Raw genomic sequence first — 104,422 nt, 5'->3', positions numbered from 1 at the left:
AACATCGCATCTACGGAATATGGTATCCGTGACACGCTGCTGAAACAGGAGCGAGATACAAATGCAAACAAACAAAACGCAGGCTTCAAATAATAAAGTCATGGCTTGCTCAGTCTTTAGGTAGGCTAGGACGCTCAATTCAAAGCACTGAACTACGGCACCTGTGGGGTTTAAAGAGAACAGTAAAGAAGGTACAGGAGTGTGTGATATTATTATTAGTAGTAGTAGTAGTAGCAGTAGTATTAGTAGTAGTTACACTTTTATATCGCCTTTCTCGACGCTTTTGCAGACAGATACAATCACTTACACCGATAAGGCGCGGCAGAAAATTTGCGCACAGTTTACTTTCAATCATGATGATTTAATAAGCTTGTGACTGGATCGGGGGTGTGGCTGCCGGCTGTGATTGACATGTGGGGATTGTGCTGTATGTTGATTGGATACCGGCTATGGCTGGACAGTACCTGTGTGTAAAGTTCTGGCAAACATGATCTACACAAAGAAAACCTATTTCCCTGCACAACACACAACATGCGTAATGTCTCCAGTTCTTGAGCAAATTTCTTAACTTTCTTAAGACGCTTAAAGATACAATGAAATGAACAACTGGGATAGTACCGGTCTCTCTTTCACACCCCCACCCATACATATTCTCACTCAGCTGTGATGGGAACAGAAGACTAAAGGTCTTTGCCTCGCCGACCTGCCACGCCCTGATAACAGCTCATATCAGAAGCATATCATCAGCTAACACCACATGGCCTTATACACTGTGAGCACTGTACAGCGTGTCAGTGCAGAGTGTTGGAGAGAGGAGAGAGGAGACACAAGTGAGGGGGTTATGAGCAGGTGGATGAGCCTGTGTGAATATGTGTGAGAAAGAGAAAAGCAGATTTAGACAGACATAGACCACGTTAGGTGATGGAGACCATGATAGAGACCACGTTAGGTGATACAGACCATGATAGAGACCACATTAGGTGATGGAGACCATGATAGAGACCACGTTAGGTGATACAGACCATGATAGAGACCACGTTAGGTGATACAGACCATGATAGAGACCACGTTAGGTGATGGAGACCATGATAGAGACCACGTTAGGTGATGGAGACCATGATAGAGACCACGTTAGGTGATGGAGACCATGATAGAGACCACGTTAGGTGATGGAGACCATGATAGAGACCATGTTAGGTGATACAGACCATGATAGAGACCACGTTAGGTGATGGAGACCATGATAAAGACCACGTTAGGTGATACAGACCATGATAGAGACCACGTTAGGTGATACAGACCATGATAGAGACCACGTTAGGTGACAGAGACCATGATAGAGACCATGTCAGGTGACAGAGACCATGTCAGGTGATAGAGACCATGATAGAGACCACATCAGGTGATAGAGACCATGCTAGAGACCATGATAGAGACCACGTTAGGTGATCTGTATTTGCCCTGCATTCTCATTTCTCTACCCAGTCCTCAAGGACGTGTCTCTTCCTGGTGATGTGTGTCCTATCTGAGAATAACACAGAGAATACCACAGGTCTTATCTGAGAATACCACAATGACTTGATTCCCAAAAATTCATTTAGCAATAAATGGGCGTTTCTCATATTCCCCTTGTCTGCTATACGCACCGGGATCTAGAGTCAGGAACGATGGAAAATGCAGTCATGCGTCTTCCTGGCACTACTTTTGGTACTGCTGTTATTCGGTCAGTATTACTACCACATCCACTGAGATCCACAATATGCATGTTTGTTATGCTCTCTATTAGTAAACATGTGAAGGTTCCAGATATTACTGGCTTGCGCAGCACAAGTACCTGTACATGGGGAACGGACGGACTTGTTATTTGTGTTAGCTTGTGGTTTGTGTTCAGAGGGTCAGAGCAAATCAAACATTTCCCCACTCCTCTGTGCACCACCCATCCAAACATCAGAGCAACGTGCTCGACTGTGACCAATGGCAGCGTACCGCAGCCGTAACGTGCGAGAAGCGCCACCCATGGTCGCTCTGCTGCTAATCTTCAGGGTGGTGTCTTTTCAGGAGCGACTCTACATACAGGAACCCAAGACGATCTGCGACTTTTAGGAGGTGTTTGCTAATATCGAAATGGCGAACTTGTTCGCGATCAGCGTTTTTCTTATCGCAGCTAAGGTATGTACATTTTATTCTGCGCGTCAGTATATTTGAAAAGCTTATGCTGAAAGGCAAACTTCGTGTCCTCGGGTTGTAACGGTATTCGCAATGAGTGCACGTCTCTTGGCTTTTTAACCTGTTGCCGTTTCATAGTGGATTTGTCGGTATCGTGCGCTTGCGGAAGCCGCTCTCAATTTTGCTCTGCGAGATTGCAGAGAGCTTAAGAAAGGCCAGTTCACTTTTTAGGGGTTTTCCTATGTTTCGTGAAAGTATAGTTTCGCTTTGTTTCGTTTGTTCAATATATTTGCAGCAACCTGTGCTGTGTCAAATGGGAAGGAGAAAAATCTATTTTAAATGTAGGATTACTGAATGCTGTAATGAAACCGGAGGATATACATCCGTTATTCCACATACCTTGGTCACATTGATTTTATTTGACTTGTTTTACTGCACTTTGAATCCGCCCCTATGGATGTACATGCTATCGCCGTCCACTTTATTAGCGACATTCCTTTGTAAGTGTACAGTGATGATTATGAAGCTTGCAGCCCATGAGTTTCTTACCACAGGATTGCAGTTGACTTGATACGACAGGGGGGCGTTCCACTCTTGACCCTGAAATGACACTGACATGTGCAAAAAAAAAAACCCCAGGAAGGCTGCTTTGTCTGGCACACTCAAATCAGTGGGACTGTGGTGTTGCAAAAGGCCTAACAGTAACCAGCAAGCTGTGGTCCTGTGGCCAGACGCTGACCTGTCATACACGCACTTGAGAAAGACAAATTTGGTCTTGTCTCCATTCTCACCCTAAGCACTAAGATCCTCCCTGAAGCGTACGCTTATACGATGTTGCTGAAGGGCGGGTGAAAGGGCTGTATGCATTCAGAGTGTCTGAAGGTTGAGGGCATTTTCTGTATACATTAACAAAGCTGTGAGTGGTTATATCTTGATAACCTGACCATAAAATGTGTATGGCGCTTGTGTCTAAGTAATGTTCCCAGATCATGTCAGTTCCTGCCATGCCGACATGTTAACACAAGTTGTTTTGAATGTAATTTCAGTGCAGTGTAACGTTTATCATGCAAGACCTCAGTTTCATAGTATGATAATAACAGAAAACAGGCTTTCCATTATCACAAACTGTCATAAAGCAAATCTAGCCAAGGCTTAGTCTGGTTTATATCTGTGAATTACGACGTCTGTGTTGAATAGTGCTTGTTCCCCCTAACTACAGAAAGGAAAACTGGATGTCCCTCAAAACCATACTGATCTTGATTTAAAAAAGATTCCACAAAATGTTTATTTTTGTCCATTTTTCAAGACACGTTTGGTTGATTTATGTGAGGAGCGTACACCTGTAAACGGCAGATAAAAGACAAGTGTTTCCAAGTGTGTAGTGGGCATATATGTTTCATACATGTATATGTGAAATAATTTCTTACTCACCATAACTGCATAACTGAGGTTTTAGTTTATGTGTGTGTGTGTGTGTGTGTGTGTGTGTGTGTGTGTGTGTGTGTGTGTGTGTGTGTGTGTGTGTGTGTGTGTGTGTATCTGAATAGGTAGCTGATGGTGAAGATCACACACTGAGGAGGCAGAAGAGAGAATGGATCATACCCCCTAAAAAACTCTGGGAGAATATGGATTACACCAGTGATGCATTCATTGCCAAAGTAAGACGCATGAATCACCTGTGTTGCATCTCTCTATCAAAAGTCATTTTGTCAAAGGTCATTTTCTGGAACCTTTGCAGCTGAGGAGTGGCCTGTGGTTTCTGCGTATCGCACACAAGTCACGACGGGAAAGAGTCAAGCAAAGCGTAACGTGGCAAAGATTTATTTTAAAGGAAACCATAAATCAAAGTTGAACCTTTTTTCCCTCATTAGGTCATATCCATGGTTATATTGTACACTTATTCCTGTTTAAAAGACAGATGTCTTTCTTGTCTATGACCTTGTATCTGAATACAGTGGCTTCTGTTTGCTTAGCTGCATCACCAAGGCAGAGAGGGTGGAGATAAAAACTGTATTTCCTAAAAGGACGTCCTGCTTTCATTATTCAAATCCAAAAACAAATCTTGCCACCACCCCAAAAGCCTGTTTCACTGGTAAATACAGAAGTAAGGGCCTTGTGTAGGTTTAATGTTGATCTTATGTGATGTTTACTGGAGACAGAGTAAAAAAAAAAAAAACTGGTTCACTGACAGTCCACATATCCATGATCTGTCATGGTGTCTAGCGTTGTGCTTTTGTTTTTGTGGAATGTTTGTTTTATTATTAGGACATGTGATTCCAGAAGCTGTATGACTATGTATCCGTGCATCCCAGGTTTACTCTCCCACTCTGTAGTCACCAGATCAGTTCTCAAAGAGAGCCCCATCACTGCACAATATGCATTCTGTTTCCCGTTGAGGCAGCCAATGAGAACAATGAAATTTTACTCCCAGGAAAACATCCGGAGCTCTAACTAGCAGAGGTCAGACTGGAAAACAAATTCGCTCGTAAACGGATGTTTACTCTCAGCCTTACCCGTATTTCTGGCCAAACAACTGATGGCAAATCATGCATCATTGTTCGGCGTGTACCTTACTGCAAAGCTACTGCGTTTGAACACGGACTTGAGAATCTTTCCTTTGCTTACCACTTCAGTGCTGTTCCTCTGTTTAAAATGAGCAGCATAGTTAATCTTATAATTACTCGCCCGTTTATTAGGTGGGGTTGCACTGTAGCCGGTGCTGAATATACAAATCTCTTTTCAGTCATTTGAGTGTTAGATGACTGATCAATTGTCTTATTCTTCAGTGGCGCTGTTCATGAGTGATGTGTTTTTAGAGGAGGGTCGTGCCTGGATGCTTTTGTATCTGTATGTAAATGCATATTTTCCTGTTTGTGGTGTAAGTGCTTGGATCTCAAGCACATTTTATGTATAAATGTAAGTTAATCGTATCAAGTTATCACCTTCCTAAAGGTGTTACAAAGGTATCAAAACTAAGTCACTCGTGAAGGAGGCCATTAACGGTTACTACAGGACTCCAGTACATTCAGACAACGTCAAAGTACCGTATTGTATTACTTAAACTGACTGTAAAATATATGGCAGCTTGTTACGTACATCTGTAGCTAATTACGTAATCATTCAGTTCGTATTACTTATGTAACAGTTTTGCCAAGATGGAAACTTTCGGAGATTTAGAAAGTAAATTACCAGACTTACCAGACTAGCTTTGAAAGCCGATTTGTCCTTAGCATATTTTGTTTTGGTGTGGCTCCTTAACACATCTGAGCTGAGATGGGTGTAGAAGTCACCCAGCTCAGCAGAGCAGCGCAAAGTGTGGGGGACCCGACAGAGGAGCGACAGGCATGTGGATGTAGCCACGCTGAGCGGCTCTGCCCACATATGTGCACCGCGAAAGCCTCCTGCTCACAACACGCCTAGCGGTGTTAACAGAGCTGAGCGACGCAGCTAGCAACACGCAAATTGCTTCGAGGGTTTTCCACAGAGGAAACTTAACAGTGGTTGTTTATTTGATATGGACATGTTTTTTTGTTGGTTTTTTTAAAGGTAAAAATAGTTACAAACGTAGAGCCTATATTTTGATAAACGCTCAAGCGGGATTGTCGAGGAAGAGATAAAATGATTCCAAGAGGATGGAGGCATTGCAGCATTTCTAGCGTTGTCTCAATAACGCTAAATACAGCGTTGGTTGAGGCAATTGGAGGACAACAATTAAATGATGACCCCTGTACGTGTATTTGGATAATGGAGGGGAAAAGACGAGAGCTTCATCACATCTCTGAGCTGCGTCCGTCTAACGGTGAGCGATAAGGAGGCGGACGCATGTGCGGAGAAGAGCGAGATTTATTAGGGGCAAATCCGGAGTAAGAGACGTAGTCACAGTCCAGGGTCAGTTGACCAACACGTAGAGTCCGAGAATTCATGAGCACACGAAGACAAACATGGGATGCAGGCTATAACGAAGGGCTAGGAATCACAAAAACAGCGAAACACTCGGAGAGTAGACTTACATACGGCTAAAATTAACCCCACAAGGCTAGGAAACATGAACAGCGGCTAGACTTAACACAGGGCTTCAATACATGATCTAATGAGCACTAAACAAGACACAGGTGCAACTCATGAGGGGCGGAGAAAACTAAAGTAACGGCACCACAACAAGGAGGTAAAGTGAAACAGACAAGACAGGGAAACCGTGGCCCTTGGACACTAGGAGTGTGGGCAGTCGCGACAACCTGGCATAAGCCACAAATATGGAAACCTTCCTGTAATGCGCCATAACGCTCCATGTGGAAAAGACCTCTGTTTTATGAGTATCTATTTTAAATCCAATGCTTTAAAACATCAGAACATGTAAAGGCAAACTTAGAGGAAAACCTCCTTAGTTTGTGTGTACCCCAAAAAGGAATAATGTATGACCGGGCTTAACAATTTGAGCAATTTCACATTAAAATTCAATTTAGAAAGAATACAATTGTACAAATGCGAAAGCTGGAATGTTAGTATTACCCCTAACTTTATAAACAATTTCAAACCTTAACAAGATTGTTGGAGCACGTTCTTTTGTCGTTTCATGAAGACAGTAGTTGTAATAGCGCTATAATAATGCGCCTTTTCATCTGATGAGCTTATGATTGTGTTTGGTAGTTGTTTATACTTTGTGGACCATGACCACACATTTTCAGCGTAACGTAAACACTCAGTTACGATATTGGCAAGAAAATAATATCAATGAGATATTTTCCTTCTTTGCTTTAGATACGATCAGATGAGGAGACAAGGACAACAATACGGTACTCCTTGGAAGGCCCTGGAGCATCTCAAGATCCGAAGGGATTGTTCACCGTAGACGAGAAGCAGGGCACAGTGAAAATCCACGGAATCTTAGACAGAGAGAAAAATCCTTCTTTCTTCGTGAGTGAATCCGTATAACATCACGGCATTGTTAATGGCTTTGAATTATGATGACTGACAGTAATGATGTTTCCGTCGGTACAGCTCATAGTACCGTTACAGTAATGGTGATCGTAACTGGTGGAAGATGGTATTTGGTTTAGTTACACTGTTTATCTGATTTTACCTTTGATGTAATCCACATGTGATGCAACAACTGTGGTAAATTTTGTAATGTTAGCTTTTTTTTTTAAAGATCAGATTAAAAAAAAAAAAAAAACAGCTGAAGGTAAGGAAGAGCTTTCATTCCAGTAACAAAGCAAATATACGCAAGGTTAAGAGCCCCTGTCAAGAAAAGTGTGGTTATATAATTATTTTTTCTGTTTGGCTGTTGTGTCAATCTGCCTGCTTCATGTTGCCAGTAACAGTCACATTGGTATGCAGCCTGTTCATACCGTGGACAATAAAACGATGAAAAAGTTTTGGTGCGAGAACTTTCAGTTGCCCTCCTTCCAGTGGGAGTAGAGGAGGCAGAGCGTGGCTGCTCTTATAACCTTCTAACGTCATCACAGTGAGAGTGTCATCATCGAGTGTGTGGGAGATTCCTCGGAAACCACGTAGTCACTAGCCTTCCCGTCCCTCCATGGGAAAAGTAACTTTCATTAAAGCAGTTATGTGGGATTTATTTTAAGAGAATATAGGCTAAACTTTCTGTTGTCTTTACATCGTGATCGTTGGCACTGAAATAATTGCTCCATGAAAAAGAAAAAAACAATTGGTGACTGTCTGTGGCTCTGTTATCAGCAACTCCAAATTTCAGTACAGTAGCAAGAGCTGATAACTCGATTATAAAGCTTAGATATACATGGAAATGTATTTTTTAAACTAGAACTCGGCAGCCCACTTGAGGAATACTGATGACTGTGTATGTCTTTAATTGTTTAATTAAAGGTCTGTCAGCTGTGGTATCGTCTGCCTGTGCAGCAGGTGCCAACACATGGCCTGTGGTTTGAATGGTATGGTCTGTCTCATTCAGCTGCCACACCCCTCCAGCTGGAGATGCTTGGTAGAATCCTCCAGATTGTTTCTATTGGCTCCATTCCTTTGCTTGGTCTTCTGGGTCATGTTTGAGATGGAAGTGCCATCTGATATGGTACAAACACAGTGGCGTAGCACAAAAGCCTGGGTGAAGGGACCCAGAGGCAGGCTGAAGGCCCATTTTATTATTATTATTATTATTATTAATAATAATAATAATATTAATAATAAAAATAATAATAATAATAGTAATAATAATAAACTTTATTTGTGTAGAACTTCATTTGAATCTTAAACACAGTTTAAGTGCTTTGCAGAAAATAGAGATTACATAGAAGAGTATTACATCCTGAGATCACCTCTGGACGGTGTAACAAAAAGAAAACGTTACACAAACAATTTATTAATGAAGTTAAAGATGTCTGATTTAAAGAGAAGACTAAAGTTAATCTAAAGAATAAAATGAAAAATAGATTAAAGAAAATAGTAATTTAAATAATTTTAAATTTAAATGACAATTTAAAACCTGCCCTTCAACGAAATAAAAGTACAACTGCATCAAGTAAAACAAAATGCATAAAAGTTATGATGCTGACGGCACAGAAGGAGTGAGAGGCGAGGTTTCAGTCTTTACTGTTCGTGACAAAAAAGAGAAAGAAAGAAACAGCAAAGGGAAAAGTGGACGTAAGAAGAAGTCCGCGTTTCAGCCGCTCTACAGTCCGCTGACTTCCGGTACCTGTGGGCTTGAATAAAGAGGAAAATAAGGAACAGGTGCGCTGGGTTCCTGCTGGGCGACCGGCCTACCGAGATAAAAGTGAAACGCAGCATTTTAAAAATCGCGGCAGAGCGATTCAATTAAAGCCCTTACAAAATAACAATTTGTAGTCCTGTTCTGGGGAGGCTAGAAATCTATCACTTCTCAGCAGGTCCCAAAACTTCCCGGCGGGCAGTGTGCAGTGTCCTCTCTTCAGTGCACGCTGTGAAATTCTGTGTGTCTTGCCTTTCAGGTCGAAGGGGTCGCCCGGTTTTTGAATGGCAGCAAAGCTGAAAAGAACATCCCACTGCACATTGTGGTTCTGGACCAGAACGACTGCCCACCTGTGTTTAGCATTCAGCCAGCTGGTGCTGTACCAGAGCTCAGTCCCACAGGTACAGGGCTCCTTTGCGTTACTGTAGGTTACATTTTTAAAGGGTATGTCTGATATGCCAGGATGATAAGTGACTTTAATTTTGAGTCTTTTTTTCAGGAACATTCGAATTCAGCATTAGAATTAATTAATTAATTGAGACAAAAAAAAACGTTTTAATTATTGCAGTATTTCGTGATCATAGGCTATGAAATACTGCAGTCATTCACGTTTAGAATGCTTTTATTTAGGGTTATTATTTTAGTCATTTTAGTCGTCTCTCATGTCCTAAGGAACCTCGGTAATTAAAATCACGGCCACCGATGCAGACGAGCCAGACACACCAAACTCGTTGGTCACCTACAGCATTGCCCAGCAGATTCCAGCAGGACCCAGGATGTTCCAAATTGACCCACAGTCTGGTCTGATCAGCATCCAGCAGAACACTCTGGACCGAGAGGTGAGCATGTCCGTCCTGTTGCCCCCTGCTCATTTCCCCAGTTCCTGCCCCCAGTTCCTGCCCCCTGTTCCTGCCCCCAGTTCCTGCCCCCTGTTCCTGCCACCTGTTCCTGCCCCCAGTTCCTGCCCCCTGTTCCTGCCCCCTGTTCCTGCCCCCAGTTCCTGCCCCCTGTTCCTGCCACCTGTTCCTGCCACCAGTTCCTACCCCCAGTTCCTGCCCCCTGTTCCTGCCCCCAGTTCCTGCCCCCTGTTCCTGCCACCTGTTCCTGCCCCCAGTTCCTGCCCCCAGTTCCTACCCCCAGTTCCTGCCCCCTGTTCCTGCCCCCTGTTCCTGCCACCTGTTCCTGCCCCCAGTTCCTGCCACCTGTTCCTGCCACCTGTTCCTGCCCCCAGTTCCTGCCCCCTGTTCCTGCCCCCTGTTCCTGCCCCCTGTTCCTGCCACCTGTTCCTGCCCCCTGTTCCTGCCCCCAGTTCCTGCCCCCTGTTCCTGCCCCCAGTTCCTGCCCCCTGTTCCTGCCCCCTGTTCCTGCCCCCTGTTCCTGCCCCCAGTTCCTGCCCCCTGTTCCTGCCCCCTGTTCCTGCCCCCAGTTCCTGCCCCCTGTTCCTGCCCCCTGTTCCTGCCCCCAGTTCCTGCCCCCTGTTCCTGCCCCCTGTTCCTGCCCCCAGTTCCTGCCCCCAGTTCCTGCCCCCTGTTCCTGCCCCCAGTTCCTGCCACCTGCTCATGAGGTTAAAGAAATCTGGTTAGTAAGTTATTTGACACAAGTATAAGTAGTTTTCATATGTAAACCTGAAACAGAACTTAAATCAGTTAGTCCCAGTAAAACACTGAATATTGTTAGAATTATGGGTAAGATACTGTTATTAAAGGCTTGCAACAGAGCGATACTGTACTCTAAGTACAGGTAGTGTATAGTTAAGATCGGTTTGCATCACAGTGGGCGTGTGAAGGGTGAAAAGGCTGTTTCTTTATTTTCACAGGTTCAAGAGAATTACATGCTAATCATCTACGGCAGAGACAACGGCCCTGGATCGAGAAACACTGGCACAGGGACAGTGTCCATCACCGTTCTGGACGTCAACGACAACGTCCCCTTCTTAGAGAAGAGCAATGTGAGAGACATGCACATTTCACCCGCTTTTTGATTAGTCATGGGTTTTATATTACTTTGTTCCTTCTAAGAATATTATAATACAATAAGAATATTTTAGCATTATTATTAATATTAATGAAGCTAATTATATTAAAGGTTTTGGACTCCTAAGGCCTTTTATGCATTTTACTACCACTCATATTAATGAAAAATGTATTTAATTCATATGCCGCTGTATTCGTGTTTTATTAACACTGTACATATTACACTCGTGCACTGTATTATACACTGTGGAGGAGCAGTGTTTGGCCAGACTCCTCGGTGGTGTGGGTAAACCCATGGCCCTGCACTCTGCCCGTCTGTATCGCTGGCCCAAGTGCCACAGGGACTCCCTTGACGTGGTGAAACATTTATTAATGAATAACATAAAAGACAATGGTGGCATTCACGCATAGTAACAACGTTAAACACGAACACACTTCAATGGACCATCAACAAGAAACACGCATAAACAGATTACATCGAACTACACGAACAGCAACATAAGCAAACGACATCAACAATGACCAACGAAGAGGCGCACACAGACGGGGGTTTAAATATTTATCGCATACGTTACGTTTGTCATGTACCGCACTACATTCATATTTCATTCTTATCGTATTTTTCTTTATTTAATTTTTTTATATGCTTTATTTTAATTTGATGGCTTTATAGAGCTTTACCTGCATATATCTTATGTTGTTTGTGTGTGTGTGTGCGTGCATGTGTGTGTGTGTGTGTGTGTGTGTGTGTGTGTGTGTGTGTGTGTGTGTGTGTGCGCGCCTAGTACGAGGGCAGTGTGGAGGAGAACGCAATAAGTGTAGAAGTGGTGCGTATCAAAGCCATTGACATTGATCAGGTCAACACAGACAACTGGCGGGCTGTGTACACGATTATCTCAGGTAATGAGGCGGGTTACTTCAACATCACCACTGACCACAGCACCAACGAAGGCATCATTATGGCCACTAAGGTAAGACAGTTCATACTGCTCATTAGCATACAGTGAGCTAGGCTGCACACCTGAGTTAAATGAATAATGTTCAGGTGTGATCATGAACATTTCATGCGTATTGTACATAGGTTAGAGAATGACCAGTCAGACAGCCAAACACTCCACCCACCCATCATCCTGGCCTGTTTAACACGCTTTATTTCACAAGCTGAGAAGCTTCAATATAAAACCAAAAAGTCGAAACACTCATGACCAGTGTTAAGAATTTGATAGCGTTTTCAGCCTTTATCTATAGGATATATATTTACTTTGCTCATTAAAATCTTTTATATTTCACATTTATATTTCCTTCTTGATTGTTCCATATATCAAAGCCACTGGACTATGAGGAGCTGAAAGCAGTTAACCTGAGGGTGGTGGTCTCTAACAAAGCCAAGTATCACTCCTCGGTGGTGGTCCGAGAGCCCACGGTGTACACGATTAAGATCAGTGTGCTGAACATGCCTGAGGGTCCTCGCTTCCAGCCTACTGTCAAAGTCATCTCCATTTCAGAGGACCACAAGACCATCGACCTGAAGAGGGTCATCACCACCTACCAGGCCATAGACAGCGACACGCTCCAAACCGCCACCAGTGTAAAGTGAGGACGTCACAGCCCGTGACCAGCTTTCTCTCATTCCAGTTAGTGTGGTGACAGTAGGGTTGGGAGTGTAGGGGTGTGTAGTGTGTAGGGTGTAGTGTTTATGGAGTAATGTGTAACTATGATGCGTAGTGTATAACTATGCTGTGTAGGGTGTAGGGTGTATTGTGTAGGGTATAATTATGATGTGTAGGGTGTAGCGTGTAACTGCTGTGTAGGGTGTAACTATGATGTGTAGGGTATAGTATGTAGGGTGTGACTATGGTGTGTAGGGTATAGTATGTAGGGTGTGACTATGGTGTGTAGGGTATAGTATGTAGGGTGTGACTATGATGTGTAGGGTATAGTATGTAGGGTGTGACTATGATGTGTAGGGTATAGTATGTAGGGTGTAACTATGGTGTGTAGGGTATAGTATGTAGGGTGTAACTATGGTGTGTAGGGTATAGTATGTAGGGTGTAACTATGGTGTGTAGGGTATAGTATGTAGGGTGTGACTATGGTGTGTAGGGTATAGTATGTAGGGTGTGACTATGATGTGTAGGGTATAGTGTGTAGGGTGTGACTATGGTGTGTAGGGTATAGTATGTAGGGTGTGACTATGGTGTGTAGGGTATAGTATGTAGGGTGTGACTATGATGTGTAGGGTATAGTATGTAGGGTGTAACTATGGTGTGTAGGGTATAGTATGTAGGGTGTAACTATGGTGTGTAGGGTATAGTATGTAGGGTGTGACTATGATGTGTAGGGTATAGTGTGTAGGGTGTGACTATGGTGTGTAGGGTATAGTATGTAGGGTGTGACTATGATGTGTAGGGTATAGTATGTAGGGTGTAACTATGGTGTGTAGGGTATAGTATGTAGGGTGTAACTATGGTGTGTAGGGTATAGTATGTAGGGTGTAACTATGGTGTGTAGGGTATAGTATGTAGGGTATGTTTGTACTTTCTCTCATAGGCAATCTTTGAATATTTGACCAGAAGTATCAATTTATTCTGGAAAACACACTGCATATATTAAACAAGTTAGAAGAATCGTTTTCTACGGTTTAATTCTCTTCATGTTTTCCTTGAAATCTCATAACCCCAGTTTGTAGCGGGGGTCCTATACTTTTAGAACGGGGGAGTGTGAGTAGGGAAGTGTGCGGAGAAATGGAGTGGGTCCTACATTAGTTCTGGAGGTGAGGATAGGGGCCGTTTGACTGGTTAAAGCTGGCCAGTGCAGACTGTGACTGGTGATTTTTACAAAATTGTTCTTCTGTTTTGCAGGTATTATAAAGGACTAGATGTGGCCAACTGGTTGAACATCGATGCCAAAACTGCAGAGATCAGACTTAACAAAGTACCCGATCGCGAGTCTGTGCACCTGATCAATGGAACATACTATGCCCAAATCATATGCATCACTGACGGTAAGTAAGGCAAAGTGTAGCAGTGTGTTTGGAGACCACAATGTGTATTACTCCAAACAGTTTATGGAAAATAAGTGTAATGTGCAGTGTGTATTAATGCATCTGTACATGTGTTCATTGTTGGCATTACACTGCAGAGGATAATTAGCTGCACGTGCATTTGCACATTTCTGCATTTGCACTATTTTATTTTGGAAATTATGTTTTGAAATTGGCTAACATTTAGCCACCTGTAATAATATAACATCCCATGTCTTCTGTCTTGGAAGACGACACACATAACGGAGCTATTTTCCACAGAGCACCCATCCAAAACTGCAACAGGGACCATCGCAATACAGGTGGAGGATTTCAACGACCACTGCCCAGTTCTGACCAGCATGACCCAGACGCTCTGTTATGGAGAGAGTGTGCTGTATGTCACTGCCATAGACAGAGACAACTTCCCAAATGCCGAACCTTTCGATTTCAAGCTGGTCACGACAGACAAAGAGGGGGAGTGGATCATCGAGCGTCTCAACGGTTAGGTTAAACAAAAAACTTTAACAAAGACTACTTTTAAGATGGCATGTCACCACGGAGCCAGCTGCATGTCGTAGAATAAAGTTTCCTCCTTGTTCTGATTTGATACTCTATTGTGTACCTTGAGTTTGAGGATATATAAATGTTAATGTTAATGTGATAGATTTCAATGTTAAGGTGAAGTACTCTGTGTTTTAATTTATTCACTGGAATGTTACAATCCGAAACCCTTTGTTTTTGTTTTTGATAAGTAGATCCCTGCAGCTCATGCCTGCTGAAATTCCTTTTTTTTACCCCTTTGTTCCAGACACAGCAACCATTTTGCGGGCTCGGGATCACGTGTGGCCTGGGCACCACATAGTGAGTCTGGAGGTGCGTGACCAGCAGGGGAAGCTCTGCGACGTCCAGCAGCTCCAAGTGACCATCTGCACGTGTAACGAGGCCAGAGTGTGCAAGGAACAGGGACGCAAGGCGTCCGACGTCATTCTGGGAGCAGGCGGAGTGCTCACCATGCTGCTAGGACTGTTGCTCCTGCTCTGTGAGTCCACACACACGCAGACACCCACGCACGCACACACGCACACGCATGCACACACGCGTGCGCACATGCACACCCCCGCACGCGCACACGCACAAGCACACCCACACACACACCCACACGCACCTGCACGCACACACACACTCACGTGCACCCGCACACACACGTGCACGCACACCCACACGCGCACACCCACACGCGCACATAGACACCCACACACACACCCACGCGCACCCGCACGCACACCCACAGCCTGAACATTGCGACGTACAAAGAGGTCTGTCCTCTGCATGCCTTGCCACGCAGGCAGTTAGCTGTAGATTTCCAGAGCTGTCTGAACTGAAAGTGGAACCCTCGAGTTTGGTTGCCTGAGAGCTGCACTTCCGTCAGTCTGAGCGTTCTAAGTAATTCTAAGATCTCTGGACATTTGTTTATCGTTTGCTAAAGGGTTATTTTGCAAAGCAAATCCATTTGCAAATCTCAGAAAAAGAAAAGCCTTTTAAAAAAACAAACGAACAGTGTGTGTTCTAAAGTGCTGAATTTAGTGTTCATATAGATTTGGACTCACACTATACATATGATTCGGCTTTTATTTCTCACCCACTGTGCGAACAGTTCACATTCAGCATCATCACTATGAATTTTGGTACAATCCAATCATTTAAAAGATAAATAAAAGCATGTGATGGGGGTAGGGCGGGGTCAGGGCTGAGCGCATGCGCAGTGACAGGTGTCTGATCTGTTTGCAGTGGTTTCACTGCTCCTGCTGTTCTGTGTGTGTGGCGGGGCAGCCACTGCAGCAGGCTTCCGGGCCTTCCCCACAGACCAGACACAGCACCTCATCACCTACCACACCGAGGGAGTGGGAGAGGACAAGGTAGGTCTGGCCGACGCTTGCAGACGCACACAGGCGCACGCAGGCACACGCAAACTCAAGCAGGCACACTCAGACACTCACAGGCACACGCAGACAGACGCACGCAGGCGCACGCAGGCACACTCAGACACTCACAGGCACACGCAGACGCATGCAGGCACACTCAGACACTCACAGGCGCACGCAGGCGCACGCAGGCACACGCAAACTCAAGCAGGCACACTCAGACACACGCAGGCGCACGCAGGTGCTCGCCGACACAAGCAGGCACACGCAAACTCAAGCAGGCACACTCAGACACTCGCAGGCACACGCAGGCGCACGCAGGTGCTCGCCGACACAAGCAGGCAAACGCAAACTCAAGCAGGCACACTCAGACACTCACAGGCACACGCAGGTGCTTGCCGACACACGCAGGCACACGCAAACTCAAGCAGGCACACTCAGACACTCATAGGCACACGCAGACAGACACACGCAGATGTGCTGGCCTGCGCTGCCCCTTTTCAACTCTTAGCTGGGATGGGTTGTGATTTGTCACAATGTGTTTTATGGTTCAATGCAAAGGAATCATTGAAACAATGGGGCAGATATGTGACCGTGGGGCAGATATGTGACCATGGGGCAGATATGTGACTGTGGGGCAGATATGTGACTATTAGAGCTTTTGGAGGAGTCATGAGTTTCATCTAACTTGACTGTTAGACGTCTGACTACACAGAACAGTCAAAGCTGTGTCTGACTACATCTAACGGTCATTTGAAAGCGGAACTTTTACATACACGAGAACATTCCTGTTATGAACCACTAGCTTGTCTATTTATGTATTTATGTGCTTTACCACACAGCACAGTCTTTAAGGCTCTGCTCAGACGGCAACCCGGTGAGTCTGTCACCTCTGTGTGTCCCTACAGGAAGTGCCTCTGTTGCAGATCCCTCTGGAAGCCCACAAGACGACTCAGGGCCAGGTCGGGTCCGGAGAGAAGGGGTGGGGGTGGGGGGGTGGGGTGGAGGAAGGTCTTCTCACCACGAGAGATGAATGGGACTCAGGACACCAAATCAGTGACGCTTTTGACCAGAGGGTTACCATGGCAACGATCAGGGGGATGGGTGCTTTCTCAGGCATGGCACTGTCTGAAGGTTTTTTGGGCAACTACTACTCGAAGGTGTGTAATTTTTATATATATAGCCTAGAAAATGTTGTCCTTTGTATTTTGCCTCTTAAAAGTCCATTAGCTTGTCTATATATATATATATATATATATATATATATATATATATATATATATATATATATATATATATATATATATATACTTACCTAGTTTGAAAATAAACATTCTGTTTTGTTTATTTCCCTATCTTGCTAGTATAGGGTGTAAGTTATTGCAGGGTCAGGAGTGTGTGGATTGATGTCATGTGTTTTATACTGCAGAAAGCCAAGAAGCAAATGGAGCAGCACTTTGACAGTGAGCCCCTGAGAGTTTACGATTATGAAGACCGGTTCTCTACCTCGGGCTCTTTGGAGAACATCTGTGAGCATCTGCAGGAGGAAGACAACCTGGCATTCCTCGATGACCTCGGGCCAAAGTTCAAACCCCTCGCAGAGCTCTGCTGTGGCACGGCCATCGAGACCCAGATCGGCGCTGCCGTCGAACCCCCGCCACCAAAACCATTCAGACCAGTCCCGTCTGGCGCCCGCATTGACGTCGGCGTGCAAGGTGCCATGGGTGGGGCACGCGCGGCGGCAAGCAGCCACGCCTCTGTCTCCGCCTCCACCTCCGCCTCCGCCTCCACCTCCGCCTCCACCACTCGAATCGCAGCCAGCGATTATCATGAAAGCGGCGGCGCATCATCGCCGGCCGTGCTCACCCATGCCGCCCGGGTACCTGGCCACACCCTCCTCCTCGAGCAGCCGGCCGCGTACTACACCTCGGCACCCGTCTACGTGATGGAGCAGCAGGCGCGCCCCACCTTGCTGCTGGCCGCCAGGCCGGTCGTGGGCGTGCAGGAGAATGTGGTGCTGGTAGACCACAGAGCTGCAGGTGTGGCCTTCCCCACCCCACATGCCTCCGCCACGCTGGAGTTAAAGCGCACGCAAACCCAGGCGAGGGCAGCGGGCCGGTCGGCCACGGATACCGGCGGCATGTTGGGGTTCCCGGGCCTGGGGATCGCCTCCGGCTCCGGAAGCGTCCGGGTGGTGGAGAGTGAGCGTGTGCAGACTGTCGAGCCTCTGCTGGTGAGGCAGAGTGCCTCACAATCCAGCACAAGCGTGGGAAAGATCATACGTGTGGGCGGGCATGTGGGCGGGGTCTCCGCAGGGCTATGGGACGCATCCACATCCCCAAATGCTGATGTAGCATCGCAGCAGAATGCAGTGGGTCTGACTGTGCCACAGGGCAGCTCTCACCAGCATGCCCAGGCAGAGAGAGTTTCAGTCGTCAAGCAAAGCTTTCAGTCCACCTCCACCTCCTAATACACACACACACACACACACACACCCTTACTTTCATGCATTCTGAAGGTTGTGTTCTGACAAGCATACCATGTTGTTTTAAGTACAGCATGGAGCAGGTACTTTTTACGAGCCTGATTCATATACTTAGATAAGGTCATTTTTACATATTGGTTACCATTTCATGTAACAGATATGTTACATGCGTGTATCAGAAACCAGCAAGTAAACTTGGTCTCTTTTTAATTCCGAAGCCAACAACTGGCTTAGAGAGAACACTGAATTTTTCTGTATTGCTTTCTGTATTAAAACAATTCCACAACATAATTCCCCACACATACACACACAAAAAAGTTCCTGTTTTTAATATTAAACTCTATACTCCAGATGTTATATACTTTAAAAATAGTTGAAATGAAAGAAAGTTTCAGCAACTACACTCTAGTGACATCAACTGGCAGATCACAGATCAGTCTGGAATATTAAAAAGGTTTTTTGGTTTTGGGGTTTTTTGGGTTGTTTTTTTTTTTGCTTGTTTGTTTTTTTTGTGAAGTATGGATGACTTTTATCTGTGCTGAGTGTGCTGACAGTATCACTCCTGCGCACATTTCAGCTTAGTGCAGTAAGACCGTAAACAATACAAACGCTGGTTTCCCCTTCACGCAGGAAACATGGTTTTCATTTAAACACGGAGACAAAACCCTGCGTTCACCTCTGTCCTTCACCTGTCTTTTGCAGGCGATACCCATGTGTGGAAATCCCTGTTGTGTACATTCCCTCGTGGTCTTTAGTCACATTGTATTCTCTAGCTGTGACTTCCAACCAACGGCAAATCCATCACACATCCGTACTGTCTTTACCAGCGTCTCATTCAGTCCTCTGTTTCTACATGTGCACTAACTAGTATACTGGTACATCTGTCATCTTGGACACACCAGTGTCACTCTGTAAATGCAAATAATTTTACTCCTTTAAGAGATTTCTAACAGAAAATGATTGTTTTGCGGTAAGCGTATAACTAGATAACTTGTATTTACCAGGTATAGGGTGATCGGTTGCTTCCAACTGCTGTGATTAACATTTATTTACTGCTGTAGCAATATTCTGGGTGGTGAAGTGGTGCATTGTGGGTGTGGTTGACTTCTATTTGAACGATTATGTTCAGAATAATAAGAGATTCACTTATTGTTTTATTGCTCTATCAATTTGGGTTTCTTTTCCCAAAAAAGCACAGATTTGACAACAGGACTATCTGCTTACATAGAAATGAAACAAATAAATAGACTATGAATATTTGGGATAGATGAAATTTAAACATGCACTTCCTTTAAAAAAGTCATAAAAAATGAGATGAAAATGTATCTTTAAATTAAAAGACATCAGAGAAGAGCCTCCACAAAATAGTGCTGCAGCTGAGAAATTATTTGATTGTTTGGTCGTTTCAAAAAAGTTGTTTATTAACACTAACATTAAAATATATATTTTTTTAATTACTTTTGGTTTGTCTTGTGTAGGACATGTTTCTTATAAAGTTGTCAAAAAATGAAAAAAATATTTCTGTACTGTGTGGTAAATCAAGATATAGGATGTTTTATTGTGTATTCAGTTTTACTGATCTGATATGCAGTGTATTCAAGATTAACTGTTATATAGCAGGTGTATAAATTGTCTATTATGGGGCAAAACATAGCTGTGTTTGACTTTATGTGAGCCAGGAAATATGCCATACATATTGTTTTCGTGGACCCAGATTAAGCCTAAGTAGTTTTCCTGGACCAGATCAAGCCTAATCTAAGAATAAAAATAACATTCAATGGGGATTCCCCTGTGGCAGTGTGGTTTAGTCCAAGACTAGACTTAATCTAGGTCTTGGAAAACAGCCCTATGATTCAATGGTTTGTATCAAAACTCTAACAGATATAAAAGTGGTGCACTTTCTTGCATAATGGAGGATTGTGGGTATTGTCCATGCTGCTTTGGTGTTTGAGTTTCAAAGCTGATGAATGATGGAACACTGAAATCAATTTTGCAGTATGAAAATGTACCTTAATTTGCATCCACTTCCGACTGTCTTATTGACCATGCTCCATTACCCATCAGCCCTAGAGGCTGTGTGATGTCTAATAAAGGCTTTGCTCAGACTGGTGAAGTTTGTGGTTTGTGTTTGTCCTGTTCCCAACAATGCTAGAGTTCATTCGCTGCTGGATGTGTTCATTCAGCAATAGGGGTTTTGCTGTATAAAGTCTTAACTACATGATACCGCATAGTTATACTGAATGTCCACAAGAGGCCAAACTGCTGCTGTATTTGGAATGATCTCAACCAGAAGGCTAAGAACTCTTATGTCAGTCTGTGTTTCATTAACAGTCCTTAAAAAGTGTGTCTTATATGAGGTCATCATATTTTAATGGCGACCTTCCTGCATTACGGAGACGCTTGGAGTGTATGCAGCTCTTCTTCTTCATGTCGTCTGCTGCGTCCCTTGTGGTATTTGTATGCTGTGAGTCACGTTGTGTAGGAGTCCTCTGCCCACTGAGCACTCGTGTGTGTGTGTGTAATACTGGGTAGTGAGTGCTGACTGTTTCTGCAGCCCGAACAACATCAGTGAGGCAGTGACGATGATGGGGTAGAAGCCAAAGCCCATCAGCGAGCCCCAGGGATCTATTTTGTTCTTTCATATCTCACAACTTCTGCTCATAGGACATTACTGTCTTCATTCTGTTTGCCGAAAGCCATGCAGTAGGTAGTCTGGGGAAGCAGCGCCCTGGGCTTGTTCTACAAGTAACCCTGCAGAACTGCAGGCTCTCGGATAATGGTCCTCTGTTCCTGTTCATTTTACACGGCAAAATGAAAAAGCAACTAAAACTTTAGAATGAAGAGACCAAATTCTTTCATTTAAATGAACAGAGTGTGTTCATCTGAAACGCTTTGTTGGTTTCTATATTATCTACACACATGACCGATGGCATGGGTTAAAAACCTACCTTTTTTGGGTGTAAAATACTGCATTACAATTTTCGTTGTTCATCAGGAAGGCTTACACTGCCCTCATCTGGCTAAGCAGGCTATTACAAGCAAAGATTATGAAATCTTTTGAAATTTGCCATATTTATTTTGTAATGAAATTAGATCGTCTTTTATTGAAACATTTCAATTACAAATGACAAAGAATTACAAATACATCATGCTAACGTATTTGTTCTAAACTTGAATTCCTCGACCCTAGTTAGACCTACTGGAAATAGGATTTAATCTGTCCGGTACCTCTGCTTCATGACACTTCTCACGGTTTTGGGCAATAATAATGGTAAATAAATGACAGAATGAAGCAGAATGACAGCGCTTGTGTAATTGGGTGGATAATAAAGAGCTGATGTCTAATAACGCCCAATGAGAAACGGTTTATAGAAATAAAACAAATCTGGGTCAAACTTTTGCAACGATGAAGTTTGCAGCAATGTAGTGGACATTTTTGACTTTTAGGAATGTGCAGGTCAATCTTTAATTAGCAAAAACACCATAAACTAGATATATCTATATACGGCGCAGATGAACATACGAGGAATCTAGTATTTTACAGACCCAATCAGTCCGTCACGTTAGAGTATGTAGACGGCTCAGTCTCGATTCAGTCAGTCCATCTCGTTAGAGTATGTCCACGGCCCAGTCTAGATTCAGTCAGTCCATCTCCTTAGAGTATGTCTATGGCTCAGTCTAGATTCAGTCAGTCCATCACGTTAGAGCATGTCTATGGCTCAGTCTCGATTCAGTCAGTCCATCACGTTAGAGCATGTCTATGGCTCAGTCTCGATTCAGTCAGTCCATCACGTTAGAGTATGTCCACGGCTCAGTCTAGATTCAGTCAGTCCATCTCGTTAGAGTATGTCTACGTCTCAGTCTAGATTCAGTCAGTCCATCACGTTAGAGTATGTCTACGGCTCAGTCTAGATTCAGTCAGTCCATCTCGTTAGAGTATGTCTATGGCTCAGTCTAGATTCAGTCAGTCCATCTCGTTAGAGTATGTCTATGGCTCAGTCTAGATTCAGTCAGTCCATCTCGTTAGAGTATGTCTATGGCTCAGTCTAGATTCAGTCAGTCCATCACGTTAGAGCATGTCTATGGCTCAGTCTCGATTCAGTCAGTCCATCACGTTAGAGTATGTCCACGGCTCAGTCTAGATTCAGTCAGTCCATCTCGTTAGAGTATGTCTACGGCTCAGTCTAGATTCAGTCAGTCCATCACGTTAGAGTATGTCTACGGCTCAGTCTAGATTCAGTCAGTCCATCTCGTTAGAGTATGTCTATGGCTCAGTCTAGATTCAGTCAGTCCATCTCGTTAGAGTATGTCCACGGCTCAGTCTAGATTCAGTCAGTCCATTTCGTTAGAGTATGTCTATGGCTCAGTCTAGATTCAGTCAGTCCATCTCGTTAGAGTATGTCTATGGCTCAGTCTAGATTCAGTCAGTCCATCACGTTAGAGTATGTCCTCGGCTCAGTCTCGATTCAGTCAGTCCATCTCGTTAGAGTATGTCCACGGCTCAGTCTAGATTCAGTCAGTACATCTCTTTAGAGTATGTCTATGGCTCAGTCTAGATTCAGTCAGTCCATCTCGTTAGAGTATGTCTATGGCTCAGTCTAGATTCAGTCAGTCCATCACATTAGAGTATGTCTATGGCTCAGTCTAGATTCAGTCAGTCCATCACGTTAGAGTATGTAGACGGCTCAGTCTAGATTCAGTCAGTCCATCTCGTTAGAGTATGTCTATGGCTCAGTCAGTCTACAGCTCTTGCTTACACCCCGGAAACACGTCGTGTGGATTCTCTTTCTTCAAAATCATCTGCTGGGTTTATGATCGAGGCGATTCCAGTCTTACGGTGCAAGCTTCGCTCACTACTCCGCGACCGCCGGCAGAGGAGGGGGGCTCTGTGAAGCGAGCCGTAGCGCAGTGTCGACCCTCCTTGCTGTAGCGTGCCACCGCAAGGACGAGAGTCAGCCAGCCAGTCCGCGCTCTGCCACATCCCGGGCGAAGGGCTGGGCGCGCGCGCGGAACTGCCTGAACGAGCACTCGCTGTCCCCGCACTCCGCACGAGCCGACGCCGCGTCCTCCTCGCGATGGGGAACGCAGCGGCCACCAAGAAAGGCAGCGAGGTGGAGAGCGGTACGTGAGGCGAGGCTGGCGGACGCCACCGGCGTCCTCCGCCGGAGAACACACTGCCGTTTACTCTTGAACGTGGACGTTTCGCTTTGCTCGCCACGTTTTATCGTTTTGAACATGTTCGTTGCTTCTGAGCTCACTGGCTGCCGTTAACCGTTCTGAGGTAGCTCGCGAGCTGCCGTTAACCATTATGAAGCTAAAAATAGCTAGCTAGCTAGCTTGGCTTAGCCAGACGTGCGGCTAGCGCTTAGCTAGCGTGCTAACATGGCTAGCTATGTGAACCCTATCAACTTCAGCAGAGGCGCGCTAATGTAGCCAGCTAGCTAAGATTAGCTTTGTCGATTACAAAGTTTGCTCGCTAGCTGACTAACATATATTATTGATCTGTTGTCGATCCCAAACAACAGTGAAGTGAAGTATTATTGTAAGTGCATCGCGGTTGTTGTTCAGTTCTTTGCAGTAAAGCAGTTATATTTGTGTTTGGTCCACTATGATGGTGATGGGGGGGGGGGGGGGGGGGGGTGCGCTGCGGTTTAGGCCCATCGAGTGTGATGGCTAACACGGGGCAGCTGTTTTAGCAACCAGTTTGCAAAACTAGATTACGAATTTACTACGAGCAACAGACATAAAACACGCTCACGGCACAGATTTCCTGTCTATAGCTTTGTCACCTGTTTTCAGCAGCACTAATATAAAAGCCTAGACAGATGGATACTATGGTTAGTGAGAGGGCGTTATTTATCTAGTTAGTTCACTGGATTTGTGTTCGTACTTGTGGATTAAGTTGCCACGTTATCTGAAAGTTTGAAAACAAGCGAAATTAGTTGTCCGCTTGTTTCGTTTAAATGCGGGTCAATGTAAGGTTTACCAGAGACCTTTGGAGCCTTGTGTGTCATTAGGAGGTTCAAACGAGCTAGCTGGCTAACACAAGCTGGCATGCTATCGTAGGCTAGCTCGTCATGCAGCGAGACTGATGTATAGGCCCGACACGTTACTCTGGCAAAACCTTAGCTAGTAGCTAACAGTGTTTTATCAGTGTGCATCATCTACATTTGAAACACGGGGACGAACCAAACTCGATCATTTTCCATATTAACTCGTATAGTTAGCTAGGTAGATACATGGCTAAAAGCATTGCTTCAACTGAAGTCAATGATGTATTTGAACACCCAACAATACCCAGTAATGGAGCATTTAAATGTTTGGGTCAGTTGAACCAGCTCATGCATTATAAGTGCCAACTCGTTAAAAATCCCGTACAATATGCAGTAAAGCGTGAGCAGGCAAAGTTGAATTTACAGATTGTTTCAGCGTTGACTTGGCCGATACTTGTACCATTATTATACATGCTGTGCCTATACTGGAAAATGCAATCAATAATGTGAACGGTGACTCTCATATACGTGTTGAATTGTGTTCGCTGTGTAATGATTGAACTTTCTTTAGAGTAATCAATGTACAGCAGCGCCAGCACCCCCTCCAGCTTCTTATCTTGTTCTGTAAACAACTGGGGTGAGCTGGGGCACACAGCATTGCCCGAATATCGTGAAGAAGTGTCTTAACGTCCCATTGATAAAACTGACTCTAAACCCTATGATAACTTTTTATTTTGTTGTCTTTACGTGTAGTCTCCTCTATCCTAATCTTAGTGTCATGAAGCCCCCAACCGCGTGCATACACACAGTGTTTGTCATTGACTTGAACAGCTTGTCATCAGACCTTCATCAGAGGATAAGTGTAATTACGAGCTTGGAAAAGCTTGACGCAAACAGCTTCAGGCCTCAGTGTGTGACGCTTTGGTGTCTACAGATAGCGTGTGATAGCGTTGGGTCAAATCTCTGTAAACATTGTTCTGTGTTCAGCTTGGATGTACTACAGTGCAGTTATTTGCCCTGTGTCTCAATTATTATATCATGTGAAGTTAAGGGGGAAGTATTTACTTTGAGCTTAGGCTATAGATAGGAAAAAAGAAAATGGATTTAAAAAAAAAAGTAAATTACATGAGTCATCACATCTTTTTCCTTTTAATCATTTTTTTCCCCAGTCAGTGCTAATGTGGTAGTCCAAATATTGACCAGGAATAGTAGCCTTGCTTAATTTCATGACCTGTGTCTGATATGGCATTGAGAAAATGGCCTGTGGTGGATGGGAGGGTCCTTTGCTTTGAGTGATGGGTGCATTTCCTCTCTCATATCTGAAGAATGCAAGGCCTCTTAAGGTGTTTTAGCCAGCCTGCAATGTAGCATCTACCACTAGGGAGTGTTTCTCTGTGTGTGTGTGTGTGTGTGTGCGCGCGCGCGCATGCATGGTCCTCATTGATTGACTGACATTATTTACAAGTTCAATAATGTTTCTTTATATTATTTGTACAGTCATCAGAGTGACTCCCATGAGGCTAGCAGTCTTCTGAGTGATGGGGAAGTAAATTAACCCAGACCTGACCTACACGTTTACCAGTGTTGAGTTCTAGTATTTGTGGAGAGAATCTTGTCAAGCTCAGAAAGCTGAAGCCTGGTCTCATAGTTGGATTATGCAACGTTAAAGCCTGGCGTCGTGGTCAGATTATGTGAGGTTAAAGCCTCGCGTCATAACCACATTGTCTATTACTATTTTTAAGAAATATTGCAGTTTGTTTATTAATTTTCTTGTGCTCACAATTTATATATATTTTCATGTAAAGCTGGTTGTTGTTGGTTTTTTTTGCATTTGTTTTGAAAACAAGACCCAGTTTTAATGGGTTAGTAGAATTTCACACAGGGAAGCTGAATATAATCATTACAAAGAAAGTTCAGAAACCTCTATTTTTGTATCTCTGTTCGTCTTCAAGATCTGAAGTCCAGAGATAATATGCCGTGATTTCTAAGGAGGGGGTGTTGTTGGACCTAGCATGAAATTCCCATCATGTCCACTCATGCTTCAAGGGAGCACACCATAAAAGACTCGGACTGCGAGCATTCCCCAAATGTTCAGCCAATCTTTAAAAGGAGTCGCATTTTATCAGAAATTTCATTTCTCTGTTGATGGATCATAAACAGTGTGCAGCTAGCCTGTGCCATTAGTTCAAGTTTGGTTTATTTGGCTCATACATAGTATAACTCACAGTGAAATGGTTAGGAGTGCTATGTGGACCTGACTCAACGAGCATGCCCGTGTTCCCCTCAGTTGTTCAGGATGTGTGCAGTATCCGGGGCTCAGGCCTCAGTCTTCATGCCTGCTTGTCCTGTCCTCACTGCTCGTGTGAAGACGCAGGCTCCCTCTGCTTCTAGTGTGATAGGGAATAAACAGTGGCAGTTCAGGAGGGACGCAAGCGGTACGCAACTGAGACCGTCTTTACTTTTATTGGCTGATGCATAACTTTACTTTTAAAATCAGTTGTTATCCTTTTGCTGTCTGTATCTCTCTCTCTCTTTCTCTGTGTGTGTGTGTGTGTGTGTGTGTGTGTGTGTGTGTGTGTGTGTGTTTTGTCTTTGAAAAACTGTAACCTGCATTTTTTTTGTTGTATCTGATTCATGTATATTTAAAGTTGTTTCATATGAAACTTTGTCCTGTTTCTTCTCCCTCCCTGTTTCTGTGTCTTTCTCTCTCTCTCTTCTTGTCTGTATCTTGATCATCCCATCCATGTGGATGAATGCTCCTGCAAATCCTTGGTGATTTATAGAGACTTTTGGTATGACCGTTATTTCATTAGATGACCGAATGACTGAAAAAATGTCCCAATTGGTTCAGTCTGTTTCTGTGCTCGCTGTGCAAAGCATGTTGCTTGCTTCTGACCTAGCTAAAAGACTGCCTAGAATTATAATCTCATTCCATCATTGGGTCATCTAAAGTCTGATGTCTTAGTCTGTGTGGTGTGGCTTTGGAATTGCTTGTACCCATATAATAACGTGATTTTGATAGATCTTCTTGATAATTAATTAGTGAAAAAAAGTTTGCATGCATACTGGGATCACCATTTCCCTGTGGTTTCTCCACACTGAAAGAGACTGCTTGAGTTTGCTGTGCGGATACAATATACAAATTGACATTGAAATTGCTCCCTTTTTTAATCCTGTCCCTAGAATAGTAGATAATGTTCCAATGTACAGTTACTTATGTGTGTATGTTTATATATAAGTAACTCAAGTCCAAATTGAGTCATTTTTTACACTGGAACACTGCCTTGAAAATGAAAGGTTATCTTTAGAGTGTTCAGTGTCTCAGTAGCATCACGCTAACTGACCCCCCTGCTTGCCACCTTTTAGTCATTGTTTGCAGTGTTAGTAAGAATTGGAGTTTTCATGTGTTAATTTCAGTCCTCTCTCTCCCTTTGCAGTGAAAGAGTTTTTAGCTAAAGCCAAAGAAGATTTCCTACGAAAATGGGAATGTCCACCACAGGTAAGTGGCAAAGCCGCCTTACGAACACAGTAGAAGTTTCGCATGATGGCAAAACATGCTCTTCTCAAAAACTTGGCACTTCACAGTTTATCTTGTGTGTATTTAGGGAGTATTGGGGTGGGGGAAAATGCTTAATAATGTGATTTTCACATTTGGTTTTGCTTCACACTGTACCTGATGTAAAGGCCATTAGAGTTAACCAACATGAATGCACATCTCAGCTTCGACACCACAAACAGGAGTATAAAGAAAACATGCTGTTATGAGCTGGATCGAGTTGGTTGGAAATGTAGGCCACTTTTCTGGGAATGGCTTTGTTCTTTTACACACACAAAACAAACCTTGAAGTGTACCTGCCCCAGCTAAGCCTTTTGAGTCCCCTTCCGAGTCCCTTTCTCCGTCTTCCCACGTTTTGTTGTTTAACTGAGTAAATACTCTCCAGTGCTGTTAACCTTTTTGCCCGCAGCAGGCATTTTAAGAGTAAATGACTGCAACAAGGTTGCCAAACGGTTCCGTTATAGCCGTGGTAAACCCAGAGCTGGGTTTGACATCCTTGCCGTCAGACTGCTGATTGGTGTGGTTCTGTTTCTGCTTGAAACTTTGCCTGCATGCACGGTTGTGATAGCTTTCTAGTAAAGGCAGTTGAAGGGTGTCGTTTCTGCTCCAGTGCACAAGCGGTCTGGAAGACTTCGAAAGGCTGAAGACCCTCGGCACAGGGTCCTTCGGCAGGGTCATGCTGGTGAAACACAAAGGGACAGAGCAGTTCTACGCCATGAAGATCCTAGACAAACACAAGGTCTGTTCACCACTTTAGTACATCTTTGTTACACAGCCTCTGAACTGTCAGGTGTAACGGTGCAGGAGGGAGTGCTTTAAAAAAAAACAAAACTAAGTGACACACGGATACAGGTTGGTATAGGTCTCGGATATATGACCATTTACCTCCTGTTGTTGTTGTGGTTTGTTTGTTTGTTTGTTTGTTTGTTTGTTTTGCAGGTGGTGAAATTGAAGCAAATAGAACACACGCTAAATGAGAAGAGAATATTACAAGCTGTGTCTTTCCCTTTCCTCGTCAAGCTGGAATATGCCTTCAGGGTAATTTTTTTTTGTCCTGTTTTCTCCTGTGTTCATTTGCACTGCTGACCATAGCTGAGTCATTCTTCTTCTTTTCAGGATAATTCCAATTTGTATATGGTAATGGAGTATGTACCAGGCGGTGAGATGTTCTCACATCTTAGAAGAATCGGGAGGTTCAGGTGAGCATGTCCGAGTCTGGTGCACGGGGCCGCTGTGCCAGCTGCACACATCCAGCCTACCTGCCGGCTCATGTCCTGATAGCGAGTTCACTTAGGGTTGGGGAGCTGCAGTTTGTCCTCAAACGACCCATCGTGAGTCTAAATATAGATATGTGGGATTCTTTTTTTTTTTCCTTGCTACGTGTTAAACCCACATGATATGATTAAAATACGTTACGATTATTCACTGCACGATGAAGTGCATTGTAGCACATTGACCTGTATATCCACATTGGGCGTGTGAATCTTTAGCACACTTCATGCCATTGTGGGTGTTCTTGCCATGCTGGCTCTGTGCCTGAGACTGTCCTGTTCCTCTCCACAGTGAACCCCATGCACGCTTTTACGCAGCACAGATAGTGCTGACTTTTGAGTACCTCCACTCCCTAGACCTCATCTACAGAGACCTGAAACCCGAAAACCTGCTCATCGATCAGCACGGATACATTCAGGTATCCTGCTGCGCGTAAAAGCTGAACACTTTATATAGATGTGGACACGGTTTACATATTATTATTATTATTGTTATTATTATTATTATTATTATTTACATTTATATAGCACCTTTCTCAGACTCAAGGACTCTATAGAGACAGATATCAGCCTTTTACAAACACTCCTCACATGTAAGGATATAAGGAGTCTGGGCATCCTTTATTTTCTAGTCCATTTGCCTCTCTGTTCATTTATTCATGACATTATCATCAGAAATGTCTTCTACATCACAGGTCACTGATTTTGGCTTTGCGAAGAGAGTGAAGGGCCGAACCTGGACGTTGTGCGGCACCCCAGAGTACCTGGCGCCTGAGATCATCCTCAGCAAGGTCAGACCAGTAGCTGGGCCTCAGCAGCACACCTGCCGCTAGCATCACGTTGCTAAAGAGTGTCGGAAACAGTCTGACGAGGGTGGTGGTGGTTGTGGGGACGTTTCTGTCCATCTGTGTAGGGCTACAACAAGGCCGTGGACTGGTGGGCGCTGGGAGTGCTCATCTATGAAATGGCTGCTGGCTACCCACCGTTCTTCGCAGACCAGCCGATTCAGATCTACGAGAAGATAGTGTCTGGGAAGGTATGGACAGTTCCCTCTTGTGCTGGTTGCACAGGGTCTTTGTGGGTAGCACAGGGTCGTTCTTGTTGGTTTGCCGTGTATGCGGCTCAAACAGCAACCGCCATCTTTCCCTGAGCATGTTACTGTCAGCTGACTTCCATCAATGATTCCCTATCGGGGTCAAAAGTCAATTCTCTTTGAGCCAGAGAACACTATTGGCTGATCAAGGTACTTGACTTGTAGTCAGAAGGTTGCTGGTTCAAGCCCCACCACTCCCAAGTTGCCACTGTTGGGCCCCTGAGCAAGGCCCTTAACCCTCACTTGCTCAAGTTGTACTCACTCATAATTGTAAGTCGCTTTGGATAAAAGCGTCATCTAATTGCTGTAAATCTAAATCATGGACATTCACTGATGTCCTTTTTAAGCAGAACTGCTATCATTTAAGTTGATCAGTCTGGTATTAATGGCCAATCCTCTCTCTAAACGAAACCGTCAGTCTTGTATTCCATGTCCTTCTGAATGAGTGTCCATGGGAAGAAGACCCATCAGGATATTCTAGCTATATGGAATGTTGTGGCATTTGAGAGCCATATAGTATAGTCAGAATAAAGGCAGGTTAGCACGTGTGTTTAGCATGTAACTGTTAAATTGGGTTATACAGGACCACACGTGCTTGTTCCTGAAGAGTTTGACCCCCTGTGAGCAGAAAGTTGACGATGTATCAGAGCGTTCTAATGATTGTCCCCACACACACACCGAAGAAGAGAGAACTCTGGGAAAAGACTGAACTCTGATGGAAAGGAAAAACTGCTACAGCACAGTGATTGTGTCCCGCAGGTGCGATTCCCATCTCACTTCAGTTCAGATTTGAAAGACTTGCTAAGGAATCTGCTGCAGGTCGACCTGACGAAACGGTATGGCAACCTCAAGAACGGTGTCAATGACATCAAGAACCACAAATGGTTCGCCACGACAGATTGGATCGCCATCTACGAGAGGAAGGTTGGTTGACCTCTTCATGTGTAACTGAAAGATAGTATGACTTGTAGTTCTTTATACCAGTGCCTTCTGTTATACCTGCCAGGGGGGAAAAAATCCAGACTTCCAGACATGCATTTGCCATCTTCTTATAAACCAAATTAATCATTTCTCAGTTTTGAGGCGTGTCTTATAAGGTGGTGGTAAACACCTGAAATGGTGTTTAGGTGATTTGTTTTCTGAAGATATGGTGATCAACCTAGACCACAAATGATCTCACGCTACCTGATTCTGGTGATTTCCTTAAGACCCGCTGTTACATCTCAGCCTGTTGCCTAAACACAGCCGAAAGCATTCTGGCCACCCCACTCTCTCTCTCATGCCATTTCCTGTATGACAGAAATAGAATGTAAGAATTTTTGAAGTGGAAATCTCTTTACTCCTCCAATATCATTTCAAGGTGGACCTTGAAGGCCTGGTTAGTAACGATAGCACGTTCAGACTGAAGTCTCTGCGACGACGAGGGGACGCCACACACAGCTGTTGTGACAAACTCACGACGGCTCCGTGTGCACACAATCTAGTATACCGACTAATGTTTGAATCAAAATTAGCCTCCATATAAACACCTAAATTGGAACAGAGCAAGCTGATATTCTGTGTTGGCCAGAAACGCAGCCTGTATTTCACCCCTTCCCCAGGTAGAGGCGCCGTTCATCCCAAAGTGCAGAGGCCCCGGCGATACAAGCAACTTTGACGACTATGAGGAGGAGGACATCCGTGTATCAATTACAGAAAAATGCGGGAAAGAATTTGCAGAGTTTTAGTTGGGACACAGAGCTATACGTATGCATATATACGTATATGTATTTATCTATATATGTATATATATATATGTATATATATATGTGTGTGCGTGCGTGTGAGAGACTGTGTGCGTGTGCGTGTGTGTCATACAAACTAAATAAGGGGATCTTTGCACTCTAGAGACATGGGGATGGAGAAGAGACCATATCACCCATCACAGTTACAGCATCGCGCCTTCATTCCATCTGGTACAACGACAGGTCAACGAGACCCCTGTGCTTAAACAGTGCATAGCGTTACACATCATATCAGACACTTCACTCATCCATATAAGAACCCCACCTCCCTCCCCCTTGCGTGTCTGTGCGTGTGTGCGTGCGCCTTTCCTTCCCTATTTTTAAAAGGTGAAAGGAAGAAGGTATTATCCAGTGTTCAAGACTAAGACTTGGTGGGAGGGGAAGAAATTCAAAGGCCAATGTAACAGTGTGTCAATGTCGTACGGCATGATGCCTCTTGGGGCACTGCCAGTATCTCATGGTTGCGATTTGAGAGCTAGATGTTGCCTGTAGCATTCAGCAGATTTGTCTGTTACATGTTTGTTTTGCTTTTTTTTTGTTGTTGTTGTTCTTATTCTGAGTAACGACACACGTTTTCTTACCTCAGACTAGACCTCTGACCACTTTCAGCTTTCAGAGGCTCCACTTGTTCCTCGTCCGTCTGTCTTGTTTTTGAAAGGGTCTTTACTTCAAGCAGTGTGAGTGTAGAAAGCATGACCAAAACTGTTGAGCTGTGGGTGGCAGATGTGGAGATCTCGATCCTCCAGATTTGCCTTAGGCCGCCCAACACTGCTGAGCCAGGAGAACGTTACGCTGATCCTTATGCAACTGTGTTGGAGTGGACGGCCAGCTTGACCACACTGAGACGCCTCACGCATACTGACACAGTCTGGCCTTCTGCCTTATTTTACCAGTGCATAAGGTATTGTTTTACTTTTTGTGTATTTCAGTCGTTTGAATTCGATGTAAAGCGGAAATCATGCCGCATATATTTTCTGTGACGTGACTTATTTCTGAGTGAAATGGGAAATGCAGGCGGGAAGTGATGCATAGTGAGACTTGGTTTTATCCACTGGGATTAGATTGGCTCGACATATTGTTGGTTAATCTCTTCCCCACCCGCCCCCAGCCTTTATGTAGCCAGAAATAAGATGATGTCTTTGAGGCAGGCAAAAGTCATTGTATTTTCCTAGATTACAGAAGAGACTTTTGTCTTTTAAATGATACAATGATGATTCATGCACAATATGACCAGGAACATGAACTAACTAGGTTTAAAAAAAAAAAAAGGTCAATTTTGCTTTTAACTTGTCTTTAATCTAAACACTTTTCTCTTATAATACCCTGATTAAACTCTTAAGATTTGGCTCAAAATATCTCATATTCAAATTACTACATATTTTCATTAAAAACCTGTGCACAAATTGTGAATGTGAATCTGAGAGTGGCCTGGTTTCCTAAAAAGCATTTTGGTGCTTGAATGAACTGAAGGTTCTTAGTGTTTAGTCTTTGAACTGTTCCAGTTCTATTCCAGAAACCAAACACTAACGATCCTGTTAAAAAACATACAAAATAACAGTATTTTCTTCCTTTTTAAACTGTCAAATTTCACAAAGTTCAAGCAAAATTGTGGAACTTGAAATCCCTTTGCCCACACTTTTGCTGTTGAATTTCTTTTTCCCCATGATAGAAATGCAGAGTTGCAACTAGGTATGCAAATTGTTTGCAGTGTTTGAGTTTCAAGGTACATTCTCACAGACACCTTTAAACAGACCAGGGTTTATTAACCTTGACTTCTTTGTATCACGATTCAGTTATTGTTCTGATCATAAGGCATATATGCATTGTTTTTATGTTTTTATTTATACACACACTAGAGATGCTAATAAATTTTATTTTTAAAATTGCTTGCTTAGTCCTTGTTTTTTTTTGTTTTTTTTTTTTTTTTTTAAAGTTCTGCACCATTCTCGCTAAACATATTTTGGGATGGTGATTCAAAATTGTAGCGGACCAAATACTACCTACGATTTCCAGAAAAACGTCGTTTTGGACAGAGGTCCTTCATTAGCTGTGCAAAGCGCCTCTGCATTTGTAGGATGACAAAACCCAACTTCACCTAAATATTCCACCAGAAGTCCTCACACCGTGGCCTCACTCATCAAACTTGCCCGTGCCGGTGACATTACGATAGGTCAGCTTTCCTGGGGTCACTCAGGGTGGGGTATATGATATTAGAGGGTGTATAATATTGCGGGGGTATATAATTAGAGCGGTGTGGTGTGGAGGGGCTCAGACGTTTGTGCTCACCGCCTCTAGCGGAAGCGCTAACTCGTGTCGCGTGCTAAACGCGCACACGTTTTCGTGGCGGGTTCATTAAGTACGTGAAAACCTCGCCGGTAGTGGATGGCGGGGCTCGAGTTACTGTCAGACCAGGGCTACCGGCTCGACGGACGGAAAGCCTCCGAGCTTCGCAAGGTTCAGGCCCGCATGGGTGTGTTTGGCCAGGCCGACGGATCCGCGTACATGGAGCAAGGCAACACGAAGGCGCTCGCGGTCGTGTACGGCCCTCACGAGGTGAGCACGAAGCCGCGTGCGGTTCCGTTAAATGAACCGGTAACGGCCAGCTGAGGTTCACGCTTAGCTACGCGCTTCTTTTTTAAAAACCCAAACGTAGCAGAAACGCCTCGTTTGGCGAGCTCGCGGTTACGTCCAGCTAGCGTAGATACCCAGGCTAAAGGACAGCTAGCCGTGAGTGGTTGTGGTCACCAGCGGCGCGGAGAGCTCGACGCAGCTCCGGTTAAACGCGCTATAATACCGTTTTAATCGTTAACGGTCGAGGCTGTCGCGCACACGTCCCTGCTGTGCCTGCGACCGTCCAAAAATGCGCTTGTGTGTTGTCGCCACGGTCATGTGGCTGAGTAAAATGTTCAGCTGTTATATGCAGAGCTAGGGAGTGTGAACCTTCCCAAAACGTGTTTTGATAAAAAGTCGAAGTTTTGTGGAAGGTTTTTGTAAATAATAATAATAATAAAAAAAAACATTTTAAAAATCCCTACGGCTAATTGAATGGTGATTTGTAAAGGTGATCATCCTGATCATGGCTTTTTCTAGGTTCATTTAAGGGCACCGGACAAATGTTATACAACTTTTTCAATCTCTCTGAACTTCTCCTCTAGGTTCGAGGGTCCCGCAGTAAGTCCTTGCATGACCGTGCGGTCATCAACTGTCAGTACAGCATGGCAACATTCAGCACCGCCGAGAGGAAACGGCGACCCCACGGCGACCGCAAGTCCAGTGAGATGAGCCTTCACCTGAAACAGACCTTCGAAGCTGCCGTGCTGACCCAACTCTACCCGCGTTCCCAAATCGACATATATGTTAAAGTAGAGTACATTTGCCACCTCCTCCGAACAGTGTTTAGAGGCTGGTTTTGTCTTTGTTTACATACGACACTCTTCTCGTTCAAACCGATTATTAAAATCCACGGCTATTTACAATATATGAAAAAGAAAATACTGTTTGAAATCAAATGTAATATATATTTTCTGTTCCCATCCTCCCCTGCAGATTCTGCAGTCGGATGGCGGAAACTATAGCGCTTGCGTCAATGCGGCTACGCTGGCCCTGGTGGACGCCGGCATCCCCATGCGCGACTACGTGTGCGCCTGCACGGCAGGCTTCGCAGAGGGCACGGCCCTGGCGGACCTGTGTCACGCGGAGGAGACCGGGGGAGGCACGGCGCTGTCCCTGGCTCTCCTGCCGCGCAGCCAGAGCATCGCCCTGGTGCAGATGGATGCCAGACTCCATCAGGACCACCTGGACACGCTGATGGAGGCGGCCATGGAGGCATGCAAGGGCCTGAGCAAAGTGCTGGACAGTGTGGTGCGTCAGCACCTGCAGGAAGTGTCTGTGCTGAGCAGGGATTGAGGAGCCCCGCTGAGGTTCTCGGACTCGCCGCATGTCTCTGGAAAAACGCAGGCGGAGAACCTTCCTTCGCCGATTTAAAGGGGCCAGTTTGTACTTTGGCTGTTGTTAGTTAAAAAATGTAGACCACATTACACAGTACCTGGAACAACAGATATTAGCACTGCACTGAGAGAATGCTGAAAACCTGCACTGGCTGTAACCGTCAGAAGAGGCATCTGGTATACTGGTGATGCCTAATGAAACTAGTGCACAGTTCTTATTGAAGTCATACTTTCAAACCATGATGAGAACACAAGTAATTTAGTAAATATGAATATAATAAAAATCTACACAAGCATTTCAGATTTATTTAAAATGTTCCATTAACTAAAGCACTTACACTTTGCTAAACCACTAAGGTCGCTCACACCGGCCATTCCAGCTGGCCCTGGTATGACCCCTGATCTGAGCGTGCCTAGGGTGACCGTGGCAAGGAAAAACTCCCCTCACTGCCAACTGCGGAAGACACCTTGGGAGAAACCACGACTCGCAGGGGGAGCCAGTCTTCCTCTGGCCGGATGGGGTGGTCCAGTTACAGAGTAGAGCTGTAACCGGTGTTGCGTTGGTTACCAGAGCTTGCGGATGTGTGAGTGCATGACTTCTGTGCTGAGGGAGCAGTCATTGTTCACTGTGCTCTCCCTCACAGGAGCAGACACGGTTTGACCTGCTGTTAAACCCTTCCTCCTCAGTCACTCACACACTGGGGGAATATTTTATTAGTCTTAATGGGGTTTTTTTTATATTTAAAATTAGGACTTGTCATTATGGCTCATTTATTTTTAACTTATTATATTAGAGTAATATCTTAAATTAACATCTCAGTGGTTAAGGTACTCGACTTGTAATCAGAAGGTTGCCAGTTCAAGCCCCACCACTGCCAAGTTACCACTGTTAGCCCTCTGAGCAAGACCCTTAACTCTCAAGTTGTATTCAGCCATAACTAAGTCGCTTTGGATAATAGTATCAGCCACATGTCATTAAATGTAAACAAATGAACTTGCCACTGTATTCAGTTTGTGTGCCTGCTATGTACTACAGCAGGTGGTGTTTATGGGTGTATTGTGTAACCTACCAGAGTTGGTGGCTGAGGACACTGATCTGACTTTATCTGGATGTTGACCAGCATAAAATACCACAAAACAGCACGTATTGTCACACATGTACATACAAATTTAACCCTTCTCCAGTTCTCTTACATCAGTAATACTTTTCTCACTTTTGTGCTCTACAGCCTCTGTCATCTTTTCCTTTGATTACCGTTCTGTTTCTCTCTCTCTCCCTCACCAGTTCTTTTCTGTTCATCTGTCCTCAGATTTAATTTTTTCTGTGTACAGATGGAAGGCATGAAGGAAAGCTTCAGTTCTCTCATTGCCCTGGAGGCATTTCACACTGACTGTTAACAGAGCAGGCAACTGCACATTCTGCAGTCTCTGACAGTTGACTCTCTTTAGGGCTCTGGCTCTAGCTAAAGGGATTTGGTTAACTCCCAACATTTGGTCTTGATTAATATGGGCTCACTTTATATATTAAGGATTTCTGCATAAAGGCTGTGGCATACCATGTGAGGATGTGTCTAAATTATTGAGGGCTGGCTGGGTCTCTGCAGAGGTGGTCTCTGAACCCTCAGTGCAGCTACAATTTACAAGTGGAAAAAAGACCATCCATGAAAGAAATGATTTCAGTAGAACTGTGTGTTTTCTCACCTCTGTTCTGGTATCTAACATCAGTTTAGGGCTGTTTCTTGACTCTGAAAGCTAAAGTCAGTTCAGACCCGTCCGAATGTAGGATCAGAAGCTGGAAGAGATGCAGACATACTAAAGCATCAGGGTTGTACTGAGCTGCAGCTTTGTCCCGTGATGTAACCCAACAGTCATGAAGACAGAGATGGAAGAGTGTAAAAACATAGAACGGAAAGAACAACTATGTTACACCTCAACTGAGTCGGCATGTCTTACGAATTAAAATTGCAGCAAAGGACAGATCTAGAAGAGAGAAGCAGCCAGGGAGTTGTGCTGACAGTAAGGAGGAGGTTTGGGCAGTCTTCCACTGAGCCTTGAGGTAGTAGAAGCAGAGAGAGGCCACTGAACTCCGCCTTGTTGGTATTTTGACTTTCACAGTCGGTGAAAAGACTAATCGCACCAATAGACACGGATAAACCGGCCATGCCACCTGCCCAAGACGGCACTCAACTCCGCCTCCTCCATTTGGGACGCAGTGGAAGAGAAACTCATGGACATCCTGCAAACAGACAAAAGATTCAACAAATCAGACATCGTGGGACAAGAAACTACACTGAGCACTTTTTTTGTGCATGTCCCTGTGGGTGTGTGTGCCAGAGTTTGTGTAATCTTATGTTCTGTTTGTTTAGGCTGAATTCAGGTTTGGAGTCTCCAGGTGCTTCAGTCAGGGCCCTTAGCAGAAGAGTCTTGGTGTGCTGGTCAGGGCTCTCCCTCAAACACCACAACTCAAGGAAACTCACACAGAAGGAATCCAGCCCATCAAAATTGGCTTCTAATGAAGGTTTTTTCAAATGGTACTGTGCAACTTTTCCTCGTGACGAATGTTTCTTCCTCCTGCTTCCCCTCTCGTTCAGTACCCGATGCTGCCGTACTCTGGTGCAGACGGTCTCTGTCCTGAACAGACACTGCAGACTTGCATTAACTTGGCAGCTGTTGCCAGAAGTATTAATTGACCTACAACACATTAAGGCACACAATATTAGAGACTCTACAGATAGGACCAAAGGCAAGGATTGCAGTATGTGTAAACACACACACAGTCCTCAGTGCACCATACCCTTAATGGGGCAGCTGCTTTTCTGAGATGGAGGAGAAAATGACTCATTTCCTGCCTGCATTTTTTCCTATACACAGCGAGTCCTGGTTCCTCCGAAGGGTTCTCCATCAGTTGACAAATTTTTTATTTCTCTGATTACTAAATTATTTTTTGTGCCCTCATAGCCAGTGTAGCTACAGGTCGTAAACCCTTCAGGACAAATACATCAATAGAATGAAAAAGTGCAAATTTAGTGAAAAACACTACAGTTTGATCATTTTCTGTTCCATCTTGTCTAATCTATCCATGTTAAGCCAGCTAACATGCTACCTTGCAGTGTTCTAGGAAACCGAAAAACACCCACATACACCAACCTTTAAAATAACCTAATGAGCTAATTGCACATGTCTGAAATGTTTTGGTAATGCTATGCAGAAACTATTAATGTTGAAAACATGGGCCAAGATGCATGAAAGAGGAGTTGATCACCTTGACATTTAATTATTAAACATTTTTATGAATCATACATTTAATGATCCCTTATATAATAACTAAGAATGATGTACAACAAAAAATCTGGTGAAAATTGGCTGTTTCAGCAAATATTGCTGTGTCTCAATTTAAAGTGTAAGATTTGCCTGTGGCTATCGGATGTTTCCCTGTTTGCATTACAAACCTACAGCTGCCTACTGTTCAGTTTCTCCAGAAAGATGCTGTTGTAGTCAGTGAAAACGCTACGTACACAACAGGTCACTAGCTGTAGTCGTCCTCTGCCGCACCCTCCACTCCTCAGATTTGCACAGAACCACTCGTGAACTGATTATGGACATTGGACATTTCCCGCTAGTCTATGTCAACGGCAGAATTTTCACCATCAGTCTGCACAGTGACACCCTCTGAATCCCACCTAATAGGACAAACGGAAGGATGAGGGATAGGAACAGTTCACCCTAAAGTTTACCCTGGTTGCTTGGAGTCCAGCCTTGTGAAAACCACTGCGCTCTCATTTCATAGCTACGCTGCAGCTGGTGATTATTGGGAGAAATTGTAAAATGATGGCAATAAAACAGGAACCTGAACAGTGCACTTGCTCCAAAGGTAAGTACTAAACAAAAATACACACAAAGTAACACACATTAAATGCATATGGACCAGTTAGAATAGCCCTGTCTGTCCACGACTGGCCATCACTCATGGACATTAACTTTTTGTGATGACATCTCTTTTATTTTTAACTTGAAAATGTATAGGTACTGTTGCATTTATCAACACCTTCATGTCTGTTATTTTCATCTGTGGGAAAACATCAAATTCAACCAAGGTGTTCTTCCAGATCCTTCATATTTATAGCATATATACTTCCTATTAAACATAAAAATAAAATTTCATACCGTGTCTGACAAAAAGTTAGCTATTATAAGGCTTCGTCAGTGTGACTGTTACATGTCTCCAGGTACAGAACAACTTTGTCCATAAAAGTTACACTGGATGTAATTTAATATCATTAGCTCATGTGATGTGCCGTCTGCCCTAAAAACGAACCACTGTAACTTGAGACTAGGTCCTCGTGCACTGCTGAAGAGCGTCTTCATCAACCTGCTACAAAACCTGCCTCTTTAACTGGAGTGCAGTCGTCTCTTTACAGCAACAGCACCACCACTGTGGCATGCGGGCAGGCTAAGACCCGAAGTATCTGACATGCGTGTCATTCTGATACCTTTTTAAGCATCTGTTTTTTGAACCCTTATGGTAGTTTGAAAAACCAGTACGGTGAGACACAAAAATTATAGACACTGCTTTGGTTACACTAATCAAGATTTTAGTAGGATTTTTGTGTCGCATCTAAACTGAATATTGAACTTGTTGTAACAGCTGAAAGGAACCGAGATGTGCATCAGCACACCAGCAGCCATTTCAAAAGTAGCTTTTCAAGAATTCTACACCACGGTAAATCATAAATTTACATATTTAGAACTGGCCTGTTTGATTTAAGCTTTTCTTAAAAACAGCACTTCCAGACACTGAAAAACCCTACAGCAATCTTAATTAGTGCAACTCATTCAATAAAATTAATGAACGAATAAGTTCACAAAATATAAAGACACAAATAACCTAAAAGTATTTTGCCCTGGTCTACATGTGAGAAATCTTTGCAAACTGAGAATTATGTGTACAAATGGAAATATGCTCCTTTCGGTTGCTGTTTTTGGTTTGAAGTGAATGTTGCTAAAAATAATCCCTCGTGGACACTTTGCATTCCGAGGTCACTAATCACCTGCACACGGTTTCTGTTCTAAGAGCAAATCAACGTCATCTTTCCTCTGTTTTAACTGCTGTGGATTCCTTCGAGGTTTTACCACGTAGCCATAGCGGTCTCCGAGGAATGCTGGTTTGGATGAGAGAACACGGATCGCCGTATTCAAGAGCGCACCCCTCGGCCGTTCCTCGTCTGTTTGCTCAGCACGTCGACTCCAGCCTCTCGGCCGGGCGGGTGTGAGCGCACGGACGCACTCTCGTGTGGGCTTTGTCGTATGCTCGTTTCCTTTGTTCATGCTGGCTTCCTTTTCTCTTGAAACAGTTCGGATATACGTACGGTGTGCTCGGCTCACGGTGTGATGCTGGGGAGTCCTATGACAGAAGAGTGGCCTGCTGAGACGTACCCAGCTCTGGTGGGTTGGGCCTCTCGGTGCTGCAGATTTCACAGCCTGGCCGCGTGGATTTGTTGATGAAAGTACAGGAAGGGCACGACCATCCAAGCTAGGAAACAAGAAATACTGCTTAGAATTCGGTCCATGGTTGTGGGGGGGTGTGCAGCTCTATCGCGAGACCTACCACCCCACGGGTTAGTTCTACCGCACCTGGCTCCAATACTCCAGCTACCGAAGGCCTTGATCAGCCGATCTCAGGTGTGTCATGTTTACGATTCGAACAGAAACACCATGTAGTGTATCTACATGGTACTCGTACTTGGTGTGGTAAGCGTGTATCTATACGGTACCCGTGTGGTACTTGGTGTGGTAAGCGTGTATCTACACGGTACCCGCGTGGTACTTGGTGTGGTAAGCGTGTATCTACACGGTACCCGCGTGGTACTTGGTGTGGTAAGCGTGTATCTACACGGTACCCGCGTGGTACTTGGTGTGGTAAGCGTGTATCTACACGGTACCCGCGTGGTACTTGGTGTGGTAAGCGTGTATCTACACGGTACCCGCGTGGTACTTGGTGTGGTAAGCGTGTATCTACACGGTACCCGCGTGGTACTTGGTGTGGTAAGCGTGTATCTACACGGTACCCGCGTGGTACTTGGTGTGGTAAGCGTGTATCTACACGGTACCCGCGTGGTACTTGGTGTGGTAAGCGTGTATCTACACGGTACCCGCGTGGTACTTGGTGTGGTAAGCGTGTATCTACACGGTACCCGCGTGGTACTTGGTGTGGTAAGCGTGTATCTACACGGTACCCGCGTGGTACTTGGTGTGGTAAGCGTGTATCTACACGGTACCTGCGTGGTACTTGGTGTCACGCTGGGGCCGCCAAGCTGAAGCATCTCCAAGCTTATGATATCGCTAATGTTGTGTTTCTCTGCTCCACTCCCACTGCTCCCTGTTCAGCACAAAACACAACGAATGATGCATTCACGAACCTCCCTGCACGCGATACGACATTCGCCTTCTGCGCAAGACAACACGGCAGACAATTTTATAAGAGAAAAATCACCGTAAAGACCGACAAACCCAGTCAACATTACCATCAAAAACCTCAATCAGAGAAGCAAAAGCCCGAACAGGACGTCAGCAGGACGTGACCTTACAGAGTCGTCTGGAGCTATGCAGGGTGTGAGAGCGAGACCGCACACCTGTGCTGCAGTGGTGCAGTCTGGGTGGTAGGGTGCTGTAGCCCCTCCGGTCGTGACCAGCCGGGCCACCGGCGGAAGCCACCGGTGTGGGCCCGGGTTTGGGCGCCGGCGCGAGCAGAGCGCTCTCCTGGTCCTGCTGACACTGCTGCCTGCTAAGGTGGGCGTGGCGTGCTGAAAGCAGGTATAGGAAGGCCGTGTCACCGTCCCGGCACACGCCGTACGATGTCAGTGAGCGCTGGTCCGAGCACAAGCACTGACCTATGACCCAGCGCTGCACCCGTGGGTGGAAGCCATACTCCCCAAACATCTGGAACAGGGAGGAGAACACGTGAGCCAAGCAACCTTTAACAGGTCATGTGACCGCAGCAGGGCGTGACTTCAGCTAAAATGTGTTAATACGCTCTTTGCCACGTACACACGGCACAGACATGTATGCGACCTTTACACCTCCACCCACCTGCTGCTTTAGTGAAGCCACAGTCATAAGGGGAACAACTTTTACTGTGACACAACAAGATGAAGTGGCATCTTCGACTGCAACCGCTAAGCTGCAATTACGAGAGACAAATTATCGACACGGCTTTAAATTTAAAATGGTCTGTCTTTTGTAAAATTACTCCAGAAGGTATTCTGAGAAGAGCTACGTATATGGAAGACTCATTCACCTGATCTCCCCATCTTCAGTGTTCTTTAGAGCTGGCTGAATCGTCAGCGCCATCTGGTGGTGAGCGAGTGCTGTGGCGTGCTGCACTGCAGCGTGGGTATCTCCAGCCTGTATGGCTCTAGCCAGCTCTGCACACAGCTCCTCTAGAGAACCAGTACAACATTGGAAGACGCAACAACAGCAAAACAATCGGACTTAATGTAATATGAGCACTACTTTAATGGAAAAAAGTACAAACATTTACTTTGATAAATTAGTATAAAATATCTGGCAAGTTTTGCAAACTATCTCCCCTTCCCCTAACTGGCCTTAATGGTCCTACTGGAAAAGGTACATGTTGGACTGGTGCAAGCAAATTACTAAAAAAAATAATAAATCACTGATCAACCACAGAGCCCGACTGGCTGAGTACACAGCGATCATGCGGTTTCCTCGGGGTTCCCCACAGGATTTACTGCAAACGTCACTCACCTTTGGCTGATAAAGACAAGGCTACGTTTTGCTCTGTGGGCTTCGGACTGGGTAATGCATCGGTGGGAGGATGAGGGCTAATACCAGCCACTGAAAAACAGAGAGAGTTTGAAAGTGAGGGCTGCACATGCACAGGGAACCAGGAGAACACATCATTTAGGGATTTGCTAACTGTTCTTAATGCAGTTAGTGAGCTGCCAGTCACTGAAAACTATTAAGTGTTGTGATGTATACAAAGTACCAGTTGGAGTACACTGGCGGAGCACAGAGACAGTGACCAGTGTAGCGTTTACCCTCCTCCGACACACACAATTTAGCAGTAACAGGGTTCCACAACGATTACTTCTGAAAGGGGGTGAGCTCAAGCACAAAACAGAGCACAGGGCACGGACCTCTGTGGGCTTCCCTGAGCGATGACATCATGACGGTGGCCCACTCCTGCGCCTCCTGCTCGCTGCGAAAGGTGAAGCGAAATGTGTCGTGCGGGGGCTTGACGACACACAGCTCGTGGCAGCGAGACGAGCGGATCTCGTACCTCACGTTGCGCAGGTCGAACTCCGCTAGAGACTGACAAAGAAAGACACTTGAAGAGCACTTTAGCGTTTATATACTGTCATCGTTAAATGCAATTTTACTAAGTGCACATATTTACAATTAGCATTTTCATTTAACTAAATAAATAATTACTTTGGCCACTTCATAACTAATACTCTCTCTCTCTCTCATATATATACACACACACACACACACACACACACACACACACACACACACAGTCGATGTTAACATCCTAACATTCAGTCCATGGGGTTCTTAAGTTCCAAGAGTGTAGATCAGTTCTTTTTATTTGAGTTTCCTAATTCTATTGCTGCCATAGCAACAACTGGCAGACAGATGTGCCATGAATGCAGTGTCCATTAGTAATAAAATGCCTTGCTACTGGAAACCATTTGCCATTCTGATGGTCCGAAGGCGTTCAACAAGCCTTCTCTTGGTTTCTTTGATGTACAGCTGAATACACCTCTTACAAGTACTACAGTAGTCAACTCCCACAGCGATGCGTGAGGAGGAATGGGGGATGACAACTGATCCTTTTGTGCCAGTTAAGTTAGTGGCTGTGTTGATATATTTACATGTAGCGCATCTACAGCAGTTGCAGGCTACAGCACCACAGCCATTATCTGAATGGTCATTTATCTCACTCTTGACAAGCAAGTCTTTGATGTCTTTGTCTCGTCTGCAGGAGACGAGTGGAGGATCCTTAAAAAGGGGTGTGGTCTCTGCATTGTCCCGAAGGATTCTGAAGTGTTTAATATCAGCTGTTTTATTTGTAGGATGGTAAGTCAGCACAGAGGCAATTCTTGTAGTCTTACAGCAGACTGTATAGGTCAGTGCATCTACTTTCTGAACAGGTACAACGCAACCAAAGGCTTCACCTACGACTTGCTCAGGAAACCTACAGTGTTGAATATATTCACATATTTCCATGATTCTCTGGTGGAAGTCTGCATTCTCACTGCAAATGCGCTCAAGTCAAAGTCGCTGTGAATAAGGGATGAAGTTTTTACAGGCCTTGGGATGTGAAGAATTGTACTGCAAATAGGAATGAGAGCCTGTACGCTTATAACAGATGGTTGCATTCACACAAGAATGAACAAACTTCACTGCAACATCCATCTTCATGTGCTACACTCCATGTATATTCAAGAGCCGGCTGGAACATGGAGAATGAACAAATGAACACTTGGAGGTCTTCTAACGTGCATGTAGCAATACCAAAAATGCCATCAATGTATTTCAGAAACTATAAGTTACAGGTCCAGTATATTGCTCAAATGCTTCTCAACAAATCCAACAAAGAGGTTTGTATAGGAAGGTCCCATTTCAGTACCCATACTAACTCCTCTATTTTATGAGTAGTATTGGGAGTTAGAGGTGAAGCAGTTCAGAGTTAACACTTAATTTCAAACAGTCTTAAGAGAATCTGTGGGAGGATTTCTCATGTATTAAGAAAAGCTCTCAAACGGATGACTGTGTGCAAACCTTTAATGTCCACTGAAGAAAAGCGAGGAGCTGGCAGGTAGCATTTGTTCTTTCAGGCATTCAAGTATTTGTGGAAAGTGTGAGGAGTCTTTAATATGCAGGCAAGCGCAAGTTGGCTGCTGCTTCCAATTGGTGTGCGTTTGCCTATGAAAACTAGTGTCAGAAAGCTGCTTGATTGCTTCCTTTTTGTAAAGGTCTTTTATCCAAGCAGCAGCAGCTCAAGCCTCATCAGCTGGCTTAACAATGCCCCTGCTTTTGTTTACATTAAGGGCAGAGCACTCTAGTGCTTTTAGCAGATTTTTTTAAATTTGTTATTAATTTCTCTTTCACATGTATTAATATAAAACTCTAGAGCTCAAATTCTCTTGTAGGTGTCATGGAGGTGTCCAGGAAGAGTTATATTTAGATAAGTCAAGGTTTCCACTGGTGTCATGCACGCACATATATACGCGTACTACACATAATCTGTAATTACTTGGTGATCACTGCCATGGTAATAAGGAACAATAGTTTCCATAAGTGATTCAGAAGATGAAGCAGCAGCTGGGAGCTCTTGACACAAACACATTAACGACATCTTAATTAAACAAACCTCATTAAAAACGCAGCTCCTAAGATATATCGGAAATCTCAGTGCCTTGTCGACAGATATGGAAGACACATAAGGGTACAGAAACACGTGAGTGTGGGATTGGAGGACAGAGAGAAAAGGCGACACAGACAACTAGCAAACTAACTCCATAGCGTTTTTCTCCCTCATTTGGAGGCCACCTGTTTGCTTAATGACATTATTTTAAGGCGTGGCGACAGTCAGCTGTAAAACGCTCATCATTCAGCACATGGAGTTATAAGAGTCTGATGAGGTCCATCAACACTCTACACCCGAGCTCTTTAAAAATAAGCAGTATCGTACCACAATGCGGCCGCTGGTGACGGCCCTCAGGGTCAAGCGAAACTCCCCGACCCGGTTGGGATCCATGCTGAGCTGGAGGCGAAGGCTGTCGTCGCCGGCTCCGGGGAAGCAGAGCGGCCGCAGTCCCGAGTGAGCCACGGAGACTCGCACCGACATCAGCACGGTGCTGCAGGCGGACTGCGGCGCCTTCTCCACCCCCGGCACGGACGCAGCCGGACAAGCCTGAGCCCAGCCCCCCGAACTCAGCGCCATGGCGTCGCTGACTGCTTAGTAGACTTCGGCAGGTCCTCAAAATCGTGATATGAGAAGACGAGCTAGGAGTAGAGACACAGCACCGCCGACATTCTCAGCGCAGGAACGTACACGACAGGGGGGGGAAAAAAAATCAAAACAGGAAGTGGGTTCATCCGATATTACTTCCCTCTGAAACTGAGGCAGCAGTAACGTGGACCGTGTTGATCGGACTGGCTCAGTCAATAATTCTGCAATAATTCTAGTTTTACTTAAAAACCATTTATGTTAGATGTAATTAAGCGAACTATTTTTGGAGCTTTCAGTTTTTGGGACAGTTTGAAATGGTAGCAGATGATTGGCAGTGCTCACGTCTATAGCGCCTACATATGTTACCATGATCATTTTCAAAAGGGTTTATAAAAAAAAGAAGTTATGCCCATTTGCAATTTAAAGTGATAAAAATCTCTCTTCAGAAGTCCAATAGATATTCCAGGAGAAGAGCGCATTCTTTTGTATAATTTATTAGTGTACAAAGGAAGTGGTAGGAGGCTAACACGACAAAGATGAAACCAATAAAATTAGTACAGCAGATTCAGAGAGGTTTGGACAACACTCATCTTTAAAAACATTCCTTCACAAAACTCAATAATAATAATAATAATAATAATAATAATAATAATAATAAATGATTACTTTAATACGTTTTATCCATTTAATTTGAATACCAAACGAATACCAAAACCAACTTTACGTTCTTCCTTATTCAGTTGTCATTTGTCAAGTTCTTATGAACACTCACGTCAATATGAGAAAAGTTTGCAATATTAGCTACTAGCCACCCCCGAGTCCTGCCAACATACCACCCTCCACACTTGCCCCTTGACCAGTATAATCTCAGTATCGGAACTCATTTGTGTGATTTGACGCACCAAACGTGTCATACATAAACTATTCAAAAATCATGTTCAAGTTACTTTCCAGTGTAAATATAAGTCAACGCATTAGTCTTCTTTGGCTGAAAGGAATACGAAAAGATAAAAACAAACAAACAACCCAAGAGGTGGAAGCACGGCCTCCTTTAGTCCCTCTTCTGTCACTTCATCCTCGCGGAGCTGCTATTGCTTCCAAAGCCTTGCGTTCCTGATCGGTCCCTCTTTAGACTTGTATTAGGCCCCTTCCATCCCCCCACCCCAAAACCATTTAAGGCTGGTTGTGAACTTGTTGGGAAAGAGGGCTGTTCTGGAGCTGATCCAGGATCAGTCTATTTGCAAACTTAAAACCCTTTTTACTTCCAGAACAGAATGTTCCAGAACAGCAACCAGCAAGGGTACACCAGCAGAGCCAAGAGCGGGTAGACCAGCGAACCATAGAGCGCGTGGTCCAGGATGCCCTGAGATATGACGGACAAGAAGAGCATCCACCCCTCCGCCAGCGAGACCGGAACTTCCTGAAGCTCCTGGAAGAGGAAGACGCAGTAGAGGATGGTGCAGCCCGGACTGAGAAGCACCATCGCCACGGCGCTCAAAGCCCTGAGACACGGAAAACCAAAGACACGTCAGACACGTGCGGGCCCCCAGCACTGAGGGCCGCATCCCAAAGCAAGCTCAACACAGTCATCATTTATTAAATATAACTGCATTCACTGAATTAAACTACCGGTTAGGCTTAAGTTATGGCAATAAAAGATGGACACGCTATTGGTTTTCCTTTACTCCAACAGCTCAGTCAACTCACCAAGCACTTAATAATTAGCTAAAGAGCTGAGTCAGGTATGCAAGAGAAGGGAAAACAGGAACTGAGAAACTCTAAGGTCATAGGATCTAGGATCATAGCTGGAGATTAAGTGTTTCTTCTGAATGACCTTAACCCAGGTGTCACCATGAACACTGTTACTGCAGCTGGTGTAATGCAAGCCACTCCAACCCAAGATGATAAATCACCACCGCTAATCAAACGCTGATGGTTTTAACGTAGTATTGTGAGTGTGTGTGTGTGTGTGTGTGTGTGTGTGTGTGTGAGTGAGTGTGTGAGGGTGTGAGTGTGCGTGAGTGTGAGGGTGTGTGTGCGTGAGTGTGAGGGTGTGTGTGCGTGAGTGTGAGGGTGTGTGTGCGTGAGTGTGAGGGTGTGTGTGCGTGAGTGTGAGGGTGTGAGTGAGCGTGTGTGTGCGCGCGTGTGTGTGTGTGCGTTTACTTGGGCACGTGTGGCGTGACGCAGGCTGCGGCGGGCACCAGCGTGACGGCGAGGATGAAGCCCAGGGAGAAGTTGATGAGAGCCGTGCAGCCAAGCAGCACAGCCAGATACAGCAGGGCCACAAGCTTCAGAACCCTCCATCCCTGCTCAGTCCCCTCGCCGGAGATCAGCCTGCAGAGCGGAGCACGGGGAACAGGAGGAAAAGGAGAAAGCACAAGGCTTATTCTAACGCTTACGGTATATGAGCGCTACGCATTTACAGTGGATGGAAGAAGTGCAGCGACATGGATCAGTGTCCAGTTTTTGGGGAACATGAGCTTGTATATGAACAAGCGTCTACATGGTAAGACTAGGGGCACTGGTACTGCGGGCTAGGGGCAGTGAGAACAGCGTACGTAAAGAAGTGAGCGTAAGCGTGTACGGTACCTGTGTGTGTTGTGGGGCAGGGCCAGGCCTGCAGTGTAGATGGCTATGGCGGTGAGGACCACGGCCTCCGTCTCAGACACGGGGAAGTGCTCCACTGCCATCTCCTGAGACAGGACGGGCAGCGTGTACAGAGCCACACCTGTCAAGTGGCTGATGACCACGGGCGTCAACACGGACAGCAGCCCCGGACTGGACGGCTGGATGGACACGGGGAGGAAGAGACAGAGGAAGAAACGGAGACAAAGTCTGGTCCTGCTGCACATGGACGGACGGACGGACGGGCGGACTCACTCACACTCACTCGTTAAGGTACTTGACTTGTAATCGGAAGGTTGCTGGTTCAAGCCCCACCACTGCCAAGTTGCCACTGTTGGGCCCCTGAGCAAGGCCCTTAACTCTCAAGTTGTATTCAGTCATAATTGCAACTCGCTTTGGATAAAAGCATCAGCTAAATGCCATAAATGTGAATGCAAGTTAAAGCGGAATACAGAAATCCAATAAGGAATTTTACAATCAGAATCACAGCCGTGCTGTATCGCTACGATTCTCACAGCATTCAGTTAATTAATGTGCATTTTGGTCAGTAAAATCTAATAAATGACTAGAATTTAAATCCTAAACTATTCTAGCTCTCACACATTGCTTCTTTTAAACTGTTGAAACATGAGTGTAAATGCAAATGTATGACTAATGGAATGCGAGTGGTTTCTGTACAGGTGTCCTTGGTACTGACCGACTCGCCTTCACCGACTCCATCTTCAGTTACTGGTGTTGGAGTGCCCAGATGAACCCACAGGTCCAACGCCTGCAGCGTCGTCAAGGATTCTAACAGGTTTCAATAACACCTCCAGGATTTCAGCATTTACCTAGTTGTTTTTTCCCTGTCAGTGTATACAACTCTTCCTAAGCTGTGCAAAAAAAAATGCAGTCTTGAGTCTTTGTATAATGACCAATTACTGCTAAGAGGGAAAAAATGTTAATGATTTAACCACGATCACCTACCAACACGTTAACACTTCTCACCTGTTGCTATAAATGCAGCCACTGCAAAATCCACTAGCCAAAATCAGGAAGGAACAGTTGACTAAGCATCCAATTCAGTTTAAATCAAAGAATTCCAAAATCCAGCCAACTGCTAACCAAAAGACATAATACAATAACAGCAACTGTAACTTGCTAGAGCAGGTTGGTTTCAACACCTATTTCAACAACAGAAACAAACATTTGGTGCTCAGTTGATACCAACTTGGAGCATTTATAATATAATGAAAGTGACTTAAAACGGGGAACACAGATAGATGGCGTATTAAGTTGGGGCACACAGTGCAGTCAGCACGAGGATACTCGCAGCAGCAGGATGGTGGTGAGCAGTCCAAAGGCTGGCATGTAGTAGCCAATGGAGACGAAGCGTGTGAGCGAGGGCATGAGGTAGAAGAAGTAGGACTGGTGAAGACGCTCTAGAAGATTGTTCAGCTTCCGGACCATTCCCTCAAACAGCCTGGGACAGCGCGACAGAGACACAGACAAGCCATTAAACTCAATTAGTGAAAAAAATATTTTTAAACATGCAATTACCAAATTAAAAACTGATAAGGAGTTAAAATCAGTTATTATTCCAGTAGGTTGCACAGAAGCAAAATTTTATAATACAAGCAAAACCGGGCTTGTCTGAGGTTGTTCTGTTGTGCGCCAACAGTCTCAGTTTTGAGCTTTTACAAAAGTTACTTTTGTCCAGTACTCAAATCAAGGCAACTGGACGGTTTGCTTCTTCAGGGGCTTCCCACCACTCACTCGGACCAGTAAAACGTCACCAGGATAACACCGCACTGGACCGTTACCACCACTAGACCGTCGTGTCGCGTACACGGCGCCGCAACGGCGGGAAGGAGCCACACCTGCCGATGCTGGTGGCGTCAGTCTTGTACTGTCGGAAGCTGTTGACGCCACGGATGGACGCGGCCTCGATGTGGTAGCGCAGGAAGAGTCCGTGCTCGCCCCAGGGACGGCCGGACGCCTGCTTCAGCACCATCAGCAACATGGTCTGGGCGGAGTGGGTGTAGCCCTCCACGGTGTCCCAGTCGCTCCTCTGGAGCTGAGGGAGGATTAATGGCTTAAGGTGGAGCGTGGGGGGTAGGGGGTGGTAGGTACTGGAGATAGCTGAAAAGACTGTGGAACTAGGACATTCCATATTTCTAGACAAAATTATTATAAAACTTTTAGTTCAGCCACTGCATTTACAAAACAAAATTAAAATGCAAAATGTATAAAATCTGAGATGACCAGCTCAAAATGTGATTTAAGAAATGAACACAGTGCCTTCTCTGTTAATGTTACACTTAAATGTGATTGTGTTTGAATACCCTTTCCTCATCTCTGTGCATAAGACTTCCAGTCTTTTCCATTAACTTCTTGTTTCTCCTACCTTTCCCTGAATGGTGCAGAGTATTCCCAGCTTCTGGCAGAAGGCATGGAAGAGGTTGGCCAGGTCCAGGTTGGGAAGCTGCCCATTGAGACCTTCCAGGACCAGATCCAGACTGGTGACGACATCACTGTTGAGCTCCAGTGACAAGGCAGCCTGGATGGAGCCGGCCCGCCCCTGCAGGGGAGTGTACCCCATCCCTGAACCAACCAGGACAAAGAAGCCGCTAAGACAGGTTCAATTAAACTCTGCGCGTGACAAAATGGCACGTTTCCCCATTTTCCAAAAAAGGACATTCATCGGGGTGAACATGGGGAATCACAGAGGAGTGGTAGAGCTGTGCTAGAAACCTTTGAACAGACTGATCGTATCACATTTCCCTCACACACCTTCACTCTTAGTTTTGTTTGTAGATTTCTTTTGCCAAAGCAGCTTTAAATGTTGCTAGGATACTTTGAACCAAGGAGGATGTTATTCTACAATTTTCTCTCCTGTCAATGAGTGAACGTGCTAGGTTGAAGTTAAATTATAATAACCTCTCAAACTTCTAGCATTCAGTGTGATTCCATGTTTTGAAATGATCTTTTTAAAAATAGCACTGGTAAATGGCCTCGCCAACATTCTCCAGTTTCCCTTGATCATTTGGCTTGAATGAAAAAGGATTAGAAGTGACAAAGACATTACTGTAAAAGGTCTCCAGTAAGGCTGTACTAGGCACAAATATAACCTGGGGTGGATTAATAAGGTCTGGGTTTAAAAAAAAAAAACAATCACAGTAACATATCCTCCAACACCTGGAGATCTAGTTCATAAAATAAAAGCCCCTCCCTAAAAGAGAAGGGAAAGTCACCTGTGATGTTGGTGTGATGGTAGCCCTCCAGCCAGGCTTGCACACCAATGAGGTCATGTTCATTCACCAGGAATATGATGTCCTTTGCCCAGTAAATCTGACCTAAAGTTAAAATATTACATTAAAGAAGAAAGAAATCTATTCTTACATAAACAAAATTGCTTGCCAAAATGTTATTTTATAAATTCTGTAACAAATTTTGCTCTAGGCTTTTCCAAGAGGCTTTAGATCACATCTTTATATTTTAAAATGGCAGGTTAGTAAAGTTTTTTACAAATTTTTATTAACAAATCATATTGCAAATCTACATGCGTATCTCAAAGAGACACCCAAATGTAGTGAAACAGGTGGAAATGCTGAATCCTAACCATAAAGTGTGTGTGTGAGAACATCTTACTCCTAAAATACTGCGCCAGGCCTAGTAAAAGGCCCACAGCCTGGTTGTTGCTGTTGCCAGGACTGCAGGGGGCGCTGAGCACCAGCGCTTCAGTTCGTGGGGCTCGGGGGGCACGCAAAATCCCATACACGTTAGTGCCTCGGACCACCTGCCAGGAGAGGGGACAGGAAGTGCTTTGGGCCTTCATTTATCACAGATTAAAAAACAATATGGCTTGACTGCCAATTACTACTGAATAGTAAATTATACTAATTTATAAATGTTGGGTGAAATTGTAGATTTATGACCTCAGACAGTATAAATAACAAATGAAAATGCACAAATGAGTCAGCTACAAATAAATAGCTAATGGCAAGGCACATTGTGTGTGCTGTGTGAATGCACTCACAAATCGTTCCTTGCTCTCATCAGGGAAGGGCAGATTGCGAGAGAAGCTCTGGGTAAAGACCTCCAGCCCCTGGGCCCTCATGGTCTTCACTAGCCAGTCTACCGGCATTCCCCTGTAGGAAGGGAGGGACGGAGGGAGAGAGAGAGACCCTCACTCCTAAACTCAACCCATAATACATAACTACAAAACAGGAAGGCACTGCAGATCTACCTACCCAACCTTTTTTTTGTGGGCTGCAAACTCCCTGGCGGTGGCCAGGGCCCTCTCTCCTGAGGGGAAGCGCTCCTCCACCATGGTTGAGCCCATGGCGTTCTCGGACATGTACGTCCGCAGGGTGAAGGGTTCAAAGGCCAGGCCCATGAACCAGGCGATGCCCGCCAGATAGCACACCACACTGTCACCATGCAGAACCAAAATCATGTTCAAAATCAGCTCAGGCAGCACTGATAATGTTCTCATATGTTCCAAGATACATAGCATCTGAATCAAGCTAAAACACCCTTATCCCAGACAGTACACGATGTCAGAATTTCAAACAGACTTTCATTTGGTACTTAGAAGATTAGTTTTATTACAAACTATACGGGCCGCTTACCATATGGGCGTGTTGAGGCGGGTGAGCAGGCTGGTTATGGCTTTCCGTCGGTTTGGGTCAGATAACAGACCCATGGTGTTCAACTACCACTGCACTGGCAGGAACCTGGCGAAAAAAGCCAATAATTACAACTAGAAGACTGAGCAATACGTTTCCTTTAAATAACGGTTGGCAAGTGCGTAAACGCCTTTAAGAGGTTAAGAGATTAAGAGGAAACTGCTCGATGAGTGTGTATGCAAGTACCTGCTCTACAAGCACAGAAACACAAATAACAACCAAACCATATCAGCATAAAGTGCAACAAAATCACCACATGAGAAAGAGGACACATAATACCGATCGGCTACAGTCGCTTCTGTGGGACCTCTGGAAGCAGGACAGGTTGATCAGGACAGTAAAGTTAGCCAGCCTATAGTCTAAATTACACGCATTTATCCACGTAACACATCTCCGCCAAACTCCGACTAAGCAGGACTAATTAATTAATGAAGAGATGTCAGTGACAAAGGTTTTGTTCTGAATTATCGGTTTCTGGGTAAACTGCTAGGTGACCTATGCCTGGCTAGTTTGTTAGCTTAGCTACCTTAGCATCCAGGGAGCTGTCAGATTGCATAGAATTTGGTTTAACGTTAACACCAACAGACATCTTTCCAGTGTTGATTAAAAATAACAGACGACTAATGGTTAAAACCTTACCTTGGAAAAAAACGCAACTAGCGAATTAAAACCCAAAACACCGCAGATTAAGTACATTCATGTTTGCCCGCTTTCACCGGAAGGATAATTTTACAACTTCCGGAAAGATAGGCGTCCTACAAATAAAAGAAAAGATCTTAGAAACAATAATGTGAAGATCAGCGAATCTCTGCAGTTCATTTTAAGTTTGATCCTTGCATAGGTGGTAATTATTAAGTAATAAGTTGGGCTATGCTAAACCTCCAGGGCATTGTTAGTGTACGTGCTTTTAAAGGGCCAGCGTGTACGATTTAGCGGCACCTAGTGGTGAGGCTTCAGATTGCAACCAACTGAGTAGCCACTCCCTCACCCCTCCCAAAGACACGTATTCATTACCTTTAATTCACATATGGTACATAACTTTATACATAATTTCCATGCAGTTATCATTTTAAGTTGTATTGGTCTCATTTTGTTTTGAAACAGACGCAAATATGAACCATCCGACTGGGAAAATGAATAATAGCATGCTAGCTAGTTAATACAGTCAAGGGTGGATCAGCTCGACTGGCTAACTAGTAGCATGATAAAACAGTCAATGAAGTCGTGACTTGTTCTAAAATTTCCCGAGTTAACGGGTACAGTACTAGTTGTAAGACAGTCTTCTAAAATGTTAACATTTAAATATAAAATACAGCATATGTCCTTGTAAACAGTTGCTTCGGGTAAGCTGCATATTAGCTGCCTACTAGTGCAACACTTACTGCAATACTGGATTGTGATGAGTCAAGGAGTTTGTTCCGTTATTTAAAATGTGAAACGTACCTAAAGTACACTAGAATGTCACACAGGTACGAGCGTCAGCTAAACCCCATGAATGTAAATGTAATTAAGACAGTAAGGCAGACAGAAGAAAAGAGTCACACTCTCTCCACTATCACAGAAAAGCTGACGTTCCAACGAGGGTATCAAACATCGATACCAAATTTATCTGGGACTGAATGGAGGAGAGAAAGTGGGAGGAGGAAACGTTTGGCACAAGGTAAAGTTCTAGTGCACTGCACTATGAAAACAAACTTCAGTGGAAGCAGAGGTGTAGATCGGCCTCTGTAGCTGTTTTGTGGAGTTGTGGTGTTTGAAGCAGTCTAGAACGTTTAACAGCACTTTTAATACATTTGCAGGTTTACAGTCTCCCCGAGTTGACATGATTCAGTCATGATATCACTCTTTTATCCGTTCTTTTTCATTCCTTGCTTTTCGTCCTGTTGACGTCAATTAATTTTTCACTGCCTTCTGACATTTCCTTATGCCTATGCTTTATATGCTATAACCACAAAAATTAATCTACATAGTAAATCTGATCTAATACCCCACTTTTATTCCATTATTTCTTTATTCTTCCATTTTCATCCCTCCATCATTCCATAGGAATCCACTGATTTTATAACTCTTTCAGCTAGAAAATAGAACTACATTTGCTGCACTGATTGAACTACTAGGCACAGTAACCAATCATACATATTCGAAGACCTTACATTGACCAACTACATATACTCAGTTATTCTATTAATAGGCTTTACGCCAAGAACACTTCATTTATATAAAAACATGAAAGTCTTTCCGTTGACTAGATCAGACCATAATTTTCAAACAACCACTTAAGTCCTGAAGGATCACGTCTATGCAATGTCCATGTTTGTTAGATATGCATTTCTTGGCAGTCGTCCCAGTAAAGCAATAACTATTTAGAGCATTTGATGTTCTGCATATACATTGTGACGTTTGGGTACTTTCACGGGAGGCGGGATAAGGAAAGTGGAGCTTTCTTTTTCAGAATATCTAAATGTCCTCTTACTGCTGGTAAATGTTTGCACTATTGTAGGGACGAACGATTTTATTGAGATGTGTCTACATAATTTAGCTCGCAAAACGAACGGAATAAGTGTCGTACCTCAACGTTGAGACTATTGGATTACGCAGCGCTGATTTTCTACACGTGGGGCCGGTGATGTCACCAAGCTGGGTGTGGCCTGGCTGCTCTAAAAGTAACCACTCCCACACGGCACTGCCACCAATCAGGGTGTGTGCCTGGCGGCTCTAACAGTTACCACCCACACGGCACTGCCTGGGTGCTTAACAGTAACCAATCACACACGGCACTGCCTGGGTGCTTAACAGTAACCAATCACACACGGCACTGCCTGGGTGCTTAACAGTAACCAATCACACACGGCACTGCCTGGCTGCTCTAACAGTTACCACCCACACGGCACTGCCTGGGTGCTTTAACAGTAACCACTCACACACGGCACTACCGTCTGAAGAATAATATTTAATATTTCAACGTGATCACAGAACTTCAAGACGCGAGAATGGCATGCGGATTTCTACAAGGGAAAGGCAAGTTCGGTTCAGATTTGTCTTCTCATAACCCGCTAGCTAGTTACTGGTTTGAGTTCAGGCTGAAATTCCTTTAGTCTACATTTACATTTATGGCATTTAGCTGACGCTTTCATCCAAAGCGACTTACAATTATGATCGAGTACAACTTGAGCAATTGAGGGTTAAGGGTCTTACTCAGGGACCCAACAGTGGCATCTTGCCACTGGGGGCGCTTCAACCAGCAACCTTCAAATTACAAGTGAAGTACCTTAACTACTGCGCTACCACTACCCGACTAACAACATAGTGATTGTTAGCCCGGTTTCCTGCTGGGGAACGTTGAGGCAAAAAAACAAAAGCAAACATAATCATGGCGAGTTAGCAAACTAGTTTCCTGAGGACACTAACTACGCCGTTAACGCTGGTGAGACGCTCCGATGAGTCGGTAACTGCATCAGCCCGGTTGCGAAACGGGTGGTGCTAAGCCAACTTTGAGACTCTCAAATAACGTCTCTGCTTCAGGAACAAAAGGTGGGGTGATGTTTAATCGTATTCAGAGAGAGTAAAGACAGGAAAAGATCAAGATGATTTCTACGATAAGGACGCACAAAATGTTTTAAAATAAATCAAACAACGACTGGAGAATAAGTGTATCAGGAAAATTGAGGATGACAATGGGCATATGGTGGAGGATGAGAGAGAAAAATGGGCTTTCATTAGACAGAAGTGTATAGCTGATTATCAAAGAGTGCAGGTGGATGAAGAAAAAATCAGGAATTTTTTGGCTGAATGTCCTAGAATTCAAGGGGAGAAGCTGCAGGAGTTGGAAGAATTAATTAGGAAAGAAGAAGTTATCAGAGCAATTAAACACATGCAAGACTCCAAGAGTTGATGGTTTACCTGCTGAATTTGAATTTTATAAGGTGTGCGTTAGTGAAATTGCTGATCTTCTAGCTGATGTTTTTAATGAAGCATTAGATGATCAGCAATTAAAAGGCGTTCAAATGTTAGGTATGGAAAGATGGAAAATATCTGCGTACACAGATGATGTGACGGTTTATGTCAAGAATCAAAATGAGTTTAATATAGTTAAGAAGCAATTTGAAATGTATGAAGTTGTGGCTGGAGCGAAATTAAATGAAAGTAAAAGTGAAGGGGTATGGATAGGATATGGGCAACCTGTACCAATAGATGTAGAAATAAAAAATGAAATTAAAATATTGGGTTTGATGGTAGTAAATGGTAGATGTAGCGAACGGAATTGGGAGAAAAAGGAGTGTGAAATTAAACTAGAATTGGGAAAATGGAGGGTGTCAAACTATAAGACTAGAATACAGGAGGTTAAGCCCTTTGTTTTGTTGAAATTGTTGTTTTTGGCTACGGTTTTCCCTCCGGACGAGAAATATATTAAGAGGCTGAATAAAATGTGTGTTCGTTTTATTTGGGAAAATAACAGAGAAGTGACAAAATGGGAAATTATGTACAAGTCAAAAGATAAAGGGGGATTAGAGGGAGTTGAGTTAGGTCGGAAATTAAAAATGGCCTTTTGCAAAAATGTAACGGGAAGCTGTATTTCGGAAAGCAATTTGGGTAGGAGATGTAAATCAGTGGGGAAAAAAAAGAGGCAAGTCAAGGAAACATGCTCCTTATTTTAAATTAGTATATGGAGATGTTTTTGTTTAAATATAGGCAACTTAATATGGATTGTAATAAGTCCCCAAATAAAATGATATATAAAACAATACAAGACTGTGATTTTGGGGAAATAGGCAATTATAAGGGTCTGACGGTGACAGAATGTGAAACCTGTGTTAAAAATGTACAGTCTAAAAGTATCTCGGAAAATGTTCGAGATACTGCATGGCTTATATCTGTTGGAAGACTGCCTGTACGATGTATTACCAAATCGAGTTGTTTTGTTACAACAAAGGAATGTCCGATGTATAATTGCATAGCCGATGAAACGATAGAACATTTATTACTGCAGTGCACAAGGACTATTGAAATTTGGGAGAAAATGGAAGGTATTGGGTTTAAATGGGGTCGTAACAGGAAAAGTATTATGTATGGAGTGTTTAATGAGAATCTGACTGAGAATGTGAAGGACTTTTGTTGCATGATTGTTTGTGTGATAAATTGTGTTGGAAAACACGATGTAAGATGATTATTGAGCAATGTATAATACCTGCAGAAACAGTGTTTAAACAGATTGTGTGTGAGTTAAAAGGGTTAAAGACGATTGATATGAGAGGAAAAAATAAATTTCCCTGGACTCATTTGGACATATAAATGGATGATGTATACCTAATTTACAGATGTAAATTGTATTGTTAATTGTTCATGTATAGAGTGACGGTAGTCTGGGTCCTCCGGTGGATATTGTTTGTGAGGTTTTTGTGATGGAGTATTTGTATTGAATTGAATTGAATTTTCTTAATAAAGTCAATTTAAAAATGGAAAAGAATACTATCACCACCAGAAATGGATGTTTAATTTTAGTGGAGGTCCAAGCTGTGAAGGTGCTGAAATCCTCTTGTACTTATTTGAATTTGGTTGCAAATACTGTGAAAAACTCAGTTACTGTGTGACTTGACTCAGTTCATCATCACTAATTCGAGATGTAAAAAAAAAATTGCCAGGGCTTTATTTTTTAAATCAATACAACTTTTGTCATCATAAATAGGTTTTTAGTTCAGTACAGCTAATTCTCAGTGAAAAAGTGATCAGCAGCAACACTGTTGTTAAAGTAACAAAGTAGCACAAAAATAAATACGTAAAGAAAAATGCTAACACTGACTTTCCTGTTTCAAACTGAACACAAGCCATTCAAGTGCTCCAAGCCCTGCACTGAGTTTGTTAGATATGCATTTTCTGGCTGTCGTCCCAGTAAAGCAACTATTTAGAGCATTTGATGTTCTGCATATACATTGTGACGTTTGGGTACTTTCACGGGAGGCAGGATAAGGAAAGTGGAGCTTTCTTTTTCAGAATACCTAAATAACGTCTTATTGCTGGTAAATGTTTGCACTATTGTAGGGACGAACGCTTTTATTGAGATGTGTCTACATAATTTAGCTCGCAAAACGAACGGAATAAGTGTCGTACCTCAACGTTGAGACTATTGGATTACGCAGCGCTGATTTTCTACAAGTGGGGCCGGTGATGTCACCAATCAGGGTGTGTGCCTGGCGGCTCTAACAGTTACCACCCACACGGCACTGCCACCAATCAGGGTGTGTGCCTGGCTGCTTAACAGTAACCACTCACACATGGCACTACCGTGTGAAGAATAATATTTAATATTTCAGCGTGATCACAGAACTTAAAGACGCGAGAATGTCATGCGGATTTCTACAAGAGAAAGGCAAGTTCGGTCCAGATTTGTCTTCTCATAACCCGCTAGCTAGTTACTGGTTTGAGTTCAGGCTGAAATTCCTTTAGTCTACATTTACATTTATGGCATTTAGCTGACGCTTTCATCCAAAGCGACTTACAATTATGATCGAGTACAACTTGAGCAATTGAGGGTTAAGGGTCTTACTCAGGGACCCAACAGTGGCATCTTGCCACTGGGGGCGCTTCAACCAGCAACCTTCAAATTACAAGTGAAGTACCTTAACTACTGCGCTACCACTACCCGACTAACAACATAGTGATTGTTAGCCCGGTTTCCTGCTGGGGAACGTTGAGGCAAAAAAACAAAAGCAAACATAATCATGGCGAGTTAGCAAACTAGTTTCCTGAGGACACTAACTACGCCGTTAACGCTGGTGAGACGCTCCGATGAGTCGGTAACTGCATCAGCCCGGTTGCGAAACGGGTGGTGCTAAGCCAACTTTGAGACTCTCAAATAACGTTTCTGCTTCAGGAACAAAAGGTGGGGTGATGTTTAATCGTATTCAGAGAGAGTAAAGACAGGAAAAGATCAAGATGATTTCTACGAGGACAAAGTAGATTTTCTTTTGACATAAGATCGTCTAGACTGGCTACGTTAACGGGTTTGAGTTCATCTTAACTCCTTATTTTTAACTCCTTGTTCAGTCTATTTTATGGAGCACGCGTAGACACACATGGAGGGGATTCAGTAACAGACAGAAATGACAATAAATAGCAGGAAAGGTTCTTTGAGTTCAGATCGTCTCCGTTTATTGTCATTTTTTAGACATGATGCAGTAAGTTCTCTAAAACAAATTTTACTCCAGAAGCGGCCAAAACCAAAACGCCGTCATTAACAGGTATTTTATTGTTCTCTTGAAAATAAGACTGCGGTCATGTCGTCTACAATTCGCAAAACCGGCTGTGCAGCTGTCTGTAAATGTGCGAGGCTGGCTGTACACTGTAGGCTTGTTACGTAAACCCATTTGTGAAACTACCTAGGAGAAAGTTTCTTGAAAAAGAAATGTGCTACAGCTGAATTAAACATATCTATATTGTTTAATGCACCAAAGAAATGTCTTAACATAGTTTAATTCACTAAACTCAAATAGATGGCAAATAAGAGCCCAAATTCAGCCTTGTAGTTAAACTGATGTTCTACCACCTGAATTTAACCTCAGTGGCGTGCGTTTCTCTTCATAGGTGTCACAGAAATGCACACCTGCCGCATCCTGAGGAGATTCCTGGTTGGGCTACTGATCTTAGCTGGTAAGTTTGGCCAGGGATCTGTGGCCACATGCTCAAATTTCTGACCATCCCAACTGAAGGTGTTGAGAATTTACTTCTGGTGGTAAATTGGCTAGCTAGTGTTCATAACCTACAGCAAGTGTATATACACGCAGTATAGGGCGTTGAATGTCCTGTGCCAATAGACCATCATTAGTGCTTCACATAGGGACCTGCTTACACTCTTCTCTCCAGAATCCCCAACATTAGGTAGACACCTCCCTTCGTCTGTGATTGGTTGAATTAAGACCATGACACTCCCAGGAGGCTCAACAGTGCGGTCTGGCCTTCCAGCTGAACCTCTTAACACGATGCCACTAGCAACTTTAGACCATGACACAAAACCTCAGCCACTCCACCTTTTTGGGGCATTACCCCAAACACACTGAGCTCCTCTTACCCTTATCCTCTTAGGCTGAACTGCACAAGAAATGATGTGGCAGACTTTGCTACACACACCTCTGCTGGTCTAACACCCATCTCTACAGCTCTGATATGTGCTTGCCACCTGCGTTCTTTCAACTCAGCCACCAAATCTGCATACTTCACCTTTTTTCCTTTCAAATAGCTTCATCCACTGCATATTCAAATGGAATTGTAAGCTCTATAAAATAAACTATCCTTTTATTTTCTGAGTACAGCATGTCGGGCCTCAGCATAGTTAGCACGCTACACTCTGGGATCTGTAGTTTTCTACCTACATCCATAAGCAATTTCCAGTCTCGTGCTTCACCCCGTCTATCAGTATTTAAAGCCAGTGCTCCTTCTCCAACATGCCCTCCTTCTCATACAAACTTAATTGCTTTATTAGCAATACCACTCGGCAACGAGTTAACCTCTAGCCGTTTACTCTCAAACACGCTAACACTACAAGCAGTTGAATGTGTCTCCATCTATATCAACCCTGTGACAAGCTAACTTGCATGCTCATGAACTATGCTTCACTGTGCCAACCCCTGAAAATAATTTGCACTTCTGGTCCTGGACTACCACTGTCCAAGGTTTTGTGCAGTTGGAAGGGCGTTGTAAGCTGCTCCAAGTAAGAACATGATTGGACTTGCAACCATGGCCCACAGCTCTTGCCAGGGTATTTTCCTCTTCACGCTTTCCTATCGGAGCCACTGGTCTTTGTAATGCTGTTGCTGTACGACGCCCATCTTCCTGTTCAGGGATAAAGCTCACTATCGTTCACTTTCATTCTGGCGATGTGTTAATCACCTGATCCAAGACCCGACTTCCCACATTGCACCTGTCCAATGAATTGCCTTAATTCTGCTGAACTCTTGGTGAGCTGCACTGTCGTTCGTGGATTCCACTTCCACCCTGCTTTTGTCACTGGTGCTGCTGGTTTCATCACTTCATCCTTTGATCCTAACAATCATCTTGCAACTTGCCTTGACACATTTGAATTCCTCATCTAAACTTGTCAACGGTAGCAGTAGCGGTAGCGCTAGCACTCCTCTCCTGTACCGGCGTTAAAGACAGAACTGATGAAGGCCATTAATATTATTCATAATATTGATCATATCTACCAGGTAAACTGAAATTGTGGTATTTACTGGGGTTACATGTACAGTTCTATGTATTCTTTTTCTGTAGCCTGTATTGAGGCTTTATGCAGCTTCTGTAGTCTGTATTTGGGCTTTCTCTCTTTTCTCGGTATATTTTCACCCATATACTGACAGTCCAAGCTCCGCATTTGTATTTAATGTTAAGCTTGCAAAGGTACAGAAGTTTGAATTGAATGAAAGAAAAAGATATGTCCAGGAGTCTGAGGAAGATATTTACAAATAAGTTAAACCTTTATTTTCAGCTACTCATTTAATATTTGTTTTAAGCAACCCACACTCTTGGTTTATTGGTGATTGATTCATTCAAATTGCAATTTCATGCATTAATTAATGATTCCTTGGCTGATTTCATGTGAACATTATAATTTGATATGGAATTAAACATTATGTAATTTATTGCACACTATAATGGTGACATTAGCTTGTGCCCTGAAGTTCCTCTGTGCTGTAAGGCCTTTTTATTGTACCATCACAAGATGTTCAGGGGCCCCATCTGCTCCACCCACTAAATATTTTCTGCTGGCACCACTGCATGGGTAACCAGGGTTGCAAGTTGTCTCTTGTAATGGTTTAAATTTCTATCTAGCAGGTACTAAATTGAATTTTTTTCCTTCTTAATCAAATCTAAAGCTGGAGAGACGCAGTTTCTCCTTGTTCTCTCCACCCACTCTCTCTGTCTCTCGTTTGGTGGGCTCTGCAGAGCAATCATGCTTCATGTAATGCAGCACATTTTACAAGAAATATGTTTTGGTTCACTTACATATAGGGCATTCAAGCCATGCATTACCTAATGCAAGTGTTTGTGAGTTAGGTTGCTGTGTGTTGGTTGGGAATTTGCTATAGCAATGATGTAATGCAGCCAGAACGTGTGCTGTGATCTTCTCTCTTACTAATGTGATGCATATTTAAGGCTGGTTCAGCTCTAGCAGCTGAACAAAGTATAATGTGCTGTTTAACAGAGTTCTGTGTTCCCTCTTTTCTAGTTCTTCCTTCTGAGTCAGCTACAGTGAAGGTGAAGCGTCATGATGCTACTCTCCCATGTAAAGAGCCTGACTGTGCTTTGGTTTCATGGACTTTATTCGATAAACCACATGACATTCTGGCTCAGTGTGACCAGACTTCCTGCCAGTCAGAGCAGGGATTTCACATGTCTCATGAGCAGTACCTGAAGGGAGATCTCTCGCTCACTATCACTGATGCTGATTTCACCAAGGGTGACTTTTACACCTGCAATTGTGATGGTCTAGAAATCTGTAATCTCCAACTACAGATTGAAGGTAAGCGTCCTCCTTTATGGCTCCATTTGGTGGTTCTGTCTGTGTCTATTTCATTCTGTTAGAAATGTTTCTATCCATGTGATTTGTTTGCTAACATGTCTGGTGTCATTGTAGGAACCAACACAAACACCACAACAACTTTGCCTCCAGTAAACGGTGAGTATTTATTATAATCTGCTGTTTTACATGTTCTTTATATAGAACTATATACATTAAGACAACTAATGGTGTGAATAATTTTTAAAGCTCATTACCTGAACAGTAATGTGACCTTTCCTATCGTTAGTTTTCCTCACATATGCATATTTATTTATTTATATGCCTACCAGGTAACGGTGAAACCACATAAATAGAATTTGCTGTAACACATTAATATTTTGCTGCATGTGTAGTCTGAGGTTTAGTATTTAAATGTAAAATGCTGAGGGATCTGTTTCTCTGTTCAGGTGTAAATGAGAGCTGGGTGTACAGAGACTACATCTGGCTCATGGGGATGTTTGGGATTGTTGTGGTTGTCGTGGTGTTGCTATGCTGCCTGATAAAACACTGTAAAAAAAGTCAGGAGAGGAGCACAGTGCTTTAGCAGAAGCTGTTGTACGGTTGCGGGAACGTGTGATCCTTCTGCCCAGGAACACGCCTTTCAGTGTGCAGCTGAAGACTCTGAAGACACCACCTTCACGACAGCGCTTTAAGGTTTTATGCCACTTCAAGGACTTGAACACATGGTTCATTCTTCACTTAGTGACATGTAATGATCTTTTGTTTCTTGGACCATCGCGGAGCCTCGCTGGAAACCAAGCAATCAGACCAGAGCTCATTCAATTATAACTTTATAAGTTCATTTTTAAAAACTCATTTTTAAAGCCAAATGTTTAATGTACAATTACTGTTTGCTTCTTAAAAATACTAATAAATCGTTTTAATATAATGACCTGCAGTTTTATGTTGAATTTTTCATACTGATCAGAATCTTATGAATATGTAAAGAAATCTAACAAATTGTAAATATTTCTAAATGATTAACTTATTGTTCTTTCATTTTAGCTCACTTAGCTCCAGCTCAACTTGGTATGTGGAAATTTCAAAGATACTGCATCAAGTTGAAATAAAATGCGGCTTGTGTAGGGATGGTACCCAAAGCAGGACCTGATAGCTTCTGTGGGACCTTCTTAGCATCTCACATCTGTGGTTATGCAACGGGCTGAAATGAAGGGATATTATATGGTCATCATACAACTCCAACAGTTTTGCTTAAAACATTCTCAGTGTAGGAACATTGCATTAAAAGATGAATATTTTTAAACTGTACATTTATTTATAAACATTTTGTAGTTTTTTTTATTTATTTCACAATCAATAATTAATTTAAAGGCAGGGCCTGGGATGGCAGAGAACCTCCTGAAATACATGGAAGTCTAGTGGAGGTCACTAGACAAAAGCTTGTTTTAATCACTTTTTTCATTTTATACTCGACCTATTTATAATTACTATAATTATTATAATAATGTTCAGGTGTAAATGAGAGCTGGGTGTACAGAAACTACATCTGGCTCATTGGGATTGTTGTGGTTGTCGTGGTGTTGCTATGCTGCCTGATAACACTGTGCAAAGTCATGAGAAGAGCACAGTGCTTCAGTAGAGGCTGTTTTACGGTTTCAGGAAATGTGTGATCCTCCTGCTCTGAAACATGCCTCTTTCAGTGTGTAGCTACAGACTCTGAAGATGCCCCCTTGATGACAGTGCGTGTAGATGAAGACCCTGAAGATGCCCCCTTGAGGTGTCTGTTTTGTCTATGTTGACTAATATTCTTGTCTCGTGTATTTACCTTTATGTATATTTGCACATTGGAGTTTGGAGAAATGTAATCTCGTTCAGCTGTGCACTACTTGTATCGTCAAAGTCAGTCAACTTTACTGTCATTCAGACATCAGTTTAATTTATCATTAATCCAACTTAACGTGCTGTAGTACTTGATTCCATTCCTTTAGCACTAATCCAAGCTGTATTTACATATTTCCAATATTACTTTCTTAAAAATATCGAAAGTGCCTTTGTAACATCCATTGAAGGGAGCATCACGCCTTCCTCTGTGAAAACAAATGATTGAGTAGAAATAAATCTAGAAAAGGGGGGATCATCTCAAGTTTCAACTTGGACCTCTTCCTATATTTGAGATATTTAGCTGTTTGTCAAGTGCACTTCATAGAATTCATTTTGAATTTACACTTCTGCATACAGTCACACAAGCATCTGTAAGTCTTGCTTGTTTTTGGAGAGATGGTACCAACTACCTGTGAACTGTGTTAAAAAATAAAATAAAATCCTGGATCATATGACCAGCCAGTGAGTTATGATGGACGTCCAATTACTGAACTTTTGACCTCTGTTGTTTCTTATCTCTAAAAATATATGACAATATCTTGAATTTTGTTTTTGACTCCTGTAGGTCTAAAGTCATTTCTCTTCTTGGTCACACTAAGAGGCCTTTGAAATATTTTCGTCATACCATAACTCCCTCTACTGGGGGAAATGTGTGACTGCCTGATTTGCGACTACACAAGGCTGTTAAACCAGTTGTATTGTGCGTGGTTGTTTGCACCTGGAGGCAGTTTACATAATTGGACACTAGAGGGCGATAAAAGCCCACAGTAGTTGCTTACTATGTCTCGGCACAATAAATTAAACTGAAGAAACTCCAACACCGTGTCTGTTCAATTGCTGTGGCTAGTTACTCTCTAATGCACTCTCTATAGCCTGTGGCCTTACAGGCTATAGATGTAATAATTACATTTACCTGATGCTTTTATCCAAAGCGACTTACATTAGGCCTGAGTACAACTTGAGCAGTTGCGGGTTAAGGGGCCCAACACTGGCAACCTTCCGATTACAAGTCAAGTACCTTAACCACTGAACTACCACCGCCCTAATTACGTATATAGACCTACAATCATGACGTAGACGAATTCAAAGACCTTACATAGACAAGCTACATGTATTGTATTAATACATGTAGTTTGTCTACATGTAGTTATTGTATTAATAGCCTGTAGGCCAATTACTCTTCATTTATATATAAACAGATCATAAAGTGAAAGTTTTTCTGTTGATTAGATCAGGCCATAATTTTCAAACAACCACTTCAGTCCTGAACGATCACGTCTATGTAATGTCCATGTTTGTTAGATATGCATTTCCTGGCAATCAACCAAGTAATGCAATAACTATTTTGCTTTTGCGTGCAAAGCTCAAATTGGGTATTGCAGTACAAATGTAATATAGTATGATGTTCTGCACATGCGCAATCCAAATCAGGCGGGTTCTCACTGTGACATTTGGGTATTTCTATGGGAGGCAGGATAAGGAAGGTGCTAAACTGAATTTTCAGAATACCTAAATAATGTCTTATTGCTGGTAAATGTTTGCACTGTTGTAGGGGCGAACGCTTTTATTGATGTGTCTATATAATTTAAGTCGCAAAACGAATGGAATAAGTGTCGTACCTCAACGTTGATGGAAACAATGAGGTTTATGGGAAACATTAAAGCATATTTGAGGTAGAAACCTTTTCTAGATGATTAAACACAGTAACATTGTTGTTATCATCTCATATACATTTTTTCCTGACTATCACTGAATCCTTTGATTGTGAGGCCATTGGATTACTGCTACACTTACCAGTTTTTAAGCACCTTACACCTACAGCTGTTGCCTAGTAGGTACTCCTGTTGCATATATGCATTATAGACCTGTGCACTTACAGTATTGGATTCTGCATGGTGCCATGTACAGTATCAGCCACTAGACCGTGGTCACGACATCTGGTTGTGGTTGTCATGTTGCTATGATGTCTGTAACACTGTGCAAAGTCATGAGAAGAGCACAGTGCTTCAGCAGAGGCTGTACAGTTGCAGGAAATGTCATCTTCCTACTCTGGACCACACCTGTTTCAAAACGCTGTGTAGCTGCAGACTCTGAAGGGGATGTAGCTGGAGTCAGGGTGAAGTACTGGCAGCCAGTCCAGAGGCGAGAGAACTGTAATATGGTGACTGTGTAATAGTCTAACTGGTCTCTGTACTTTGTCTCTATATTGCCTTACCATGATATCCTCCACCTTCTGGGCAGGTACAAAGCGACATTTTGTTTGTTTGTTTACTGTGGATGTACAAATGCAAAAAAAGTACAGTTCTATATGGAAAAGAATACTATCACCACCAGAAATGGATGTTTAATTTTAGTGGAGATCCAAGCTGTGAAGGTGCTGCATTCCTCTTTTACTTATTTGACTTTGATTACAAAGAGTGAAACTCAGTTACTGTGTGACTTGACTCAGTTCATCATCACTAATTTGAGATATTTAAAAAAAACAAAACAAAACAAAAAAAACTTTCCAGGGCTTTATTTTTTTTTTAATCAATACAAAGTTTGTCATCATAAATAGGTTTTTAGTTCAGTACAGCTAATTCTTGTTACTTTAACAATAGTGTTGCTGCTTATCACTTTCACTGAGAAGTTTCAAGCTTGGTTTACTGTGTATGACTATGTATGTGACAAATAAACCAAACTTGAAACTTCTCAGTGAAAGTGATCAGCAGCAACACTGTTATTAAAGTAACAAAGTAGCACCAATGATGACTCTGACATTCCTGTTTCAAACTGAAGACAAGCCATTCAAGTGCTCCAAGCCCTGCACTGAGTAGTGTACGGATCATTTGTATGTTGCTGAATTAATGTCAAATGTATTGTTTATAATCAACCTTCCAAGGCCTTTACTATCAAATACATGATGGGTCACCATGTGCTAGTAAAGAGAACAGTAATGCAGAGGCAGATATGATTTAAAGATTATTATAAAGGTGTTCTGTATTCGTTGCCCTGTAATTTCTTTTGGTGAAGTACTGGTTTATGGTATTTGGTGTTTAGCATGTTTGCCTCTCCGTGCTGTTGTCTTGGGTTTAAGTCCCTATCTCGGTAGCGTTCCCACATTCTCCCTTTGCATGTGTGGGATTCTTCATCATTCCCTGGTTTCCTCCCACAGTCCAAAAATAGAGCACCATAGAACAGCGCTCTCTCATCATCACGGAGAGTGACGTGAGGAGAGTGTTTAAAAGGGTGAATACCAGGAAGGTGGCGGCACCAGACGGTATCTGCGGGAGGGTCCTCAAAGCCTGCGCAGACCAGCTAGCCCCGGTATTCACCGACATCTTCAATCTCTCCCTGACGCTCGGTATCGTCCCGTCCAGCTTCAAGCGAGCCACCATCGTCCGTGTCCCGAAGAAACCTCGACCCTCTGGCCTCAATGACTACCGCCCTGTTGCCCTCACATCAGTCGTGATGAAGTGCTTTGAAAAGCTAGTCAGAGATTTCATCACATCTTCACTGCCAGCCTCCATGGACCCACTGCAGTTTGCATACTGCCACAACCACTCCACTGACGATGCAATTGCACATCTGCTTCACACCACACTGACCCAAATGGACAAAGGGAGGGGTAATTATGTTAAAATGCTGTTTGTCGACTACAGTTCAGCATTTAACACTCATCCCCTACCTACTCACTACTAAGTTGGAGGATCTAGGACTGCATACATCCCTGTGCGACTGTATCTCCAACTTCCTAACAGACAGAACACAATCAGTACGGGTGGGCAACTGTGCCTCATCCACCCTCACCCTCAGCACTGGAGCTCCTCAGGGTTGTGTCCTAAGCCCCCTGCGTTACTCACTGTACACCTACGACTTCACAGCTACTTCCAGCTCCATCATTGTCAAGTTTGCTGAGGACACCGTTGTCATGGGCCTGATCTCGGACAACGATGAGAGGGCCTACCTGGAGGAGATTAAACACCTGGAAAACTGGTGCCAGGAAAATAATCTCCTCCTAAACGTCAGTAAGACAAAGGAGCTGATCGTGGATTGCAGCAAGAAGCAGGAGCGGCACTACCAACCTGTGAGGATCAGTGGAACCGCGGTGGAGAGAGTAGATAGTTTCAGGTACCTTGGTGTTCACATCTCGCAGGACCTGTCCAGGTCCCGCCATACCAACTCCCTGGCAAAGAAGGCTCGTCAGCGTCTTTACCACCTCAGACGCCTAAGAGACTTCAGACTGCGGAACTTCTACACCTGCACTATCGAGAGCATCTTCATGGGGAACATCACAGTCTGGTTTGGGAACAGCACCAAGCAGTACAGACAAGCGTGGTGCGTTCAGCAGAGCGCATCAATATATTCTATATGTTCTATATATATAAATTCTATATATAATATATATTTTCTATATGCACCCCTGTTTTTCTTTTTCCTCAGTTTGGACAGAGCACTCTCAACCATTTCACTGCGAGTTATACTGTGTATGACTATATATGTGACAAATAAACCAAACTTGAAACTTGCAAACATGAAGGTTGGGTTCACTGGATATTCTAAATTGTCCTCTGTGAATGCCAAGTCTGTGTGTGTGTATGTATATATATATATATATATACACACACACATACACACACACATACACAATCTGCATACACTATTCCCACAATCATGGAGTGCTGCCTCTGATTAAAGTAAAATATAAACGATGATATGTTTTACCAGTTTATCTGTTGGGAGATGCACATTAAAGCGTACTATTTCATGAGATAAATATGTTAATCAGTGGGAAAAGGATCCTAAAACAGTTTATGCTATGGAACAACCTATAAACACAATGCTACATGATGACCTCTCTGTTTGGATGTGTGAGACATGTCAGACTTCACACCTCCATGAGATCTCCACCAGCAGCTCAGTGCAATAACAGCTATGAGGAGGAGGAGAGCAGCACCTGCTCCTGCTGCGGTCCAGATCAACAGCTTGGCTTCTGCAAGACCCCCAAAACAACATTTCTGTTTAATCTCATGATGAGGTTGCTCATGGTAATGCTGATTATAATCTGTAGCAGTTACAGTGGATGTAGTAATTATAGTAGTAATAGCCGTAATAGAATGAGCAGTGATTAAGGTCATTGGTGGGATTTGGGAGTTGCTATGGGAACACGTGAATGCTCCACCCACCAAAATGAGAATCTTTGATGTCCTGAGTTAAGAAGTATTGTACTCACCATTCTATGAGGCTATTTTATATCAAGAGTTGCAGTAATAATAATAACAATAAGTAATAAGTAATTATTGTTTCTTGTTGTTGGTATTCTTTTTTTTAATGAGTAATATATTATTAATTAGTTTAAATGATCAGTTTTACTAACATGCCTTTTAAAAATAAGAATTTAACTTATAAACGCTATCATTGTAAGCTTTTTATATCTGTTGTACATTACAGAAAATATAATTTGATTCCTACACACTCGAGTGATGATAGTAGCAGCAGCAGTAGTAGTACATTCAGACTTTATTTCAGTCAACAGAACAGCAACAGGCACAGCTTACCTGTTGTTGGCGGCTCTGGACTGCGTTTAAGTGGTTTGCTGGCAGTCTGATTGCTAAAACTGTTTGCCGCTTTGCAGCTCAGGATAATTTTGTCATCTTCAGGTGAGAAAGTGAAGTGCAGGAAAGATCCACTTCCATTCTGATACCCTCTCCATGTGTAAGACGCACTTGGATCTTCAGAAGTTTGGCACCAAAGATGAACATCACAGGCCTTTATAGAATCCAGCCAGGTCTGGCTACTCTGAATAGTAATGTTTTCAATCCGGGCTGCATATGAAGAGATTATTCAATGAAGTGTTTTTGTGTGGTAGGACATATTAGGTGTTTGTAAAATATACAGTGATGCTTGAAAGTTTGTGAACCCCTTAGAAGTTTCTAGATTTCTGCATGACTTTGAGCCCAAAAGCTCATCATATTGTCACTGAAGTCCTAAAAATACCAACCCAAACAAATGAGACAAAATATTAGACTATGTCATTCATTTATTGAGGAAAATGACATATTACATATCTGTGAGTAGCAAAAGTATGTAAACCTTTGCTTTCAGTATCTGGTGTGACCCTCTTTTGCAGCAATAAATGAAAGTTTAATGTTTCTGGTAATTGTTTATTAGTCCTGCACATCGGCTTGGAGGACTGTTAACACAATCCACAACATTTCTATTGGATTAAGGTCAAGACATTGACTTGGCCATTCCAAAACCTTAGCTTTGTTCTTCTTTAACCAACCATTCTTAATAACGTGTGTGCTTAAGGTTGGTGCCTTCATGCAGGACCCATTGAGATTCTCTTGAGATTTAGCTCAATGCTAGATAGTGGAGTTTAACCCTCCACCGACCAAAATGAGAATCTTTGATGTCCTGAGTTAAGAAGTATTGTGCTCACCATTCTATGAGACGATATAAAATAGAGTTGCATTAATAATAATAACAATAAATAATAAATGATTATTATTTCTTGTTGGTATTTTTTTAATTAATAGTTTAATTTTTTTTTATTCTTAATTAGTTTAAATTATCAGTTTTACTAACATGCCTTTTAAAAATAAGAATCTAACATAAACGCTATCATTGTAAGCTTTTTATATCTGTTGTACATAACAGAAAATATAATTCAATTTCTACACACTTGAATGATGATAGTAGTAGCAGCAGTAGTAGTACATTCAGACTTGATTTCAGTAAGCAAAACAGCAACAGCTGTTGTGGGCTGCTGTTTGCAGTCTGATTGCTGAAATTGTTTGCTGCAGTGCAGCTAAGGACAAAAAAAGTCCCAAAAGTACCAAATCAAACAAATGAGACAAAAAGACTGTCATTTATTTATTGAGGAAAATGACATAATATTACATATCTGTGAGTAGCAAAAGTATGTGAACATTTGCTTTCAGTATCTGGTGTGACCCCCTTGTGCAGCAATAGCTGAAACTAAATGTTTCTGGTAATTGCTGATTAGTCCTGCGCATTGGCTTAGAGGAATTTTAGCCCATTCAACAATACAAAACATCAACTCAGTTATGTTGGTGGGCTTCAGGTCCTTCCACAAGATTTCTATTGCATTAAGGTCAGGACTATGTCTTGACCATTCCAAAACCACGAGGGCCTCCAAAACCCATAAATCATCTTCAGAATATAAAATACCCAGAGCCATACATAGCCATGCCTTACCAACAGTGTCATAAAAATAAAATGTCTAGATATAAGTGGGAATAATCTATGCAGTAAAACCCCAAATGCTTCTACAAACTGTAGCTTTAAAAGCAGCCTGAAGGTCAAGAGATGACAGGTAAAACATATACAGGTGTACTCACCATAGACTATCAAACTGATAAACTTTGTTGGAAACTGTGAAGTCCCATATGCAATAATAGAGAAGGTTCCAGAGTCTTGAAGGGCTTCCACTTCTACAGTAACATTAACATTGTCCACCTTTAATCTTCCTGTGAACTCTGGATTCAAACTAATATGGATTTGCTTATTGTCATAGGTAGCAATTCGATGCTCTTTAAATTTCCACAGTGCATATTTTACAGATTCTTTTTGGAGTCCAAGTGGTAACAGGAGAGAGCTCCCGGTAGCCCTGCATACTGTCTCTGTGTTCTCATCAGCCAGAACACACAAACCTGCAGCAAGAAGCAAATGTATTAAAACCAAACATGATGAAGAGTCTCAGTCTCACTTCATAGCTTTATTAGCATAATGACACCAGTAAAATGGTGACTGAAAATTGCTGTCATCACTAATAATGGTGATTACTGTTTTCTTTTTTTGTTTTCTCTGCCACACAAACACATTTTCTTGAGGTTTGTAGAGCCTCAGAGATGGAAGTTACCAACACAGACGATACAGCATCAATATGTCAATCATGCTGCACGATACTCTTCTTCTACTAGTGTAGTCATGGAGGTCTTCACACATTTCAGTTCAAAACAAACCTAATTGCACTTTTAATAAAAATGTATGTATTTGTTTATTTATTTGTAATACACAGTTTACTAAATGTTGGAGTACATCTTCATAGGGCAATTTGAATGTTTTATTATACAAGTGTCTGAGTAGACAGTTTTTAAACACCTTGTGTAACTTTTTTTCCAGGCTAAGAATATGGAAGTTGACTTTTATATGAATCAATAAAACAGAAAATCACTAAGTGTGAAACTGTACGCATACATGTACATACCCTGAATAATCCCAAGCAGCAATATTCCAGAGTATAAAACACAATATCCATGAATAGCTTTCATTGCTGTTTGAGTAAAGTTGACGACTGTTTCCTCCTGCTGCAGCTTGTCAGAGATGGTTGACTCAACACTACGGAAAAGGGCCAAGGAAAAAAATACACACACACACACACACACACACACACACACACACACACACACACACACACACACACACACATTTCCTCATTCTCTGAAGGTGTGATAGATATTTTCTGGAGAAAGCCAAAAGGAAGTGCGTCAGCCACATGCACTGAAACAACTGATACTGTCCTTCTGATATATATTGTCTGAAAGGTAACATATTAGGAGTTTGTAAAATATACAGTGATGCTTGAATGCTTGTGAACCCTTTAGAAGTGTCTAGATTTCTTCATGAATTTGATCCTAAAACTTCATCAGCTCACATACGTCCAAAAAAGTCCCAAAAGTACCAAATCAAACAAATGAGACAAAAAGACTATATAATTTATTTATTGAGGAAAAGTATCTAATATTACATATCTGTGAGTAGCAAAAGTATGTGAACCTTTGCTTTCAGTATCTGCTGTGACCCCCTTGTGCAGCAATAGCTGAAAATAAATGTTTCTTGTAATTGTTGATTAGTCCTGCACATCGTCTTGGAGGAATGTTAGCTCATTCCACAACATTTCTATTGGATTAAGTCAGGATTTGCATAATATGCATAATATGAATTATACTGCAATGTGCAAGATACAAAGTGCAAAAACAATATGCATTAACTGCTTCAGAGCATTTTTATACATGAAAAACATTAATATTACATGTAATTTTGCAAACATACGTTGCAAACGTGGTGAAGGCCTATTATAAAAGGAAAGAGTTTTGCTAAGCTTCCTGTGCCATCTTCTGGTTAACCTCCTTAATCCAGTGTTTTACAGCATCAGTCCCGTGGGACTGTATGTTCAGCACATTTTATTTATCTAACAAAGTTATTTCATCTGCTAAGTGTTTCATGAACAGAGGAACAGAATATGGACAAGCCTTAACTGAGATTAGGAACCCCTGCATAAATCAGTACTATTATGTATTCAAAGACTCAGATAAGTAGTAAGAAAAACTCTACACCAGTCCCTCCCTGAGCTTGTGTTGCTAAAGGTGATCTGTATCTATAGTGTGTAAAAACTTCAGTGTTGATTTAGTTTAGGTTATGCACTGTTGTGTCTCTGTAGTATCAGATCAAGAATCAGCATGTAGCCTTAATATTAATCAACTCCTGTAGTGTTAAAAAAGTCACTGTGGTAGTAGTTCTATAAGATGTTACTTTATTGTGTGAAAGTTAATTCATGTCTGTTGTGCACTGCTAGAGAAGACCAGGGAGGGCACTGATATGATGTACTCTGATCACTGAGATCACTGAAATCACTGATCACTCAGTGATCACTGATCACTGAGATCACTGAAATCAGATTTAACCATTTATTTTACAATAGGAAGGAGAAAAAGGCAGATCAGTGTGTGGAGAGTCAAAGAGAACCACATTAACTTATTTTCAAAGAGTATCATCTATGCCCCACATCCTCATTAGCAGCTGTTGCTACTTATTGTGAACTTTGAACATGCATGCATAAATAGTTACACACTGTTGCATGCACTAGAACAGCAAGAATGCCTCAGTCTTTTTTCATTTATTTAAGTACAATAAAAGGCATAAACTCTTGCAGCAAACCATCTCATTTTGGGGTCAGCCAAACACCACAACCAAGACTGAACAGAAAATGTAATGTCCAGTCTGCAGTGTGATAGTGTGGGAACAGTCACTGTTTTTAAGCCTCCCTGAGTGTATCTGAGTGCTTTAGTAGTGCTTTCTGGATGCCAGCAGCTGAAAAAGAGTGTGTCCTGGCTGTCTGTTGTACGTTGTATTTTTTGGTGCTTATTCTGGCCCTGTGAAGAGGAAGGTTTCATGCATAGGCAGGTAATCCTTGTCATGTGCACACACCCATTAGGCTTTACAAGGTTCGGGGTCCTATTATGGTGTATCTGTGTTGAATGACAGGCAGATTAAAGGACAGCCAGGGTCCTACAAGTGGGGGTTCACATTTAAGTGCGTGCTATAAGTTGGTGCTAGCAGTAGATGCCGTGTGGATATGGTGCTACGAGGGGGTCGTGGGGGCCTCGTGTATGCTGAACATGATGGGTGAGCACTATTAGGGCATCTTTCCCTTTGGTAGCAAGGAGTGTATACTGCTTTGAGGCTTTGGAGTAATTCACATGTGTATTTTACTTTGGTCCTATTATCAGTCCCTGGAAGTTTGTAGTAGTTGAGTAGCTTGTGTCCTATGAATTCTCAGTCATGTGACCTTATTGCATTGTGATATGTATTTAATAAACTTTGCATATGCTTTTGCTCTTTGGAAATTGTTTTCTCTCAGTCTTTTTGAGCAATATGCCACCAACCACTACATGTGCCTGTGAAGAGGTCACGTGACCTCACCACTCTTTGTAAGTTCCTGTGGTTGAGATCATGATGACCACTGCACCAGGAACCCATGCAGCTGTACAGGATTCTCTCCATGGTGAATCTGTACAAGTCAGTGAAACCACACACATATTTAGGCAATGCATGCAAAAATATTTGTTGCATACATGTGCTTGATAAACATTCTCATTTATGTTGCTGATATTTGTCTTCTCATCCACCAACAGCAAATATTTATAAATCAGAACATAAGACACACAGTAAATGTGGAAAATGTTTGTCACTTTGTCCCATACAAGCAGAAGTCCTGACGAAGAAAAACAGTGATAAAGGACAAGTAAGTCCCTTTCAGGAAATTGATTCAGGAAATTAATCTGTGGAGGTCTGTCTCTTCTTCATCACGTGGAGGACTGCCTCTTCTTCTTCAGGTTTCATACCTATATGCTTACAATACATAATGTACATAGTAGCACTTGCATAAATTATATCACAATAATATACTCCCCTTATTAATGTTTTAATACATTAATAAATGATCAAACTGTTCTATTAGCATATGGGAGTTGTGCAATATAATTGTAACCGTTTGCTCATACGATTTCTATCAAGAGAAAATGAGGAATTTGGTTTAGGATGCCCCAGTTTTTATTTGTGCAAAATATGGTCATTTGTGTCAAATAAACATATGGGTATTTAATACCTTTGAAGCCTGCTTTGATATGTTTAGAATTAACTTATTATTTTACAAGATGCAGTTGTGGTGTCACTATGATGCTGTAGTGTGTGAGAGACCATCTGATCTATAAAATCAAACTTAGGTCTCTTACCCCAAGATAATCAATACAGTATATTGATCCACGTGTACAAACATTCTAATCAACATTTCAGTGTGACAGCACAGCTATACATGTGTCCTTAGAATAACCATTCCAGCTTTTACTTGATAGATAGCGTTGGCTTTTACTAGATAAATAGCTATATAGGTTGCTCTGACTCTCTTTTTATCTATGCTGTTCCATAGGCTACTTGTCAAAGTTTCAGTCTTACCACTCAGATGTCTAAAAGAAACTGACACATTTGCAAATTGGAAATTCAATAAAAATGTGATTGCTTTGTATAGCAAGGCAGAGGTTCATGAAATTTGAAAAGCCAGTTTAAAGGAAGATTAAATATAGATACTGTTAACAACAATTGAATTTTCAAGATCCTTGAGTCCAACAACAATACTATGTGCTGTAGTATTCTCTTTATTCTCTGCCTTTGATTGTTTCACTCATTTGGTTTAAGCTCATTTTGACACATTGTGATACTGATACACCTGTGAGAAGTTGTTGCATTTGCATGGGGTTGTGTTGTGAGGGCTGTCGTACAGATGTTCTCACCTCTCAGCCTCTTCATATCTGTTAGTGTCCTTCATTCTGGAGCTCACATGCTACAGAGATTTATGTTGTCTATAAAAGGAGCTGATCGCTCTAAATAAAATAATAATAATGACATTTTAAAAAATGTAATAATTACTAATGTGTTTGTGATTTTCAACTCATCCCAATGAAAAAGACAGATATTGCAACAAAGACATTTTCTTAAAACTATTCATATTTATTTAAAATGTTTAACCTCTTAATAAATATGTTAATAAGAACACTTTTTTGTATAGATAGATACATTTAAAAAAATGAAAAATGCATGAAATATTTGTTTCATAACTGTGAATAAAATATTAGAACAAATTAGGACAAAATGTATTAATTCTCTATAAATCATAGATTGTGGGGGTTTAGACAGTATGGGTTTAGATCGTGCTGCTATTTTACCTTTTCAAATACCTACAGGAAACAAGTATATATTATTACACAGCAGATCCACGGTGAGTGAGCAAATTAGGTTTTTTTTACCCAAGCTGAAGCATGAGAAAATGGTCATCTGCTAGCCACAAACAGCAATGAGAGCCCTTCATGGTGCTTCTTAGTCTGGTACACTGCTTCAGGACATGTGCCTTTACGTATGCTGTACATCAGCTAAGGCACATAATGACTTTCTGAAAGGACAAGGCTTTGTACAAAGTCTATAAAAGCTTCTCAGACAAAAAAAATTACTCATTTGTACAAAGTGATACATAAATTGTATCATTAAGTAGGCTTGTTTTTAGATCAAATGATAGCATTCAGTATACTGGCCATATCAGTAGGTTTCAATTCAGATTTTATAAGTATCTATGTACTGTATAGAATTTAGAATATGTATAGAATAAGAAGATTGACGGACACACTAACTGGAACAGGCACAGAAACCAAAGGGGACAAAATGCCTGGTCCAAACAACGTGACAGGGATAGACACAGTGACTGGGACGGGTACAACATTATTTAAAAAATTAACGTGTCCAGGTACGCCGGCGAGAGCTCTGGGCCCCAGTTGTTGGCTGGCCTGCAGTCCAACCCGCCTGTGGGGACTCGCCCCTCGTCGATTTGGGGGCCGGCTACCTTTGCTGTCCTGCCTCAGGAGGCGCTCCAACCACCTTTCCCGTCTCTGGGGTGGGCACTGGTGCTGCCTCCTTCCTGCCTCTACGAGAATTCGGGACGGGCGCACGAGTTCCGTGGTGTGACGAGTCGCATAAACAGAAACACGTTTTATTTTCACATATAACATACACGACGTAGCACGCAGGCTAATGGGGTCAAACACCGACAACAGAGACACATAAACTAATGACAATGAGGAGCAGGTGTGAGACACAGGGAGGGCGTGCCAAATTGACGAACACACACACACACACACACACACACACACACGAGGAGATGTTCGAGGGGACGGGCCGTACCGTGATACATATGGGGTAATGTTTTTAATGTGTTTTATTCTGAGCTCATTTGGGAGGGCCTTATACCCTCAGCAGTCCAGAGTAAGACAAACCATATGCTAAGACAAAGCATAAATTCTAGAATGAATGGACCCATACATATTTGGAAACTCACTAAGCTGTGCAGGTTAATGTCACCTGCAAAAGCCATACAACCATATCCACTGCATCACTGCATCACCTGTCTGTGTCAAAAACCTGTAATTAAATTTTTGGATTCTATAACTTTTTTTAAAAAATAATCATGATTTTTCATCTTATTTTATCTTGAAGTAGGCTGGATGATGTTAAAAAAATGTAAATAAATCATATTTCAATAATCACCATACAGTACATTGCCACCCTTATATTCTGTAGGTCTTTACGTTTGAAACATGGAATTCAACTAAATTTATGGTTATTGAAGCTACATGCTTATACTTTAACTGAGAACATAGAAATACTGTAGAGTTTGGCTGCACTTGTGTCTCTCACCAGCAAAGGGAGACATTTTCCAGACCTGTAATGTTACTCCTTTTTTCTTGAGGACTGCTTCCTCAATAATGACATGCACACAGGGATGTTTAAAACAAGCAGTGCTTTAATCAGTTAATTGCCAGATACATAAAAGAAAGAGCAGTAATCTAGCACTGCTGTGATAATGTGATCATATCAGTTCATAATATAGAAAATTGTCTTGAACTGATAAAGCTGCAGCATCTCAAGAGAAGCCTCTTTTTCTCTCTGTACATTACTAACACTAGCTAGTGAACTACAAGCAAAATATTTATAACAGAGAAACAGAATTAATAGAAATGAAGCATTCCTGGTATATTAAAACCAATAGTACCTTAGTAAGAGCTCTCCAACCCTGTACATTAAAAGCAGAAAATAATTAGGCCTACCATAGCTCATACTTAGCATGTGGTCATACACACAAACTAACTCAGCAGTGCGCAGACAGCATTGCTATTTTTGATAAAGTGAAGAAGATAATTGTAACGTCTGTGACGTTGGCGGCTCAGAGGAAGCGAGAGGCGGGGTTGCGAAAAAGTGCTATTTATTCTCCATCAGGCTTTCAACGATGGATGCACTTAACAAAACACAAAACAGAAATAGTAATCTTCTTCAGTGGAAATGCAGAGACTCTTCTTGACTGACGTGTCGTAGGACCATTAATGTGCAGCCCCATCTCCTGGGATCTGTAGGTTTAAATAAAGGCGGAAGCAATAAGGGAACAGGTGAACACTAATCCGTATTCTGGAGATTGTGTGCGGAGCAGGTAAGAGGTTTGATCCCTAGCAGGAGTGGGCGTGTCCCTCCTGCTAGCCGGCCAACCGACCGTGACACTTGACTGACCAAACGTGATCACTTGAAATGACTCAAACAGTGTCTATGTGCAAATGATTCACATTCATAAATCAGTATATATGAACAAATTACTTTGTGTAGTGATTAGAACTAGTGGTGGATGAAAAAAAAAAACAACTACAGATATTTGTGGTAAAATATTACTGCCAATTAAATACTACGTAGGCAGTTGTCTGTTATGGACCTCTGTTCCATTTCCCCTCATTAATAGTGATATATACAGCTAATAATAGGTATCATTACTCATAGCTAGCTAATTAAACATACCTGTGGCTTAATCTGATGGTGAAGTCTTAAAGGTTGAAAACATGCCTTATTGAGGCAAGCAAAATGGAAGAATAGCTTGCTTCTTTTGTTCCAGAAATGTAATAAATCAGGACATGAGGAAGATGACGAATTGTGTGACACTTTCAAGATTTTTTGAAGATTTTTCCAAACATACTTAGCTTGAGTGAGTTCTTGTGTGTCCAAGCAGTTGGGCTGCTGCTGAACATGTCAAAGCAAATTAGTTAAATAAAATGTGTGGAGTGGATGAATTAATATTTAGGCAACTCACTAAAACTCTTCATCTTGAGAGAACAAATGGACTGCAAAGCAGTAAGCATATTTTCATACCTAAAGACTCTCTCTGTGTGTCCCTCTGTTTCTCCCAGCATCTCTCTCTCTCTCTCTCTCTCTCTGTGTTTGTGTGTGTGTGTGTGTTTGTGTGTGTGTGTGTGTGTGTCCACACATGTACTGCCAGTCATCAGACAACCAGCAGGCACAGTAAGCCCAAAAATGCTAACTAGTGAACTACAAGCAAAATGGCTAACTGCCCTCAAGGTCAAGGTCAGAAAACTCCTCACACTGCATGCAGTGATCCATCCAAGATCCAAAATCCAAAGATTATACTACAACCTGAAAGACAGGGAAGGACCCTACAAAGTGTAAAATGCATTGTTCAAGTTGACACATGAAACATCTATGAATACATAGAAACATTGAACCCCAAATGTGAGCTGATGAGAAAGTGCCTCAAACACACAGGGGACATGTATATCATATATGTATATCTTGGAATGTACCACTTACAGATAACACAGGTGAATGATATAAGACAATCCTACCAATGGCTGGAAGAGGCAGGACTGAAGGACATGCTGGTAAGAACAGAATACAGTAAGAAACTCAACCAAGTGATGGGGATCATATACAGCAATATATGCAAGACATATGAGCTGGACACCCCAAGTCCTAATAGTAAGATCCACAGAGAACGGAAGGAAACAACCAAGATCCAGTGGAATCTCTAGCCAAGAACTCATTTTAATAAAGAGATCTAAAAATGTCTTGATCCTTTAAAGCAGTGGTTGAAAAACTCATCATTAAAAGGCCAGAGTAGCTACAGGTTATAGATCATCTAAGAGGGTGCAACCTTTGTGTATATGACTTCCGCAGTGACACACTGTGAGCTTGTGTAAAGTTTTGTGGTTGACTAGTGCACTGTGTATTTCTCAGTGTGTACAAAGAGCCCTCAGATCAGTCTGAATGGTTGATCATCCCTGCAGTAGCGTAAGAGGAAACAAAGACATCAGCATGTAGAGGGTCAGCCTGCCACATTGCAGTTTGGAGAGCTGCATCGATGAACCACTTCCTTCTCTGCAGCTCTTACCACTTCTGGACTTTGAACATGCATGAACAAAAAGGTCAAATCATCCAAACTGGAACAGCAGAAATGCATTTTTACACAGAAGTATAACAATGTATAAAGGGTCTCCTTATCTTTCACAGCAGGTCAGGTCAATTATCTGTGTGATGTAAAGACAGTGATGTAAGGCTGACCAGAGAGGGCTGAGCAGTCTGCATTATAAAACTCAATAAAATAACACTAATCCACTAGAAAAGCTGTAAAGAAAGCAAACATATTCTCCTAAGATATTTGTCTAAATGAAATCCAGTGTGCTGCGTAAAATCTGTTAATGAAAATGAGGTGCACACACCTCGAGACACCACCTATAAAAGTATTGCAGTATACATTTGCTTTACAACAGATTGCACGCATGTTGCTGACATTTATTTATGCTTGTTCATCCTCTACTTCAAATACTTTTAGATTAAGAGATATCAGACCACGGTAAATGACACTCACTGAGTGAGGAAGTGTTTTTTTTTCACTTTTCTCTCTCATCTCTTACAAGCTGCAGCAGGGACCTTCATCAACAGAACAGTGATAAAGGCACAGAGAGCCTTTTTATGAATGTCGTATTATACTCTGGAGCATTGCTTCTTCTTGAAGTTCCAAACCTAAATATACTGCATGATGTGAATGTCTTAACGAGTTACATTGAAGTTCTTAATAAGCCAACATCTTAATCAATGCATTTCAAACTTTGAAACAATTAATTAAATGATTTATTAGCATTAATAATGTTAGAAATTAACAAATGGACAACTGTTGCTATTCTAACTTTTAACAATGTTATTAGTTCAGAGAGGTTTACTTCTCGTAGTACACACCACATGTACTACTAATGTTGTGTAGAATGTACTACACAACATTGACCAACAAGTACAGAAACAGCAGGATATCAAATCTATACAGGAGCAGGATGGAGGCGAGTATCTGTAGTAGCAGGATGGGGGTGAGTGTCTGTAGTAGCAGGATGGGGAGAGTGTATGTAGTAGCAGGATGGGGGTGAGTGCCTGTAGTAGCAGGATGGGGAGAGTGTCAGTAGTAGCAGGATGGGGGTGAGTGTCTGTAGTAGCAGGATGGGGAGAGTGTCAGTAGTAGCAGGATGGGGGTGAGTGCCTGTAGTAGCAGGATTGAGGCGAGTGTCTGTAGTAGCAGGATGGGGGTACGTGTCTGTAGTAGCAGGATGGCGAGAGTGTCTGTAGTAGCAGGATGGGGAGAGTGTCTGTAGTAGCAGGATGGAGGCGAGTGTCTGTAGTAGCAGGATGAGGGTGCGTGTCTGTAGTAGCAGGATGGGGAGAGTGTCTGTAGTAGCAGGATGGGGGTGAGTGCCTGTAGTAGCAGGATGGGGGTGAGTGCCTGTAGTAGCAGGATGGGGAGAGTGTCTGTAGTAGCAGGATGGGGAGAGTGTCAGTAGTAGCAGGATGGGGGTGAGTGTCTCTAGTAGCAGGATGGGGAGAGTGTCTGTAGTAGCAGGATGGGGAGAGTGTCTGTAGTAGCAGGATGGGGGTGAGTGTCTGTAGTAGCAGGATGGGGAGAGTGTCTGTAGTAGCAGGATTGGGAGAGTGTCTGTAGTAGCAGGATGGGGGTGAGTCTCTGTAGTAGCAGGATGGGGGTGAGTGTCTGTAGTAGCAGGATGGGGGTGCGTGTCTGTAGTAGCAGAATGGGGGTGAGTGTCTGTAGTAGCAGGATGGGGAGAGTATCTGTAGTAGCAGGATGGGGGTGAGTGTCTGTAGTAGCAGGATGGGGAGAGTGTCTGTAGTAGCAGGATGGGGGTGAGTGTCTGTAGTAGCAGGATGGGGGTGCGTGTCTGTAGTAGCAGGATGGAGGCGAGTGTCTGTAGTAGCAGGATGGGGGTGAGTGATTGTAGTAGCAGGATGGGGGAGAGTATCTGTAGTAGCAGGATGGGGGTGAGTGTCTGTAGTAGCAGGATGGGGGTGAGTGTCTGTAGTAGCAGGATGGGGGTGAGTGTCTGTAGTGTCTCTAACTACAGTGCCTCTAATGGCATAACAGTCCACAAGATAAAGTGCAGGTGTAAAACAGGGGTCATGTTCACTTAGCGCTGGGTGATGGGCTGAGTTTTGATGGTCCAGGTGAATGTAAGAGGTAACAGCGGGTTCAGTAGTCTGACTGCATCTGGGCAGAAGCTGCTGTGGAGTTTAGCAGTGGTGGAATGGACACCTCTGCTGTAAGACAAGAGGGTGGAGAGACTGTGGGTGGGGTGGGAGAGATCGTCCACTGTGATGGAGGGTGGAGAGGCTGTGGGGGGGGTGGGTGTAGGTGTCTCGGTGCTATTACCCTGCCGACTGCTACCGGCATCCGGCAGCACTGAGCATGTGTACTTGTGTTTATGTTGTTCTTGTGTTTATTGTCATATGTCACCTCAGGTGGTGTGTGTTGGTCATTAGCAGCTACACCATCATGATGTTCATTATTTAAACCTGCTTTTGTTTCTATGACCTTGTCAGTCATTGAATGTTATGTTGGCATCTTTTGCACTTTTATATTAGATTTCATTTTTGCTCCTTTCATTGAACATTTCAGCTGGAGACCTGTACTACAGTACTACAGCACGTTAAATTACAAGCTGCAGCAGGGACCTTCATCAACAGAACAGTGATAAAGACACAGAGAGCCTTTTTATGAATGTCGTATTATACTCTGGAGCATTGCTTCTTCTTGAAGTTCCAAACCTAAATATACTGCATGATGTGAATGTCTTAACGAGTTACATTGAAGTTCTTAATAAGCCAACATCTTAATCAATGCATTTCAAACTTTGAAACAATTAATTAAATGATTTATTAGCATTAATAATGTTAGAAATTAACATATGGACAACTGTTGCTATTCTAACTTTTAACAATGTTATTAGTTCAGAGAGGTTTACTTCTCGTAGTACACACCACATGTACTACTAATGTTGTGTAGAATGTACTACACAACATTGACCAACAAGTACAGAAACAGCAGGATATCAAATCTATACAGGAGCAGGATGGAGGCGAGTATCTGTAGTAGCAGGATGGAGGCGAGTGTCTGTAGTAGCAGGATGGGGGTACGTGTCTGTAGTAGCAGGATGGCGAGAGTGTCTGTAGTAGCAGGATGGGGAGAGTGTCTGTAGTAGCAGGATGGAGGCGAGTGTCTGTAGTAGCAGGATGAGGGTGCGTGTCTGTAGTAGCAGGATGGGGAGAGTGTCTGTAGTAGCAGGATGGGGGTGAGTGCCTGTAGTAGCAGGATGGGGGTGAGTGCCTGTAGTAGCAGGATGGGGAGAGTGTCTGTAGTAGCAGGATGGGGAGAGTGTCAGTAGTAGCAGGATTGGGGTGAGTGTCTCTAGTAGCAGGATGGGGAGAGTGTCTGTAGTAGCAGGATGGGGAGAGTGTCTGTAGTAGCAGGATGGGGGTGAGTGTCTGTAGTAGCAGGATGGGGAGAGTGTCTGTAGTAGCAGGATTGGGAGAGTGTCTGTAGTAGCAGGATGGGGGTGAGTCTCTGTAGTAGCAGGATGGGGGTGAGTGTCTGTAGTAGCAGGATGGGGGTGCGTGTCTGTAGTAGCAGAATGGGGGTGAGTGTCTGTAGTAGCAGGATGGGGAGAGTATCTGTAGTAGCAGGATGGGGGTGAGTGTCTGTAGTAGCAGGATGGGGAGAGTGTCTGTAGTAGCAGGATGGGGGTGAGTGTCTGTAGTAGCAGGATGGGGGTGCGTGTCTGTAATAGCAGGATGGAGGCGAGTGTCTGTAGTAGCAGGATGGGGGTGAGTGATTGTAGTAGCAGGATGGGGGAGAGTATCTGTAGTAGCAGGATGGGGGTGAGTGTCTGTAGTAGCAGGATGGGGGTGAGTGTCTGTAGTAGCAGGATGGGGAGAGTGTCTGTAGTAGCAGGATGGGGGTGAGTGTCTGTAGTGTCTCTAACTACAGTGCCTCTAATGGCATAACAGTCCACAAGATAAAGTGCAGGTGTAAAACAGGGGTCATGTTCACTTAGCGCTGGGTGATGGGCTGAGTTTTGATGGTCCAGGTGAATGTAAGAGGTAACAGCGGGTTCAGTAGTCTGACTGCATCTGGGCAGAAGCTGCTGTGGAGTTTAGCAGTGGTGGAATGGACACCTCTGCTGTAAGACAAGAGGGTGGAGAGACTGTGGGTGGGGTGGGAGAGATCGTCCACAGTGATGGAGGGTGGAGAGGCTGTGGGGGGGGTGGGTGTAGGTGTCTCGGTGCTATTACCCTGCCGACTGCTACCGGCATCCGGCAGCACTGAGCATGTGTACTTGTGTTTATGTTGTTCTTGTGTTTATTGTCATATGTCACCTCAGGTGGTGTGTGTTGGTCATTAGCAGCTACACCATCATGATGTTCATTATTTAAACCTGCTTTTGTTTCTATGACCTTGTCAGTCATTGAATGTTATGTTGGCATCTTTTGCACTTTTATATTAGATTTCATTTTTGCTCCTTTCATTGAACATTTCAGCTGGAGACCTGTACTACAGTACTACAGCACGTTAAATTACAAGCTGCAGCAGGGACCTTCATCAACAGAACAGTGATAAAGACACAGAGAGCCTTTTTATGAATGTCGTATTATACTCTGGAGCATTGCTTCTTCTTGAAGTTCCAAACCTAAATATACTGCATGATGTGAATGTCTTAACGAGTTACATTGAAGTTCTTAATAAGCCAACATCTTAATCAATGCATTTCAAACTTTGAAACAATTAATTAAATGATTTATTAGCATTAATAATGTTAGAAATTAACATATGGACAACTGTTGCTATTCTAACTTTTAACAATGTTATTAGTTCAGAGAGGTTTACTTCTCGTAGTACACACCACATGTACTACTAATGTTGTGTAGAATGTACTACACAACATTGACCAACAAGTACAGAAACAGCAGGATATCAAATCTATACAGGAGCAGGATGGAGGCGAGTATCTGTAGTAGCAGGATGGGGGTGAGTGTCTGTAGTAGCAGGATGGGGAGAGTGTATGTAGTAGCAGGATGGGGGTGAGTGCCTGTAGTAGCAGGATGGGGAGAGTGTCAGTAGTAGCAGGATGGGGGTGAGTGTCTGTAGTAGCAGGATGGGGGTGAGTGATTGTAGTAGCAGGATGGGGTGAGTGTCTGTAGTAGCAGGATGGAGGCGAGTGTCTGTAGTAGCAGGATGGGGAGAGTGTCTGTAGTAGCAGGATGGAGGCGAGTGTCTGTAGTAGCAGGATGGGGAGAGTGTCTGTAGTAGCAGGATGGGGAGAGTGTCTGTAGTAGCAGGATGGGGGTGAGTGCCTGTAGTAGCAGGATGGGGAGAGTGTCAGTAGTAGCAGGATGGGGGTGAGTGTCTGTAGTAGCAGGATGGGGAGAGTGTCAGTAGTAGCAGGATGGGGGTGAGCGCCTGTAGTAGCAGGATTGAGGCGAGTGTCTGTAGTAGCAGGATGGGGGTACGTGTCTGTAGTAGCAGGATGGCGAGAGTGTCTGTAGTAGCAGGATGGGGAGAGTGTCTGTAGTAGCAGGATGGAGGCGAGTGTCTGTAGTAGCAGGATGAGGGTGCGTGTCTGTAGTAGCAGGATGGGGAGAGTGTCTGTAGTAGCAGGATGGGGGTGAGTGCCTGTAGTAGCAGGATGGGGGTGAGTCCCTGTAGTAGCAGGATGGGGAGAGTGTCTGTAGTAGCAGGATGGGGAGAGTGTCAGTAGTAGCAGGATGGGGGTGAGTGTCTCTAGTAGCAGGATGGGGAGAGTGTCTGTAGTAGCAGGATGGGGAGAGTGTCTGTAGTAGCAGGATGGGGGTGAGTGTCTGTAGTAGCAGGATGGGGAGAGTGTCTGTAGTAGCAGGATGGGGAGAGTGTCTGTAGTAGCAGGATGGGGGTGAGTGTCTGTAGTAGCAGGATGGGGGTGCGTGTCTGTAGTAGCAGAATGGGGGTGAGTGTCTGTAGTAGCAGGATGGGGAGAGTATCTGTAGTAGCAGGATGGGGGTGAGTGTCTGTAGTAGCAGGATGGGGAGAGTGTCTGTAGTAGCAGGATGGGGGTGAGTGTCTGTAGTAGCAGGATGGGGGTGCGTGTCTGTAGTAGCAGAATGGGGGTGAGTGTCTGTAGTAGCAGGATGGGGAGAGTATCTGTAGTAGCAGGATGGGGGTGAGTGTCTGTAGTAGCAGGATAGGGATAGTGTCTGTAGTAGCAGGATGGGGGTGAGTGTCTGTAGTAGCAGGATGGGGAGAGTGTCTGTAGTAGCAGGATGGGGAGAGTATCTGTAGTAGCAGGATGGGGGTGAGTGTCTGTAGTAGCAGGATGGGGAGAGTGTCTGTAGTAGCAGGATGGGGGTGAGTGTCTGTAGTGTCTCTAACTACAGTGCCTCTAATGGCATAACAGTCCACAAGATAAAGTGCAGGTGTAAAACAGGGGTCATGTTCACTTAGCGCTGGGTGATGGGCTGAGTTTTGATGGTCCAGGTGAATGTAAGAGGGTTCAGTAGTCTGACTGCATCTGGGCAGAAGCTGCTGTGGAGTTTAGCAGTGGTGGAATGGACACCTCTGCTGTAAGACAAGAGGGTGGAGAGACTGTGGGTGGGGTGGGAGAGATCGTCCACAGTGAAGGAGGGTGGAGAGGCTGTGGGGGGGGTGGGTGTAGGTGTCTCGGTGCTATTACCCTGCCGACTGCTACCGGCATCCGGCAGCACTGAGCATGTGTACTTGTGTTTATGTTGTTCTTGTGTTTATTGTCATATGTCACCTCAGGTGGTGTGTGTTGGTCATTAGCAGCTACACCATCATGATGTTCATTATTTAAACCTGCTTTTGTTTCTATGACCTTGTCAGTCATTGAATGTTATGTTGGCATCTTTTGCACTTTTATATTAGATTTCATTTTTGCTCCTTTCATTGAACATTTCAGCTGGAGACCTGTACTACAGTACTACAGCACGTTAAATTACAAGCTGCAGCAGGGACCTTCATCAACAGAACAGTGATAAAGACACAGAGAGCCTTTTTATGAATGTCGTATTATACTCTGGAGCATTGCTTCTTCTTGAAGTTCCAAACCTAAATATACTGCATGATGTGAATGTCTTAACGAGTTACATTGAAGTTCTTAATAAGCCAACATCTTAATCAATGCATTTCAAACTTTGAAACAATTAATTAAATGATTTATTAGCATTAATAATGTTAGAAATTAACATATGGACAACTGTTGCTATTCTAACTTTTAACAATGTTATTAGTTCAGAGAGGTTTACTTCTCGTAGTACACACCACATGTACTACTAATGTTGTGTAGAATGTACTACACAACATTGACCAACAAGTACAGAAACAGCAGGATATCAAATCTATACAGGAGCAGGATGGAGGCGAGTATCTGTAGTAGCAGGATGGAGGCGAGTGTCTGTAGTAGCAGGATGGGGGTACGTGTCTGTAGTAGCAGGATGGCGAGAGTGTCTGTAGTAGCAGGATGGGGAGAGTGTCTGTAGTAGCAGGATGGAGGCGAGTGTCTGTAGTAGCAGGATGAGGGTGCGTGTCTGTAGTAGCAGGATGGGGAGAGTGTCTGTAGTAGCAGGATGGGGGTGAGTGCCTGTAGTAGCAGGATGGGGGTGAGTGCCTGTAGTAGCAGGATGGGGAGAGTGTCTGTAGTAGCAGGATGGGGAGAGTGTCAGTAGTAGCAGGATGGGGGTGAGTGTCTGTAGTAGCAGGATGGGGAGAGTATCTGTAGTAGCAGGATGGGGGTGAGTGTCTGTAGTAGCAGGATGGGGGTGCGTGTCTGTAATAGCAGGATGGAGGCGAGTGTCTGGAGTAGCAGGATGGGGGTGAGTGATTGTAGTAGCAGGATGGGGGAGAGTATCTGTAGTAGCAGGATGGGGGTGAGTGTCTGTAGTAGCAGGATGGGGGTGAGTGTCTGTAGTAGCAGGATGGGGAGAGTGTCTGTAGTAGCAGGATGGGGGTGAGTGTCTGTAGTGTCTCTAACTACAGTGCCTCTAATGGCATAACAGTCCACAAGATAAAGTGCAGGTGTAAAACAGGGGTCATGTTCACTTAGCGCTGGGTGATGGGCTGAGTTTTGATGGTCCAGGTGAATGTAAGAGGTAACAGCGGGTTCAGTAGTCTGACTGCATCTGGGCAGAAGCTGCTGTGGAGTTTAGCAGTGGTGGAATGGACACCTCTGCTGTAAGACAAGAGGGTGGAGAGACTGTGGGTGGGGTGGGAGAGATCGTCCACAGTGATGGAGGGTGGAGAGGCTGTGGGGGGGGTGGGTGTAGGTGTCTCGGTGCTATTACCCTGCCGACTGCTACCGGCATCCGGCAGCACTGAGCATGTGTACTTGTGTTTATGTTGTTCTTGTGTTTATTGTCATATGTCACCTCAGGTGGTGTGTGTTGGTCATTAGCAGCTACACCATCATGATGTTCATTATTTAAACCTGCTTTTGTTTCTATGACCTTGTCAGTCATTGAATGTTATGTTGGCATCTTTTGCACTTTTATATTAGATTTCATTTTTGCTCCTTTCATTGAACATTTCAGCTGGAGACCTGTACTACAGTACTACAGCACGTTAAATTACAAGCTGCAGCAGGGACCTTCATCAACAGAACAGTGATAAAGACACAGAGAGCCTTTTTATGAATGTCGTATTATACTCTGGAGCATTGCTTCTTCTTGAAGTTCCAAACCTAAATATACTGCATGATGTGAATGTCTTAACGAGTTACATTGAAGTTCTTAATAAGCCAACATCTTAATCAATGCATTTCAAACTTTGAAACAATTAATTAAATGATTTATTAGCATTAATAATGTTAGAAATTAACATATGGACAACTGTTGCTATTCTAACTTTTAACAATGTTATTAGTTCAGAGAGGTTTACTTCTCGTAGTACACACCACATGTACTACTAATGTTGTGTAGAATGTACTACACAACATTGACCAACAAGTACAGAAACAGCAGGATATCAAATCTATACAGGAGCAGGATGGAGGCGAGTATCTGTAGTAGCAGGATGGAGGCGAGTGTCTGTAGTAGCAGGATGGGGGTGAGTGATTGTAGTAGCAGGATGGGGGTGAGTGTCTGTAGTAGCAGGATGGAGGCGAGTGTCTGTAGTAGCAGGATGGGGAGAGTGTCTGTAGTAGCAGGATGGAGGCGAGTGTCTGTAGTAGCAGGATGGGGAGAGTGTCTGTAGTAGCAGGATGGAGGCGAGTGTGTGTAGTAGCAGGATGGGGAGAGTGTCTGTAGTAGCAGGATGGGGAGAGTGTCTGTAGTAGCAGGATGGGGGTGAGTGCCTGTAGTAGCAGGATGGGGAGAGTGTCAGTAGTAGCAGGATGGGGGTGAGTGTCTGTAGTAGCAGGATGGGGAGAGTGTCAGTAGTAGCAGGATGGGGGTGAGCGCCTGTAGTAGCAGGATTGAGGCGAGTGTCTGTAGTAGCAGGATGGGGGTACGTGTCTGTAGTAGCAGGATGGCAAGAGTGTCTGTAGTAGCAGGATGGGGAGAGTGTCTGTAGTAGCAGGATGGAGGCGAGTGTCTGTAGTAGCAGGATGAGGGTGCGTGTCTGTAGTAGCAGGATGGGGAGAGTGTCTGTAGTAGCAGGATGGGGGTGAGTGCCTGTAGTAGCAGGATGGGGGTGAGTGTCTGTAGTAGCAGGATGGGGAGAGTGTCAGTAGTAGCAGGATGGGGGTGAGTGTCTCTAGTAGCAGGATGGGGAGAGTGTGCAGTAGCAGGATGGGGAGAGTGTCTGTAGTAGCAGGATGGGGGTGAGTGTCTGTAGTAGCAGGATGGGGAGAGTGTCTGTAGTAGCAGGATGGCGAGAGTGTCTGTAGTAGCAGGATGGGGAGAGTGTCTGTAGTAGCAGGATGGAGGCGAGTGTCTGTAGTAGCAGGATGAGGGTGCGTGTCTGTAGTAGCAGGATGGGGAGAGTGTCTGTAGTAGCAGGATGGGGGTGAGTGCCTGTAGTAGCAGGATGGGGGTGAGTGCCTGTAGTAGCAGGATGGGGAGAGTGTCTGTAGTAGCAGGATGGGGAGAGTGTCAGTAGTAGCAGGATGGGGGTGAGTGTCTCTAGTAGCAGGATGGGGAGAGTGTCTGTAGTAGCAGGATGGGGAGAGTGTCTGTAGTAGCAGGATGGGGGTGAGTGTCTGTAGTAGCAGGATGGGGAGAGTGTCTGTAGTAGCAGGATTGGGAGAGTGTCTGTAGTAGCAGGATGGGGGTGAGTCTCTGTAGTAGCAGGATGGGGGTGAGTCTCTGTAGTAGCAGGATGGGGGTGAGTGTCTGTAGTAGCAGGATGGGGGTGAGTGTCTGTAGTAGCAGGATGGGGGTGAGTGTCTGTAGTAGCAGGATGGGGGTGAGTGTCTGTAGTAGCAGGATGGGGGTGAGTGTCTGTAGTGTCTCTAACTACAGTGCCTCTAATGGCATAACAGTCCACAAGATAAAGTGCAGGTGTAAAACAGGGGTCATGTTCACTTAGCGCTGGGTGATGGGCTGAGTTTTGATGGTCCAGGTGAATGTAAGAGGTAACAGCGGGTTCAGTAGTCTGACTGCATCTGGGCAGAAGCTGCTGTGGAGTTTAGCAGTGGTGGAATGGACACCTCTGCTGTAAGACAAGAGGGTGGAGAGACTGTGGGTGGGGTGGGAGAGATCGTCCACAGTGATGGAGGGTGGAGAGGCTGTGGGGGGGGGTGGGTGTAGGTGTCTCGGTGCTATTACCCTGCCGACTGCTACCGGCATCCGGCAGCACTGAGCATGTGTACTTGTGTTTATGTTGTTCTTGTGTTTATTGTCATATGTCACCTCAGGTGGTGTGTGTTGGTCATTAGCAGCTACACCATCATGATGTTCATTATTTAAACCTGCTTTTGTTTCTATGACCTTGTCAGTCATTGAATGTTATGTTGGCATCTTTTGCACTTTTATATTAGATTTCATTTTTGCTCCTTTCATTGAACATTTCAGCTGGAGACCTGTACTACAGTACTACAGCACGTTAAATTGGATTAATGATAAATTAAACTGATGTCTGAATGACAGTAAAGTTGACTGACTGACTATACAAGTAGTGCTCAGCTGAATGAAATTACATTTCTCCAAACTCCGATGTGCAAATATACATAAAGGTAAATACACGAGAAAAGAATATTAGTCAAAATAGACAAAACAGACACCTCAAGGGGGCATCTTCAGGGTCTTCATCTACACGCACTGTCATCAAGGGGGCATCTTCAGAACCTACATCTACACACTGTTGTCAAGGGGGCATCTTCAGAGTCTGTAGCTACACACTGAAAGAGACGTGTTCCAGAGCAGGAGGATCACACATTTCCTGAAACCGTAAAACAGCCTCTACTGAAGCACTGTGCTCTTCTCATGACTTTGCAGTGTTATCAGGCAGCATAGCAACACCACGACATTATTATAATAATTAGAGTAATTATAAATAGGTCAAGTATAAAATGAAAAAAGTGATTAAAACAAGCTTTTGCATAGTTTCTTTTGTGACCTCCACCATGACTTCCATGTATTTCAGAGGGTTCTCTGCCATCCCAGGCCCTGCATTTAATTTAATTAATGATTGTGAAAAAAAAATTAATTAAAAAAAAAAACCACTACAAAATGTTTATAAATAAATGTACAGTTTAAAAATATTCATCTTTTAATGCAGTGTTCCTACTGATACTACACTGAGAATGTTTTAAGCAAAACTGTTGGAGTTGTATGATGACCATATAATATCATCCCTTCATTTCAGCCCGTTGCATAACCACAGATGTGAGATGCTAAGAAGGTCCCACAGAAGCTATCAGGTCCTGCTTTGGGTACCATCCCTACACAGGCCGCATTTTATTTCAGCTCGATGCAGTATCTTTGAAATTTCCACATACCAAGTTGAGCTGGAGCTAAATGAGCTAAAATGAAAGAACAATAAGTTAATCATTTAGAAATATTTACAATTTGTTAGATTTCTTTACATATTCATAAGATTCTGTTCAGTATGAAAAATTCAACATAAAACTGCAAGTCATTATATTAAAACGATTTATTAGTATTTTTAAGAATCAAACAGTAATTGTACATTAAACATTTGTCTTTACGACTTTTTTAAAATGAACTTATAAAGTTGTTATAATTGAATGAGCTCTGCTCTGATCGGTTGGTTTGTGGCGAGGCTTCACGATGGTCCAAGAAACAAAAGATCACTATGTGATTTGTCACTAAGTGAGGAATGAACCATGTGTTCACGTCCTTCAAATGGTATAAAACCTTAAAGCGCTGTCGTCAAGGCGGCGTCTTCAGAGTCTGCAGCTGCACACTGAAAGGTGTGTTCCTGGGCAGAAGGATCACATGTTCCCGCAACCGTACAACAGCTTCTGCTAAAGCACTGTGCTCCTCTCCTGACTTTTTTTAAACAGTGTTTTATCAGGCAGCATAGCAACACCACGACAACCACAACAATCACAAACATCCCCATGAGCCAGATGTAGTCTCTGTACACCCAGCTCTCATTTACACCTGAACAGAGAAACAGATCCTTCAGCATTTTACATTTAAATACTAAACCTCAGACTACACATGCAGCAAAATAATGTGTTAGAGCAAATTCTATTTATGTGGTTTCACTGTTATCTGGTAGGCATATAAATAAATAAGCATATGTGAGAGGAAAACTAACTATAGGAAAAGGTCACATTACTGTTCAGGTAATGAGCTTTAAAAATTATTCACACCATTAGTTGTCTTAACGCATATAGTTCTATATGAAGAACATGTAAAACAGCAGATTATAATAAATACTCACCGTTTACTGGAGGCAAAGTTGTTGTGGTGTTTGTGTTGTTTCCTACAATGACACCAGACTTATTAGCAAACAAATCACATGGATAGAAACATTACTAACAGAATGAAATAGACACAGACAGAACCACCAAATGGAGCCATAAAGGAGGACGCTTACCTTCAACCTGTAGTTGGAGATTACAGATTTCTAGACCATCACAATTGCAGGTGTAAAAGTCACCCTTGGTGAAATCAGCATCAGTGATAGTGAGCGAGAGATCTCCCTTCAGGTACTGCTCATGAGACATGTGAAATCCGTGCTCTGACTGGCAGGAAGTCTGGTCACACTGAGCCAGAATGTCATGTGGTTTATCGAATAAAGTCCATGAAACCAAAGCACAGTCAGGCTCTTTACATGGGAGAGTAGCATCATGACGCTTCACCTTCACTGTAGCTGACTCAGAAGGAAGAACTAGAAAAGAGGGAACACAGAACTCTGTTAAACAGCACACATTCAACAGCACATTATACTTTGTTCAGCTGATAGAGCTGAACCAGCCTTAAATATGCATCACATTAGCAGTACGTGTTAAAATGTTTAGGAATTTCATCTCACTACAGGCCACTGTAAGAGAAACATGATTGCTCTGCAGAGCCCACCAAACAAGAGACAGAGAGAGTGGGTGGAGAGAACAAGGAGAAACTGCGTCTCTCCAGCTTTAGATTTGATTAAGAAGGAAAAAAATTCAATTTAGTACCTCCTAGATAGAAATTTAAACCATTACAAGAGACAACTTGCAACCCTGGTTACCCATGCAGTGGTGCCAGCAGAAAATATTTAGTGGGGGGAGCAGATGGGGCCCCTGAACATCTTGTGATGGTACAATAAAAAGGCCTTACAGCATAGAGGAACTTCAGGGCACAAGCTAATATCACCATTATAGTGTGCAATAAATTACATAATGTTTAATTCCTTATCAAATTATAATGTTCACATGAGATCAGCCAAGGAATCATTAATTAATGCATGAAATTGCAATTTGAATGAATCAATCACCAATAAACCAAGAGTATGGGTTGCTTAAAACAAATATTAAATGAGTAGCTGAAAATAAAGGTTTAACTTATTTGTAAATATCTTCCTCAGACTCCTGGACATATCTTTTCCTTTCATTCAATTCAAACTTCTGTACCTTTGCAAGCTTAACATTAATTACAAATGCGGAGCTTGGACTGTCAGTATATGGGTGAAAATATACCGAGAAAAGAGAGAGAGCCCAAATACAGACTACAGAAGCTGCATAAAGCCTCAGTACAGGCTACAGAATCCATAGAACTGTACATGTAATCCCAGTAAATACCACAATTTCAGTTTACCTGGTAGCTATGAACAATATTATTAATAATATTAATGGCCTTCATCAGTTCTGTCTTTAACGCCGGTACAGGAGAGGAGTGCTAGCGCTACCGCTACTGCTACCGTTGACAAGTTTAGATGAGGAATTCAAATGTGTCAAGGCAAGTTGCAAGATGACTGTTAGGATCAAAGGATGAAGTGATGAAACCAGCAGCACCAGTGACAAAAGCAGGGTGGAAGTGGAATCCACGAACGACAGTGCAGCTCACCAAGAGTTCAACAGAATTAAGGCAATTCATTGGACAGGTGCAATGTGGGAAGTCAGGCCTTGGATCAGGTGATTAACACATCACCAGAAAGAAAGTGAATGATGGTGAGCTTTATCCCTGAACAGGAAGATGGGCGTCCTGCAGCAACAGCATTACAAGGACCAGTGGCTCCGATAGTTAAGCGTGAAGAGGAAAATACCCTGGCAAGAGCTGTGGGCCATGGATGCAAGTCCAATCATGCTCTTACTTGGAGCAGCTTACAACACCCTTCCAACTCCACAAAACCTTGGACAGTGGTAGTCCAGGACTAGAAGTGCAAATTATTTTCAGGGGTTGGCACAGTGAAGCATAGTTCATGAACATGCAAGTTAGCTTGTCACAGGGTTGATATAGATGGAGACACATTCAACTGCTTGTAGTGTTAGCGTGTTTGAGAGTAAACGGCTAGAGGTTAACTCGTTGCCGAGTGGTATTGCTAATAAAGCAATTAAGTTTGTATGAGAAGGAGGGCATGTTGGAGAAGGAGCACTGGCTTTAAATACTGATAGGCGGGGTGAAGCACGAGACTGGAAATTGCTTATGGACGTAGGTAGAAAACTACAGGTCCCAGAGTGTAGCGTGCTAACTATGCTGAGGCCCGACATGCTGTACTCAGAAAATAAAAGGATAGTTTATTTTATAGAGCTTACAATTCCATTTGAATATGCAGTGGATGAAGCTATTTGAAAGGAAAAAAGGTGAAGTATGCAGATTTGGTGGCTGAGTTGAAAGAACGCAGGTGTCAAGCACATATCAGAGCTGTAGAGATGGGTGTCAGACCAGCAGAGGTGTGTGTAGCAAAGTCTGCCACATCATTTCTTGTGCAGTTCAGCCTAAGAGGATAAGAATAAGAGGAGCTCAGTGTGTTTGGGGTAATGCCCCAAAAAGGTGGAGTGGCTGAGGTTTTATGTCATGGCCTAAAGTTGCTAGTGGCATCGTGTTAAGAGGTTCAGCTGGGAGGCCAAACAGCACTGTTGAGCCTCCTGGGAGTGTCATGGTCTTAATTCAACCAATCACAGACGAAGGGAGGTGCCTACCTGATGACCCCTGAAAAGAGCTCACAATGTTGGGAATTCTGGAGAGAGGGGTGTAAGCAGGTCCCTATGTGAAGCACTAATGATGGTCTATTGGCACAGGACAGTCAACACCCTATACTGCGTGTATATACACTTGCTGTAGGTTATGAACACTAGCTAGCCAATTTACCACCAGAAGTAAATTCTCAACCTGTGGGAAACACCTTCAGTTGGGGTGACCAGGAATTTTAGCATGGTGTCCGCAGAGCCCTGGCCAAACTTACCAGCTAAGGTCAGTAGCCCAACCAGGACTCTTCTCAGGATACGGCAGGTGTGCATTTCTATGACACCTGTGAAGAGAAACACATGCCACTGAGGTTAAATTCTGGTGGCAGAACATCAGTTTAACTACAAGGCTGAATTTGGGCCCTTATTTGCCATCTTGTTTGAGTGTAGGAAACGCCTACCCTGTTTCAAGACATTTCCCCTTGGTGCATTAAACTGCACCAACGGGCCCGCTAGCATGCTCAAATAAATTACCATTTCTGAGTACAAATACCATTCCTGAGTACAAATACAAGTACCTGCTAACCGATTTTCAGCCGTCTACATGCATTCGTTAGCCAGAAATTGCACACTGAAGACGGGTACATTTCCACAACAACGTGCCTGTCCTTTTAAGTCGCCTTTTAAAACATTCTTCCGGTATAAGAACTTCAGAAAATTCAATTACCATCAAAACAACTGCATGACATGTTTAAATGATATACGGAGTGTTAGTAAAGTTCTTTGCGTAAAAACACCCGTTCGGTTCCTTCGTAAGCAAACCCAAAATACGCAGCCTTTGGCTAACTGAAAATAGACGCGACTATCAGTTACTTCCAGGTGTTTCCAAGGCAATCGGCGGGATGGCAGCAGTTACATCAACTAGAGGAGGCTTGGACGAAAACGTAGACCCCTCACTTGCCTTATTTAGTCATCCCTTTAAACAAGGTAGATATGTTTAATTCAGCTGTGGCACACATTTCTTTTAGATTTTGCAGAAACGTAACCTTTCGTGAAACTACCTAGGAGAAAGTAACAAGCCTACAGTGTACAGCCAGCCTCGCACATTTACAGACAGCTACACAGCCGAGGATTTACTAAGTGTAGATGACATGACCGCAGTAATGTTTTCGAGAGAACAATAAAATACGTTACTAGCTCGGCAAGTGACGGCGTTTTGTTTTTGGCCGCTTTCGGAGTAAAATTTGTTAGAGAACTTACTGCCCGTTAGACGCATCAGCCTGAGTTCAAACAGTAAACGTAGAGCGAACTTACTTTCTCCTCGTAGAACTCTTCTTGATCTTCTTGTGTGTTTACTTTCTCTAAATACGATTAAAGATTATCCCACTTTATTTGTTCCTGAAGCAGAAACGCAATTTGTGTGTCGAAAAGTTGCCTTTGCGCGTCGCTAAGCCTCCTACCCTCTGCGCATCTAGAGACGGCTGCTCATCCTCAACTCACATTTTTTAGAAATCTGACAACTGCTCCATAGCACAACAGGCTTCCTGTTGCAGAGGAACTATGCAGCAGTGAACTCTGAAGAGCGGAAGCCAGGCAGACCCACCCAGTTTTGTGGTTAACTTGCTGTTTTATCCTCTACATGACAGGCTCGCTCTTGGAGTATTGTAGACAGTTCATACATGAACTGTAAAAACATCCAAAGCTCATAACGCGTTACTAAAGAACTCAATAACGATAAAAGACGAGCTGGGTCCAGTTATGTCCGTCATGCACAGTACAAACCAAAAAAACCCAAACAAGCAAGCAAACAAAAAAAAAAAAACTGTTAATAGCTCGGTAAGTGACGGCGTTTTGTTTTTGCCGCTTGTGGAGTAAAATTTGTTAGAGACCTTACTGCCCGTTAGGCGCATCAACCTGAGCTCAAACAGTAAACGTAGCTCGAATTTCCTTTCTCCTCGTAGAAATCTTCTTGATCTTCTCGTGTCTTTACCTTCTCTGAATACGATTAAACATTACCCCAGTCTATTTGTTCCTGAAGCAGAAACGTGATTTGTGTCTAAAAGTTGCCTTTGCGCGTCGCTAAGTCAGATAACTTCTGCCCCTGGGTCACCCAGAGCCACCGCGCGTATATGAGAGTTCAGAAACCAAACATTTAGGGTGGAGGTGCCTGAATGGCTCAGTTCAGCTGTGTCCACTTGAACGAGGCTGATTCTGGTATGTGGCTGATGCCGTTACCAGCTCACACTAGCGTCTGTTTAGCTGGGGTAGGTAAACTACTTGGGTAACTCGCCATGATTGTGTTTTTTGGTTTTTGCTTCAACGTTCCTCCAACAGGAAATGAAGACTGCCCCGTAGAATTACTGAAACCAGTAACGTAGCCAACTAACTTTAGCTAGCGGGTTATGAGAAGACAAATCTGGACCGAACTTACCTTTTCCTTGTAGAAATCCTCATGATATCGCTTCTTGAAGTTCTCTGATTACGGTGAAATATTATTCCTCCGTACATTTTTTTCCCTGAAGAAGAAACGCTACTACTGCCTGCCTGACGTCCTTGCTTCCGGAGTGAAGAAGCAAACCACCAGTGTCGCGCTAAATATCGCGAGTGCTGGCTGGCAAACTAAGGGACCGTCTACGATGATTTTCTACAAAGTAGTGTTACAGAACCACCTACTATGTGGAAAATCAAAGCTGCGTAATCTAATAGTCCTAACGTTGAGGTACGGCACTTATTCCGTTCGTTTTGCGACCTAAATTATGCACACACATCTCAATAAAAGCGTTCGCCCCTACAACAGTGCAAACATTTACCAGCAATAAGTTGTTATTTAGGTATTCTGAAAATTCAGTTTACCACCTTCCTTATCCTGCCTCCCATAGAAATACCCAAATGTCACAGTGAGAACCTGCCTGATTTGGACTGCGCATGTGCAGAACATCACACTATATTACATTTGCCCTCTCATCGTTGTCCGAGATCAGGCCCATGACAACAGTGTCGTCAGCAAACTTGACAATGATGGAGCTGGAAGTAGCTGTGAAGTCGTAGGTGTACAGTGAGTAACGCAGGGGGCTTAGGACACAACCCTGAGGAGCTCCAGTGCTGAGGGTGAGGGTGGGTGAGGCACAGTTGCCCACCCGTACTGATTGTGGTCTGTCTGTTAGGAAGTTGGAGATACAGTCGCACAGGGATGTATGCAGTCCTAGATCCCCCAACTTAGTAGTGAGTAGGGAGGGGATGATAGTGTTAAATGCTGAACTGTAGTCGACAAACAGCATTTTAACATAATTGCCCCTCCCTTTGTCCAGGTGGGTCAGTGTGGTGTGGAGCAGATGTGCAATTGCATCATCAATGGAGCGGTTGTGGCGGTATGCAAACTGCAGTGGGTCCATGTGAAGATGTGATGAAATCTCTGACTAGCTTTTCAAAGCACTTCATCACGACTGATGTGAGGGCAACAGGGCGGTAGTCATTGAGGCCAGAGGGTCGAGGTTTCATCGGGACACGGACGATGGTGGATCGCTTGAAGCTGGATGGGACGATACCGAGCGTCAGGGAGAGATTGAAGATGTCAGTGAATACCGGTGCTAGCTGGTCTGCGCAGGCTTTGAGGACTCTCCCGTCTGGTCCCGCCGCCTTCCTGGTATTCACCCTTTTAAACACTCTCCTCACGTCACTCTCCGTGATGATGAGAGGGCGCTGTTCTATGGAAATAGAAATAGGGTTCAACATTTTGTATTGGTGCTAAGACAGACACACAGTAGTGACAAAGTGTTTAACCTATAGATAGCAACACATTGCAGAATATGCGTCTTTCATTTTGTTGTGTTTCTGCCAATCCCACTATTTATTTAGAGATTCTACTGAAGCCAGCTTTGTCTTGACTTTTGTCTGCGCTATGGCTTCATATTATTTATTTTAATTTGAAATACTGTTTTAAATCCATTTTTGTTCATATAGATGTGCAGGTCATTGAGAATCCACTTGTGCCTGCTAAATAAGTACTGTTTTCACATGGTGACAAGTTGGCAATGTTGTGTAAGTCATATATGTGTGTTTTATTTTAACAATCAATGTTTAGCTATAGCAGGAACACCAGAAATGAAGTAAAAGAGAGGAGATAATTGTTTGCAAAACATGAGTGAATAGCATAGATTCACAATGCCAATCAAAATATTACTAGAACATTAGCTACCAACCACTGAAAAAAAAGATAATTGCAATTTTGGCAATGCACAACACATTCAGGGCCCTTTAACTTATCCAACACATCAGAGTGGCCCACATGGATCTGACAGTAAATCTCAACTGCTTATTAAAAACAAAAGAACACCAGGTGAAATCTTGGCCATGGGAGATGATGCAGACAGTATTCTCTGTATGTCAATGACTGAGTTAGACAAAAAAGAATCAAAAGTATGAGAGACATGACAAAAAAAACTGTCAACCAAATCAAACAGAACCTGTACAATTAGACCATGGTAGATGTCTTGTAGGGAAGAAGTTTTCATGGAAAAAACTCCCATGTAGAGACACCATGTGCCATAAATGTTGCATAAAAAATCCCTTTGCTGGTGCATGCTGCTCACTCTTTGTGTCTCAGGGTGAGTGTGACACATACTATGAGGACTACCCTTCACTTGGAGAAGTGTCCTCAGCTACTACTGAGTAGTTGTGCTGTGTACAGAATCAAGCATTTAACTCTCTTCATCCTCTTTTTGAACCTCTAGAGATCAAATTCAAGGAAGTAGAGCAGGTTGAAGCCTATAAATATCTGCACACAGAAATAGATGAGTTTTTGTCCTTCTCCCAAAATGAAGATTTTGTATATATGAAATATCAACAATGCTTAATTCATTGACACCTGGGCATATTGACTTCTGTTTAAAATCCCTTGTTGAATCAGATCAACTTTGCAATATTACATCCTAGTGCAACTTTCTCACTGCCAAGAGTAAAACCAGGTGAGAATAAATAATTAGAAAGGCAAAGTCCACTATCAGAGCTGTACAGATGGTGTGTTGAGAGGAAAGATGCTGCTTCCATAATAAAGGACCCTACACATCCCCTTCACTGCTCCTTTCAGTGACTCCCATTGTGCCGTCACTATAAAGTTTCACTGGCAACAGCAAATGATTTTAAAAGTGAAAAAAGAATACTGTTATTTTGAACTTGCAATCAGAGACCAGCATCTTCATAATGAATTTGCTCTCTTAAAATTATGGTGATCAAACTGATGTGATAGTAAAATGTACAGTTTGCTTTCAATTGGGCATTCCTGATGCACGGTACATGAAAAGACCAAGTGTAAATAGTCTTAATTTATTCATATATCCCTTCCTGCTCCACTGGCACTTGTCTCTCATTGTAATACATCATTGTTTTTATAAGTACAGAGATTGGTGGTGCTTATATATTGTGCATAAGCAGGATTTGGTTCAGTATGAATGAAACTTGGAAAAGCTGATTAAACCCAGCAAGCATTCATTTTGGAATACTTCATACTTGTTATGCAACTTTGATCATTTAGATAATATATTGCACGTCCAACCTTCACCACTGCAGCTTTTTAGTATCTGAATCTAAATGAATTCACTGAGTCTAAATGCCACATTAGGCACAAATGCTGCTATTTCCACAAATAATAAAGTTTCCCCTCGTGTTGTAAATGGAGATTCTAATACCTTCATCATTTCATATTAACAGCAAAACCCAAACCAACTGTGAAGGTTAAGCCTCAGACGTCTGTCTACACTGGAGACACTGTTACTCTAAGCTGTGAGGTACAGCAGTCTACTGGATGGATGTTTTTATGGTACATTTACCCTCAGCAGCCAAAATCATGGACCACTGTAACAAAAAGC

At 43.2% G+C, this 104,422-nt stretch overlaps 6 protein-coding genes across 10 annotated transcripts; 3 read left to right on the top strand and 3 right to left on the bottom strand.

Annotated features, from left to right (window-relative positions):
• Positions 1–2,042: 2,042 nt before the first annotated feature.
• dsg2l (desmoglein 2 like) lies at positions 2,043–20,363 on the top strand. The gene is made up of 14 exons (XM_027031731.2): positions 2,043–2,169; positions 3,714–3,824; positions 6,925–7,080; positions 9,105–9,246; positions 9,518–9,684; positions 10,662–10,793; positions 11,604–11,789; positions 12,146–12,411; positions 13,680–13,822; positions 14,123–14,344; positions 14,652–14,882; positions 15,632–15,759; positions 16,674–16,925; positions 17,195–20,363. The coding sequence occupies exons 1-14, from the start codon at positions 2,125–2,127 to the stop codon at positions 18,233–18,235; spliced, it is 3,222 nt and encodes a 1,073-aa protein (XP_026887532.2). The 5' UTR covers positions 2,043–2,124; the 3' UTR covers positions 18,236–20,363.
• A 2,635-nt stretch (positions 20,364–22,998) lies between these two features.
• Positions 22,999–33,833, top strand: prkacbb (protein kinase, cAMP-dependent, catalytic, beta b). 3 transcript variants are annotated; one of them, XM_027031733.2, is made up of 11 exons: positions 22,999–23,371; positions 27,027–27,035; positions 27,681–27,742; positions 28,410–28,538; positions 28,739–28,837; positions 28,916–28,998; positions 29,363–29,489; positions 29,766–29,861; positions 29,984–30,106; positions 30,923–31,087; positions 31,765–33,833. In XM_027031733.2, exons 1-11 carry the CDS (start codon positions 23,326–23,328, stop codon positions 31,888–31,890), a joined length of 1,065 nt encoding a protein of 354 aa, XP_026887534.2. In that variant the 5' UTR covers positions 22,999–23,325; the 3' UTR covers positions 31,891–33,833. The 3 variants fall into 3 exon arrangements, with proteins under 3 accessions (XP_026887534.2, XP_026887537.2, XP_026887533.2); XM_027031732.2 differs by lacking the exon at positions 22,999–23,371 and adding an exon at positions 26,525–26,678; XM_027031736.2 differs by lacking the exon at positions 27,027–27,035.
• A 372-nt stretch (positions 33,834–34,205) lies between these two features.
• exosc4 (exosome component 4) lies at positions 34,206–36,201 on the top strand. Its single transcript, XM_027031737.2, has 3 exons — positions 34,206–34,500; positions 35,103–35,309; positions 35,494–36,201. The coding sequence occupies exons 1-3, from the start codon at positions 34,330–34,332 to the stop codon at positions 35,851–35,853; spliced, it is 738 nt and encodes a 245-aa protein (XP_026887538.1). The 5' UTR covers positions 34,206–34,329; the 3' UTR covers positions 35,854–36,201.
• Positions 36,202–39,142: 2,941 nt separating this feature from the next.
• On the bottom strand, positions 39,143–46,993 carry sharpin (SHANK-associated RH domain interacting protein). Its single transcript, XM_027031738.2, has 8 exons — positions 46,615–46,993; positions 44,051–44,225; positions 43,659–43,748; positions 43,189–43,330; positions 42,981–43,071; positions 42,524–42,830; positions 42,170–42,270; positions 39,143–41,424 (listed from the first exon to the last, which is right to left on the bottom strand). The coding sequence occupies exons 1-8, from the start codon at positions 46,864–46,866 to the stop codon at positions 41,296–41,298; spliced, it is 1,287 nt and encodes a 428-aa protein (XP_026887539.2). The 5' UTR covers positions 46,867–46,993; the 3' UTR covers positions 39,143–41,295.
• Positions 46,994–47,352: 359 nt separating this feature from the next.
• gpaa1 (glycosylphosphatidylinositol anchor attachment 1) lies at positions 47,353–55,081 on the bottom strand. The gene is made up of 13 exons (XM_035536592.1): positions 54,810–55,081; positions 54,114–54,218; positions 53,733–53,912; positions 53,519–53,630; positions 53,131–53,278; positions 52,734–52,835; positions 51,887–52,083; positions 51,360–51,556; positions 50,809–50,962; positions 50,198–50,269; positions 49,465–49,661; positions 49,039–49,209; positions 47,353–48,377 (listed from the first exon to the last, which is right to left on the bottom strand). Exons 2-13 carry the CDS (start codon positions 54,185–54,187, stop codon positions 48,134–48,136), a joined length of 1,848 nt encoding a protein of 615 aa, XP_035392485.1. The 5' UTR covers positions 54,188–54,218; positions 54,810–55,081; the 3' UTR covers positions 47,353–48,133.
• A 40,055-nt stretch (positions 55,082–95,136) lies between these two features.
• On the bottom strand, positions 95,137–101,146 carry LOC118243045. 3 transcript variants are annotated; one of them, XM_035536628.1, is made up of 5 exons: positions 100,990–101,146; positions 98,837–98,902; positions 96,050–96,343; positions 95,894–95,935; positions 95,137–95,422 (listed from the first exon to the last, which is right to left on the bottom strand). In XM_035536628.1, exons 2-5 carry the CDS (start codon positions 98,889–98,891, stop codon positions 95,388–95,390), a joined length of 426 nt encoding a protein of 141 aa, XP_035392521.1. In that variant the 5' UTR covers positions 98,892–98,902; positions 100,990–101,146; the 3' UTR covers positions 95,137–95,387. The 3 variants fall into 3 exon arrangements, with proteins under 3 accessions (XP_035392521.1, XP_035392519.1, XP_035392520.1); XM_035536626.1 differs by having other exon boundaries at positions 95,137–95,607; positions 100,990–101,144; XM_035536627.1 differs by lacking the exon at positions 100,990–101,146 and adding an exon at positions 99,873–100,080 and having other exon boundaries at positions 95,137–95,607.
• Positions 101,147–104,422: the final 3,276 nt, after the last annotated feature.

This window comes from Electrophorus electricus, chromosome 19, assembly GCF_013358815.1.
Source record: "Electrophorus electricus isolate fEleEle1 chromosome 19, fEleEle1.pri, whole genome shotgun sequence".
NCBI classification, from domain to species: Eukaryota; Metazoa; Chordata; class Actinopteri; order Gymnotiformes; family Gymnotidae; genus Electrophorus; species Electrophorus electricus.
Note: the sequence above shows the minus strand (reverse complement) of the source record. Positions and strands in the feature narration are given on the sequence as shown.

What these genes read in the sequence shown, in the direction of transcription:
- dsg2l (XM_027031731.2), top strand. Translation starts at nt 2,125, where the DNA reads ATGGCGAACTTGTTCGCGATCAGCGTTTTTCTTATCGCAGCTAAG. An exon ending in TTTTTCTTATCGCAGCTAAG is followed by an intron (nt 2,170 to 3,713) that starts GTATGTACATTT and finishes GTATCTGAATAG; the next exon opens with GTAGCTGATGGTGAAGATCA. An exon ending in CCTTCTTAGAGAAGAGCAAT is followed by an intron (nt 10,794 to 11,603) that starts GTGAGAGACATG and finishes GTGCGCGCCTAG; the next exon opens with TACGAGGGCAGTGTGGAGGA.
- prkacbb (XM_027031732.2), top strand. Translation starts at nt 26,540, where the DNA reads ATGTGTGCAGTATCCGGGGCTCAGGCCTCAGTCTTCATGCCTGCTTGT. An exon ending in AGATCCTAGACAAACACAAG is followed by an intron (nt 28,539 to 28,738) that starts GTCTGTTCACCA and finishes TTTGTTTTGCAG; the next exon opens with GTGGTGAAATTGAAGCAAAT. An exon ending in TCGCCATCTACGAGAGGAAG is followed by an intron (nt 31,088 to 31,764) that starts GTTGGTTGACCT and finishes CCCCTTCCCCAG; the next exon opens with GTAGAGGCGCCGTTCATCCC.
- sharpin (XM_027031738.2), bottom strand. Translation starts at nt 46,866, where the DNA reads ATGGCGCTGAGTTCGGGGGGCTGGGCTCAGGCTTGTCCGGCTGCGTCC. An exon ending in TCACCAGCGGCCGCATTGTG is followed by an intron (nt 44,226 to 46,614) that starts GTACGATACTGC and finishes TTTCTTTGTCAG; the next exon opens with TCTCTAGCGGAGTTCGACCT. An exon ending in TGGCTTCACTAAAGCAGCAG is followed by an intron (nt 42,831 to 42,980) that starts GTGGGTGGAGGT and finishes TCCCTGTTCCAG; the next exon opens with ATGTTTGGGGAGTATGGCTT.
- gpaa1 (XM_035536592.1), bottom strand. Translation starts at nt 54,187, where the DNA reads ATGGGTCTGTTATCTGACCCAAACCGACGGAAAGCCATAACCAGCCTG. An exon ending in CGCCTCAACACGCCCATATG is followed by an intron (nt 53,913 to 54,113) that starts GTAAGCGGCCCG and finishes GCATGGTGACAG; the next exon opens with TGTGGTGTGCTATCTGGCGG. An exon ending in CTGCCCCACAACACACACAG is followed by an intron (nt 49,210 to 49,464) that starts GTACCGTACACG and finishes TCCGCTCTGCAG; the next exon opens with GCTGATCTCCGGCGAGGGGA.
- exosc4 (XM_027031737.2), top strand. Translation starts at nt 34,330, where the DNA reads ATGGCGGGGCTCGAGTTACTGTCAGACCAGGGCTACCGGCTCGACGGA. An exon ending in TCGTGTACGGCCCTCACGAG is followed by an intron (nt 34,501 to 35,102) that starts GTGAGCACGAAG and finishes CTTCTCCTCTAG; the next exon opens with GTTCGAGGGTCCCGCAGTAA. An exon ending in AAATCGACATATATGTTAAA is followed by an intron (nt 35,310 to 35,493) that starts GTAGAGTACATT and finishes CCTCCCCTGCAG; the next exon opens with ATTCTGCAGTCGGATGGCGG.
- LOC118243045 (XM_035536626.1), bottom strand. Translation starts at nt 98,891, where the DNA reads ATGCACACCTGCCGTATCCTGAGAAGAGTCCTGGTTGGGCTACTGACC. An exon ending in TGGGCTACTGACCTTAGCTG is followed by an intron (nt 96,344 to 98,836) that starts GTAAGTTTGGCC and finishes CCTCTTTTCTAG; the next exon opens with TTCTTCCTTCTGAGTCAGCT. An exon ending in TCTCCAACTACAGGTTGAAG is followed by an intron (nt 95,936 to 96,049) that starts GTAAGCGTCCTC and finishes GTGTCATTGTAG; the next exon opens with GAAACAACACAAACACCACA.